The 123,066-nt window shown below is 38.1% G+C and overlaps 9 protein-coding genes, 1 long non-coding RNA gene, 2 other non-coding genes and 3 pseudogenes across 18 annotated transcripts; 10 read left to right on the forward strand and 5 right to left on the reverse strand.

The window, feature by feature from the left end:
* Nucleotides 1-1,857: 1,857 nt before the first annotated feature.
* On the reverse strand, nucleotides 1,858-2,961 carry LOC149012674 (chalcone synthase pseudogene; annotated as a pseudogene).
* Nucleotides 2,962-11,572: 8,611 nt separating this feature from the next.
* LOC149012675 (pyruvate dehydrogenase E1 component subunit beta-3, chloroplastic-like) lies at nucleotides 11,573-16,635 on the forward strand. The gene is made up of 4 exons (XM_089159183.1): nucleotides 11,573-11,825; nucleotides 11,948-12,060; nucleotides 12,146-12,189; nucleotides 15,501-16,635. Exons 1-4 carry the CDS (start codon nucleotides 11,720-11,722, stop codon nucleotides 16,471-16,473), a joined length of 1,236 nt encoding a protein of 411 aa, XP_089015309.1. The 5' UTR covers nucleotides 11,573-11,719; the 3' UTR covers nucleotides 16,474-16,635.
* Nucleotides 16,636-24,067: 7,432 nt separating this feature from the next.
* Nucleotides 24,068-25,464, forward strand: LOC149012676 (pyruvate dehydrogenase E1 component subunit beta-3, chloroplastic pseudogene; annotated as a pseudogene).
* Nucleotides 25,465-38,324: 12,860 nt separating this feature from the next.
* On the forward strand, nucleotides 38,325-38,966 carry LOC149012677 (uncharacterized). The gene has a single exon (XM_089157646.1). The coding sequence runs from the start codon at nucleotides 38,325-38,327 to the stop codon at nucleotides 38,964-38,966; it is 642 nt and encodes a 213-aa protein (XP_089013772.1).
* Nucleotides 38,967-40,472: 1,506 nt separating this feature from the next.
* PFD5 (prefoldin 5) lies at nucleotides 40,473-52,324 on the reverse strand. Its single transcript, XM_089158981.1, has 3 exons — nucleotides 51,986-52,324; nucleotides 47,921-47,998; nucleotides 40,473-41,295 (listed from the first exon to the last, which is right to left on the reverse strand). The coding sequence occupies exons 1-3, from the start codon at nucleotides 52,286-52,288 to the stop codon at nucleotides 41,212-41,214; spliced, it is 465 nt and encodes a 154-aa protein (XP_089015107.1). The 5' UTR covers nucleotides 52,289-52,324; the 3' UTR covers nucleotides 40,473-41,211.
* Nucleotides 52,325-52,417: 93 nt separating this feature from the next.
* Nucleotides 52,418-52,489, forward strand: TRNAT-UGU (transfer RNA threonine (anticodon UGU)). Its single transcript has one exon. It is a non-coding gene; the product is annotated as a tRNA-Thr (tRNA).
* A 2,943-nt stretch (nucleotides 52,490-55,432) lies between these two features.
* Nucleotides 55,433-63,099, forward strand: LOC149012680 (uncharacterized). The gene is made up of 3 exons (XR_016174067.1): nucleotides 55,433-55,535; nucleotides 56,119-56,460; nucleotides 62,716-63,099. It is a non-coding gene; the product is annotated as an uncharacterized LOC149012680 (long non-coding RNA).
* Nucleotides 63,100-66,337: 3,238 nt separating this feature from the next.
* Nucleotides 66,338-66,410, forward strand: TRNAF-GAA (transfer RNA phenylalanine (anticodon GAA)). The gene has a single exon. It is a non-coding gene; the product is annotated as a tRNA-Phe (tRNA).
* Nucleotides 66,411-69,299: 2,889 nt separating this feature from the next.
* LOC149012682 (putative phospholipid hydroperoxide glutathione peroxidase) lies at nucleotides 69,300-73,545 on the reverse strand. Its single transcript, XM_089158225.1, has 6 exons — nucleotides 73,443-73,545; nucleotides 71,825-71,901; nucleotides 71,572-71,633; nucleotides 71,240-71,358; nucleotides 70,105-70,272; nucleotides 69,300-69,939 (listed from the first exon to the last, which is right to left on the reverse strand). Exons 1-6 carry the CDS (start codon nucleotides 73,488-73,490, stop codon nucleotides 69,907-69,909), a joined length of 507 nt encoding a protein of 168 aa, XP_089014351.1. The 5' UTR covers nucleotides 73,491-73,545; the 3' UTR covers nucleotides 69,300-69,906.
* A 201-nt stretch (nucleotides 73,546-73,746) lies between these two features.
* LOC149012683 (Ribosomal L18p/L5e family protein) lies at nucleotides 73,747-77,044 on the forward strand. 3 transcript variants are annotated; one of them, XM_089158228.1, is made up of 5 exons: nucleotides 73,747-73,858; nucleotides 74,381-74,565; nucleotides 74,772-74,860; nucleotides 75,360-75,512; nucleotides 76,248-77,044. In XM_089158228.1, exons 2-5 carry the CDS (start codon nucleotides 74,469-74,471, stop codon nucleotides 76,401-76,403), a joined length of 495 nt encoding a protein of 164 aa, XP_089014354.1. In that variant the 5' UTR covers nucleotides 73,747-73,858; nucleotides 74,381-74,468; the 3' UTR covers nucleotides 76,404-77,044. The 3 variants fall into 3 exon arrangements, with proteins under 3 accessions (XP_089014354.1, XP_089014353.1, XP_089014352.1); XM_089158227.1 differs by having other exon boundaries at nucleotides 74,387-74,565; XM_089158226.1 differs by lacking the exon at nucleotides 73,747-73,858 and having other exon boundaries at nucleotides 73,871-74,565.
* Nucleotides 77,045-77,095: 51 nt separating this feature from the next.
* Nucleotides 77,096-87,320, reverse strand: LOC149012684 (Tetratricopeptide repeat (TPR)-like superfamily protein). 2 transcript variants are annotated; one of them, XM_089158224.1, is made up of 3 exons: nucleotides 84,258-87,320; nucleotides 77,881-78,001; nucleotides 77,096-77,809 (listed from the first exon to the last, which is right to left on the reverse strand). In XM_089158224.1, the coding sequence occupies exon 1, from the start codon at nucleotides 87,236-87,238 to the stop codon at nucleotides 84,476-84,478; it is 2,763 nt and encodes a 920-aa protein (XP_089014350.1). In that variant the 5' UTR covers nucleotides 87,239-87,320; the 3' UTR covers nucleotides 77,096-77,809; nucleotides 77,881-78,001; nucleotides 84,258-84,475. The 2 variants fall into 2 exon arrangements, with proteins under 2 accessions (XP_089014350.1, XP_089014349.1); XM_089158223.1 differs by having other exon boundaries at nucleotides 77,096-78,001.
* A 3,565-nt stretch (nucleotides 87,321-90,885) lies between these two features.
* On the reverse strand, nucleotides 90,886-91,626 carry LOC149012685 (dirigent protein 4-like). Its single transcript, XM_089160254.1, has one exon. It carries the CDS (start codon nucleotides 91,601-91,603, stop codon nucleotides 91,037-91,039), a length of 567 nt encoding a protein of 188 aa, XP_089016380.1. The 5' UTR covers nucleotides 91,604-91,626; the 3' UTR covers nucleotides 90,886-91,036.
* Nucleotides 91,627-94,979: 3,353 nt separating this feature from the next.
* On the forward strand, nucleotides 94,980-98,486 carry LOC149012686 (putative amidase At4g34880). The gene is made up of 5 exons (XM_089158385.1): nucleotides 94,980-95,859; nucleotides 95,953-96,167; nucleotides 96,331-96,579; nucleotides 96,666-96,879; nucleotides 97,692-98,486. Exons 1-5 carry the CDS (start codon nucleotides 95,380-95,382, stop codon nucleotides 98,079-98,081), a joined length of 1,548 nt encoding a protein of 515 aa, XP_089014511.1. The 5' UTR covers nucleotides 94,980-95,379; the 3' UTR covers nucleotides 98,082-98,486.
* Nucleotides 98,487-105,215: 6,729 nt separating this feature from the next.
* On the forward strand, nucleotides 105,216-108,995 carry LOC149012687 (putative amidase At4g34880). Of its 3 annotated transcripts, none has more exons than XM_089158387.1 (6): nucleotides 105,216-105,500; nucleotides 105,763-106,340; nucleotides 106,438-106,652; nucleotides 106,817-107,065; nucleotides 107,155-107,353; nucleotides 108,172-108,993. In XM_089158387.1, the coding sequence occupies exons 2-6, from the start codon at nucleotides 105,861-105,863 to the stop codon at nucleotides 108,559-108,561; spliced, it is 1,533 nt and encodes a 510-aa protein (XP_089014513.1). In that variant the 5' UTR covers nucleotides 105,216-105,500; nucleotides 105,763-105,860; the 3' UTR covers nucleotides 108,562-108,993. The 3 variants fall into 3 exon arrangements, with proteins under 3 accessions (XP_089014513.1, XP_089014514.1, XP_089014515.1); XM_089158388.1 differs by having other exon boundaries at nucleotides 105,802-106,340; XM_089158389.1 differs by lacking the exon at nucleotides 105,216-105,500 and having other exon boundaries at nucleotides 105,827-106,340; nucleotides 108,172-108,995.
* A 4,571-nt stretch (nucleotides 108,996-113,566) lies between these two features.
* On the forward strand, nucleotides 113,567-115,505 carry LOC149012688 (putative amidase At4g34880; annotated as a pseudogene). The gene is made up of 4 exons (XR_016173927.1): nucleotides 113,567-114,032; nucleotides 114,198-114,796; nucleotides 114,878-115,092; nucleotides 115,235-115,505. The product of XR_016173927.1 is annotated as a putative amidase At4g34880 (transcript).
* Nucleotides 115,506-123,066: the final 7,561 nt, after the last annotated feature.

Raw genomic sequence — 123,066 nt, forward strand, 5'->3', positions numbered from 1 at the left:
AATCAATACATAAGGAAATAACCATTCATACATGATAAAAATAGTAATTGAATTACACGAGCAAGTCCTACTGTAGTTACAGTACTTACAGTAGCAATATCATTATAAGAGAATTTTAAGAACAACAGTATGATCATGCAATCCGAATTCAAAACAAGTAAACACGCATTTTAGGTTATTAAAAATCAATTGTCCTTACCTTAAATAACTTCAAAGGGTTCCGGAGAAAAGAAAGAGGATAGGTCCAAAGTTAGCAAATAAACCCTAAACAAGCATAGTTCAAGCATTAGGAACAAAACCCTCGAAGATGGGAAGTCAAACAGATCAAAACAGACAAAAAATTCAGCTACTGTCACTATGGGCAAGTTAGCTGGGTAGCTCAGGGTAATCGACCCGGGTGTACTGTACAAACAAAAACTTCAAATTTTGATCCGAAACTCAACTTCTGGGATTTGAAAAACTCCAAAATTTTAAGGAAAACACTAGAATAATAGTCTAAGACTATCTAGCATAGATTAGGCATCAACAATGATTAAAATGATAGAATTCTAAATTAATAAAAAATTAGGTTTTTTACCGAAATCAATCTGTGAATTCCACGGAGAGGCTAGAGAGAATGAAAATTCACTCTAGAAAGAAAAGAACAGTAGATCTTAGATAAAAATAATCATAGGAATGAATCTAGCATGCTTTAGAAATCAAAAACAAAGAATGATCACACATTCATGAAGATCTCACAAGATCTCATTCTAAAATCAAGTTGTGTAGATCATTGAAGCATTGGAGTGAATGAAGATTCACTCACAACTATAGAGATTGAGGAAGAGGTTTTTGCAATGATACAAAACCTTCTTCATAATCACAGAGATAAGAATAATCAATAAAAGAATGGATTAATGAAAGAATATGAATGATCACTAACCTTAATGAAGAAGATTCGTCGAAAAGCTTGAGAATTCGAAGAGGATCTTCCACAACTCCAATGAGAAGGCTTGAGAGAGGCTTCCCACGTTCTCTAGAGGCTTTAGAAACAAGTGGGGCTGATTACCATGAAGTTCTATTAAATAGAGCATCAAAACCTAAAAATCATAGATTTTACACTTAAGCCCCTGTCACTGTGGGTCGCTTAGCCTAATCGACCCAGGTTGACAGCAAGCCCAGAACAGGGAATTGAAGCTCAAAACCTCAAAATTTTCAATGGGGCTTCTCCCAACTCAACAAGTGACTTACCTAACATTGAGAGACCTTCCAAAACATGTCCAACTAAGCCTCAAGCCCATCAACCAAGCTCTTCATCTTCAAGGTGCAATTTCTTCTCCAACTCAGACAATGTTTCCAAGTATGGAACTCCATCATCAAACTCCATGGGTTTTGGATCAAACACCATGTCTTCCATTGAGATGGCCCACAATTGCCTTCTTCCTTCACTTCAAGTCTTCGACCTACAAACAAATGGGTTTCCAGGTTAGGGTTTGGGCCGGATCTCACAAGGTAGGCCTCCGACAATCACACTACATGCTAGTAGAGGGACAAGAAGATTCCTTGTTAGTTCATTGAATAGGGGGGGAGGGGAGAGGGGGGAGAGAGAGAGAGAGAGAGAGAGAGAGAGAGAGAGAGAGAGAGAGAGAGAGAGAGAGAGAAAGTTTTAGGGTAATTGTAACATTAAATCCCACAAACATTCTTCCAACAAAGTAATTTTATGTTGATAAATTAACAAAAAGAGCAATCAAGAAATTACTTACTTTAAGATAATATTAAGCAAACTATTAAAGTATTTAAAAAAAAAAATGAGGTGAGGTAATCATAACAAAGTGCAATCGAAAATTGATGCAAACTTGTAAAGCCAGAAAGCCTAGTTTATGTTGTACCAATGCTAAGCAATACAATAGTTTCCACGGTTAGGCCTGGTCCAAACCCTAATAGCACACCCCAATCAAACCCTTCTCCAGTTTTGGCTTTTTCTTCTTTAATAGGCTTATTCCTCATCTCATCCAAAATGAACATCACAGTTGGGCTTGACATGTTACCATATTTGGTCAATACTTTCTTTGATGCCATAAGTTTCTCCTCCTTCGACCCTAGGGTCATTGCAATCTGGTCCAAAACTGCTGGTCCACTAGGGTGAGACACCCAAAAAATAGAATTCCAATCACTGGTATCAATATTGTTGAATGCTTCCTCCAAGCATTTTCCAATGTTGGTAGAAATAGTTCTGGCAACATCTTTGGATAAACTAATTGAAAGGTCGAAAATAATTGAAATAGTGGGCGCTCAATTGATGTATCCGAGGCTGCACCAACTATTAAAGTTGTTGTACCATCAGCAAATATTGCCTACCAAACATAGTGTGCGAGTCAGTCTCGTTATAGGTTCCTTGAACCCACTAACAAAGTTTAACTAGGAGAAAACAAAAAGTACACAGGCACCTTTATTGTTCTCAGCAAGGTCTTTGGTAACATGAAGGATGCTACTCCCACCATAGCATCCTAGAAGATACATCATCATACGTTTGACAATGGATGAAAGACTAAGGAGTTTGATGAGTTGGAAGTCCGCACCAGGTGCATCAACACAAAAAATGGTAGTGAATACAGTATGGGTGATCTTTGATTTTGACTGCCCCCGTTTATTGATGGCTTTTGATGCTGCTTTTTTTTGATAACTTGGGAACCTCAACAACCCTAATATCTTGGCATGCATCAAGTGTTGCAGCAGTAGTATTGTAGAGGTCACGGTTAAATTTGCCTCCATAATTTCCTCAGTCATGTAGAGATGCCTCATTCTTATTGTTGATCTATCACAAATTCGCATGACCTTCTCCTTCAACTCAATCATATGTTCACTCTTTGTGGATCTGAAATAGAAATCTGGGAATTCAGATCAGTAGACACAGTTAGATGGATTTGCTGTGCCAATCGCCAGTACTGTGGTTGGACCTTGCAAGCATTGATCGAGCTTCATAGATTTCTCCAACTGATTCCATTGCTTCTTTTTCTTCTCCTTAATTTGAATATCAGCCAGAGGGTATGAAATTCTGAATTAGAGGAATGATATAAGACTGGATGGAAAGGCTATTAAAATCAGCAAGCAATGATTTGATGACGTTGTAAGCTAGATGTTCAGGTATTATAGAAGATAGAAGCTTGGATGGATCCATTGTCTGGTTCCAAGCATGCGTATGATCACCTAGACTTGGAAGTTGCCTTTGATTGATTTAGACTTCATCAGTTTGACTTGTATAAGTTGCTAATGTATTTTTTTTTTTCCAACGGCAAGCACGATGATCATTCAGAATAAGTGAAGCACAGGAGCCTTGTTTTGACCGATTTAAATCTATTTATCAAGATCACCTTTTTTAATCATATCTCACTACTTGAGTCACCAAAGCTGAAACGATGCATCAAAACAACACAGATCATCAACTTCATCTTGTCAAATTTATAATTTTGATCCACATGGAAGCTGCAGTTCACTAAACAACAGTTTCCAATCTTGACCATTGATGAGCGCATTTATGTGCGAAATCTTAAAGCATGAAGCATATTTTTTTTTACACATTTTAGACAAGCTACATTGACTTATTTTCTTGTTTTTGTATTTACAGGGTAAAACTAACAAGAGGGTGAATGTGGAGCAAAGCACAAAAAGAATATTTTGGAGTATATCTAAATGCCAAGATCAATCTCTCCTTGTGGGTCGAACCATTTTGGAGCTTGGATCAAGAGATACTATGTAACAGAATGAGGATTTTTCTTTTTACGTATATTCCATTTACACTTACGAATATTCTTCTTTATTATTCAGTCCCACATAGGATAACAGGAAACATTTCCCTCAAGCTTCACCCTATAAAAAGTCTCGTTATTTTTTAGTCCCACACCGGAAAATACTAAATATTTCCTTTGTTATTCACCCTATAAGAGCCAAGCCCCGCTCACTTCACGATATACTAAAAATTACTCAAGCCATCTTCCTTTGATGCTTGTATTATTCAGTCTCACATCGGATAATGGGAAACATTTCCCTCAAGCTTCACCCTATAAAAAGTCCACTAATTGTTCAGTCCCACACCGGATAACAAGAAACATTTCCCTTGAACTTCACACAATACAAGTCTCATTATTTTTTAGTCCCACATCGGCAAATACGAAACATTTCATTCGTTATTCACCCTATAAATAGCCAAGCCCCGCTTACTTCATGATATACCAAAAATTACTCAAGCTATCTTCCTTTGATGCTTGTGGGTTTCATTTTTCTTAGTTTGGATGCTTAGGTTTCAAAATTTTTTATGTAATGCAAGAGTCCTTTAAATTATTTAGTTTCTTTGATTTGTAATTTTTATATTTCAATTAATGTAATTTCGAGTTCAAGTTTCAAGTTCGAAGTGATTCATTTTTCTCTAGGTCTAGCACTTTCATATTTCTTCATTCTAGATCTGATTGTTAGGGTAGGTTTGATCTAGAATCAGTCGAGTTTCTTTTGCTATTCAAGATTCAAAAGATGCGTAAGTAATTTTTGTTAATAATCTTCTCTCCCCCTCTCCATTACCGCTTCTATCTCCCTCTCTATATTCTTAACTTACGATTTATTTTTCAGCATTTATTTATTGTTTCCCTTTCCCCCCTAGGTCCTTATCAAAGATATCTAAAGTCATGCTTCTCTTTGGTTGAGGTTCCATTTTTATTTATTGTTTTATTATTTATTTTTGCATTTATTTTTCTTTCTTTTATGTCCTTTCCCCGGATCAATGGACTGTAAGCCACGGCAAAAGGTCCACAATCAAAATCATTTTACTAGCATTCTCCTTCCCTCGATCCATGGCTCACACTCAGATTACCTCCCTTATATTTATTTATTTTTCTACTCCGATCAATTTCCATTCATGTCTTTTATTTATTTGTGCACTTTGTTTCATTAGATGATGAATGGTGATGATATGTTTTAATTTTATTTTCAATTCAACTCATTAGATACATGTGATAGGACTGCTTATTTAAATCCGTTAATTTAGTTTAATTAATTAATTAAAATTTTGAATCTTCTCACTCTGTCTTACCATTAAGAGGGTTAAGTTAAAGTGGTATATCTCCTGAGATCGACCTATTAGTTACATGATACCATACGCTTGTGATTACTTAAAATTTACAAACAACCATCTACTTATCATGGGGTCTACTTGTGACTTCTTTGTTTTCAATTTTAAATTAAGAAAGAGAAAATGGAGATTACAATAAAACATAATATGAAAAACCCTTCTTTCTCAAGTTATTTCACTTGCAATTCAGAAAATGGTAGGCACCCATATGAGTTTATCTTAGATGAGACCCATGATTTTTTATGGGGTTTATTGTTAGGGTTTGGACCGGATCTAACCATGGAGACAATTTCCTTGCATAGCACTACTACTATTTAAACCAAACATCCTAGCTTACCAATTGCATTGGATTTCAATTTTCTTCTTCTTTTTCTTTTAGCTCTATATAATGTTTCTTTGTTAATTTTATTCTATAGTGCTGAGTCCTCATTCCTAAACTTTCACATTTGTATTTGTTTAAGTTTTTTATTCCTTGCAGCTTTATCACTATTTTAATTTTCATTTGGACCCCAGCGGTTCGATCCAAGTCAATTTTAATCCAAAAATAATGATGCCTTACATTTTCCTCCCCTTATGGATTCTAAAAAAAAATCGATTAAGGACCCACAATCACTTTTACAACTAAAATATCCCTGCGCATTTTCAATAGAAAATTTTATGTTAGTCTCTACTTTTGGGCTTAAACTTGGTTTGGATCCCTACTGTCGCTATAATCATATTTGAGTCCAGTCAAAACTAACATCGTCACATGGGTTTTAACGTAGACGCAAAATGACCATAATACCTTCACTTTTAGGACCTAATATTTATCCTATATACCATGTTCGTACGGTGGCGCGATGTTCTAAGTGAATCCACATTGGAAGGACATCATACCAAAGTCGTACAATTAGGACCTCGATATTGTTCTATTTCGTTCATTGTATCAGAGGTTATATTCCTTTTTTCTTTTTTCGGGCTTCTTCTCATTCTTCTTTGGATCCATTGTTGTATGTCCCACTTCTTAGTGCATTCTTTCCTACTTGAACCTGCCGTACTTCCTTTGTTTGACTACCTCTGAGATATGGTGGAAACATTTTGTTATGGTGGAGAGTGGGGAGTGAAAACACCAATGCAGCAGAGAACGACTGCATGAATCGGAATCAACTTAACTTATTAAGGCAGATGGCCGAGAAAGAAAGGCTCCGCGTTCTCCAAATGGTTGATCTTTGCGTGCTAGCCGCTGCTTCATTTCGTCTAGTGATAACGTTTTCTCTTTCTTAGCGCAGAGCCCCGCAGAGAACTCTGGTTACGCGGTTTTTTCTTATAGGTCTATTTTCTTGACTTAGTTTGACCTACTTGACTCAGCGGTTAGAGTATTGCTTTCATAAGGCGAGAGTCATTGGTTCAAATCCAATAGTAGGTAAAACCGGCCGAAACCCTTGCTTTTGCCTGCATGACAGCAAGCACGGACTGGCAGCAAGGTGTTGGTTGCCTGAATGATTAGTTTTCCCTAAATCACCATCACTGAGAAGAAAAACCCTAAATCCCTAAATCCTTCTTCACTTTAAAACTCTAAATTTTTTCAATGTTAAACTGTTGTTCAATGTTCTATGCTACACTGCCACATTCTAGGCACTTGAAAGTCCTATATTACAAAAGTTTCGGTCCCACCTCCCTCGTATGAGTGACCACTCCCGTCATTGGAATTAATTTTTCAATATTGTGCAGCTTAGGTGCAATGCTCTCCTCGGATTGGCTAGTTGTCTTTTTTTTTCTTTTTTCTTTTTTCTTTTTTCTTCTTCTTCCTAATAATTGACTCCCGGTGGGGTGCAATCGGTGGGTGGTAGGTATACTCAGGGGCGGACCTACTAAGGGGCCATGCCCCCCGCCGGATTTTTAAATTTTTTTACTATTTCATGTTGTAAACGATTGAGGGATCTGCACGCACACCAAAACCTATTTCATGTTGTAAACGATTGAGGGATCTGCACGCACACCAAAACCGTTGTTGTAATCACGGGTTCTTTAAAAGTGAAATCTTCACCCCAAGATCAACCCAAACATTTAAGTACACCCCAAGATCAACCCAAAAGATCAACCCAAACATTTAAGGTACACCCCAAGATCAACCCAAACATTTAAGGTTGCACCCCAGAAAGGTTTACTCAAGGTATAATCAGGTTGTGTTCACTGCTTAACAGAATAAGAGGGAGAGAGAAGAGGAGGAATTCTGTGTGTCAAGAATGAGCACGAAATGGAGTTTATATAGAGCCCCAAAGGCTGTGGGTGAAAGGGTATCTTTCAGCTCAACTCTCTTCAGAATAGGGTCCATGACAAACTGGGCCTTCTGGATTAAAGCCCAAGTCCTAAGTCCCAAGTCATATATATATAATCATGGCAAAGTCACTATAGGGTTCAGGCAAATTAATAATACTTGGGCTCTTACTATATATAAACCATATAATCAGATCCTCTCAACCCGATGTGGGACTAAACAAAACCATGGATAAAAGACACAATTAAAATAAATAAAATATTTATATAAAGTTTTAAACATATTTACAACATTTCATTAGCTTTTTCATTTTTTACATTAATTTCCTTCATTTTTCCAACTTTTTTCTCTTCTCACATGTGAAATATCACTATTTGGCCTCCCCCTAATTTGAAAACAAATTTTAAAGGTAAAATAATGGGTATAAATGTCATTCCTATTTAAAAAAATAAATCCTCAATCCTTATTTATTCTCCCCTCTCTTCTCTCTCACATCTTTTCTTTCTATTTATTCTCCTTCTATAAACATGGGTTAAGGGAATTTTTTTTTTAAATGTTATTATTAAATATTCAAAATGCCATTTCTAATGGAAACTAATTCCTCAATTCCTATTAATTCTCCTCTCTCTTCTCTTTCACATCTTTTCTTCCTATATATTCTCCTTCTATAAACGTGGGTTAAGGGAAATTTTTGGAAAAATTATTATTACCATTCTGCACCCCCACCTATTCTCCTCTCTCTCTCCTATCACCCTATTCAAAGTCTTTGCTACCCTCTTCCCCTCTCTCCGTTTTCTCACGGGTTAAGGGAAATTTTTGAGAAGAATATATTAGTAAATATTCAAAATGTCATTTCTAATAGAAATTAACTCCTCAATTCCTATTTATTCTCTCATATCTCCTCTTTTCTAACTATTTATTCTCTTCGGTTTTTTTTTATTTATTTATTCTATTAGTGCGGATTAAGGAAAACTTGGGAAAAAATCTTCTGTACAATTAGGTTTTCTTTCTCTTTTTCAATTTATTTATTTTTTCTCTTTTACTTATTTTTTATGTTATTTTTTATTTATTTTTATATTTTTTGTTTTTGTATTTCTTTTGCAATTTTTATTGTAAATAAAATGTTTATAATTGTAAGGTAACTAACTACCATTGGTTTGCATCTCTTACCTAAATTTTTTTTTTTGTTTGCAAATTTTTTAGGGTCAAAGTCGTGTGTATTTTTTTTTAACTGATGCTTTAATTTACCTATATCTTGTTGAAAAAAATATCATTATTAATAGTTTACCTATTTTTGTCAAATATATGTGGGCCCCATAAAATATATGTAGACATATTTCTGAATATAATAAAATAATTCATAGGTGGGACCCTAATGGGTCTTATAAAGGCCTACACAATATGTGTGGCGAAAAAACATTGGTGCTTCTCCAACCTGAACTTTTATTATTCCCCCCCCCCACTATTGAATCCTGGTTCCGCCCTTGGGTATACTGGCGGGGTGAGGAATCACTTCACCCGCCTATATTTTTAAGATCATAAGATATATGCTAGTAAATTTATAAGTTATTTCATTTATTTTAAAATAAGAATATTATGATCATTTCACGTTTGAAGTTAAAAATCCATGTTATGTGTTAGATTCCAATGGACCCAGATGTAATTTTAGCGAAAATAAGAACCCAACCTGAGTTCAATGCCCAAAAATAGAGATGCCAATATAAAATTTTCTACTAAAAAAATACAAGGGTATTTTGTTCACAAAATTGATTGTGTCATTGGTTGGTTTTCTTGGAAACCATAGGGGAGGCAAATGCAAGATGTCATTTATTTTTTGGTTAAAAAATGACTTCAATTAATTTTCAAGGGATTCAAATGAAAATTACCCATAATTATTTTTTTAATTAAAAACTTCTTTGTCTTGTTACATTTACTTAATGGAGAATGCTACCACTACACGAGAAACAAGAATGATAAATATGTTATAAATAATATTGATTGTGGATATCCATCACCCCTCAATAGACAATACTTCCAATTGAAGATCTCAACCACCTCAGCATATCATCTTGGTGATTCACATTCCCATATTTATTGAAGATTACAATGATCTCAGCATGCAATGGTGGCAGTCAATATTTACATTCTATGCACATCCTATCTTTGGCGGCAATCTATCTTTCCATATCAAGAACATCTTATTGTGTGCAAGAATCATATATTGTATTTCCATATCAGAATAGATGATTTTTCTACTATAAATATATAATGCACTTAACTGAATGAAACACTTCTGATTGATCTTGTTCTAGTTTTCTTCTTTGTCTCTGATATATTCTCTTTATTTTATAACAAAATAAACAATTTTGAAAAAACAATATTAAATAAACAAAAAATAAATATTTTGGGTGAAATAGAGATTGGTTCGGGCTTTAATAGCCAAGGCCCAGAGAGCTTGTTGTTCCGATAACAACTTCCATCCTTGCTTAAGTAATAGTGAACTGTTGATCTCTTTTCATTCTCTTAAAACCCAAATCACCCAAAATGTTTAGGATGACAACATTTTCCCCAAGGGATAAGAGTTAATTGTTTCTACTTCTTAGGGTTTCCAAGCCTGAATTATTGACATATGGAATCAAATCTGCCTACACACCTTCTTTGGAAAACGGAAGCATTTCACATGATAAAGAGACAGGGAGGGGGTGCATGACTAATTTGATTAAAATAGCTCTCCCTACAAAGGAAAGAGAAGAAGCTTTCCAGGAGGCAAATCAAGAAAGATATTTTCCTCAAAAGAAAATTTAGTTTTTTTTTTTTTTTTTTTTGATCTACCACTAATCAAGTTGTTCCCCAAGTACACCAAGTCCTTCATTTTCAAGATACTAAGAATCGACAAGATTTGAGTTTTTTGTTCGCGGCCTCCATTCCGCTCTTTTCAAAGTTTATCTCTTGCCTGTTATGTCTATGAAAAGATCGAAGACTACTTAGACAGTCAACGCATTCTTTATCTCCGCCTGACAGAAAAGAAAAGTATTTACAAAGAAAAGGTGATAAACTTCCATAGCTAATTTGGCAATCTTAATCCCTTTGAAGAAATTTAGTTCTCAACCAATATCTTCAACTCCAAGGTTAGAAGAAAAGTGGACAGTGGCCATGGAAAAGCTTATGTAGTATCCTTCCTAATCTTGAAGGGATGGTGAGAAGACAGGTGGGATGGGAATGAGACTTGCTTCTGGTACAACCCATGCTAACAAACACCAAATGGATTTTAAAAGATAACCCCAGGGCTAAGGTCTGGATGGAGAAGACCACAGTCAACCAAATGGCACAATACATTACATTCAACTACGAGTATCTCTCAACTTTCAACTTATCTAATACAATTCTAATTCACTTATATTTTAATTCATCCAATATATGTGAGTGTATCTCATCTCAACTAGTGGTGAGTTCTCTACCTGGTCGGCAGGGTGAGTATTCCCAAGACAAAAATACCCCTCCAATGTTAATGCTTTTACTCTGTGGTGGATTTTTTTTTTTGGAAATTACCATACATATAAAATTTAAATCCTTCTTTTGGTGTCTCTTGTATGTAGGACTACCAATTAAGTCTACTCTTTCCAAATGGATGGAGGTGCATATTAATTGTCAACTATGATGAAATAAAGGGGAAGTCTTTGGCATGTTTTCATATCATGTGACTGGACCAAGAGAATATGGGCGGTGAGACCGTTAGAGCTTAGAATGGAACACTTTTCCAAAGACTCAATCTTGGAATTATGCAATGTTCTCCTAGCTGAGCGACACCAACTAGACAAACAATATAGCTCGGTGGTTCTTTTCTTTTTTTGTTATCACATGCTATTTCATATGGATAGAGAAGAATGCAATGACCTTAGAGAAGCAAAAACCAACACCCACAAGATTTTAGCCAACATCACTAGGTGGTTAGATGACTTAAAGATTAGCCCAACTGAATGTTAGAAAAGGAGTTTCCCCAAAAAAAAAAAAAAAAAGAATGTTAGAAAAGGAACTAAACATCAAAGAAGTAATATTAAGGGGGGTGTCTGTCCTCCTACCTAAACCAACCAAATTAGTATGGCCTTTGGACTTACTAGCGATTTTTAGAGAAATAGCTATAAATATGTTTTATCCTTAAAATTAAATAAATAAATATTCAATTTGTAATAAATATGTTTCGCCATCACAAATAAATCGGCGAGGGAAAGTTGGTGGTGTTGTTGAACGTACAAACCGGATCGGACTTTTCAGAGTTGGCCGTTCCCTCGATCTCTCCGCTCTTGCTTCTTTCCATGTTATAAACTCAAACCCAGTCTTCGCTCTCTATATCTCTCTATATCACCATGGCAGCCATGATCCAGGGGATCGGAGCTGTAACTGCTTTGTCACCGTCTTCTTCTTCTGTCGATTCTAAGGGATTTCAGCTTCCTGCCGTTAAATTTCACCCAGGTTCTTAATACTTCTCTTCATTTACTTTGTTCTTTGTTCTGACTAATTGATAGTTTCGTAATTGATTGGATACTAGATCTGATAGACTGGCTTCTGGGTTGATCTTGACTTCTTAATTTCAGAAAGGAAGGGAAGGTTTTTAGTTGTGAGATCTGAGCGAAGAGTTATCGCTTGTTCCAATCTTAGAGTTGGCAACAGCAGCTCTGGTGACAAATTGATTACCAATGCCGTCGCAGTTAAACATCGTTACTTTATCTAATTCAATTTCTGCAATGTAATAATGGATGTTTTTAATCATTTTGAACTGTACCTCTTTTCAGGCGAAGGCTGATACTGTCGCTCCGTCCACGGCATCTAAGTCTGGGTAAGCTCTCGTTTCTCTTCTCTGTTCCTTAGTTTAGCCTGTTCTTTAAACTTTTGATTACTATTTCCCTTGTACACTGTTTTCTTTTATTTATCTGGTACTTGATGCTCGTATGCTCCTTTATGTGGTGTGCTGGATATTGTTCTTTTGTTTTTGACCTGATCTGCTTTTTAGAATTAGATAGCATCCTATTATCCTTTCACGCAATTAGGCTTCCTTTTGGAAGATGCATCTTTTGTTGCTGCCAGCCTTTAGAGGCTACTTGACGGTCTCTGTATGTTCACTACTATCATATCCTTGTGTTATTGGGAATCAGAAAGACATGAGCATTAAGTGTAGACGTGTACTATGGCATTTCCTTGCCTCAGTGGATACCTTAAGCCTATATGGGAGCTTCAATTTCGCCCATCTACGGACTCATATCAATGCCAGCTCAAAGTGGCATTCCAAGTACATAGACACACATAATCTTAGCTACTTGTCTCCTGACTGTATGGGAGGCTATGGAGCTTCATGGGTAAGGCACTACCTTCAGAATCACAACCGATGCATATCTGAACGTTTCAAGGAGCATCTGCTACTTTCAATTTACCCATTTCTATCATGGGTTTTGAGGAGCATCTCCATTTTGCATCCCATTGAAGCGAGATGTTTAGTTTTTCACTTTCCAATTTTCTCCACGAATTTCTGAGATATGGCTTGTAACTATTTCAATTAAAATACGAAAATTTTTATTTTTATTCTGGATTGATGATTTTTGCAATTGCTGTTAATGCTTAACAAAAAGATCTCATTCTTGTGAAAGCCACACACTGGGTAAATTCAATGCTGTTTTATGAGATTGAAAAACTTTATAAGAGTCTGTGTGCCTATAACAACATTTTAGTGCCTATCACTGTCATATTTGTGTGGAGCCCCACATAATAAGTCATTGGCTGTCTTCACTGTCGACACATGGTAGCCAGTTGTTTAGGGAGCGAATATAATTTAACCAAAAATAAATATTAGGTAAATGATGGTAAATAAGACTGAAACTTTAGAGTTATAAGTGCTCATTATGCATCTTCCTACATTCTGTTGGATCCTGAGCAATCTTTAAATTGTAGATACATTCATTTTTTCCCCTTAAATTTTGGATGGATTTATTTTTCCCCTGTGCACTGTTTTTGTTCTTCTATTTGGCACTTGGTGCTTCTCTATTTGAGCTAGCTAGTGTGGATTACATGGAAAAATATACATTTCGTTTGCTGCAGTTGAAACTCATAAGTTGGATTTTCCTGTTGAGAAAGGTGCTTGTGATGTGCTGCATCTGATTCTCTTCTTTTCATCTGACATGCTCTTTAGAGTCAGATTCTTATTAGCTTTTCATGCAATTGGTTGTTCATCTTATTTTTCTGCAAGGACATCTATGTCCCATTTTTCAGGTTATTGCCATAGGCTTCCATTTTGCAGTTGCTAGCCTCCAGAGGCTACTTTACACTTCTATATGCCCATTTTTATGATATCTTTATGTTATTGTGATTGAGAAGGACATGTGCATCGGGTATAGTATGTCATGCACTTGCCTATGTCAGTAGACCCCTAAACACTGGTAAGTGAGCTTGGATTTTTCCCACGGATGGTTCCGCGACGGTGCAGCTCAAAGTGGCATTCATAGTACAAAGCCATGCATATTATATAAATGCACAGAATCTTAGTTATTTAACTTGAGTATGTGGGGATACCTTGGAGCTTTATGCATATGTATACAGCCTCCAGAATCATTGCATCAAATGCATAGCTAAGTGATTGTCTTTAAGAGCTTCTCCAACTTAAAACATGCATCCAGTAAAATTATTGAAATCTTTAATTCCTAATCCAGAGGATCTCCATAAACCTTTTAAGTGAACGTTCCTCAGCTTTGACATGCTTGTGAAGTTTTCTCTGATGTGCATCAAATTCAAAATAGGATAAGATCATTACTCCTTAAGATGGATCTGTTTCCTTGTTATCATACTGTAAAATTTTATTGAAAGTTTCAGTATACTACTGAGAACTCATTAATGGTACAGAGACTTCGAACTCTCAATACAGTATGTAGGCTAGTATTTTGGCTGAGTACTTTTATATTTGTACAGTATATGCTATGTAAGTCTAAGTGAAAAGCTTGTCGATCAATGGAAATTGGTCACCCTCAGCCCTGTAAATGTGGGGAAAAGATCAAGAGTAAATAGACCACAGTAAATTCCTTTCTTAACATCAATGTGACCTTTCCTACCTCAAAATTCTTTTTCCCCTCTTTCCTCCCTCTCTTCTTTCATTCATCCCTCCAGTTTCTCTCCCAGCAGATCCCACCATTGTTTCTTCTTTACTTTTCTCTTCTTTATAGCTGTGTCACAAGGTACTTTGCACACACCCTTTGCCAAGGACTCTTCTATCCATATTGATCTTTCCCTTCCACATCGCTTCCCTACACCCCAAAAATCAGTCCACCAACTTAGCAAAAGAACAGAAATATTTTATCCATTTCAATCCAAGCATCTCAAGTTAGGCATTTTCCAATTTGTATGAGCCCTTCATACATCCTTTCAAAGTAAATGTGAGCAAAGCGTACTGGTTTTTCCCTCCCAACCTTTCCACTCTTGAAGCCCTCAACCTTTACTCACAAATATACCCAACTCAGGTCACTATCAATTATGCAAGTCAAAATTTATCTTCTCCCCTTATTAAAGCCACATTCTGGCTCAACCATTCACAACATCGCTCATTTCAGGGCTTATCTTTAAGTGCTGTCTTTGGGTAGAATTATCTGTTCTGCAAGAATAACAGCAAGGGGTGTCGACAGAACCAACAACTTATGAGTTTGCTTGAAGAATAGCCTAAATGCGCCACCAAGCAAAGAAGAGCCAAAACATCTAAAACAAAAGAAAATGTACAAATGTGCTTTTGAACCTTAACTTTGCATGCTTTTCTGGAACTTCTTAATTTCCTCTCTTTTTTTTTTTTTTTTTTTTTTTTTGATAGAAATAATTTCCTCGCTTTTGGATGAAGATTAGATGAATAATTCCTTTTCCATCTGGTAAAATGTACAAAATGTTATTGACTAGCGGTCATGAATACTTTGCTTTAGTTCTTTGCCAAGTGTTTCATTTTTTTTAGGCAAATGTAGAAAGAATGGTTGATTGATAATGTGGTCTTAATTTCCTTGGAGTATGGTTAATAAGTCTTGTAGTGCACCCAAGCATTGGTGATGATGGATGATTTGAATTTTGGATCAATCTTGTTTCGTCAAGCATGAACTCTTTTTTCTTTCCCTTCTTTTGGTGAAACAGGCATGAACTATTGTTGTTTGAAGCCCTTCGAGAAGGCCTGGAAGAAGAGATGGACAGGGATCCACGAGTTTGTGTCATGGGAGAAGATGTTGGTCACTATGGGGGTTCATACAAGGTGACAAAGGGTCTAGCCCCAAAGTATGGGGATCTAAGGGTTCTTGATACCCCCATTGCTGAGAACTCTTTCACAGGAATGGCTGTTGGGGCTGCTATGACAGGCCTCAGGCCAATAATTGAGGGCATGAACATGGGCTTCCTTCTCTTGGCTTACAACCAGATCTCTAATAACTGCGGTATGCTTCACTACACTTCAGGTGGCCAGTTCACCATTCCAATAGTTATTCGTGGGCCTGGAGGTGTTGGACGTCAGCTTGGGGCAGAGCATTCACAACGACTTGAATCATATTTCCAGTCAATTCCTGGTATCCAGATGGTTGCTTGCTCAACACCATATAATGCCAAGGGCCTCATGAAGGCAGCCATCCGGAGTGAGAATCCAGTCATCTTGTTTGAGCATGTTCTTCTCTACAATCTCAAGGAGAGGATCCCAGATGAAGAATATGTGTGTTCACTGGAAGAGGCAGAGATGGTGAGGCCTGGGGAGCACATTACAATCCTAACCTACTCACGCATGAGGTATCATGTGATGCAGGCTGCCAAGACATTGGTGAACAAAGGATATGATCCTGAAGTGATTGATATCAGGTCGTTGAAACCATTTGATCTTTACACAATAGGCAATTCAGTAAAGAAGACGCACCGTGTTCTCATAGTTGAGGAGTGTATGAGGACAGGTGGGATTGGTGCCAGTCTAACAGCATCCATCAGTGAGAATTTCCCTGATTATTTGGACGCCCCAATTAGGTGTCTGTCTTCACAGGATGTGCCAACTCCATATGCTGGGACATTGGAAGATTGGACTGTGGTTCAGCCTGCACAGATAGTGGCTGCCGTGGAGCAGCTTTGCCAGTAGTGGCTTCCATACAAGTAGCAGTAGCAGTGGAAAGGTATAATTCCAAATGGAATATCTGTTTTTGGCGCTTCTTTTCAAATTACTCTGTTCTAGCTTCTAAATACAGTTTGTCTCAATGAACTTCCAATTAATTGTTGTAGAGATGGTGTTTTAAGGTCTTTATTCGTTGAGCTGAGGCCCCCTTTATGATATTGTCAACCCGTATATTTACTCTACAAAGAAAGCTTACTGATATTTCTCAATGGCTAAACTGATGATGAGATGTTAGATCAAATAGGTCTCCAGCTTGAAAATTTACCATAGCAAACAAAAAAATCTTTATACTTACACATGACTTAGGACGAGATAAATATGATTCACCCACGCTATGTAGAGCAATAAGTTGGTTTTTCGATCCCAAAAAAACACAGAAAGCAATATGTTGGTTTCATTATGAGACGAGGTCGATTAAAAAGGGTATATATGTGGTGCACTTCTAGTGTAATGGGGGAGTTCCGGACTTTCTATTGTTAGAGGCCTAAAGTCCTTGGAGTTTTGTGGTTCGATCTTCCATTCCCTCCCCACCGCCCCCCCCCCCCCCCCCGGGGGAGCAGATGAGTGGCTCACGAAAAATAAATAATATATTTAAATAAAAGGCAAAATATTCTATTTCAAGTAAAAGACCATAATACCTCTATCCCTTAAAAAAAATGCCTCAAAAAGAAGAGAACCTTCAAATAAATCTATAAAAAAAATGCCTAAAAAAAGAGAACCTTCAAATATATCTATAGAACCACGCTATTAACTCAAAGAGCATGAAATCTTCCCGGTATTAATGATCATAGAACATAGAAAAACAACGATCTAAGCTCTCTTTTTTTTTGCCACAAAATGGGCTCAAACACAATTAAGATGTTTGGCGATCATGAAAACCTGAGTCCAGTTCTCTGCTAACTCGGAGAACGAAAAAAAATCAACCCATTTGATTGAAATTTTGAGATATGTTTAATTTCAAAACAAAATCTTTAACCCTCTCTTTTTTTTTTTCTTTTTGTTTTTTATTTATTTAAGTAAATAAGCTAAAACAGTAATTAGGCGAGTCAAGTTGTATTTTAACTTGAAAAATGGACATTGCTTTGCGATGTATCATACGTAAAAATGCAACCATAGGCAAAGTTTAAAGTATCCCACGATACCATACGATACTAGCCGATACGTATCCATATTTGACCCAACCGATACTATACATCTTGATATGTCTCTCCATTGAATTACACTAAAATATATTAGCCAGAGCGATACAATACTTGATACAAGACAATACTTCTCTTAAAATCACCTGACCGATACGATACTCGATACCGATACTTTAAACCTTGACCATAGATCAAAAACTTTTGAAATGCAACCATAGTCCATAAGTCAAAAACTTTCCACTCCTGATGCCAGAAATTTCACTATCCCAATTGTTATAAACATTTGGAGCGTGGGCTAATTGCAATGTTTGGCAGGCTTAGCCAATTATAACTATTAGCAAGTATGTGTCAAATCTCGTATTGGATAGAAACCTACCCAGTCCCATCATCTCATTGAATTACTCTTTTCTATCAAAACAACTGAAGGAAATTGGAAATTATTGGAAATAGTTTTCCATATAATGCAAGTGTTGGTAGAACATGAAGGGAAAGAATCAATAGACAGGTTCGGTAAACCTGATAAGTAGGAATTATTTGGTAAGAGTACTGTTGTCAATAGCATATCATTAATGTCTTTCAGAATACCTTACAAGTAGATTTGGCAAATTAGAAGTGAAAATGACATTTGACATCCAAAGTTGCACCAAAGAAAGATAAAACAGAAACCCAATTCAAAGATCATACCAAAATTCCGTTTTTGCAGTCATTCCAAATTTCTATTTAAAACATTATTGCATGGAAGGGAGAGAGAAAGCTGAATGGCTATCGCCATCGCGTACTGATCTGAGAAAAAGTTGGTATCGATCTAAGTTCTTCCCCTCATCTCTCTCCTCTTGGTTCCTCCCATGCTATAAACATAAACCCATTATTCCAAGTTTCCAACCTTCGCTCTTCTCTCTATCTCAAAATGGTAGCCATTATCCAAGGGAATGGAGCCGCAACCGCTTTGCCACTGCCATCTTTTTCTTTCCAATCTAAGGGATTTCAGTTTCCCATTGTTAAGTTTCACCCAGGTTTTAATTAATACTTCTCTTCATTTACTCTTTTTCTATACTTGGTAAGCAAGCCACCAGTTATGTAGGCGCCAACTTCCAGTTCTTTCTCTTCTTTCTTTTCCCTTCTTGCCTCGGACAAATCGATAGTTTTTTTTGTAATTCATTAGATACCAGTTCTACTAATAGACTGGCTTTTGGACTGATCTTGACTTTATAATTTCAGAAAGGAAGGGAAGGTTTCTAGTTGTGAGATCTGATCACGACGGAGGAGTTATCCGTGGTTTCAATCCTAGTGTTCGCAGCAGCAACACTAATGGCAATAAATTGATTGTTAATGCCGTTGCAGTTAAACGTCGTAACTTTTATCTAATTTCAGTTTCTATAATGTAATAATGAATGTTTTTATTCATGTTTGTAAATTTCCTGTTTTTAGGCGAAGGGTGATACTTCTCCTCATAGTTCGAAATTTCGAACCATGTCGCCGTGTTGCTCCTTGGCGACACGGCGACACGGCCGAATTTCGCCAAAAGTCGGGCGACTTTTGGTAGGGGTTCGATGCCCTGTTTCGATGGGTTTTTTTGGTCATTTTGACCTGAAATTTGATGTGTAGCCTAATTTGAGGCTAATAAACACATTGGTAGTGTTATTTTGATCTAAAACATTACCTAAACTAATGTTCTTAATCGACCCATGTCCTACTATACGCGGACGAAAGCCCCGAAACTAAAAACCTAAAAACTCATAAAACCAAATCATATAAAGTCTACAATTCATTGTACAAATACTGTAATACATAAAGTCATCCAACCATATAAAATTGATGTGTGCCTAGGTGGATCGAATTCCTCTGACTCAGACTGTCTCCAGTGATGCCCCCCCAACAAATTCACATTCTCATCCCATCTCATACGATATTGAAAATTGTCTAAGTAATCATTAACTGCAGTTCTATAGCGGTCATCTTCCACTGCCATGAGAACTCAAATTTGAGAGAAGTGAGAATAGGGCCAAAGAACGTACTGCATGCCATCAGATGCCCTTGTTGGTACGAATGACTCTGATTGTGAAAGAGGGAGAGGGACACCATAGCTCCCATGATACGAAGAACTAGAGGGGTTACTAATTCCCATATCATACTGTCCATCTGAAGGAGGGAGAGGGACACCATAATTACCCGTAGGCCAATAACCTGATGTGGAGCCTACAGACTCATCCAAGCTCATGGACCCCATTGACGCAATCGCCGCATCCCAAGGATTAACATAGTCATGGCCAGCTCCCCTCTGATGGTGGCTCGGCCTCGTATCAGGATGTTGACGACCACGCTGATAATCACCACCATGATCATAATCCTGAGTGGCATGATCAAAATGACTCTCCCCAGTGTATCTGGGTCGGGGCTGCTGTGTCTCTGGTAGTGGAACATGTATACGCTCTCCAATGCCTCCACCACCACCACCACCACTACCACCACCACCACCACCACCACCACCACCACTACCACTACCACCACCACCACCATGATCATCTCCACCAGTCTGACTAGGCGAGAGTGTGTCATCGGGATTGTTGTCCTGCGGCTCTTCCGTGCCTGGTGCCATCATCCAATCCTCATCAGCAGTGGCAGCTGCCTCTGCATGTGCCTAACCCTCTTCAGTGGCCATATACTCACCCACATTAACCCCTGCAGCTTGAGCTAGTTCTGGGTCAGGCCTCCCTCCAGGTTGGTCCAATACCGGCTCACCCCTGTCCAACATCCACTGAGTGAGGGGATCTTGGTCATCTTCGGCAACATCAAATATATCATCGAGATTGATGTATTGCCTTTCATTCTGAGCCTGCTCCCTGGCATATTGCAACTTCAACCTCATATTATAGTAAATAAATACGAGGTCATTTAGACACTGGCTTCCCAACCGGTTCCTCCTTTGGGAGTGGATCATGCTGAATGTACTCCAATTCCTCTCACATTCAAAGGCAGAGCAAGTCTGAGACAGGATCCTGATTGCCAATCTTCGCAAGTTTGATGAACTATTGCCATAGAGATACCACCATTCAGCTGCATTATCACAAAAACATTAAGTTAGAAACTCAAAAGTCAAAAGACTCAAAACATTTATGCATCTAAGCCCTAAGGATCTAACTATATAAGTATCTAACCTGGATCCATGGTTTCTTTGCCCCGTACAGCACCAGCTCCACTAAAAGACCCAAATGCATCACTAAACAATTTGATCTGCAATAATACAATCATTAGTATTGATTGGTTATCTAAATTATTTAAACAATTAATACAACTCACTAATCGTTTGAAATTCCCAATGTCTCACCTCATTGTGGCAAAATGATTGGACCATCTCATCTGGCTCCAACTTCGTTATCACCTGTATCAGGGCATCCAATAGGTTTGTGTCCAACCCTAAATGTTGACTATATTGATACTTAGGGTTTAGAAAATATGCTGCATAATTAAAAAAGCTTAAAATTAGTACCAACTACCAAAGTACCAATACCTACAATGTTACAAGCCCACAAGTCTACAAGACTACAAGTCTACAACTACAAATCAACAACCCAGAATATTTACTTACCGGCCCTATGAAGAGGATGCATCAGATGAGCTGTCCATCGTGCATCGACAATATCTAAGAAAGCCCGATGTCCTCTAGGGTTTGCTGCCTTTATAGCATCCTTCATACGCTCAAGGGATGCATACAAATGGGGCATAGTGGGTCCTCTCAAGGAAGAGTCCACCATACGCAAGACCTTTACTATAGGATCTATGGTCTGCAACACTACAGTAACACATCTCCAGAAATCATCAGATGATATTGTGTACTGTGCGGCACGCCCATTGGTCGTGCTGAATTATCACAAACTCATTAAGTCAATAGACAATAAATATCATACAAGATAATCATAAACTCATAATATAAATATAATAATTTATAAGATGAAATAGTAGATAGTTATCTTACTTGGATCCAGCCCAATCAAACCACTCCTGCGATGCAAACATGGATCTGAGGCCCGACTTCTTATCTTGCATGCTGCTCAAGGCAACGAAATTTGTCGCAAATCTTGTCGGACCAGGTCGCACCAACTCACCTCCACATGATCTCCGCATCATTGCCAAAGCAACGTTATGATTGTAGATGAAGTTGGTTACCTGTCTTGCACTCTCAACGGTGTTGTGGACAATGCTGATTTTTCCAATGTCCTTCAGCATTAGGTCAATTGAATGTGCAGCACAAGGTGTCCACATAAGGTTATAATCAGGTGAAGCCATCAACACTTCACCGGCCTTCTTATAGTTGGAGCCATTGTCAGTGACAATTTGCACCACATTTTTCCTACCAACCTGGTCGATCACATCCTGCAGGAGACCCATGATATATCTGTGGTCTTTCGTATGACCAGTAGCATCCACTGATTTCAAGAAGACAGTTCTCCAATCACAGTATACCATGAAGTTGATGATGGACTTTCTCGTCGGGCCGGTCCATCCATCAGACATGATGGTGCATCCATAAGTATCCCAAAAGGGTTTCATACTATCAATATACTCCTGCAGCTCTTGCTTCTCCTCTTGAAGGAGGGTGGTCATCAACTCTGTAGGGTTGGGACCACTATATCCAGGGCCTGCCGCTGCAATAGTATCAATCATATTCGTATAGTATGGACCCTGTGCTGTGTTTGTTGGGATGCGATTGTAATAAATCCACTTTGACATTGCCTTCTTTACCTTCTTTGCCATTCCTTTCCATGCACCAGATATCTTGGGCTGCTTGGCCCCTTTTCTCCTGAATGTATCAGGATCTTGCTCCATGGTCGGGTCTGGACGGCGTGGATAATCAGATGGTTGCCGTGGTAGTGGCACTGAACGGTCTGAACCTGATGTATGAGGGGTCCGCCGACTACGTGATCTGCCAAACATGCCAAATACACCACCCCTCCCCCCAGAATCAGAAGGTCTAGCCCCTGTAGGCCTAGATGGACCAGCTCCTGTAGCTCTAGCTCTGGCCATATCCTGCTCCTGATGGTGCAATTGTCTGCTCTCTGCCATAGCCCGCCGCATATCCCTCTCCTCCTGATCTCTGTCCACATCAACAGGATCAACATCCCTATCATCATCTGAATCATCCACATATGATGACGGCCCCCGCACTGCATCATCTAGTGCTCTGTTGACTTTCCTCCGATCATCTTTCTTCTTCCCCTTTTGTTTTTGTAAATCCCTGAGTAACTTGATTACATATGGATGGGCCTCTGTGCATTTAGTCACATCCTTTGAACTCCCAGTGATGTGACCCTTGAACCTACTGATGCCACCTGAGTATATTCTTTTGTGACAAAAATTACACTAAGTTTTATTTTTGTCTCCATCAATAGCCGTACAATATTGCCATCTTTGGGTCGGTCCTCCCTCCTCCGCTCGATCTCTCGGGTTGTCCCCGACCACTGTCCTTGACCCCTGTCCCCTGTGTCCTCCGTCCACCCACGGGAAGACCCAGTTCCCCTACGACTCCCACCAGCAGACATGATGATTTGTTGCATTCAAATAACATTAACAAATAACAACATCATTATAATTGTTTATACACATATAAGCAATCATATATGAAATTATGAATATTGCATGTATGATATAATTATAAAAAGCCCATATCAAAACCGGCGATGAAGCCACATGGGCAACACAACCAACAGTTGAAAAATACTTATATAATTATTCCATAATTTTCAAAACATTTCCCCCCATTTTCCCCTATTTTTTGCATTTTTCATAATTATTGATATTTTTATTAATATCAGGATATTTTTTGAAAAATAAAATAACTTATTTTTGGGTCAAAAAATATTTCGACTCCGTGAGTCCGTAGATTGGCTCACGGAGTTCCACATATGTTTTTTCTATCATCATACAACCACTGTATCACTTAAAAAGTAATCATACAAGATAATCAAAATATCATTTTTTACCCACGAAAATAAAAAAAAATTCCGACTCCATGAAATCGTAGGTCGTCACATGGTATTCAACATATATTAATTTCAAAATCATCCAACATCATATAGCATGCATTTTGTGAAAAATTACTTGGATAAGAATGGTTACCTGTTTGTGAAAAAACTCTCGGATACGTGCGAAACGACTACTGATCGACGAAACAATGTGATATCCGGCAACAAGGAAGCAAGATGTACCCGTAGATGTCGAAGATCGGACGAAAATATAGTGAAAAGTGCGAAAAATGAGAGAGAAGCTCTGGAGAAGAGAGAGAAATTAAAAAAATTCGAACGAAATTCGGGCGAAATTCGCCCTTTTATCGCCAGAAGTCGGCGATTCGCGATGTCGGTGTCGCTGGAGGGTGTCGTATCGCCCCCCAGCGACATGGTGACATATCGCCCTGTGTCGGCGATATGTCGCCGACATTTTGTACCATGCTTCTCCTACGTGTACACCATCTAAGCCTGGGTAAGCTCTCGTTTTCTCTGTATATTATACTACTATTATAAATAAATAAATAAACCATGAACGACTCAAACAACATTACTATATTTCCTAATTTCTGGTCTTTTTCTTTCCCTTCTTTTGGTGAAACAGGCATGAATTACTGTTGTTTGAATCCCTTCGAGAAGGTCTGGACGAAGAGATGGATAAGGATCCACGAGTTTGTGTCATTGAAGGAGATGTTGGTCACTTTGGGGGTTCATACAAGGTGACAAAGGGTCTAGCCCCAAAGTATGGGGATCTAAGGGTTCTTGATACCCCCATTGCTGAGAACTCTTTCACAGGAATGGCTGTTGGGGCTGCTATGACAAGCCTTAGGCCAGTACTTGAGGGCATGTACATGCCCTTCTTTCTCAATGCTTACAACCAGATCTCTAATAACTGCGGTATGCTTCACTACACTTCAGGTGGCCAGTTCACCATTCCAGTAGTTATTCGTGGGCCTGGAGGTGTTGGACATCAGCATGGGGCAGAGCATTCACAACGACTTGAATCATATTTCCAGTCAATTCCTGGTATCCAGATGGTTGCTTGCTCAACACCATATAATGCCAAGGGCCTCATGAAGGCAGCCATCCGGAGTGAGAATCCAGTCATCTTGTTTGAGCATGTTCTTCTCTACAATCTCAAGGAGAGGATCCCAGATGAAGAATATGTGTGTTCACTGGAGGAGGCAGAGATGGTGAGGCCTGGGGAGCACATTACAATCCTAACCTACTCCCGCATGAGGTATCAAGTGATGCAGGCTGTCGAGACATTGGTGAACAAGGGATACGATCCTGAAGTGATTGATATCAGGTCACTTAAACCATTTGATCTTTACACCATAGGTAATTCAGTAAAGAAGACGCACCGTGTTCTCATTGTCGAGGAGTGTATGTGTTATCGGATATTAGTCTTTCAGTGTAACACAAAGACTAATAGTCCCACTCATTGTAAAGTTCCTTTACTTGTAGAACTCTACTCATTGTAAAATACCACATCATGTACACTACATCTCTACTTAAAGATAATGAAAGCTCTCCCCAGAATACAGTTGATTGGGGATTTCACCGTGGACGTAGACTTCATACTGAAGATCGAACCACGTTAAAATTGTGTTTCTATTTTGAACAGTATGAGTACAGGTGGGATTGGTGCCAGTTTAATAGCAGCTATCAATGAGAATTTCCATGATTATCTGGAAGCCCCAATCAGGTGCCTGTCGTCACAGGATGTGCCGACTCCATATGCTGGGACAATGCAAGATTGGAGTATCGTTCAGCCTGCACAGATAGTGGCCGCCGTGGAGAAGCTTTGCCAGTAGTGGCACGGCCTCCATATAAGTAGGAGTAGCAGTAGCAGTCGAAAGGTATAGTTGAATAGTTCCAAATGGAATTCCTGTTTATTCAAACTAATGTGTTCTTCTGACTTCAAAATACAGTCCATTTAGTTTGTTGTATTAGTTAAGCTGAGGACCTCTCAATAATATTGTCTACTCGTAAGTTCACATAATGATAATATTTTTCAATAGCTATATGAAGGGGTGTCAAATGACAAGCTGTCAGATCAAATAGCTCACTGGGAACCGTATACGTGATTGCCAAACAAAATAATGAGATAAAAACACAAGAGAACAAGAATATTTGATCATGGAGTTTGATCAATCAATCTACATCTCCAGGGCTCAAGAGAGGAGCCTGATACACTATAATGGAGAGTATTGGCAACCTTACACTATAATGGAGAGTGTTGGAAACCTTACAAATGTGTACAAAGCTTATAAATGAACGTAGATCTCTTCAAGACGATATCAACGACACCAAACCCCCCCCCCCCCCCCATCGTACGCCAAGAACCATGGCAAACAACCGTGTGGCAGTAAGGGTTTCTCCAAGAACCCTATCATGCGTGGAGAAGTTGAAGAGCAAAGGTAATGACCCAATGAACCAGAAACAAAATCATGAACAGAAAGCTTATAAAGCAAGGCCCAAACTGAACTAAACTGGCGCCGGTTCAAAATGATTCAAGCCAAGCAATCAAACCATTGTTCAAGCAAACTAATAAGGGCCAAATTACAGATTAGCCCCTCACAGATGATCTAGTCATGTCCAGGCCACAAAACAGGCCCGAAATACTTGAGATGGTGAAATTTATCAAACCATTACACAATGTATGCAACTTGCTGAACGACTTTCAAATTTTGTCTCCTTTGTATTGGGGTACCTTTTTGTTTTTATTTTAAGACCCAAATGTAACAGTTGCCCGATGGGATATATATTTGTGTTAGATTACGAATGGGATAAGTAAACTTGAGACCTACCCACCCAGCCAAACTCTATGCTTCAACTTCCTGTTGGTTACTAAACAATCTATCAAAACTACTGAACATGGTATAAAATTTAAGAGATTATTAGAAACTATTTTCCATATCAAAATAGGAAATCTAGGGTAAGTGTTGGTAGAACATGAAGGGAAAAATCAATAGACGCGGTTCAGTAAGTTGGAATTATTTGGCGAGGTTGGTGGTAGTAGCAAATCATTTCTTTCAGAACATCACATTGTAAATTGGCAATTGGCGAATTCGAAGTGAGCATGACATTCAAAGTGGCACTAAAGAAAGATAAAACAGAAACCAAATTAAAAATCACTTTTGTATTCATTCCCAAACTTCTATCTAAAGCAAACTAATCTGAGACAGTAGGTATCCCTCTTAGTTCTTGCCAACCGGGCCGGAGTTCGCAGAGTAGGTCGTCGTGTTGTAATTTTCATAGTTTTATCTGAAAATTCAAACAATTTATTTTTCTAAAAGTTGGGTCTTTTTCTAAAAGACACCTAAATGGCCAATAGGTGTCTTTGCTAACAAACATGCCTTAAGGGAAGAGATATAACCTTTGGAGACAACCTTCGTTGGTGTCTCTTGCTCTCCTATATAAAGGTGGGAGGAGTTTGTTATTTTGCATGTATGTTTTGAAAAATAATTGGTTTACTTTAAATCGTGTCATAGAAAACGAATTGGTGAATGTAGCTTTACGGATCCCTTAGTCCATCAATTACGGAGTGCACCGTTTGAGATGGAGGGGTTGACTGATCTTGGAGGTGAAAATGCATTATTGACCCGTGTGCACAATTCGGGGCGTTTAAATACCTTAAAGAAAGTGCCGTTACCAGCACGTTTCAACTCTGCCACTTTTCGACAACGAGATCATTCACGCTGTTTGAAACAAGATAAGTTTTATATTTATGATTATGCTTTATTTGTCTTATACGATTGCTCCTGTGGTAATATATTTCCAACAAGTTTAAGGTATTTAAACGATGGTATAAGACTTGGGTTTCCACTGAAATAAGATTTGAATGGTTGAATAGAGGAGGCATTTAAAACCCATCACCGATACGGGCGATAAAGTAAACGAAAACAGGAAGGAAAAGAAAAACAGGAGCAGTTTGTCTCTCCGCTTGCATATTTGAAAAGTACTATAAGACCGTAGAATTGTTATTTAATTACAGTTCTTTTTCTTGGCTGATCTTTGTTGTGGATGTTGTACTCTAGTGGGGTATTTTTACCGAGAACCATTTAGAATTGAAAGCATTTTCTATTCATTCTGAAGAACGTCATCTGTCGATTCGTCACTGCTTTCAGATCTGATTTCATCTCTGAACTCAGAAGTCCAATATTGTTTTTATGGTGGCCATGCTGGTTTGATTCTTGATTCCATACTGTTTTTAATAGTCATGCACGGTTGATAAACCGAAGAAGTGGAAATTTATTGTCATACATGTCTGATGAATTCCTTAGAGAGGATGATAATATGGCTATACTGTTAGAGTGAAGTGTTAACGCTGAAAGATCTATGGGTTACATTAGTTTCTGATTGTGAATTTTAAATGAATGTACCAGAGGTTACTGTGGAGGAGAAATGTCCGCTGGTATGCATTGCAGTGGATTTTGTTGGTTCATAACCTGTATTAAACTAGGTTTACTTGTGAACTAAAAGTTTGGTGTTTTCTAAGGCACCATTGGATTGACTGAATGAATCGTTAGACTGGTTCTTAACGACATACTAGGTGCCCTGAACCTATTTGTTTATCTTCCTACCCTTCAAGTAAGCGTCAGTTCCCTTGATGACTTACCTGTTAAGATTGGTAAAGAATAAAGTGTTTGTGAATGATGCAAAACTAATTACAGAAACTATTGATTATGGAAAGCCACATGGGCAACACATAGGAGGTGAGTTATCTCCTTTAGAGCCACAAGAACTTTGATTCTTGTCAATAACGGCAACGCCAATGATAGTGTGGATGCTTCGAGAGTATTGATACATCTAGTGAAGTAGTGGATGGTGACCAGATTCTGTTTTACTACCCCAATATCAATCATGCCTGAATCTGAGTCTAATTAATTTCTAGATCATTGTTCAATCTGATGTATTGGTTAATATCATGTGTTGCCTGGAGCATGGTGAATCAATACCAGTTTCTCTTGTTTCAAAAAAAAAAAGATGAGAATCTGTTTGTATTGGTAATTGGTTCATCCGATATAGTAATAGCATATAGATAACAAGAAAATGTAGAGAGAGAAAGAGCAGTCATGAGTCTTCTCTTTCGCCTGTGCAGTTCCTCTTGGTTTTCTCTTTCCTAATGTTTCTGTCTTTCTATGTGTTGGAAAAAAGGCAGCTTGTTTGGTTGGAACTTGAAATCGCATTGAACGTCTAAAGTCTTAAATTTGCATAGCAGATTTTGGATTCTTATCTCAATTGAATCAGGATGGATGCAAAATCAGTGCCTAGAGTCAAGACAACAGAATTACAAAGGATTCAAGCAACAATGCATTGAGTGACATCTCTCTCCTTTAAAATGCGTTTTTCTTGATCATCACCGGCCGGATGGATAAGCAGAGTTCTACCTTGAATTAGAATGCCCAGAAAATCTATAATTGCTATTGCAAAGATGGTATAAGAGTTTCTCTGCTGCAACTAATTGATCCATTAAAGAAAGTGGGTACTCAGTGTACATGTCCACCACGGGAGAGACCATATATGGATAAGAGAGGTCTTCATCATATCCAATAGTTTGTAACAGGAGAGATGATGGAATAGAGATGGAACCAAATATGAAAGGATCTGGTGTCTCACAGACTGTTAATTATGATGCAATACATTAGGAGAGCCATGATGTGATGAGAATTTTCGAAAAGAAAAGAATATATACGGAGCCGAGCTCAGTAGCTTGAGCTTGTAACCAAGTGGGGCATTAAGGTTATTGTCTGACTAGGATCATCTCTTGGGGCATTAAGCGGGCCTATGCTTGTTCAAAATGCTCGTGAAATCCCAGACGTGGAACACTGGAGCCCAAGTTGTTGTACACTTGCTTCGGGAGCTGCTGATGATTATGGAGCAAGGGCCTTTGAGATGAGCATGCATGCATTGCTTACATCCAAATGTGTCCAGATCAGAAGCCCAGTGATGATGTCATTAAGTTTCACCTAAGGAGATCTTTGTGTGTTCTTGAAAAGAATGGATCATTAAAGCCCATAACAACAACAAAATTGGCTCTTGATATGACTTCCCTGGTTTTTAGAACAACAATATGGGACACAACAGCTGGATTGAAAACCATGGAAACAGTTCAGGTAAGAACATATTATCTAAACATATTTAATGGTTCTTTTATTGGGTTCCTCACTATGTTGGCCACCAAGGACTATTCACCCAATGAGAGAGAACAATCTCAGCATGAAAGAAGTTCTTTCGATATTTGATTGAGAGAAAACTGCTCAGTTATACACAGTTTGACTAGAAAAGTTAAAACTGGTGGTAAACAGGGCTGTGAAGTCATTTCCTAATCATGGAATCTAGCCACTTATCCGTTGGGATTCCAGTGTGAAATGAAATCTATATAGGAGAATACTGTGGCAATTTTCTCATTGGTGTTGCATCCCTGCAACTTTAGTTCCAACATTGGAAGGCTTGTGTAGGTTTTTACAAGGCTCACATTCGTGTTGGATCATGAGCTTAAGGCTCTTAATCTTGCTTGTGAGCACGGTCATGTCATTGATCTACATAGAAATATATGAGAATTTGGTATGAGTATGTTATGCTATTGTCAAAGTTAGCCAGGCCTAATTGGCTGTTAATGACATAGTTTCCTATATGTATTTCAATTAGTACTATGTGTTATGGTGGCGGTGACTTAAATATGGAGAACATCATAGTAGTGGCCATTGAATTTTATACATGGTAAACCCGAAATTGTGGGGGTCCTGTAAGTTTATGTGTAGAGTCTCTTTTCAAGAGATTTTATAGTAAAATGGCTAATTTTATTTGAAAAGAAAATGGTATATGCTTCAGGTGCATTTGGGTGCCATTTGATTTAAAGGTGATATGGAAACTAGTGGTGGGGAATGAGTTTTTAATTAAAATTATAAGTTCCACCAGATTTCACCAACTAGATTTTGCCTTTGTAGAAGGTTGAAAACTCGAAGAGATAGCATGCAAAAATATGTGTTGGTAGGTGACTGGTATAAGTACCTATATGTGTGGTTTTGTAAATTTGTCAAATCCTAAGCCACAAGGCTAAGGTGATAATGAAAGATACATAATGGTGACCATTGGAATAAGCATTTACATTAACTGTAAATGACATGATCAATAGAGAAAGTAAGACATTGTGTCTTAGAAGCATGTATCTATAAATAGAAGGGACGTTATATTTTATACATATGTCTCTTGAGGCTGACAAAATAGCGCTATGTATAGTCAATAAAATGGTTTGACTAAAAGTTGAGTAAAGCCTCAAAATCACTAATGTGATGTTATTTGGAGGAATGAACTATGAAAGCCTATCCAAGGTCTTGTGATGGACACCCAACCTATGTGAAGAGGTTTCAATCCTGAATTAGGTTCAAAAGGTAAACAACGAAATCACTGGATGACCTGAGAAGTACTACTAAGTTCATTTTAATATTAAAGAAAAGTAGTACCATCACAAGGAAAGAGGTTGAGCAAAATGTTCTTAATTAGCCAAAGCCTACGAAATGTGGGGGTGTGTTAATTGTGGTGCACACTGGCTAACCTAAGTGGATGTAGGAAATAAGGTCGCTTTCCAATGAGAATTATATAGGTGAATTCTCTAGACATCCATGAGACTGAGATCTGGGACATGGCCTGTTCTCTTTTATTAGAGGAAAAAATGTCCAAAAGAATAAATTTGATAAAAGGGTTTATCATGTAAAGTCAACTGATAGGATATGGTTGATGAGCTTGTCAGCTACGCACTGAGGAAAGGTTCAAGAAGTCTGACTTCACCCATACTCTGTAGCGAAGTTCATTAGACCTAGTATAGGTTCAAGTCCGAAAGACACCTATAACGATGTGTCCTATTGTGTCTAATACGTTCACCAGTTCAGTGTTTTGTTTTCTCGAAATTTTTGAATTTTGTGGGGGATTGTTGTAATTTTCATAGTTTTATCTGAAAATTCAAACAATTTATTTTTCTAAAAGTTGGGTCTTTTCTAAAAGACACCTAAATGGCCAATAGGTGTCTTTGCTAACAAACATGCCTTAAGGGAAGAGATATAACCTTTGGAGACAACCTTCGTTGGTGTCTCTTGCTCTCCTATATAAAGGTGGGAGGAGTTTGTTATTTTGCATGTATGTTTTGAAAAATAATTGGTTTACTTTAAATCGTGTCATAGAAAACGAATTGGTGAATGTAGCTTTACGGATCCCTTAGTCCATCAATTATGGAGTGCACCGTTTGAGATGGAGGGGTTGACTGATCTTGGAGGTGAAAATGCATTATTGACCCGTGTGCACAATTCGGGGGCGTTTAAATACCTTAAAGAAAGTGCCGTTACCAGCACGTTTCAACTCTGCCACTTTTCGACAATGAGATCATTCACGCTGTTTGAAACAAGATAAGTTTTATATTTATGATTATGCTTTATTTGTCTTATACGATTGCTCCTGTGGTAATATAGGGCCCCCCCCCCCCCCCCCCCCCCCCCCCCCCCCCCCCCCCCCCCCCAGTTCTGATAGTCTGACTTCTTGATTGATCATAATTTTTCAATTTTCCAGAAAAGAAGGGAAGGTGCCTATTTGTGAGATCCAACAGAGGAGTTATCCATGGTTCCAATCTTAGAGTTAGCAGCAGCAGCCTTAGTGGCAAACTGATTGCTAATGTCGTTGCAGTTAAACGGCCTAACTTTATCTGGTGTCAATTTCTATAATGTGATAATGGATGTTCTTAATCATGTTTGAAAATTTCTTATTTTCAGGCGAAGGGTGATACTTCTGCTACGTCCACGCTAGGGTACAAGTCTCTTTCTCCTAATATCATGCTAATATATATTATACAACCATATATATTCAAGAACATGGTTATATTTTTGTTACCTAGAAACCCCTCAATTATTATTATTATTGATTTCCTTAATTATTTCCTCAAGCGTGAGTTCTTTTTTACTTTCCGTTCTTTTTGGTGAAACAACAGGCGTGAATTATTGCTGGTTGAAGCCCTTCGAGAAGGCCTAGAAGAAGAGATGGAAAGGGATCCACGAGTTTGTATCATTGGAGAAGATGTAGGTCACGCTGGGGGGTCATTCAAGGTGACAAAGGGCCTAGCTGCAAAGTATGGGGATCAAAGGGTTCTTGATACCCCTATTGTTGAGAACTCCTTCACAGGAATGGCTGTCGGAGCAGCTATGACAGGCCTTAGGCCAGTAGTTGAGGGCATATACATGGCCTTCCTTCTCCTTGCTTTCAACCAGATCTCTAATAACTGTTGTATGCTTCACTACACTTCAGGTGGCCAGTTCAACGTTCCAGTGGTTGTTCGTGGGCCACAAGGTGTTCGAGCACCTGGTCATTCACAACGAATTGAATCAAATCTTCAGTCAATTCCTGGTATCCAGATGGTTGCTTGCTCAACACCATACAATGCCAAGGGCCTCATAAAGGCAGCCATCCGCAGTGAGAATCCAGTCATCTTTTTTGAGCATGTCCTTCTCTATGATCTCAAGGGAACGATCCCAGATGAAGAATATGTGTGTTCACTAGAGGAGGCAGAGATGGTGAGATCTGGGGAGCGCGTTACAATCCTAACCTACTCCCGCATGAGGTATCAAGTGATGCAGGCTGTCGTGACATTGGTGAACAAAGGATACGATCCTGAAGTGATTGATATCAGGTCACTTAAACCATTTGATCTTTACACGATAGGCAATTCAGTAAAGAAGACGCACCGTGTTCTCATTGTCGAGGAGTGTATGAGTACAGGCGGGATTGGTGCCAGTTTAATAGCAGCTATCAATGAGAATTTCCATGATTATCTGGAAGCCCCAATCAGGTGCCTGTCGTCACAGGATGTGCCGACTTCATATGCTGGGACATTGCAAGATTGGAGTATCGTTCAGCCTGCACAGATAGTGGCCGCCGTGGAGAAGCTTTGCCAGTAGTGGCATGGCCTCCATATAAGTAGGAGTAGCAGTAGCAGTCGAAAGGTATAGTTGAATAGTTCCAAATGGAATTCCTATTTATTCAAACTAATGTGTTCTTCTGGCTTCAAAATACAGTCGTTTCAATGCACTTCCATTTAGTTTGTTGTATTAGTTAAGCCGGCCGAGGACCTCTCAATAATATTGTTTACCCGTAAGTTTACATAATGATAATATTTCTCAATAGCTATATGAAGGGGAGTCAAATGACAAAGATGTCAGATCAAATAGCTCATTGGGAACATCGAACTAGGTTCTAATCTGATTCAGAAATAAGTAGTATAATCTGCAAGTTTATCATCACCTCTATAAAAAGCCTTAACTAAATGTCCACATAATCAGCAGCCTTGAATGCAATGGTTTGGATTTCCTCTAACCAGGTGCATGATGCATCCGATTTTTCTCTATCACCGCCCACCTAATATAGGACACCCCAGGCTCACATGTGTCAGGTTAGCTGTGAAAGGGAAAGTTGGGTGCACCGTGCACCCTGGAGGAGAGGATCTGAATGCAAATGCAACCATCTAGTAGCATTAAATTTTGAAATGCCCTTTTGAACCTCTATTCAGAACTTAAACCGGATTAACCACTTTTGACTCCAAATCAAACTAGATCATTAAACCAAATTCTAGGCGACCCTTTCCACTCGCCTCGAGTCATACACAAGTTTCAGCTCCATTTGTCTCTACTCTCTTTTCCCAATGTCACCATCTTCGTCATCTGTCATCCTAATCTATAGTCATTGAACCTGTGAACATGAAGAGACAACTTTCCCGTAACCACTTTTCTAATCTTGCTAGTGTGGTGCTGATGACATGGCGGTGCCCCGTTTTGCATGGACACCACATGGATTCCATTAAATCCTAGCCAACCACCCATCACATTGTTTGGTTTGTCTAAATGAAAAACTAGTTTTATTTGGTTATATGAGCACATGGTGTTTTGAGCAGCCGAGATTTAATAAAATCCACGTAGCGTCTATATATCCAAGGTTTGACACCACAGGCACCACTACATTAGCAGCACTACCAAAGCAAGATCCACCTTTTTCCACTTTGCAACCACTTCCTCCCTCTATAACCTGTTGTACCAACACTGTAGTTGCAAACAAAGCACCAAATTTGTCTTTCTTTACTACGTAAAATTGAATCATTTTGTAAATACCCAATTACAGGAATAGAGTCTAGAGATACCTAGGCTCCGTTGATCAATTGGGAGATATCGAGAATGACTCTAGAGATAATGTCGCTATGGATCAACATGTCTCTGGAAGGCTACTTGGGTTTTTTTTTTTTTTTTTTTTGCGTCTTCTCCCATGAAAGTCTCTTAGCCTTGAAGCTTTGAAGATGGCTAGTGCAAATAGTTGTGCAACCTAATCAAACCATAACCCGTCAAGATGTTAATTAAAACTTCAAGGAGAAACAAATAAGGAACTGAAAATGTTATTTTTACCAGAACAAGCGAGAGGTTCTTCCTGCATTTGTTGTGATAGACGAAGGGAGAACTCTTTTGTTCCCCAAGAGAAGGTTTTGGTCATGAGGGTAGAAGGGAGGAATTGAGGACACATATGCATAACCATGAAAAAGAACCCAAGCAAAACACATACAAAGAATTTAATGTGGTTTGGCAAAACCGCCTGTCCACCAAAGAGAAAAGGAAGTTTCACTATTTTCAGGAAACTTCATACCACTCTCATACCTCACAAAAAGCTACCCCTTTGCTTGCCCCCATGCCCTCTAGAGATTCCCCAATCCCCTATAAGGATTACTCATCTAGGTTATCTCACATAGACTATTTATAGGAAAAAATAAAACCCTAATCCCATATAATTACAATTTTACCCATGTATAACTAATATTGTCCCAAACCCTGATCCTGTTACAAATACAACCAAACTAAAATTATATGGACCCAAAGAATACAAGACACCCAAACCCATCAATCTCCACCTTGGCTTGAATTCTGCAAACCACCTTGAAGAAAATTGTTGTTGATGTCTCTTTGAAATCACTTGCCTATGTGTATCCGCCACACTTTACCGCATGGCCCACATCCCCTCAATGGATGCCTTCTTGATCATCATCACGTAACCAGTATAGCACACATCCCACACTTGGGGTGTCCGTACAGCTCATCACCACCGTACAATGTGGCATGGCTTCATCTCTCTTACTATTGCAGCATGCTTCAAGAGATCACCGCTACTCACCAAGTCATGAGCAAAAGTTACTCGTTTCCTTCCCGAATTCGCCCTTGTTCGGTACCTAAACAACCTATAAATTTTGCTCGCCTATACCCTTGCCCAAGTACCAAGTGGAGCTCCACCTATTTTAACACTCTATGCAAGCTTGTATAACTTGTCTGATTTATACTCTTTGTATTTATCATCTACCTAAATTAACCTAACTGTTAATCTTCGTATGAACTCACAAGATCAATACCACGTAACGAAATTTCCTCAATCTATCATTTTCGTTGAGTCCGGAATACCAAAAAACCCTAGGAACACATAACCTCATACAAAAAACTTTCACACAAAATCTTGTGGAAACAACCTATAGGGAACTGATCCAAAATAATAATAATAATAATGATACTCAAGTCCAACTACTGATTCAACTCTTCCTCTCATTCATTCATAGGCTCCTCCCATTCATGAGTTCATTCAGTTCCTCAAATAAATAAATAAATTATTCTTTCTATTTTGTCTTTTTCTTCCACCAAATCAACTTTCCTAATTTTGTTTCTTTTTAGTTCAACTTTTTGTTCCACGCTCCCCTTTCACTTGATATATATATATATATATATATTACTGTTTTTTGAAGTAAAACAATTCTAAAAACTTCAAGCACCAAATAAGTGAACCTCTTAACCCATGACCTTAACTCACTGTTCAAATCCTGTTATTTTTTTTCTTTTTTCTTTTTTCTTTTCTTTTCCAAAAACTTCCGTACAACCTTCACCTATATGAACCAGAGAAGCCCTCTTCAACTGGATCGTCTCTCCATGATCTTAAACCAAGATTGTCCTTTCCCCCTTTTTTTTTTATCTATTTATAGATCATCAATTCTGATTTGAACAATTACAAGAAAAATGATAAGAAACTTCACGATCTCTAAACCAAAGAATCATATCGTTGATCAATCAATCAAAGCATTCTCCATTCTCCTAGCACCATTCCTCTTCTTCCTAAATCTCCGTTCACTTCGCAACAATCTACCAAACCCTGCTCTGATACCACTTGTTAGGGACACAAATGCACGACCATGAAAAAGAACACAAGTAAAACACATAAGGGATTTAACATGATTCCACAAAACCACCTACGTCCACCAAGAAAAATAGAAGTTTCCCAATATTTCCAGGAAACTTCACACCACTATCATACTTCACAAAGGGCTATTGCAACCTCTTCCGACAATTGGAGTAGCTATCTGCATATGGATAAGGCTGGTCCCTGCTGATGGCATTAGGTGCCACGTTATCTTATGTTGACGGTCAACCGTAATACTAAGATGGAAGTACGTTTGATGTAGATCTACATAATACTCTGTTATCAAAATGGAATTGGAATTGCTGAGAAATTTATTTTATCTTTAACAATAAATAAATTATTCATATTTATATAAATCTAATATAAAATATATTAAATGAAATAAAATGAAATTAATAATTATTAGTAATTAATATTAAAATTCATAATGATGATAATGTATGATATTAACATTTGTATGATAATAGTTAATAGTATTTGAAAATCTTTTTATTTTTATTAAGTATGAATCTCCGCATATGAACTTGATTTAAGCAGGCTTGTTTGTTATGTATTTGGTTAAAACATTATATACGAAAACCAAGTTTAAGAATTTTTGTAATAAAGGCTAATCTTATGTATTTATTTATAATGGTATTTTTATTTCTTTTTTGCTAATCGAAGTTTTTTTTTTTTTTTTTAATTATTTGTTTCATAGACATTTTGATTTTGTATCCATAGCATATGTGCAGCTTATGATTTAAGTTCATAGTAAATTTTCATTATTCGAACATATTTATCATAACAGGTTTATCAAACAGCAATATGGTCTGGTCTGTACATATTCTTTTTCCATTCTTAAAAAGAATTTATCAAACACCCACTTTTTCTAGAAATGTTTTCCAAACAAGTTCATCAAACAACTATTTTCATATAAAGAACAGTGTTCAAAGATTAAGCCAACTTAAATTTTCAAGGTGAAAGTAGGTCTTGAATCTTGATTCTCTGGTCCTTAATTTGGACAAAATACAACAATCATGGTTGGTGTTATATTGTTTTTTAGAACAAATGGCACTTGCTGAACGGTGGATAATAAGAAAGACAGCAAGGAACATCTGTAGATGATCAAAATGCTGAAGGAAACTTGCGCGATATTTTAACAGCTTATTTCCCACTCTCTACGCTCCACACCACATCACTGACGTCTCCATCTCTCCCTTTCTCTCTGTCTCATGAATGTTTTCGTTCAGTTTCAGCATTCACCGTTGGGCGTTGAAAGCATTTAAAGCCCCTATTAATATTTCCTCTTCTCCTGCTAACCTCCAACGCAAAAGAAATCATCATCTTCTTCTTCTCCCTGACGTTTTAATTTCCACATTCAACATTTTCAACTTCTGTGTTTCTCACCATTCTGAATCTGAATCTGAAGAAACAAACCATGACGACGACGGAATCCTTCCATGTGAGCGACAGAGAACAACCAAATGCCCCTCCATACCCACCCAAGCCTCGCCGGAGTAGCTTTCTCAGATGGGTTTTAATCTTCCTTCCCATCTTCATCTTCCTCCTCGTTATCATCCTCGTCCTCAGCTTCACCGTCTTCAAAGTCAAAAACCCAACAACCCAAATCCTCTCAGCCACCGTGGAAGGTGTCTCACCGGCACTTCTTCTTCCCCAACTCAAGGTGGAGCTTAATATCACCTTAGACCTTGAGATCCTCGTTCACAACCCCAACCATGCAAGTTTCAGACACGACTCTGGCGTCACCATCGTATACTATCATGAAACTCAGGTTGCTGAGGGTGATCTTTCTCCTGGCAATGTTCCTGCAACTGGATCCGAAATTCTTGGTAACAGGATTACTCTTCAGGCTGACCAGTTCTTGCCTAATATTTCTGGATTGGTTAGTGATGTTATGGCAGGAAAATTTGAGATTAAAACCAAGTCTACAGTCCCTGGACGGGTTAAGTTTTTGTTCATTCACAAACATGTTGTTAGTCTCACCAATTGCCGGCTTGTGATTGGGGTACCTGACCTCAAGGTTCAAACCCAGGAGTGCAGTAACAAGATCAAATTTTGATGTCAGAATCTTTCTTTCTTTCTTTCTTTCTTTCTTTCTTTCTTTCAATCTCCTTGATACAGATTTAGCAGATGGTCGATTATGTGTTAGAATACTTTGCTAGCTCCTGTAAGTTATACTGTAATTTTTTGTTCTCTATGTGAATGGAAGAGACTTTTTTTTCTTTTTTTTTTTGCAGCATGTTTACAATAGCAATTAACTGTTTGCTAAAATCTCACTATAAAAGGGGAAAGCTTTGAAAAACTTGTTCACAACTTAAATGGTACTGAAAATGGAATTATTCCAAAGATGTAGTTCAAGGGATTAATTTGAATTATAATTTTGTGGACAGATAAATCTGAACGTTCTTTTGTTCATACATAAAACTTTAGCTAATGCAAGGTTGGCAAATGCCAAAATAAAGCTGTGAAAAAAAAAACGATGAAAAAATTATAACACTTTCGCAAACACCTTGGCCAGGAAAGCCTTGTTCTTCACAGGTTTTAAAAACTGTTTGACTGTTTTTTTTTTTTTTTGTGGAAAAACTGTTTGACTGTTTATTCCTCGCTATAGGACAGGTGCATCATCTCTGACTTGATTTAATGCGGTAAGAATCCTTATTACGCTCCCAAAAAAAATAAATAAAAATTTAAAATCTTGTTCTTGATCAAAGTGAATGACTAACAAAGCATGACAATGTATTTGAATCAATTTTTTTCTATCATCAAAGAAGTCACAAAAGGATTGGGGCTTCTTGACCCAAAGGATGAGAGGGAAGGAAGGGATAAGGTGTAAAGGGACGGAAGTTTGAACCCAAAACGACTTTGAATTTACTATCTCTCAAACACCATTGTACTGGAAGCACATCCACCGAGCATTTTGCTTGGGTACAGAGTAGTTCTATGCAAAACGGGCAGTTGAGATCGAAATCTTGACCCTCGTTTAGATCTCGACCATGGGCTACCTAATACTGCACATTAATTACACAACATCCAAGAAAGACCCATCCACCGAACGTATATTCTAACATCTAGGCTTGTTTAGATTAAATATTCCTGCAATTGAAATATCACAACACCTTCCCCATATAGAAAGACGTACATTCTAGACTTGTAGTTGGAATATTCTACCCTTGCGAGTAGATTAAACTACTCTCATACCTCTCAACCACACATTCAGAAACTCACCTCTAGAGAGATGTGAAAATAATGTAATCCTCTACCCTTGTGGACAAAAGTTCCGAGCTCGCGAAATAGTCATTTCACTCATCTAGGGGCTGTGCTCCAACCAAACTTAGTTTCTTCCTTGCAATTTGATACGACAACAAGGTGGGTGTCTCAAAAAATACGTAACCCCAATTTCCATTCCCACCTCCAATTAGGCAAAAATGAAGCTATCAAGTTAACGTACACGAATTCAACTTTTGAAAAGTTGGTCATGGGACAAACCAGGTCATTTGATACTATTTCCATAAAAGCCAACAAGTAACCCGGCTCTACATTTCATATCAGTTTGCCTGCCCAGAAACATCCAAATTCATGAGGTCCCAAGCAGAGTTCCTATTTGATTGAAAATGATTTGGCCAACCCATTCAATTACTCTAACTCAACCAGCAATTGAGATGTGGCTCTAAATTCATTTTAATATCCAGGCCTTTACCCAAAAGTCTACTTTGATTATAACAGGTCTGCCCCCACTAGGGTTTGGTCAGGGCATGTGTTTAACCAACCAAAGTAAACAAGATGGCCCTGCTCACATGCTTGTGAATGGATATTTTTATTTATGATTCTGTCAATTAATTTTAGTTGGGAGAAATGAATGCTGCCATGAGCTAATTTCCTGTAAAGACCTTCAATCAAAGATACCTTGGTCAGTAACCTGTAAAATGTAATCAGGAGGTCAGTTTTCCAGCTGTTCTAAATGAAAATGACTGATCATCCAAGCTTTGCATCTCAGATGGTTGTTCTTATGAATGTTGGCAATAAATCTGGAGGGTGAACATCTATCAGGATCTTTTCTCGTTCTCAGTTAGACTTGAATTCACATTTTCACCTGCAGATGAGCATCCTTTTTTTCTTTTTTTGGGTTAACATGTAGATGGTCAAAAAATAATACCATGGTCTATAGAAATTGAGAATAATAAATTATTCCTGCAACAACCAAATCAGGTTTCTACACCATTTCAGTGGGGAAAGCCAATTCCTATACTGAAATCAGGTGTTATAAAATACATGTCAACCAAAAAACCAGTTGTTAAATATATGGACTAACTGGTTGGAGCAACCTGCCTCAACTTTGCTTGTAACATAACTCCAGCTTCATCTGCTATACTTTTCTTCTTGGATGCAACCTGCGTCAGAAGCTTACGTCTTGTAAGTAACTACAGAGGCTAACATTGATATTCAAAACCGTGAAGATATTTTCAGAATTAACACCCATAGATTCAACTAAGCACCTTGAAACAAGACAAAAAAAATTGAAATGCTTTGATCTCTGCATCTAAATTATCTAAATAAGATGTTTCTTTATCATTCTTTAATATTTTATCAACCAAACAGCACCACTCCATCCGCAACATTGGGAACTCGACATTTTGCACAATAGGGTCAGCAAGTACCTTACATCTCAGACTATCAAATGGTAATCCACACTACATGGACGTTAAACTCTTCATGGAAGAGGAATCTAAATTGATTCTTTTACTGGATGACCTCTTTAAAGTAAGAAAGAACGAATATAATGAATATGACAATTATAAATGATAATTTTGTAACGATATTTACTGCAAATCATTAGATGTATGAATGGTTATTGACCAATCCAGAAACAGAGTAAGGTATTCTGTGTAGTGTTGTAAAGCTAAAAAGTAATCTCAAAATTCAAGGCAAATCAGTAATGAAATCTTATCAAATATCAAATATTGGAAGAATAGACTAGAATAAGAAAGACATGACCAACTCAGTAATTTGAAACTTGAACCAGAAACAGGAATTCCACCTTGTGTAGAGTCAAGAGAACCAAAATGGCAAAAAGTAAGAAGAAGAAAAGGTATACTAAAGACTACATAATAAAAGAATCTCTCCCTGTCCACTACATAATCAGGATATGTGATCAAAATGTAGACCCTGAGTCCCTGACCACCTCAAGAAAGGTTTTCTTTCTTTCCTTTCCTTTCCTTTCTTTCTTTCTTCGGAGGGGTGGCATGGGGTGGAGTGCAGGGGGGATAAGGTGTTGAAGAAATGCAACCACCCACTCTCAGACCATAAACTCAATTCATATTTTCCAGTCTGGAATTTCATCCTAATACAAGCTATTTAGAACTCTAACAAGGAAATAATCTCCTAAGATTTCTATCCAACTCTAACTCTTGCAAACATATCCCACTTTCTAAATTTGATGAATAATATATTATCACCAAAGTAAACTAAATTCTTCTAATTCTACTAAATCCACAAGTGAAAAGTAGACCCAGTTCTTCTTGGTCCAGAAACCTGATTGGATTTGGGTCAAGTCCAAGACAGCCAAATAAAAATCTATCCTGCTGAATAAAAATTAAGAAAACAAAAAAAAAATAGTACTAGAACCTGGGATGCAAAAGTATGAAGATGCTATGAAAGAATCAGAAAATTTTAAGGGTGAAGCAAAATGTTGGTGATAGAACGGGAGCTGGAGCTACATCAGTGACAAAATCAGAAGATCAATGGGAAGGAATAAAACGCAATCCTTGTGCCTATTCGCAAAGAAAATGACTAGAATTTGGGCAGAGAAAGAACACAATTAACCCTTTTCAAAGTTCAGTTATTTTTCATTACTGTTGGCCAAGGAACATATCCATTAGCCAGGCTCCAGAGGAATTTTCCAATTTCCAGTAACAAGTGAATTAAGTACAAGAGTTTATCCTCAAGATTTTGTGGAGCAAACCTGTCTTACTAGCTATAAAAAGGTTTATGGAAGTTTACAAGGTAATAAGTCCAAACTCCTACATGCGATATGTGAATGAGTCAACCATTGGTTCTACTTTTTAACGGTGCACCTATATTTTCTCACAAATAAAGTTACTGCTACCATGGGGATTCTAACTCTATTCTCCCCACCAGATCTTTTCCTGTTGTCTTCTACCCTCTCCTCTCTTATATCTGTGACACAGTATCAGAGAATAGGTGATCAGTATACCCTCTCCTCTCTTAGATGATCTTTCGAATCTCCTGACAGTCCTTTTTAACGGGTTCATTCTGGTGTGCAGCCACCTTCTGCTACCTTCTTATGTTGCAGATTCCTCTGATAAAATAATGAAAACAAAGATCCCTTGATGCAGTTTTGCCAGATCAGTTGCTCCCTGCATTAGGATTGTTTGCTGTATTGAGATCTGAGATAGTGTTGTAAGATCTGCAGCGTCTGACTACTGTTAAATGTTCTCTGATGGAATTTTCTGCCACCATGATCTACAGTAAATGGAACTGTGCGTGAAGTTCTACTTCATTGCAAAAGGTTATATTAAACCTTGGTGGCACCCCTTGTTTTGGGTAAATTTTCTGCATCTGAACATCATCTTACTCTCCAACAATTGGATCCTCTGAAAAAAATTTGGGTTCATATCGGTTGATTAAGCATGGTCATAAATCCAGTTTTGGTCCTCAGCAGACCACTGAATTGGTAAGACTTGACAGTAAATCCTGAAATTTTCAAGTTACTATTTCTCCATAAACAATATGAAGACTTTTTAACAATTAGACCATCATCAAATCTTGAAAGTTTGAAACCAAAACAGCCCCATAGGTCATCTAAGCTCGGACATATCCAAACTGTCATTCTGAAACTATTTATTCTCTTTCCTACAATTCTAACTGTTGAGGGGACTGGTAATTTGCTGTGGTTATAAATTATCTATTCAATCTTCTATAGACTCAAAAAGGTACAATTACTGCTATTAGCTAAATGGGGCATCGAACTACTTTCTAAATGCAGAGGATGAGAAAGTATACATTAATGCCGGGTAAGTATTTGATATCAGGACCCCTTCCTGCCAACTCAAATGATTATGAGTGGAGAAGTAAGAACAGAACTCTACTTGTGTGACTGAAGAATAATATGGAATTCTCTACAATTAAGTCATGGTTTGGAAACTGATCCTGTGCGTCCAACTATTGTTATTATTCCTACATGGATTCTTCTCATCTCCATTCAAGGTATATATCAGTACCATCCCCAGCCATCTGCATCAATTGCTGCTGCTAGTCAACCACCCAGCCACTCCCCCAACCAGTCCCCCACACACTGAAGAAAGAAGATTCTGATACCTTGTTTGCAGCTCCTGCTCCTTCATCTGTCACTAATTACTTGCCAATGCACCAGAAAATTTTATGCTTTCTTGCATTCTCAACAGTCCAATTCTAGTAACCAATTAGTCTCTATCTCACATCTTCCACCCCCCCCCATCTATGGCATACTTTATGTATCATCTTTATCAACCCATTCCATTCCTACATCCTATTAAGAGGCACATTTTCATCCTGGGTGAAAATCAGCTACGGATGTGGAAATTGGCTCCACCAAATCACCAGATATAGTCTTCCATTGTTTTACATAAATGGTAAGGATCAGAATGAAGTCTCATTTAACAATAAATATCACCCTGATGGATTTGTTGAGCAGCTTCAAGGTCTGAGGTAGCTAAAGGCTGAATTAGACATTTGGTGTTAACTACATTGAGAGGTTTTCTCTTGTTGCTAGGTTAAATTCTGCTCATGTACTTGTCTTATTGGTTGTTAGTCTTGACTGGCACTTGAATAAGTTAGGATCATGTTTTGGTGTTCAGGACAATACATTAGACTAAATGGGATTATTTCCATCTTGATTTATGCCTGTCATTGTTCCATACAGAGTATTATCTGTTCTAGATTTCTCATATAGCTAATTCAAGAGCAACCTGATGTCCCAGTTGCATGGTAAAGCTATTATCAGAGTGTAGGATTAGTTTTTTTGGGTGTTTGAGAAGACTATACAGAAGAAATTGGGTCATTTCCATCACTGTTCTTTAAGGACAGCTTTGAATGATCAAAAGACTATACACAAGAAATTGGCTCATTTCCATCACTATTCTTTAAGAACAGCTTTGAATGATCAAAACTTCTCTTTCGCTTGATATTGGTGTCGGAACAAATAGTTTGTGATCCCACCAAGTATCAAGATAAATGGTTAATTTACATAAGAATGGACTCTTGATCCATGATAGAATTCTCCCAATGTATGCCTAATTAAATTGAGTTCTATTTTTAGAATGCATCTTTAATTAGAAATTTTATATCATTAGAGAAGGGGTTCAGCCACTTAAGCACACATTGGAGTTGTTATATTGTAATTATATTCACAGTAGGAGCCTTAATTACTAAAGGTAGTTACTTTCAAGTTGCTTTAGGTGCCTCAGTCAAAGTTCAAAGTCATTATGACATTGTGGGTGTATAACAAAATCTATTTTAGGAATAAGTTAATAAAACTGATCTACGGATGTTGGTACTGGAATTGAGTAATATATGTGTGAAATTTTATCTTCCTAATTGCAAAATTCCCATCTCTCCCACATGGTGACATTGACTGGTCTGGTTTTCCAAGATAGATATTAATTTTTTTACTGTTAAGAAACAAGTGTACCCAGTGCATGAGGCTCTCACCAGTCAGTGGGTAGGTCCTTAACATAAGCAGCTTTGCTCCACTTCAAGTAGACACTGTTTCCAGGCTCTGGGTTGCTATGGAAGGGCAGAACAAACCTTACTGTTGCACCAAGGCCCATGCTCTTTTAAAAAAGCCTCCAAGTGCACAAGGCTCCCCACTACTGCAAGGACTGGGAGGGCCAGATGTATGCAACATTTCATTGCATTATTTTGTTGTTCCCTTCATTTCATCAGTTTTGCATTTATTATCTCGTTGAATTTTCCTAGTTAAATTTCACAGGGTCCATCTAAATAGGATTTCCCAATCCCTTGCCTGCACCAGTAACTGTCTAGTAGTAATATACGTACACCAAATAAATTCTTGCTTGACCAGAATGTTATAAAGTCTGAAGATAGAACATACACATACATATATAGTTATAGATAAGAGTGTGACAATGGACTTCATAGATCAAGTTCATAACTAAATAGACATACCCGTGCAAGGGGAGACAATCACATTGTCGAGACTAATCACAGAATTTTATGTCCATTGTACATCTAAGTTGATTCCCGATCATGATTAATGTTAATTTTACAAAGAACATAGGACAAAATTTTCCAACAACCACCTTTAAGTATCAAACTCCTATTCTGTTTGGAAGAAATTTTTCACAAGAAAGCCCATGAGATGAGTGTTCCAGCCAAGCATAATAGGCATAATAAAATAAGTGGGGACTGGGGAATATGTATTCCATATGCTAATTTGTTTGGGAAAAATATTTTCTAACACACAGACATAAACTGATAGCACCACACAATTTAAAAAAAAAAGGGGGAGGAAAACTCTCCTAGTCAGCCTTTACAACCTATACAACTTCCAAGGCAACCACAGATGCCAAAATATGGCCTAAAACCTGGAAACATGATATAAATAAAACTTATAGTGCAAAAACAAGCAAGCAAGTATCAAGGCATCGCATTATTTGAGGCCAGAATCACAAAACAAGGCACAAGTTCAACAGAACCAACGATGTAATTATAAATGAAATAAAACAAACGGAATTATAAACAATAATAGAACATATGAAAAAGCCTACTAGCTTGAATTAGAAGGAAGCATGAAACAATAAGCAGCCACTATTTGAAATTCCGTCCTTAGGCCACATCTTTTGGAGTAGATGTTGTCTCTTGAATGCTTAGAACTTGTGCCACAGTGTCTTAGCTGGGCAGATCTTGGAAATGGGAACCGAGGGTTCTATACAAACTAAGTTTTCTCTACTGTGACATTTCTAAGCAAACTTAAATGGTTGACCATGAGACCATCTATTATCAAGAAGAAAGTCTTTGTATGGTATGTGCTTCTGTTGTAATTTGGATACAAGGTTAGAATTGTCCATAGGGATCTATTTTGTGTTGCCAATGGGTATTTCTATAACCCTCTACTCTCATTCTATTATGAGTAATTTTTCTGGCTGTACCATATTACCATAAGCTTAATTCCCCAATATTCTTCATCTTCGTCCATATGTACAGAAAGACTGGAGACACTTGAGTTTCTTACTGCAGCATTTTAGCTTTTCACAAAAAATCATCCATATTTTGGTCACGCATCCTGATGCACAAGGGCCTCAACAGATGCATAGAGATTCCAACAAATGAAGCATACTGGAAGGGCACCATTTCCAGTGGCCATGGTGATTCAAAGGATTGGAAGAGCACCATTTCCTGGTCATATCTATGAAAGCATTTAGGTAGCTAATAGATGCCTTATTGGAGCAATAAAAGCAAAAACCTCTTTTGCCACAACATTTGAAGAAATTTTTTGATGTTCCAACAGAGATGTTTTAAACACAAGCCTGTGCAATTTTCATGAACAGAAATCCTTCCTGGATTTATTAAATTAAAAAGACTAAATAATATATGTAGGGGCATCCCTCGGCACAATGGCTGGTGGACCAAAGTTGTAGCCTGAGGTCATGGTATCAAAATAGCCTCAGCAAAAATTGTTGGGCAAGGCTGAATAGAAAACTGCCCCCCAGACTCTACTTATGCGGAAACCTTCAGCACCAGGTTCACCATATATATATATATAGCACTTCAATACTAGATTACAAGCTAACAATGAATGCAATTCATATCATTTTTCTCTGGAATTGTCATTGCTCATGAATAAACAGGGAAAATCATTACCAAATCAAGACCCATTGTCTACACCAAACATAAAGAGGCACTGAATCAACTAACATGTCAACCAATAGCAATTTAACATAAAAGGGAAACTGTTGCCTACTAGCAATTTAACAGAAGGGTTTCAAGCACATATACCTCAACAAGCTGCTCGTAGTTAGATTTCAACAAGTTTATTTTCCTCTCGCAATAATCCTTTCCTTCAGCCATTGTTTTCTGATCCATAAAAAGCCAACACAAAAGGTTAAGCATTTTTTTTTGGGGGGGGGAGGTCTAGAACATATCTAGAGTTGCATACCATAAAGCAGGATCGAATATAGCTGAAATTTTACGAACACCTATATTCCATGGCTCAATCCTCTACTCAAATGTCAACTTGAACAAACAAGGAGTTCACCAAGAGGCAAACCAAAGTTTTGAAAATCCAAAATTCAGATATTAAAACTTCTAGATGTGGAAACGGATGGCTAAAAGCCTAAAACACTAAGATATATGAACACACATGGGAGGCATATGAATGATTCCAAGTTTGAAATTTAATAGGTGGCTAATTTAAACCGTGTGATGGATGTCCATATAGCTGGTTGATGTGAACACAAGGACCCGCCATAAGTGAGGCCCTAAGTGAGGCCCCAAGATGGATCCAAGAAGCCTCCATAATCTGGCCAAACCCTACAGGAGGCATATTTTGGGCACATTAGCACTCAATTTACTCTTAAATTTTCTAGGATTTATTTCAAAATTTCGTTGAGTCAGTTTGAATCTAATTTGGACTTGTTTTGAGTCTCCTATTGTGAGTGAAGGTTGTGTTTTGAAAGAGTCCAGTTTGAGATTAAGTTTGTTGTTTAGTCTTAAGCAAGGTATGAAAGTTCGGCAAACATGGCGAACAGGCAAAATTTTGGCCTATATTTTAAGTTTTCAAGGTATAGTATAGGTTGTGGACCTTGGGTTTCTCATCAATTAGAGAGTGATAAAGTAGTAATAATTACTCAAAAGTGTAATAATTGCAATCCTTGATAATTGTGCTTCTTTAAAATATTCAACATCCACATGCACACTATTCAAGCTAACACACAAAAGGACAAAAGAAAGGAACGAAATTCACAGTTTTTTATGAAAAAATAATATAATAAAAGAAGGGCAAACATTGAATGAGATCTTATGGTTGTTAGAAAAAAATCAAATGGTGGAGATTTGAAATACGGTTTTCCAAAAAGGCTATTAGGTTTGGTTATGGGTTTCAAGAAAAAGTGTAATAATTACAATGTTGTGACATTAGAACCGTGTTTGGGCTTTGAGGTTTCAAAGTGTAATAAATATAGAGCGGATGTGACATTAAAAATTGCGATATTTCGATGATTTTTTCAATATTTCAATGATATTTTTATTTTTTCCAAGATATCACCGAAATCTTGGCGATTTTTTGTCTTCTCGCTTTCGCCCCCGATATTGTGTATGAGTGAAATTTCAAATCCAAGGGCTGAGATCACCTAGTAATTTAATTCCATTAGATACGTGCTAAGAGTCCAATTGAAGTTGTAAAGGAATTATTATCTATTAAGGACTTTTGAAGTTGAGTTAGAATCTGTTATTTCAGGCTATAAATAGCCTCTCATTGTAAGTTATTTCTCAGATTTTAAGATTAATAAAATCATTGAGTTGAGGATCGGGACCTCCTTTATTGGGCGTGTCTCGGTTGAGGGTTGAGTCAGAAATTATGTTTCTTCTTCAGCTTTCAATAATTTCAAGTCTTCAAAGGAATCAAGCATTCCGCTTCAAGTTCAGATCTGCAGATCCAGCCATCATCTTCAAGCATCAGTCCAGCATTCCCAAGTAAGTTCCAGCACCCCCCCCAACAACAAAAACAACAAAAACAAAAACAAAAAACAAACAAAAAAAAAACCCACACAAGCCTTCCCTCTCCCTCCCCTGCCTCACGGACCATCACAGCCCCTCCACTCTCTTGCCTAACCCTAGAAACATCCCCAAACCTGCTGCAAAATACCCTCTCACCCTTCTCCTTTAGTTTTCTTCAAATTCCAGCCCTTCCCTAAGCCCTAGAAGCCATCTCACATCTCCTTCTTCTTCCCATGTTTTCAGATCCCACCCCAACTAGGACTCCCTCATTCCAGCCCCAAAACACCCAGTTGTACCCTCTTTAGGATCGCCCAAGCCTGCTGAACAAAGGTCTAATATTAGTTTTTGCAAACCTACCTTGGTTAGTGACTTCTAGAAATTCTGCACTTCATCTTCCTCGTTGAAAAAGTTGCAGAAATTTCTGAAAATTCCAGAATTACTAAAACCCCAGTTTAAGCCCCTAACCCCTTGAGATAGCTTCTGAAACTCAAAACAGAAGTGTTCTCAAGTTCTTCCCTAACTTTACAGCCAGCCCTAGCATAGTCGTCAAAGCAGCTGCCTAGGCGGCAAAGCAGTTTTTCAACTGCTTTGTTTTGAACCGCTTAATTGACGCCCAATCTGCAAAGAAACGCCAAGGCCCAAAGTGGCATAGAACCTATTTTTTGCTCGGTAAATGTGAAGCATAAGCCATACTCAACATTAAGAATCAATGAATCAATAAATGCCTAGGCGAACACTTTGACAACCATGGTTTGATGAGATGAACTTATGTTTGTGTTCTTTTTTTGAATAATTTTTCATAATTATGATTCTTGAATGCTTTTTTTTTTTTTTATGAATGTGACTAATGAATATTTGTTTAGCTTATTATAGAAAGTAGTTGTATTGAGTAGTTTAAAAGTAGTTATATTTAAAAAATTTGACCCAACCACTTTGGTCGCCTTATTGCCGCATGGGCGCCGCTTTGTCGCCTTATTACCTGCCCTTGTTCCCAATCGGTTTGGTCGCCTTGCCGCTTTGACAACTATGAACCCTAGCCTTATGCAAGCCTTGACCAAAACCCTAATCCAACTCCCAGTAGACCTAGGACTGAATTTCAACTCCTATAGAATTCAGATCTGGAATTTCACTTTCAGCAGGCCTAGGCAGTGTTAAAATCCCTGAAGAACCCTCTATGAATTGGTGGAATAGTCCTGGGCAGCCACCTAATCTAGGGAGTACATCCTAAACCCTAACCCTAGATTGTGGTATACATCACCGTTGTTGCCACACCACCACTCCATGTAGCAAAAGAATCATATAACCTCTACAGTTTTTTTTTTTTTTCATTTGATCTCTCAGATTCTCACTAAAACACCAGCTAAGAACCATTTTGTTTGGACTGTGTCTTCTCAAGTAACTGCCTTAAGCAAGACCATAAATCATGAAAGATATGAAGATAAAATAAATCAACTGCTGGAATGGCAGAGCAAATATTTTATTTTTGATTCATTATTTTAGTTTATTGCCTGCAGACACGGAGACAAGTCTTGCACTTCAATGGCAACACAGATTTCAGATGAAGCAACAACAGTATCTGGTAATATGGTCACTGATGAATAAATAAATGTAAATATTACAATCTTGCAAACGAAAGTCCTTCTGCGTAGCATGATTTTGGGCCCTTCAAGGGGTAGCAAACTGATACAGAAAAGAGTGGATGCAAAGACAAAAGCTTTGCATACCCAAGGATATTAACTACTTTCACTTGCAAACAAAAATCTCTTCAAATGTTCAGCATTAGAAACTGAAGCTAAATAGTCACTACGTTGACTCAGATATAGGATATCTATTAGCGATGAGTCATTATAGGGAAGATGATGAATTGGACCCGTTTCAGTCATAATATATAGCATTTTAAGGGGGGAAAATAGAGATTATAGTTAGTATTGCAAGACAGATGCAAAAAAACGAACAAAAACATGTATTTTTAATAGCCAAGCATCACAACCTGTCTGTAATCTAACCCTGATTAATTGAATAAGCTAGATTCAAGTTTCAGTTTTGATTGGGACACTTGAAATTCTAAATTACAAGCAAAATAACTGCATTAAGAAAACCTTCATATCCAACATGAGAGAACATGCAGAAACTCAATAAAAGGGAAAAGGAAGACAGGAACAACATCAATTCAACGCCAATATGGCCAACAAATAAATTACTCAGTTTGGGCATCAGTAAAGTACTCGACTTCCACAAAAGGGACTAAACAATATTCTAAATTCTAACCCCAAGCGAACGAAACAATCATCCAGGTAATGAAAATAATAATGGAAAGAGTAAACCTATAAGAAGCTATTGACGAACCTCAATGAAGTAGCCAGTGCCAACATCAACAAGAACTTTATCTGCATCATCAAGTTTTCCCGGAACATAGAGCGAAGCCGTTAGAGGTACCAACATTTTCTTCCCTTGAGGACGAAGGGAGAGATCATGGAGGGCGTTGGAAGCCATCTCAAGACGAACGGTGGCTGTTCTAATGTTGTTCAGGCTGTCCTGAAGTAGATTAACTTCTAGGTCTGATTGTTCTTTCAGACCTTTCAGCTGTTCCAAACTCAACTTCTCCATCTCTGGAACCCTAACATCTCTTGGTGCTCCCTTAGACGCCATTGGAACTCCACTATCTCTTTCTTTCCCTCCGTCTCGTCCTGGTATCACTTCTGCGTTTCGCGTAATCAATTATTTAGATGTAAATCTGTAAGTTATGACATTAAAGCTGAGACAATTTTGTCATCTCCCGCCCCTATAGCTCAGTGGTAGAGCGTCAGTCTTGTAAACTGAAGGTCTGTAGTTCGATCCTGCATGGGGGCATTTTTTCGTTTTTTCTTTTTAAGTTATAGTCTCCATTTTTCTTCTAAAGCTTTCCATGGTGGTGCAAGTTTGGCGCCCAAACCCAAGCTCGAATAAAACTTAGGCTCAACATTTTGACCTTGAAGGCGAGTTAGGGCCAAAAGTGTGTTTAGGATTACTATTTGGCCTGTCCTAGCCCATCTCGACCCATCCTTGATTTTTAACCCTAATCTTGCTTTAATTATGGCCTGGTTTTGGCCTTGAAGGCGAGAGTCAGGGCCAAAAGTGGTTTTAGGATTACTATTTGGCCTGTCATAGCCCATCTCAACCCACCCTTGATTTTTAGCCCTTACTTTTACTTTAATTATGGCGTGATTTTGGCTTTGATCTTGACCATGATTTTGGTGCCGGTCCCTAATCCTGGCTTTGTTCTTAACCCTTATTGTAGCCCTGATCTTGACCTTGATTTTGTCCCTAATCATGATAAAATATTGTCCTAATCTTACCCTTGGTCTATGTTTTAATTAATCTTTATTTGTTGGATCTAAGGTACAACTAGGATTGGTGCACCACAATTACATCATCAAGGAGAGGAGTGCTTTTATATAATTAATGCCGCCAAATGGGTGCGAACTCAAGACCTTCCTTAGGGATGTTGGGCCTTTAATTGCTTTACTAATTCATCATTGGCAACAATTGAATATAAATAAAAAATGTAACCCTATCCAACAATTCCCAATGAAAACATAAGGCTTAGATGTGAATTGAATATAAATTTTTTATTTTATTAAATTCCTGAGGTTCATATGCTTGACATGGAGTGCTTTTGATTTCTAAATCGGGCCCTAGAGAATCTTATGACCATTCAATTGTTGTCATCAATAGAGGGATCACAACCATTAGGCACAAACTACAAATCTCCTCATGGCATACCTATTGATCTTCTTGATTGATTGCTCATCATCTCAACACCATCTTAGTTTCTGATGTCAAAGATCTTATGTATCTCATCTTCTGTGTAGGGTTATGAAATACTTCAAGAAGAAAAAAAATTAGTAGATTAGGAGTTTTATTTTTATTTATTTATTGTTTTTATGTATTGGTAGGTTCAAAATTAACAATAGGTAAAATTATTCATTTTATTGATTATATATGTGATTCAAATTTAATCAAGCACGGGAAAAAGACCAATCAATAATAAGGATAGGGCCATTAAAGATAAGACAAAGCTAATTAGGGACAAGGATATAGTCAATCAATATCAGGACCAAAGACAGAGACCAATTAGGGACAAGGCTAAGGACTAGGCAAATTAGGGCTAGAGACAAGGCCAAGACGAGGGTAGAGCCAATTAGGGCTAGAAACCGAGCCAATCGGGGACAAGGATAGAGACAGGTTAGAGCCTATTAGAGCTAGGTCTAGGGCCAACTCGTCTCGACCAGGCCCAATCAAGCACAATCAAGGTGGGAATGGGTTTTGCTTGGCCCTAAAGCTTAGGATTAGGGCAAAATGAGCTTAGCTAAGAATATATAGGACTAAGTTTGGGATTAGAAAAGAACGACCTAACCCGACCCTATTGCAGCCCTAGTTTCCAAAGGCCATACATTTTCTTTTTTTCCTTCTAAGGTTTCCAAAGGTCTCGCTATCCTTCATCTCTTTTTAATAAGCTTCAATCATGGTTATTATAATTTAGAATGCAGAGGTTGTCCTTATACATTTGAAGCTATAACACCACTGTTCTCTTATCCCCTAATTCACAAATACTAATATTGTGGTCTATATTGGCTATATACTATCTTATTCATATCTCCACAAAAAATATTCATCCAAAGTTGTCAATCGGTGGATTAGCATGGTGTTTTTTATTTTATTTTATTTATATTATAGGTGAGGATGTCAAGTGGTATGATTTCCGATGTAGTGTGGAAAATCTTCGAATGTCAAAAAAAAAAAAAAAAAAATTTCACCCAAAGTTAATCTGTAAGCATGGAGTTTACATCAACAATGATATGTTAGAAATTAAACCAAGTTGGAGAAGGGATGTGTAGGGATGCGTAGGGATTGGAGACAAAACTTTGCTACTTCCTTTTATTTTTCCTAGTGTTGTTGCATAATCTTGCTTGGCCTGGTCGAACACATGAACCTTACAAAAACGAGTTTGACCATGTTGATTGAGTATCGTTTTTGACGAGCAAGTTAGCAGAGCACAGATTGAGAGAACTCAAAACAACTCAATGTATTTCTCAAAACCTAAAGTAAATGCTATTGAATGCCTATCCCCTTGACCATGTGTATCTGAGTTTTTATAATAATGAACATCTTACCTTTTAAATGAGAGAGTTTGATACAAAATCTGTGCTCTAAACGATTAATGAATGGTATTTGAGTAGCATTGTAGTTGTTGATTACATTTTGAATTCTACGAAGTAATTCTGATCTTTACTCTAGTCTTTGCGAGAGTTTGTAGTGTACTTGACTAGGTAACCTTTGGTTTGTGGATGGTTCAAACCAATGTCAACCAAGTTGGTTATTGTTCTAATTTATGTTGGTCGATATCACCTAGTATCTATTTTGATAATGTATTCTAATTCTACTAGAGTATATTCTTATTAAACATTTTGTTAAACAATTAACAAAATTCAAATCTTTCTTGTTTTACTATCTCTATACAGACCACTGAAACACATCCACCATAGAACTTAAAAGTATTATTAGTTTTTTTTTGGTAAACAAAATATTATTAGTTTTGGGAAATTTTTATTTATGAATTTCTAAAATAGAGTAATTAAAACAATTTTAATTAATTGTTCAAACTTCAAACCCTATTCGTTATTTTTTTTTCTATAAAATCAAAATCATTCCAAATTTAAAAGTCAACCCCTAGAAACATTTTTGGTTTAGCCAAAATACCCTAAAACCGTTTTCAATTCCTTGTTAATGCACCTCTCTATTTTATTCAATTTTTTTTTTCTTTTTAATATGACAAAAATATAATGGTATTTGATGAAAGGCTCTGTATGGTCGTGAATCCTCTGAGGTCTGAATTGCATTCGTTGGTGTCTCTCAAGTAGGTTCTCCTCTCTCGCAAGCACCTCATGGTGTCTTTGCATCAGTGTTTTTAACATTTTTTTGGTTAATTTCCGTCGATTTTGTGTCGGGAACTCGGGATAAGGTAATGGAGACTGTTGGCAGTTCAATAACTTTCTTTGTCGAGAGGGCGGTTTCCACTATTGCGGAGTATGTCTGGATTTGAATCTCCTAATTGGATTCAGAGAAGCAATTAAAATTTTAGACTTAGTGTTTTATTGTCTTACTCTTAGATAAGATAAAAGGATGTGAAAGAGATCAAACAATCGCTACTAAACCTTTTGGGACTGTTTTTCATGGCTTTGACTCTAAACTGGGAGTAACAAGCATTATTGGGTGTTTTTGGAGGGATTTGTTTGATGTTAGTTAAGGAAATTCAATTGTGGGACTGAATTGCACTGTTGGGTGTTTCCCATATAATTTGTTTGATCATTGGTATACAATTAGAAAGATTAAATTGCGTTCTGTTAGGGTTTTCCGTTACTTGTTTGAATGTGTTGACATGGTTTGGATAAGGGATCTTGTATGTTTCATGGAACATGATATTTGGATATGTGTTTCAGGTGTTTGTAGAATTGTACCTTAGCAAAATAATGAGCTCACGAGGGGCCAATGTGTTACTTACGAGAGCTAGCAGAATGAAGCAGAAGCTTATGTCTGCACTGGAACCAAGTGTTTTGGAAATTGAAGACGTTTCTTATAAGCATGCAGGCCATGCGGCTGTTGAGGAAGACCCAAAGGAAACCCACTTTGATTTGAAGGTCATTTCAGCCAAATTTGATGGGCAAAACTTGGTGAAGCGCCATCGAATGGTATATGATCTTCTGGCGGAAGAGCTTCAGTCTGGATTGCATGCCCTGTCTATAGTGGCAAAAACTCCACAAGAGGCTGGAAAAGGTTAAGAGGTTGGTTTGGCCCCAGATCCCTCAACTTGTAAATATCTATGTCTTTTAGTTAGTTATTCATTCTCATTTTCTTTCAATTGACTATAAAAAGCAAATCTCATACGATTTCTACATCTTATTATGGTTTCTAAAATTGCCATACAATGGACATGTCTCCAATTTGGACTCTAGAAAAATAAAAATAAAAATCAGTAGCCTCTCTCTCTTGAATTATTGTGTTAAAAAGCAATATTGATGGTGAATAGGTTTAGGCTGTGATTCTCTGTCAGTTTGAGCTATTGCATGAAATGGTAGTGAATATGGTTTTGGAGCAATTATGTGAGTCTACATGCAAGGACCTTCGATTTTACCTCGCACTGGTGGGGGAGTGTTGTTGTATGTGAGCTTTTAGGTGAAACAATAGCCAACATAGATCACCTTCAATATAATGTTACTTTGTCTGTTAAGTAATGCTGTCTCCTCTTGATCTTTACTCTGTCCAAAATGCTTTTCTGTAGACTTTAAAGACATCGAATATAGAACTGGTATCAGCTTATCCCTGTTGTATGACACCAGTTACATGTCTTTGTCTCCTTCTCTCCTTCACTTATGGTGTATCTTGGGATGGCTACAAATCTTAAGTACATTTAGACCTGGAAGAAAAATATAATTGTTTTGTTCACAGTTGTGGTGACTTAACTTTTTCTTGCAAGTCTCAGAGTAGGAATTTTGTGGATTACGTAGTTGTATTTTGCCTGGCAGTAGATGATTATGTTAGGAAACTTAAAAGTACCAATAAGTTGTCTTGAGATGATCAAATAAAGATCCATCTAGAAAGAATGGGATGTGAGGGGGATAAATGAAATTGTCTGAACTGATGATGTAGTCTGATATACTCAGTATATGTGAATAACTTGAACTCTAGGAAACCCGAGATTCATAAAGTTTTAGAATCTGATAATGGAGACTGGAGATCTAGTGGCAATGTTGCCTTAGGGGCCAATTACCTGAAGCTATAAACTATTCAACTTTCCTACATGTACTGATCTGTATGGGTAGGGATCCACATAATGGAGACCAGAAATGCGTATTGCAGTACATGTTTTCATCATAGAGGAACAATCAAAAGAGAAACAAGTTGGAATATGAAGAGGCTATTGAATAATTCATTAAGTGAAATGGTTGCACACCAATTGATTTGGGGGTGAGAAGTGGGATTCCAAATGGCATATGTTTGTGTAAGTTGCAATAGACACAAATGGGATGTTCATTGTCTTTTCTGCTGAGATATGACAATGCAGAAGTTACTTTTTTTTTTTTTCTCCTCTAAAGGAGTTTCATAATTCTCTTATTGGTTGTGCATTCTTAAACTAGAGAACGGATGTCTGGTTGAAAATGTGACAATTCAGGATATAACTTTGCTAACCCTAATAATTATCTACTATATGTCTCCCTTTTGTGTGATAAGAAATAAACTTATGGTTGACATTTGACAATATCTTTTCTTCATCTCAAAATTTTATGTTAGATTATGGGGGTGATGTAAATCAGCTGTCTAATTTCAATCTAGCTTTGCCACTTGACTACCTGGTCTGATAGTTGTGCCTTCCTGCAGTTTTAGGATAGCGTTTGGTGTGACTTATTAGATCCCCTTAAATGGCTGGTTCTCTTGTTCATTAGAACTTGATATAGCTGTCATAGAGCTCCCCTGACCGTTAAGCTGATCCACAATCATGGATAGTGTGGTGTCATGAAGATTGTCGCCTTGAACTCATCATTTATATTATTGGTTTGTTGTATTTTCTAGGTAAAGAAGCTAATACTGCTGTTAAATCTGGCCCTAAAATACAGATATTCTGTTTTCTAGGTAAAGTAGCTAATACTGCTGTTAAATCTGGCCCTAAAATACAGATATTCTGCAATTTGTTGTGAATATTATATGACAAATTGGAAGATATTAAATTCTTGAAAATGAATTTCAATTTTCTTTTTTGTGGTTGAACAATATTTGGTGCCCATTTGAGAACCTTGAAATAGTTGTTACTTTTTTCACTTTTTTTTTTTGGATGAATAAATAATTATATTAAAGAACCAACACCAGAGAGAAATACAAAGAGGGAAAAAGGGGGGGGGGGCAAGCAACCAGTTAAGAGGAGACTGAAAAGAGGATCTAAGATTCCAGGAACTAACAATAAACCTGTTCTTGGAGAGTCAGAAACAGGGGGATGGGGGATAGTATTGAGCCTAGAAAAAAAATTAAAATAGATGGCATTCCAATTCAAGACTCGGGATTGGGATTTGAAAGTCCATCTTCTCATGTTGCACTCCCACCATAAATGATGAATAGTTGCGGCAAAGACGAGCTTACCCACTTGATCGCAAATCGAGGAACCAGGGAAAGTTCTTAAGATCCAATTCCAGTATGGAGCAAAACCATAAGAACGCTTCGATCTGGGCCAAATAGAAGCAAGGGCTAAACTCCAAATAGGATTGGAGAAGGTGCAGGAGAAGAAAAGGTGGTTAAGGTCCTCCACATCGTTCCAATAGAGGATATAGCTGCGATTGGCAGGGATGTGGCGACTAATGATGAAAGATTGTGTAGGGAGGGCTAGGTTAAGGGATCTCCAGAGGGTGAGAGAGTGGCGAGGGGATGTGGCCTTTGAACCAAACTAGAGGGGCCCAAGGGATAGGGAGGAGGTGGATCTAAGGAGGTTCCAAGCGCAGGCGGTAGTGAAGGTTCTAGTGTGGGATGGGGACTAGATAGTGGAGTCAGAGGCAGTGGATGAAGGGGAGGGGGGAGGAAGTTCCAAACATGTGTGAGATTAGGATGGGGAGAAGGGGACCAGGAGCCATTAGAGATGAAAGAGGAGAGAGGGATAACTTTGGGAATGCGGGAATCATAAACAACTCGGGGACCCAAAAGAGAGAACAAAATACCCATCGGATGCTAGGGGTCAAACCAGAAGGAAGTGGAAGATCCAGAGGAGGTTTGGATAGAGATTGTTGCAGTGAGAGTGCGAGGCCGTAGAGATAAGAGCTTTTTCCAAAGCTAGGAAAAGGTGGAAAGGATCGAGGCAGTCCAAATGGAGTCCCCTTTGAGGAGATATGAGTAGACTCGGGAAACCCAAATAAAGTCATGTTTTAAGGCAATTTTCTAGATGAGTTTAAGGAGACAAACCATATTAACATCATAAATCCTGCGGAGACCAAGACCTTGTTCAGTTTTAGGCCGGCAAGTGGCAGCCCAACTGATAGGGTGGAGAAAACGAGAGGTTTCTTGGGCTTTCCAGAGAAAAGCAGAGAATAGGGATTCCATGGTATGAATGGTAGATTTGGGGATGGGAGAAATGAGAAGTTGATCAGTTTTGGATTAGAGGAGACGGTAAAGGACTTCCAAAGCCAAGGTGAAGAGATAGGGAGAGAGTGGGCATCCTTGACGGATTCCTACTTGAGAAGGGAAGTTGCCGGAAGGGGAGCCATTGGTGATAATAGAGAAATGAGGAGAAGAGATACAAATCTTAATCCAGTAGACAAAAGAAGGAGGGAATCCCATGGTAGAGAGAACCTCACTGATAAAATTCCATCGGATGGAGTCAAAAGCTTTATGGAGGTCAACCTTTAGGAGGGCGGCCGGGGAATGAGAAGAATTATCAAAACCTCTAACAATTTATGCACTTAGAAGAATGTTGTTGGACATACTACGGCCAGCAATAAAGGCTGACTGATTGGAGCTCACAAGGGAAGGCAAGAAAAGCTTGATTCAATTGGCAAGAATTTTGGAGATAAACTTATGGAGAAGATTGCAGAGGGAGATGGGCAGAAATTCGAGAGAGAGAAGGCTCCAGGATTTTTGATGAGGAAAAGGAAAATTTGGTTAATGGCGGCAAGCTGGGAAGGGTTGAGGAAGAAGCTTTGAATAGCATGAACAAGGTCATTTTCAATGAAATCCCAAGCAACAAAGAAGAAATCCATACTAAATCCATCGGGGCCCGGGGCACTATTATATTTATGGGAGCGAATGGCAGAGATGATTTCCTTTGAGGAAGGGATGGAGCGAAGAGAATTGAGCGAGGAGGGGTCAACGAACTTATTTAAGGTGGAGGGGGGAAGGGGAGGCCTTGAGGGAAGGGAGGAAGGAGAGAAGAACCTTGAGAAGAAGGAAATAACTTCATTCTTAATACTTGGAGGGTCATAAATCCAGGAGCTGCTACTAGTAAGAAGACAAGGAAATGAGTTGAATTTGAGACGAGCTTTAAGGGACCGATGAAAGTAGGTAGTATTAGCGTCCCCAAGCTCGAGCCATTTGATTCTCGATTTCTGGCGAAGAAAGCTTTCTTCTTGGGAGGCAAGGGAAGAGAGGTTAAGAGAGAGAGATTTCTCTTCCTCCACTAGAGACGAACTAAGAGGGTCATCTTGGAGAAGGGTTTGGATCCTAGAAAGGTTCGCACAAGAGGAAATTCGGGACGAGATGTTGCCAAAGGTGGTGGAATTCCAAGAATGGAGGACATTCTTGGTATTCCAGAGCTTATGGGCAAAAGCCACGAGAGGGAGTGAATGGCTGAAAACCTGCTGCGACCAGGCAGACCGGATGGTGGGAAGGAAGGAAGAGTTAGAAGTCCACATGTCAAAGAATTTGAAAGGCTTGGGGCCAAAGGAAGGGAGATCCAGGAGATGGATGTGACAAGGGGAGTGGTCAGAGAGAAGGGGAGAGGAGAAATAGGCATGAGAAGCAGGGAAGTGGGAGATCCAAGATTCAACCACTTCTTTTTCTTGTTTCAAACTGGAAGTTGATTATGACTTTTTGAGATGGATGTCTCTTTATGACCTTTGATGCAGTTATGATTTCCCTATTGAGCAAATCCTGCATTGGAAGCGTTCATTTTGGCCATATAGTTGGGTCTTGTGGACCTTAAGACTTATTATTTTTAGGCTTAGTTATGCAGTTAGGTTTATATCGGGTTCTATGTACACAGAATTAAGTTAATTTAGTCACGAAGATTGCTTTTTAAGTCTTGGGTTAGGTTAAGGTACTTGAGTGGGTAGAGTTTTATTTCAAGCCAGTTTTTAATGTGACTAGGAGTTCTTATATTACTCAATTTAGGAATTTTAGAAAATTATTTGAGTAAAAGGACGAGCTTTTTGGTTTCTTAAGGAGTTCTGTAGCTATTGTACTTGGTATCCCAATCTTGATTTCCTCTCTCATGTTGCACATCCTTGCTTTCTTCCCTCCATTCCCCTTGTCATTTGTGATTCCTTCTCTTCCCTATCTTTGAAGCTTGCATTGCGAGTGGGTCTCTTGCCTTCCATCATAAAATATAACCTACCTTAAATGGATCCTCTGATTGGTCTGCATTAACCTTGCAATGAGCAACAAAGTTCAGTATTGTAGAGTTTTTCTCTTTTGTAAGATGAAGTCATAGTAAGTTTTAAAAGAGATAGTGTTGCATTGTGAGTCCTCAATCTATTGCTAGCTTTTTAAGGTTGTTTTTGTGATTTCAGTACTGAGTTTAATTTTTGTTAGCTTAAATTTTTCTTTGAAAATTTAAATTGAAGGATTAAGAGGACCTGTTGACAAGTTAAGGTAATTTCCTGATTCCCTTTGTTTACTTTGAAACATGCATGGAGGGTTGTACCAGATTCCTAATAAGGATGTTCTTTCCAATTTAATCCGAAGGATGGTTTTACTTGTTCAATTTGTAACCAAGATGAGGGAAGTGTTGACAGAATTGGACTTTACTTTTATTCTATTGTTCTGTTTTCTAAAAGCTTCATGGTTTCTTTTACCATTAGGTCTTAAAATTGTTTTGTGAGTGATTATTTTCTTTAATGATAGAGATGTTAGTTAGGAGATTGGACTCTTAGTTGATCTTAGTTTCTCATCATCTGTTATTTACTTATTTTGTAGTCCTATGTTGGCCTATTTGATTATTCTCTTTAATGGCAGAGATGTTAGTTAGGACATTGGACTACTAGTTGGACTTAGTTTCTCATCTTCTGTTATTTACTTATTTTGTAGTCCTATGTTGGCCTATTTGAGTAGTAAGACAATTTTTGGTATCTTTGAACTTCTGATCTCTATAGATTTTTTAGGAGAGCTGCTGCAATGAGCCTCTCTCCGTAATTAAAGATGATGATTTCTCTAACCATACAAATTCTAGGATTGTAGCATCCCATGTCTGCATAATCCTTTATTTTGATTTCAGATCGATGTTTTCATGAAGGTAATGTGGTGCATTTGGGCTTTGCTATTCAGTCCTAATGATTTGATGTATGCAGGTACAAGAAAGATAGGTGTTCTACTCGACTAATAAAGCTGGATGATTGCAGTAATGTAAGGGATTCAATAGGCTTGGGTTATGGAGACCAGAATATACTAGTTTTTTTGAATGCGACGGATGGGTGTAGTAGAATCTCTTTGCTCAATTGTATCTCGAAGCATGATTGTGATAGTATTATATCTTGCTTCAGACTGCTGGGGTTTGAACAGTTAGAAGCCAAGTCATAGACTGAGATTTTTCACCCAATGTTCCAATTGACTTAAGGGTCATTTTCAGACAAAACAAACTGTAGTGCATTGAATCTGACAAGATTGAGTCCTGCTTCACACTCTCCTTTATTGTGATTATATCATCTTCTTTGGCCTTTAAGTAGCCTTCTTTAGGATAATAACCATCATGGAAGTTGTTAAAATTGTAAATAGCTTGCCTGCAGTTCCAACTTCCAATGGTTGTTCTGCATCAGATATTTTGGGAGGTACAATTAAGTGGAAATTAAAACTTTCTGGAGACAGATGAAATCGCCACTTGGTAAGAGAGATTTGATCTCCGGCAGTGTTCCCTAAAAAAGTCATCCCCATGGTGCTTCAAAATTTCCCCCTTTTTGAACAAATGGAAATATAGAGCTTCTACTTTTGAGTGAACATGATATGAAAGAGCAGGTATTATGAATTGTTGTTAAGGATCAACACTTAATGATATGAGGTGAAGAGTTTCAGTCTTTTTGGGGTTAGGGCAAATCTCTCTATATATAAAATAATTATGGGTGCATATTTAAAAACTATGAATTAACTATATCATTTTTAGCAAATAAATGGACACTTTGCATTTGACTGAAGGCGAGAGGGGCAATAAGGCAAATTATGATCTGACGACGAAGATACCCTCATATTAATTTGTACTTATAAATATATGAGTTACTCACATCGTTTGAGTCTAAACATTTAACGATTTGCGATTTGTGCATCTTCTATCCCAAGGTCCACCTCTTCTTCATCTTGGACCCTTCAGCTCCTCTAATTCAGCGAAGAGATTGCCTATCAAAGGAATGTGGAACTCATTCTTGATCTGTAAACCCTATGTTTCAACCTCAACCACCGACTGTTACTACGCATCCCACCGTACTGGACCGTCGTCCACCTTTTGGAAAGTCACCGAGCCACCTCTGGAGCCCGGGAACAAATGGAGTTTTCAGATTTATTACTCCTTGTCCGTACAAATTTGATATTGTTAATGTGCAAAATCGATATGCATTATCTGATATAAACGAAACTGATACGCGGTAAGAGGTTGTGGGACAAAAAAACCTGTTGTGTACATTGGTTTATCCCCTTAATTTTTTTCTACTATTGTGAAAAACACACTTGGAATTACGAGTTGGGCAAAGTCCAGCCCGTGGCCTGGAAGAACAAAGTAGACTTTTCTCCAGCGTTGGGAACGAAGTTGCCAACGCTCAATGCTCAAGCGACCTCGGATTTGAAGGTAACTTTGATTTTTAAAGCAAGTTGATCGATTCAAAACAACTCATCCATCTCCCTTCTTGTATATTTGTTGATTTTGACTTGACTGTATATGTGATATTGTGATTCCTTTCTCTTGACAGGGTCGATTTGTGAAGAGGAACTGATTGAATTTCTGTTGTCTAGCTATATAAAAATGTAGCTAAGAGCAAATTCGATCTGGGTCTGGTGGGATAGACTCAGCATGATCTTTCCAATTCATTATCTGTAAGAAACTTCTCAGGTCATCGTGAACCAATGGAGAACAGATGTTCCTACCATCAGGTTGGGTGGGTTCACATTCGGGATCGCTTCAAGTGCCATTAATCAAAGGGCGTTTTTGAAGGTGTGGATGCATAAAACAAGCAAAAATTTGCCAAGAAAGAGAATGTTGGGAGACAACAATGGCATTGAAGTGGCTTAGTTGGGTCCTCGGCGCCGGCAATGGTGGTGGTGGTGGTGTTTAACTCAATCTGTTTACTGGGCTTTGGAGGTGGCAGTGACGGATGAAGTCTGTGGGTTTAGTGGTGGGGATGCTTGAAGTTGAAACATTTAGGGTTTAAAGATCTGTGGCTATGGAAACAGAGAGAAATTGAGATCAAAGAAGATGAAGGGTCCATGATGAAGAAGAAGTAAGAATTGGGAAGAAAATTAACAAATTTTAAATCGTTAAATTTTTATATTCAAAGATTTAATAATTCATAAATTTATAAGATATAAATTAATATGAGGGTATTTTGGTGCATAAAAATCATAATGCCTCCTTAATTGAACTTATCTGGATTCCATCGGGATGGCAGATGCAAAGTGTCCATTTATTTTGATCTCCAAGAAAATGACAGAGGTCAAACCCGAGAGCCAAAACAACAATTGGCCATGGTTGGAATGGTGAGTCCCAAGATCATTTAAAAACGATGAATTAACTAAATGACCCAAGGTGAAGAGAGCTTGACCGAAGGGAGTGGGGCAGGAGCTGCAAAGACTGACGAGAAGATCCCCAAGAAAGACTTGAGGAACGGACGTAGTCTTGGGCTCATCTCCTTTGGCGATGTAGAAAACTATAAGTCCAGCTCAGACACATCATCGTTCCTCTAATTCAGCGAAGAGATTGCCTATCAAAGGAATGTGGAACTTATTCTTGATTGTCACCTTGTTAAGTGCCCGCTAGTTGATGCACAACCGTAGTGGTCCGTCATGCTTCTTTTGGAAAGTACCGAGGAGCCATTGTGAGCCCTAAAAAAATGGAGTTTTCAGATTTATTACTCCTTGTCCGTACAATTTTGATATTGTTAATGTGCAAAATCGGATATTCGCAGTAATCTGAGGTATAAATGCAAATGTTAATGGTAGATGGTTTGAAGATTTAACCTTAAAAATACAAAATTAAAATCCAACCCTTCTAATGTGAAAAACACACTTGGAATTACGAGGAAAAATAGCCAAGGCGGGCCTTCCTTTATGCCAAAAGAAAAGTTGAAATAGTATCCAAATCAATGCTTGCGTGTGTAATCTGAGCAAACACAAGCAGAGGTTATAGAGCTCTTACTAGACCTGTAAATGGAAAGTCGAGATCCGCCTCCAAATTCGTATTCGTTTAAGGGTATTCGTATCCGAAAATTTTTTTAATGGAAAATATCCGTATCCGAAAATTTTCTTAGCGGAAAATATCCGTATCCGTCTATTAAGTAACCGGATTCGGATGCGGATAATTACTTATCGGATCGGATAATATCCGGATAGAGCAAAGTATTCAACATATTTTTATTTGAAAATGGATGATAATCGGATTAGGATACTAGTAATCGGTAATTGGAAATTATCCTGTTAAAATAAAGTATTAAACATTTTTTTTTTAAAAAAAGAGACTAATAATTGGATAGTTTATCGGATATTCGATAAAGTTTCGGATTTGAATTCGGATGCTTTCTCTAAATCTCTACAGGATTCGGATATCGATTTTGCTAATCGGATTCGGATACTGATGTATCCGAGCTGAATCGGATCTATTTACATGTTTAGCTCTTACCCTCTACTTATAATTAGACAACCGACTAGTTTTTGAAATTCACCAAGGCTTTCAAAGCTCTATGAATAATTAAATTAAATGTAAATCATTAATCAATTGCGAGGATAGCTCAGTTGGGAGAGCGTCAGACTGAAGATCTGAAGGTCACGTGTTCGATCCACGTTCACCGCAAACTAAAAATATTTTTGGATTTTTTTATGGTTTTTTCAGTTTGTAAATTTTAGATTATTTCATCTTGTTCGATCCACGCTCACCGTGGGGTTTTTCTTTTGATGGTTCGGACTATTCCACCCAGCTCAGTTTCCTCAAATTGAAAATTGATCTGCGCTTCAAAGGGGTGTTTAAAGTTCATCTTGTAGCAAATGCAATGTTTCAAATTCCCAACAATGCTATTTAAGAAAATCGATTATCTAAAATTTTGGCTAGGGAATCAGACAAAGGAAAGACAACTAACTCTCATCTCATGGGATCGATGTTGCCAATTGAAAGAAAATGAAAGGATGGGTTTCAAAAAAATGGAGGATATCAACACGACTCTCTTACTCAAGCATGGATGGAGAATGCTCAATAAACCCCGAATCAATATGGGCACATACACTAAAGGCAAAATATTTCCCCAACATTACACCGTTCAATCCAAAGGTAAAAGAAAGAAAGGGATCATGGACATGGAATAACATTTGTAGAATTTTACCAAAACTTGAGAATATAATATGGAGAAAAATTGGAAATGGGAGGAGCACATCTTTTTGGTTTTGACCCTTGGATAAAAAATATGGAAGACCGAACACAACTAGAACCCAACACCGAGCTATGGGAAAGAAACAAAACACTGGCACAAGTGGCAAACTCAATCAATATGCCCAACAGGGAGTTGTCTCTTCCTCTAAACTTCCACCTCTTTCATCTCTCCAACATAAATCTCTCAAATGAAAATGATACATGGATGTCTCTTATTTCAAGCAATGAAGATTTTTCTATCAAACTGGCAGGGAAAGCTCTCTCGCAAATAAGATCGACACCACAATCTCATACTTACACCACATGGTGGAAGTTCTTTTGGAAATTACCCCTACACCCCAAACTTAATGTATAAGATTTTCTTTTGGCGTCTTTTAAATGCAGGATTACTAGTTAAAGCAATACTTGCCCAATGGACACCTTTATCCCCAGAATGTAAGCTCTGTGGAAATTGTATGGAATCTGCATGGCATGTATTTTTTTCATGGGATTGGACATAAAAGATTTGGGCAGCATGACCCTTGGGATTAAGAACGGAAAGATTTACAAACACATCAATCATTGATCTCCGCAACTATTTCATCCATGACTCTAGGTTGGATAAGACATAAAAAAGATGGATGATGTCTATTTTTATAATCACCTGTTACTTTATTTGGAAAGAATGGAACAACCAAATTTTTAATAAAGTTACCCCCAACCCCATAAGAGTATTAAATAACATAGGTCCATGATTTAAATCTCAAAACATAGGAAACTTTTGAAATCTTACATAACCAAATTCAAACACAGCCAGCCAAACCAAATATTTGCTTATGTAAAAGCTTTACTAACTTAAGACATGATCCGACTTTGTTGTGTGCAAGGGTACATAATGCAGAGCTAGACAATACAGGATGGAGGGTGGGAATATTATGTGAAGGACAGCTAAAATATATAAGCACAGTAGGATTAGGGAAGGGAAACATTGTGGAGGCACTATTGATTGAATTAAAGGACGAAATCAATCAAGCATTGCTATACAACCTTCAATTACAAGACATATGGTGCAATGAAAAAGAAGTTTGAGATTTACTCCTCCCACTTAATCACAGCAGGTGGCCAATAGCTTATGTCCCAATTTTGATAAACATAGTTTCTAACATTAAAGATACAAACCTTAATGGTTTTTGTGACACCACACTCTAAAAATGGCTCACGTATTTAGCATTTGTATCCTCCATAGACCATAACGAAACATTAAATGTAATTGACCCTACTACTCTCTGTATTTGCTATCTTAATTAATATCAAGCTTTGGTTTAGTGTTCTAGAGGACTCTAAATTTTCATCTTTAATCTAATGATACTTACCTTGTTCGCATAAGAGGGATAAAAAGTTAGCAATGTTGGGATCCATGGCTAATCTAAAAGCATCAAGATATATTGGTTCATGTTGCGTATAGAACTTCTTCGAGAGCCGGATGTTGAGATGACCACCTTAAGAGCCTCCAACCAAGTTGGAATAACCGAGATGCCCCACACACAAAGAAAGCAAGAACGGCCCCTCCGGCCTGGCAGACCGCTCCGACGCCAAATCAGCCTAGGTAACAATAAAGGTTCTTGAGAGAATTCTCAAGAACGTAATGAGTAAGTACTCAGATGAAAGTTCTCGTTACCTTTCTCCATGTTGGAGGTAGGTTTATATAGAAGTTACCTGGAGGCGGCGATTCCTTAGATTCCGGATCGATAGTTGAGGAGTGAGTGGAGTAGTGGAATAACGGCTCCTTCTTTGTCGCACCCGATATTGCCGATGATGACTCACCTCCCCAATCTCGGAATAGATATCTGAGTGTTTATGCGTAACTAACTCTTCTTGACTTAGTCAAGAGAGTCTTTTGAGAAGTGCTAGAGTTGGATATTTTTCCCAAGTATGGCACTTCTCCAACGAAGAAATGAACCTGCCAAGATGGAGGTGCTCTCCCGAATGAGGCCCTCGGGACCTTCTTCAAGGAATAAACCAGATTACAAAAGAGGTGTATTTGTCCCGAGTGAGGCACTCGGGACCCTTTATGAGGGAAGAGAATCATCAACCCGAGGGGGGTGCATCTCTCCCGAGGGGGTGCCTCTCTCCCGCGGGGGGTGCATCTCTCCCGAGGGGGTGCCTCTCTCCCGAGTGGGGGTGTCTCTCTCCCGAGGGGGGTGCCTCTCTCCCGAGTGGGGGTGTCTCTCTCCCGAGGGGGGAGGACCGGGACCATATTTCCCCACAACAGTTCACAAACAGATCATTCCTTTTCATCACCCAGTTGTTCATAACAAGGGGATCAAAACCCAGAGAAGGTCCTCACTCACAAAACAGTTCCGAGTGTAAAACAGCTTCAAAGATTATTCAAATAAGCAACAACTGGATCGATATGCATAAGTTTTGAATCCATATAAGGTTGATTCTCAACAAAACAAATTGAATCTGCATTGGTTTTACAATGATTTCATTGTCAAAGATTTAATGATCACCATCTTTGTTGTTTGTTCAGGGTTAGTCACAGACTCATGACAGTATCCTGCAATTTTTACATAAGGAGAATCGAACAATTTACTCCTGAGTGTTTCCTTCAAAACTAAGGCTATTTGCTGATTTCAAGTTTAAACTACATAAAAAACTAACAAACCCTCAAATAGTTGGACTAAAGTTATGCATGAACACTTAGCTTCCTTAAATCAAGCTAGAGCATTTGAAGCTTTAGAGTTTAGATGTCACTATCACATAGTTATTCACATTTCTTTTTCAACCCTACAGAGAGTAGGAGTTTGAGGACATACCAAGGTCAAATAAAATTCAAAATCCCAGCATCTATGTTAAGTGCATAACATTCTACTTCCTTGTTCACACATCCATTCCACTACTCATTTATCAGCCAAGGAATTTGACATCCTTTGTAGCCCAGAACCTAAGAGACACCTAAAGCCTTCTTTATATCCTCCTGAAGAATACAATACAACAACAAGAAGGGTAATTAATTAATACACAAGTAACAGTACACCTTCACCAAATTGCTATCACAGAACCATGTAGCAAAATAAATGAAAGCAACACAATCTGTTTGAACAAGAAATTGAAGTACAAGGAAACAGATCATATTATTTACCTCAATGCTAAAAGGAGAAGTCCTTGGAGCAAATAAATTAACCACATGGCCATCCTTGTCAACCAGGAATTTTGCAAAGTTCCATTCAATGTCTTCACCAAATATGCCACCTTTGCTCGACTTCAAGAACTTGTAAATTGGAGCAGCATTTTCACCATTCACTTCAATCTAAAGCAGAAAACAAGACCCACTAAATAAATAGATAAATAATCATTGGTGGGTTGAAACCATGAAGTCAAAGAAATGGCCTCCTAAAAAAAATTTAGTTGCAGGACAAGGCAGACTAGTAGATTGTGAACATCACGGATTTAGCCTATGCCAAGGAGAGGTTAGCCAATTCCTAATAATTCTATTATATTTCTTTCTGGAAAAATTTTCTTGACTTGTATGTTAGGTGAGAACTTCACAACATGAAAGATGACAACCAGGTTTGTTACCCGCCACACAGACTTGCTGGCTTACCCGCCCGTCATTGGCTTGGAGCTAGAGACAACCTCAAATCTAAAGTTGTTTTCTTAAATCCTCACTTATATAATCTGCACAACTACTATTCTGTTTTGTTTTTAGTCAGTTTTATGTACATTAGTTAGTTTCCTTCCTCATCTATGTCTGCTTACCCTCCCAAGTAGACCTTTTGACAATCAGGTTTGTTACAGAGCACAAGTAATTAATTTTGAGTTGTTTAATGTTTGAGGAAGATCATATGCACTCTGAACCAGTGTTTCTGAACCCTCAATTGAAGCCACACATCTGAGAAGTTTCTGTAGCAAATTCTGTTCATTAAATAGGACGTTGCAGAAATGCCTACACATTCATTTACTCAAAAGATTAATAATTGGATAACCCAGTATACACACTGGCGTCTTCTTATCATTCATTTTTTTTTCTTCTTTCCTTCATCTTTTGGAAGGATATATACTCAGTGTTCACCAGCATGGGAGCCCCATTCTCTCTTTTATTGTACCTTCTATTAGACTGTTTTCAAAAATGGCGTTCAAAAGCTGAATATGACAGGGACATTACTGGAACAACAATATGGAAAGCATTCTCTCCTGGGATTTCTAGTGTGATGAGATGTTCACTACAAAATAACCATTAGAAGAATTGCTATCACCATGGATATTTTGGGGCTTACCTTATCAAAAATTGGAAACTCAGCTTTGAAGCGAGTACATACAAACTCCAAAATCTCCTCGTTACTACCTGGCTCTTCCTCACTGAACTGATTGCATGGAAATGCCAGTATCTCTAGACCTGAACCAGAAACAAAACAGCAAACCCCTGCAGTCTCAGTATAAAATAAAATAACAAACAAAACTCCAATCATTTCAATGTGACTTGTATTTTCTTTGTTCTTTTTCACCAATACTTCGTTTCTTTCCTCCTTCCAAATTCCAAAACTTGACAAAATGTTCAGCAAGCATGTTCACATAAAATACAAACCAATATTAGGACTAAAATTCATACCTTGATCCCGGTACTTTTCATATAACTTAGTCAGCTCTGTATAGTTTGAATTTGTCAATCCACTAAGACAAACAATTAGAGAGGTTAGAGAAACAAAACATCGAAGCATGGTCATGTGCATGCTGAGAAGACAGATTAGTAGCAAGAGTATGGAGAAAAAAATTCTGTAAAATCCAAGTATAGGATTCATAAACAAATGATTATCTGATATATTACCCTAACTTTTAACGTTTATAATAAAAAAAATCCCTACCATTTGGAAGCAACATTCACTATCAAAAGAACCTTTCCCTTGTAGGTACTAAGATCCACATCATTGTGCTTAGCATCCTGCAAGCAATAAGAAGATCCTTTCCATCTCAGGAAACTCAAACAAGCCTTATTCTACCAACATCTTAGCCAAAAAACCCCAAGTCCATATTTAAAGGGTGAAACAGAAAATGTTAGGTCAAAACTAGACAAGAGGTGATGTATCTGCTGTAATTTATTTAACTACAAAACAATAATGCTGATGTAGTATCCTGGAAAAATTGTGCATAGGAGCAGCATGAAATCAAGAGGGGGAAAAAGCAAATAGAAATTGTGAATGTTCAGGGGAGGTCAAGTGATTATTATTTTACTTTAAGAAAACCAACAAAAACCCCCCATATGCCCATTCATGACAAATCCAGTGATCCAGACACAGGTGAGAAAACTCTCAAAGTAAACCTGAATTCGAAATTGTATACTAAAAATGTAGAGCAATAGTTCAATTACATTGTATTTTGCCGGAAACTCCTTTCAACGCCCTCTTCACGTACTGTTCTTGAGCCAGGAGTAATTGGATTAAGAGGCTTACATGGAGAAACTTGTTGCTGTTTTGGTACGGTTCTTGTTTCAATTCCAGGGAGTGATTTCTATTTCAGAAATTGCTCGGTTTGATTTTTGGACCTTATCCAGTGAAATTGAAATCATAATTTCTATTTCATTTAATGTCACTCTTGCTCTTTAACGAGTACAAGGTTAACTTGATAGGTATGCATGACAGTAATTTCATGATCAAAATCAAAGGCTACCCTTTTTGTTCTAACAGTCATCCTCCACTGCCACCACAACTGCCACAACCACCAACTCACCAACATTACCACAACTGTCACTACCCGGCTACCACCCATAAAATATATTGAACCTATTCTGAGACATTGAACTACTAAATGGATTTTCTTTTGATCCTGAATTATTTCATACTGGTAGTTGATACAACCAAAACAAAATTCAATCCTTTGACCCAAAATCTATTTGTTTACCATTCCACGAAATTAACCCAAAGTTGAAACAAAAAGCATAGCCAGTCGAGCCTTTGGATTATCTCTTTAGTCTCTAGTCTTGCCAAAACAGAACTTTCTCCTATATATTTTCAGCCCCAATAAGTTCGAAAAGCAAGATAGGAGTTCGTATCCAAAAGAAATCACTACAGACAAGATGCAAAATATACACAAGCAGATAATGAGATCCTCAAGGTAAAACCTACCCATGACTCCGGATTCCAGAAGAAACCAAATAAGGACTGCTTTTCCATCTAATCATGAATTTCAAAAGTTAAACAGCAAGTGTTTTTCCCCCCTCCCCAAAACCCATTTTTCAAAATCCTTTTTTTCAGGAAGAAACATCATCACAGAAGATCATCGAATGACTTTCAGAGGCAAAGTATATCCGTCAGACCCACAACTAGAAAAAATCAGTTACTGTGAGAAAATTCCACCCAAAAAGAAAAATAATGTGAGAAAAGGAAAGTGAGCATCAGAACCTATCAAACTCAGAAACAAAATCTTCCCAGAAGATAACTTTGTATCAGAGAGTTGGGAGTTAGAAGACAGTAACAGAACACTAACCTTGACATTGAAATCGTGAACAGATCCAGGGTTTGGCTGGCTTGCCATGGTGAAGCGATGTCTGAGGCAAGAGAGACCCCCAGGAGAAAAAAGATGGAACTAAGAAAAATCAGTGATCCAGCACTAAGAAGACTACTTATAAAGTCAAAGGTACTTTGGTCCCATGTATTATATTCATTTTGGTAAAACATGTATTTATATGGCCAAGATGGGAAGGACATGTGGCGTATAGCCTCTCCTTGTCAGCTTTGTAGCCTCAAAACAGCCAAAACGATTTTACCCAAAAAAAAAAAAGCAGCAAAACGATTGAAGCCTGAAAATCAAATTCGTGTCATCAATTAATTTTAAACTCTCTTCAATCCTCATTTTTATTCTGCTTAGGAATCTATCAGTCTTCCACGGTTCCTTCTATCCCGGTAAGGCCCATGTTTGCATCAGTTTCTTCATTCTGTTTCGGTGCTTCTGCGTATCTAAGAGAAGGCAAAACTGCAAACCCAGTTATTTTTTTCTTTTGGTAAAAACTGCAAACCCAATTAAGTTCATGGGAAAAGCGGAGCATGGCTCAGACCGCAATTAGTGTGGCGTTTGGAACCTCCACACTTGCATCTTTGGAACACTCCCGATAAACTAGAAAAAGATGACGTTTTAAAGATGGGGTTATGATCTCTAGAACAGAACTTACGGTATTTTCAGTTTACTTGTTACTTGTCCCAACCTCCCAAGTGGAAGGACGGTATTTGAGGACAGTAAACCAACGCCCATCACATGCTTGCTGAAACACCTCACCCAAGTTGTAATTTCCAGTTCATTTTCCTGAAATCTCATAATTTATAGTTCCTTGCGGAGTTAGCAAATCAATATAGTTTTTGATCAGTGACTTTTGATATACAGTTACAGTCTGAGAACTTGTTCTAGGGGTTTACTAATTAGATTTTCAGTTTCAGAGTTTCAGGGGACTATGAGTCGGTGGCTGGGCTTCGAGCAAACTTCTGAGTTAGTTTTCTTTTATTGAAAAGTGCACAGGACATGGCTCTTGTTAATGTCCCTCTATTTCAAATGCGGACTACTTGCCTTCTTCAATCTCGTCCGGTTACTTTTAATTGCATTCCAATCGGCAGCAGAAGTAAGTGGATCCATTTTTCCTTCTTTTGGGCTTCCCCAATATGGTGTTTACTTGGTGCCGTCTTACTGTGTAGGATTTGGGTTTTAACCTGTATGCTTTTGCAGAAATGGATGAAATGACTTGTCTTTGCTGTCTTTCTTAATCTTGTTTAGCTTGTTTATGTCTTTGTTTTTCTTTTTACCATGTTTGCCTTCCTACTCTTGAAGATTCCTTTCGAAAGCCATTGAAGATCGAAGCAAGAGCAAACACTCGAAAGGATAGTGCAAAAGTCCGAAACAGAAGGCAACAGAAAAAGGCATGGTTTCCTTTGAAGATAGACTTCATATTTTCTTAATTTGTTGGTCAAATTGTAGATTGTGTTAGAAAAATGTTAGCAAGTCTATGTGGACTAGAGAAGGGGACTGCAACTTCCTTATGTGGCAATGATTTGATTATTGGTCCTTTTTTTTCAACTCCTTGAGGTTTGGAAAGAGAAAAGAAGGGGGGGGGGAGGCATCAAGGAGTGTTGATCCTAAAATATTATAGGTTTGAAATAAATATACCTTTGAACAATTTAACTGTGAAAAATATTTCTCTGATCACCTGAAAACATGCAGCGGAATTGGCCGTCTTTAATATCACCTAATCAGATTAATGAACATAGAAAATGTATTTATGCAAGAAACCCATGCTATTGATTAGGGCATAGTGTTGCACTTGCATTTGTGCTACAGTAGAGTTACCATTTGTGTAAGCTTTCTGGGGAAATATTTTATATGATGACCAACTATTATTGTTTTTCATGTTATAAGCAGTTCAATGGTTCATCTGTGAAGCCAAGACTCTCAGTGTTCTGTTCTTCCAAGCAGTTGTATGCTATGCTGGTTGATGACCAGAAGAAGAAGTGCTTATTTTATGGAAGCACATTACAGAAATCTATTCGAGATAATTCCTCTTGCAGCACTGTTGTAAGTGCTCCATTTCCATTTTATTTCATAAGAACTTTCAAGCAGGTTTCTTCTGTTATAAGCAATGCAGTTGAAAGTGGTAACCAAATGCCTGTTAAATTTGTGTATAAAGGCTGATGCTATGTTCCTCAAGAGATTGTTTTCACATTTATCTTTCAGATCAAAACATCAGTTGTATTATATATGATGGACAGCACACTTGGCAGTTTATCCTGTGATTAATACCAATGCAATGAGAAATAAATAGTTAAGCTGTTCATCTGTAATTTAAAATTCTCAAGGATGTGAATGAGGGATTCCCTTGATCCCTCATCTTTGACCACCCCTTCCCATTTTCCTTCTAGGATTAAAATGAAGTTAATTTATGCTGGATCAACCAGCATCACCTCAAGACAGTTATACACCGATTTCAAGTTTGGCATTTTCTCCACCGTCCCCCAAAACAACAATTTTATAATAGTCAAATGGAGCGCATGGGTTTGGGGTGAGGGGAATGGGGGTGCATTGGTGGTAAACAAAACTTTACCCTTGCTGACCATTAGGTCTTGATTTTTATATTGCATCTTTCATGTTAACCAGTTCCCTTTAGAAATTAACCAATTAATTTGGAGACCTTTCAAAAAGCTCTTGATGGTTGATAATGTGGTTTTGTCTCCATTTCCTATTTTAAATTCTTACAATAAACCATAAACTGTCTATTGAAGAACATTGTTGTTTGCCTCTTCATGACTACAGGAAGCAGCACAAAGAATTGGTGAAGAACTAGTTAAGGCCTGTGAAGATCTCAATGTTAATGAAATATCATCTTATGATCGCAATGGTTTTTCTCGAGGGGAAAGGATGATAGCCTTTGAAACTGCAATTTCCCGTCATGGATTTCTTCCAAGATAGCCTTCTTTACAGTCTCTGTGCAGCAATCATCATTCAAAATTGAAACTGCATTTGCATGTTAGGACTCTTCTGCTCCTGGAGGACTGGTGCAGAAAAGAACAACTTGTTTGGTACTTGGTACTCAAATGGATGATGTTTCCTTAGCTCTTGAGTTGCTTTTAGTTCTTGTCATAAGAGCTCCTGGATGTCACACATGAGCTGCAAAACCTGACAAAACTGGTCTGGCTCTTTGACCTTTTGAGTGCTTCCATGCGAGTGACTTCTCACCGTTTAGTGGTCATTTGGTTAGATGATTTTCAATTGTGTACAGCACATAGAGTAGGATTAGGGATTTTAAGGCCAAGTAGAGCCTGGCTTCATTTCTGAGACCAACTCTTTGAATTGTAGATTTCATGGACTTGGTGGTGTGGTTTCAATCTTAGATCGATTCCATGAAACAATCAACAGTTGGGTTTTTATTCAAGAAACTCCAACTATTTTCATCGCAACACGGCGTGATTATGCTCATGGTTTCAATTTCAATACTTTCAAGTCTTCAATTATCTCACCATTTCAGATGAGCTGTAATACAAACCCGTATCTTCAAACTTACAAAACAAGAAATTCAGAGGGGGAGAACAGCAAATCAGACAATAGGGGGTTGGGGAAGAAGACCAAACAAAGAGCAGGGAAATAGGAATTGGGGAAGACCGTCTTCATTACCTCTACATGCCTCACCAAACCACATTTATAAACTAAGAGTACCCTCCATTCTAGACCAGAATCGTAAAAAGTTGCTTCCAATTTCTCATAAATTAGCCATAAATTACATTTCAACATTATAATTTCAGTTTAAGGCCTTATTAAACTGCTTTAAATTGAAATTGAAAACATGCCAAAACAACCTTTAGATCCTTCACATAAAAAGAAGCAACAATTACAACCTATACCGTCCATCAAACTAAGCCAACAGAAAGTGGGGAGGGGATACATTCTCAAATACTTTACAGACTAGCTACTGGGTAGCAAAGAATGCCAGAGAATCTGCAGTATTATTAGCTTTGCTATACACATGTTCAAACCTAACATTGGAAAAAGCTTTAGACAGCTCCCCAGATCAAGAATAATGGAGGTAGAATGCTGTTTCATCATCTGAATAACGTTAGACTATCCCCTTCCAGAGAAATCTTCAAAGGCTGATGAGAGACTGCAAGTGATAGGGCCTGTTGAAGAGCAAGAGCCTCAGCATAAGAGATGAATGCTGCTGTCCACAACCTTCTTCAAAACAAAGAATCATTTTTCCAGAGCGATCACAGGCCAAACCTCCAAATCCCGCCCTCTAAGCATCCAAGAGACTTGAGCCATCATCATTGATCTTGATCCAGCCATTTGGAGGGGGCTTCAACTTTATCCTGACCACTTAAAACCTAATAACATTTTGAATTATCTTACCCTCAAGAGTATAGTCACAACCTATGACTAATAAATAAAACCTTACCCTCAAGAAGATCTCCCTGCACAATTGTAGTTTTGGTTGTGTTTTGCCATCATTCAAAAAATCTTGTGGTCTTTACCCTTTACAACAGCTCCAGCTGCCCCTATCCAGGATCTCCTGAGACCTGCATCAACAAATGGATAAAAACAAGTTGAATTAGAAATATGATTAGACCTTGAAACAAACTCAAAAAATTATGACAAGTTGTCAAGCAATCACAATGATTAGTCTTGAAGACTGTTATGTTTGGACAAGCATCCTAAGAAGTCTCACAGATTTATAGGGATTGCCACAGGAATCATTCAAATATAAGAGATATACAAGCTAGAATGGCCGTAATAAGAAAAGACGATTGATAAAATTCAATTCATTCTGTATGGGAAGCTTTTGGTAATAATATTTTTTTTTTATGATAATTATTCTTCAAGCTATACCCACATTTTCAGGAAGAACTTCCCTTTTCTCAAAGACAAATCAATTAAAATTTTTATAATGACAAGGTTAATATTTTCTAACATCTGCAGGAGTAAGATAACATGTAAAGGTCTGACAATGAGAGCAAGAGTTTCACGGGCTACGATTTATACAGTAACAGACTTATCTGTTTCTTCAATCGCCTGATTAATTACATAAAATGTGAAAATTCAACATGGCTAATTCATTGTTAGTGTGATAGCTAGTTGGATATATAATGCTGCAAATATAAGCAACAGGGTAATTCATCTAAAACATACTTTTTTTGGATGAATAAATAACTATATTAAAACCAGCAAAGAGAAATAATGTACAAGGGGAAATAGAAAAGGGGGGGGGGTTGGCCTTCAAGAGGGAGACAGGAGGGAAGAGCTAAGACCCCAAGAGACAACAATGAGCTCCTTCTTGGAGTGTCAACAATCGTGGGGTGGGGAATGGAAAGGAGCCTAGTAAAACATCAAAGTAGATGGCATTCCAAATCGAGTCCAAAGATCGAGATTTGGAAGTTCATCTCCTAAGTTTGCGCTTCCACCACAGGAGGTAGATAGTGGCACTAAAGACTAACTTACCAACCCAAACACAGACGGAGGAGTCTTAAAAGTTTTTCAACCCTTTTGCTAGATTCTTGCCGATGTAATCATAAAAGGCTAATATTTCGGGAATCTTAGACCAAGCTTTTGATAATTTTGGTTTTTAGCTAGTCCGGGCCAATTCTTCGATATATTTCTTGCTAGAAATATCTTTGATCCCATTGATAATGAGTGGGCCCAAACAATTCGGTCAAGGTAGTTGTTGAACCATACCACATAGTTCCAGCAACAACAAAGGCTACAAAAAAGACAGTAGCGATACTACTGGAAAGTACATTTTCAATATTGCCCATATGTAAATCCTTTGTATAGACGTTGGGGCGGTCGGACAGAAGACTAGTTTCGAGAAAAACCAAAGGATCGCCTCGAATGGGACCAGATAGAAGCAAAGGATTTCTCCCAAAGAGAACGGGAGAAGGGGCAAGTGAAGAAAAAGTGGTTAGGTCCTCTGAACCATTCCAACAAAGGATATAGTTAGGGTTTACTGGGATATGGTGGCTAATGATAAAAGACTGGGTAGGGAGGGAAAAGTTAAGGGCTCTCCAAAGGGTGAAGAAGTGGCGAAGGATGTGCCCTTTGAACCAGACCAAGGAGGCCAGGGACATGTGGGGAGGGGGAACGGAACAGGTTCCAGGCCGAGGATGTGGTGAATGAATTGGTGCGGTAGGGAAGCCAACAGTGAGGTCACCTGGAATATCCCAAAGGGAAGGGAGAGAAGCCCAAACTTGTGTGGAGCTAGGGGAAGGGGGGACCAAGAACTATCAATGATGAAAGTGGAGAAGAGGGCATTTTTGGGGATACAGGAAGAGATGGAGGAACTAATGGAGATTTGGGAAGAAATGGCAAGAAGGGCACGCAGTCTAAGGAGGAGCTTTATCTAGACCCACGAGGAGTTGGAGGGAGTAGGAGCGGTTTAGATTGAGTCAAATTGGAGGAGATACGAGTAATTGAGTAAACCCAACTAACCCAAATAGAGTCATGCTTGGAAGAAAGGCAGACCAAATTGACATCTTGGATGCAGCGGATCCCCAAGCCCATTTGGATTTTGGGCAATAGGTATCTGACCAACTGATGGGGTCAAGGAAGCGGGAGGACTCGTGGCCCTTCTAGAGGAAAGCACAGAAGAGAGATTCCATTGCATGGATGGTGGCTTTGGGTCTGGAGAAAATGCCACACCAATAAAGATAGGAAGATTGAAGGACCGAACAGACAAGCACCACTTTAGCAGCAAAAGAGAGGAGCTTGCCTTTCCAAAGCTGAATCTTTTTGCAAATGTGATCAAGCATCGGGGATGCAATGTAACCATCCATTGGCTTTCTTAAAATGTTGCTTGTTAAGCACTAAGGTAACTACCCGTACCATTATAAGGGTCGGTCTCTTTAGCACCACTAAATGTATATGTCCAAAGCTGATTGTTGGTCTTTAATCCACTAGCCTGTTTCAAAACTTCAGCAAATACATAAATCCTAAAAGTATGAACTGTAGGAATTTGAACTTTAAAGGATAAAACAATATAATGCATGATCTATTACATGACTAGTAGATCAGTTTTAATTGTTCAACACAACTCAACTCACTAAACCACTCCAAGATTATCTCTTAAAATTTTAATTAACTTAATAGACATTTTGATGTGAACCAAAATTCAGCCCCTGGGCGAAACCTTGAAGTGGGCCCCACAGGCATTCCAAAGTGGCGCACCTAGGGCTGGCCAAACCCTCCAAGAGGGGTACTTTGGTCCATCCAGCCCTAATTAGTTACTAATTTTAATTTTCAGAATTTTCTTTTTAATTTCCATGAGGAGTCTAGTTAAGTCAAAGATGAGGTCTTGAGTCCTTGGGAATCTTTTGTAAAGATTTGACTCCTATCAGTCTTTATTTACAAGAAGAGTTCTTAGTAGTTGAGTGTTAGGGGGAATCTATTTCGAAGGAGATTCCATTATATTTTTAATTATTTATTTGGATGGTTGAGACTAATTGTAAGGGGATCCGAATCTATAAAGGAAACCCACTTAAGTTTAGAGTCTTTTAGTAGGCTATAAATAGCCTATTCTTTTTTTTTTTTTGGGTGAATATTAAATTACTAAAAGCCAAAGGAGAACATACAAAGGATAACAAAGAAGGCGGGCGGGGGAAGCCCCTGTCAAGAAGGGGACAGGAGAGGAGCTGAGAGACTCCAAGAACTAACAATCAGCCTATTCTTTCTTTGTAATTGTTAAGTCTGATTTTTTGAGAAAGAATATTTGAGTTGAGGAATGTGGTTCCTGTTGAGAGGCCCATGAAGGATTTAAAGTTAGGTTTCTTCTTCAGACTTCAGCAACGACAATCTATGTAACACTCTTCTTCCGGTACTTTGTCTTCTTCCAGAAATCCCAGCAAGTTCCCCAGAAAGTAAACAAAACCCAAGTCCCCTTCTCCTCTCTCCCCCACCATGGCAGGCCTCCCTTTCCCCTTCCTGTTCCATCACAGCATTTCCAGCCCCTTCCCCACCTCCCCAAGGTCCTCCCCTACCCTCCCCTGTTCTGTGCAGCCCTAATTCCCCTCCCCATTGCCGCAGCAGCTTCCCCAAGCCCCCACAACACCCCTAACCCCCCCCTTACAACTTCCTTGCCCCTCTCCCAGCCCCCCCTATGGCACCTCCCCTCCCTCTCTAACCCTTTGGCTCTCTCTCTTCCTTTCTTCTCTTCCTTGCAGCAAACCAGAAACAGAAAAAACAGAAAAGAAAAGGAAAGAAAAGAAAGAAGAAAAAAGAGAAAAAAAAGAAAAGGAAATAGGAGGAAAGCAAGGAAAGAATAGGAGAAATCCTTTCCAAGACCCAACCCATAACCATTCCCCCATTCACCCCCTAAACTCCAAACCCAACTGCAGGCCTCCTTGGGCATCCTAGGGATAATCTAGAGATCTCAACTCCCCTCCCATCTTGATTTGTTAAGCTCCAAGCTTTCCCTACCAACCGTCACAGAAATCCCATAACCATCCTTGAGTTAGCCTTTACAAAACCAAACCCACCATAATTCTTGAAAGACATCCAAATCAACCCATAGCCTCCCCTTGAAGTTTCTTAGTAATTCTAGAATCACATATTAGACCCCTGTTCTTTTGCTTGCAACTTTATCAAAGATTCTGGGCAACCCTTAATATTCTTCCAAGACACCCTAACCCTGAAATGGGGTTCACATCACATTTAATGTATACAATCTTCATACTGAATGTAGGCCTAGGGACTCTTGTGCTTCATGACCTACTATGTAGAAGACATGAATGGGTTGAAAGGACACCACCTTTACAAGAAACTTAATACTGTATCATGTACAATGATTTTGAGAAAAAGAACAAGGGGTACTTTACCTGCAAAATAAATTATAGGAACTTCAAATTCAGAATGAGAAAGAACACATAGTTTCTATTTTTGTTAACTTGCTAGTTTTTATCGTTGAGTTTCTATTTACAAACCCTGTCATGCTTTGTTTCTAGTTTTAAGACTTTACCAATGTCAGTTTCAATTCTTATTGGAACTTAAGGAGCAAGTGTGGCCCTCTCCATAAATATCTGTAATAGTCCATAGAGGCTCCCTCCCCCCATGTTTTAATAAAGATGAGTGACTATTGCAGCAATTGTCTTCTGTGTGGACTGTGGATAAGGGCTGAGAGGCCTAGTTGATCAATCCCAAAGGACTGAGAGAACCAAATCTCCTTCAGGTTTCAGATGTATGCATCAAGTTTTTTTTTTTTTGGGGTGCGCGATACTAGTTGGTCCATTCATTAAGTTGTTTTATTCACTAGCCTAGTGATCTATTCTAAAAAAAGGGCACCCAAAATCATAGTTTTGACAGAAATTATTCTTGTGTGGAATCTGCTCTCCCATGTTTTCTGGTTGTTTAATCACTAATTATGATTAAATCACTATTACAGGCATTTTTGCTGGTATAAGCAAGGAATTAAGTTCATTGTTGAGGGAGACAACCTAGATGTGATGGACCTTCTTCTGCATCCAGAGAGGCACCGTGCTGGAAAATCAAAACTAGCATCCAAGACATCAGAGCAATAGCTTCACCCTTTGATTTATGAAAGTTTAAGCATACTCACAGGGAAGCAAACGATGTAGCAGATCATCTAGCATCTCATGCAGCAAAAACCAAAGAAATGTTTTTCAGCAAGCAATCCCCCCCCCCCCTCTTTTTCATTTGCTGGCAAATCTTGGTTGATAATTGAGGTGTAAATTTCTTCCTGGACTTAAATCTAAATAGACCTTTTCCTTTAGCCAAAAAAGCAAGGAATTAAGTTGATTTTGTGAAAATAATATTGATTAAAATGCCTTAGAAGAGCTTGTGGTAGCGTCTTCCAGCCATTGATTGTGAGTGTGTTATGTAATTTACAAGAAAGATATTGAGCATATAACTACCAATCAATAATTTTTTATAGGTATCAGATACTTGCAACAAGCAACAATCATTCAACACAAGAAGGAGTTGAAAACTTGAATTATCAACATGTGACATTCAAAATTGTGGGGTAACATAAGGAGTTGAAACTTTGAACTATCAGCACATGGCTTCAGCCCGCAAAAAAGGAGTAATCCAAGTGGAAAAATATGGCATTCAACACTTCAGATCTACAAAGAAGGACTTAGACTATGAGGGCTCATAGATACATGTGGCAGTTACGGATTGAATTTAGTCTGAAACTTGAAAAGGATCATTCCTAACATATGCAACAGAGGATTTGCTGGATGACTCTTCTACATGACAAAAGAGAGGTAAGCTATCAAAAGTTTCCTTCTCAAGGAAAGCAGCCTAGATTAACTTTTCCCTTTATGATTTATTATTTTTCAAAGTGAGGTAGTTATGTGAGGGATATTCTAAGTAATGGGGTTTTCAAACATAGCTCTTTTAAGTCCCTAAGGAGCTCAGATGTTATATGGCCTTTGGTAATTCAAATTTACTTAAACAAAAACTCCACACATAACTCGTGTATGAGAATTAGAAAAACAGGTTCTCAGGCCTTGCAACCCATGCTCGTATTATAAATTTGTGGTTGAGCAATATCTTTTTCCGCCTAAGTTCCAACCTCATGCTGGCACCAGATTACTACATCTCATAAGGTTATAGATCTTAGGTGCATAATCCATATGTTCTGACTGTGCCTGTGAACCAGAAGCTTCATGTATACCCAGTGTAAAAGGGAATAAAACAGACTTGACAGTTGACACAGAGGTCCACTACAGCAATGGGGCACAAGTACAAATTCAACAACAATTTCTGAAAGGCAAGCAAACAGATAACCATTCAAGTAGGTGATTCATTCAAAGATGGGCATACCTTTCTCAGTAATGTTGCAGGAAGACAAATGCCACAGTGCAACGTGACCATTGAAGCAATTTTAGGATTATAAGAATTCCAAGTGGAAACATTCTATCAATCCAGACAGAAAAAGAATGTTTCTTTAAATTGTCCTCCATAGATTGTTAAAAAGAATTAATCTCCTCTTTCTGAAACTTCAAACTGTTCAAGTTCCTAAGTTGCAAAGAACCACCAGATTAACTTATTGGTTCTTCCTCATCTTGGCCCCCTGGGTCCAAAATCCTGCAACTCATTGGAATGTAACCCTCCGCAATAAGATTCTTTACACCTGTAGAAGTACTGCAATCCTTGGACAACTTATTTAGTGCATCAATTGCAGTTGCATAGTTCTTGTCCAAGGGATCAGGAAAGTTTTGTTTTTCGACCATCTCTTTCAAAATCTCGAAGGCAATTGAAAAGTTGTTGTTGGACACAAACTCACATATTAATTCTACATAGATGTAGATGTCTGGTTTCATTTCCTTTTTGTTCATCTCATGGAGATAGAGAAGAGCTGTGTCTGCCCTGCAGCATTTGCACAGCCCATGGATCAGAGCCATATAAGCAATCCTATTTGGTGAACACCCCTTTTCCACCATTTCATTCCAAAGGCTGAGAGCATCTTCAGGTCTTCCAGCATTACATAAAGCTGTCACTACAGTTGTGTAAGTAACTACCGTGGGCTCATCCATCTTATGGAGATAGGCCACAGCTGCATCTACCACCTCACACTTGCATAGTCCATGGACAAGAGTCATATAAGCAACACTATTTGGAGGACACCCCTTCTTCACCATTTCATCCCAAAGCCTGAGAGCATCAGCAGGTCTTCCAGCATTACACAGACCAGCTACCAATGTAGTGTAAGTAACCAATGTTGGTTCTTGTCCTCCTTCCATCATTCTGGAAAGGCAAAGGAGCGCCTTATTAATCTCATTTTGCTTGTACCATCCATGTATTAGTACGTTAAATGTGACAACAGCAGGCACAATCCCTTTCTCCATCATCTCATCCAAAACATTCTGGGCATCCAATACTCTGCCTGCTTTGCATAGCCCATTTATGAGAATGTTATAAGCAACTATATCAGGACAATATCCACGTGAACAAATGTCTTGGAATAGCTGTACTGCTCGATCTACTTCCCTTTCCTTAAAAAAACCATCAATAACGGTAGAATATGCAGTTATATGAGGAAGAAAACCTTCTTGCAGCACATCATTTAGAAAATTACTTGCTTCCATCACCTTCCCATTCTTGCACAGTTGTTTTGCTAGCATTGAACAGTGTTTTATCCAAGGTTCATGCCCATACTCCCGCATCTCCCTTATTGTATCAAGGGCCCCAGAGATATTTCCCCTTCTACATAGGCACCCAAATATGGAGTTACTAGTGAACTCTGTTGCCTTGAATCCAGATTCTTTCATCACTTTCAGAAGTTCCAAACCTTCCTCTAATCTATCCGAACTGCACAATGCATCAATTAAATTATTATACATTAATTGATTACCTTTACAGCCCATTTGAACCATATCCCGGAAAAGCATTAGAGCAACATCCAATTGACCACTTTTGCATAAACCATCAATAACAATATTAAAAGAAGTAGCATCAGGATTGACTTTTTCCTTAAGAATAATTAAGTTATTAAAAATGGCTTCAGCACCACGGTTAGATCCAAGTCCTACCACTGCCTGAAGCAACACTAAGGCTTTTTCTACTGACGACTGATTAACAAGCCCATTTAGAAAAGCATTGAAAAGCAAAACTGAAGCATCTGCATCCAACCCCTCTATGCCTTCTTCAAGTAACTGGCTTGCCGTAGCCTGATCTCCCTCTCCATAAAACAAAGAAATAAGCTTAGTAATTATGCTCGCATCAGGGAAAATGCCTGACACCTTCATTTCTACATATAAATCCAAAGCCTTCCTAGTCTCCTTATTCTTACAAAGCCCCCCAATTAGCACATCATAAACGGGGAGGTCAGGCCTAAAACCCAACTTCTTCATTTTATCAAACAGTTGGAGGGCCATATCCATGCTGAACTCCTTGGCAAAACCATGAACCAGAACATGCATTGTTTTCTCATTGAAGTTAATGCTGAGAGACTCCATACTCTCAATCAACTCAAAAGCCTTATCTACCTCACCCCACCTGGTGAAAGAAACCACCAATATACTCAATACACGAGCGTCAACCCAACCTCTCTCTGCAATCTGATTGAAAACGTCCAAAGCCTTCTTAAAGTTCCCCGCTTTACAGTAAGCCTGCAACACAGGTGTCAAGGTGAACTTATCAGAGTCCCATCCCACATTCTGCATCTCTCTCAACCTCATTTCAACTGAATCAATCGAACCGAACTTCGCAAGGACCTCTAACAGACAATTATAAGTGTAATTACTTGGAACACAAAGACCCATCAATTTGGTTTGATCGAAAACGTAACTCGCTTCATCTACCAACCGTTGGCTACCCAAACAGCGGATAAGGAACCCACAAGCTCCAGCAGTCATTGTGCAACGAGATTTCACCACATCCATTGCCAAAACCTTCAATTGAGTAGTTTCCCGGGCCCGGGCCAGAATTGAAGCCATGACATTATATGTGTAACAGTTGTGTCTGTAACCATCTTGTTCTGCAGCCCAGGAGAAGAAATCATAACTGACCTTCCAACTCTTTAGACTGCCCAAGACAGATTCGACTGTTTCAGGCGTTAGTTTTGCTCCCAGAGCTCGTAATTCGTTGTTTTTCTGGGCAACCTGTCGCTTGGTGAAGATTGTTATTAGTTCATTGACGACTATAGATTGATCCGAAGAAACAGAAGCTGCAGGCATTGATGATGGAGCGATTTGATGATAAAAGCATTGGAATTGAATGGAAGATGAAATCAAATGAGACCGGTTAAGTGATTTGGGCGGGAGAAGCTGAATGATTTTGAGGGTCCTTCGTAGATAACTCATTGCTTCGAATCCGCCAGCCAGCTTCTCTATCCCTGCTCCATTCCGCTGCTGCTTTGCTTCCTCTCCTCTGACCTCGTCGCAGTCGCCTGCGACTTCCTTTCCCCACTTCTCATCTCCTTCTCTGAATCACGCTTCTCTATCCCACACCACACTTTCTGGGCCTGACCCAGCTCTCTCTTCATCCGCCTCACCCTATGGGCCTGGGCTTGCCCCTCCTTTCCTCCCTTGTGGGTCTAGCCCAGCCCATTCTTCCTCTTCTGCCTGCCTTTGTCATTTCTCCCACCACCCTACCCAGTGAAAGCTCTAGAGGGAAAATTACATGATGAGCCACTTTTAGGTTTTCTTTTACAAAATAACCACTCAATGTTTCACTTAACAAAACTGGCTAAAACTAAGTTTGGGTTTACAAAACTAGCCAAAATAGTAATTTTTCATTCCTTTGACATTTTTAACCCCTAAAATTAACCACATTAAAAAGGGAAAATCACTATTTTGTTCAAAAAGAAAAAAAATCACTAATTTTTCATTCCCTTTGGACATTTTACCCCTATATTGGTACATAGATGAAAAATCACTATTTTGGTTAGTTTTGTAAATCCAAACTCAGTTTTAGCTAGTTTTGTTAAGTGAAACTTTGAATGATTACTTTTATAAATGAAAACTTAAAACTAGCTAATCAAGTAATTTTCCCAAGCTCAGACCGCACTTAGCGAGTCCGGATCCTCTACCCTGACAAGTAGAGAAAGAGACAACCCCCACCGCCGACAAGCAACGGGCAAAAGAGCAAACCAAAGCACCAGGAGCACCGAACCACGCACAACCAGCAACAACCAACCGGACCAAGAGACATGGCCCCCTCCAAAGGAGAACAAGCAAAAAGCCAGGAGAAACCACGGCAACCGAAGGGACCAAACGGAGGTGGAACCCGGAAAGCCAACACCAAAGCAAGGGCCCGCGCGCGAATGAGGAACGCCGCCAAAAAGCCAAGGGCCAGCCAACAGAAGTGCCGGGGGCAGGATGAAACAAGGCAGACAGGAAGGGCAAAAGAAACAGCGCGGACTGGGAACGACGAAAAGGAGTGACCACCAAGGGCAAACCGCGACAAACCCAAGCAAAAGGGAACCAGCAACAAGGCAGAAAGGAACGAAGGCCCAGAAAAACCAACCCGGCCAAAAAGAAAGGATGAGCCAAAGACAAGAGGAGAAGGGCAAACACGAACACAAGAGGGAAAGAAGACGAAAGTGCTAAGAACCAAGAACAACAAAAGAAGGGGGGACCAACGAAAGGGCGAGAGGAGCGGGGAAAAGAAAGGACAAACCAGGGGAAGAGGGAGACACACAGAGGCAAACGGGACAAGGGACAAAAAGAACAGGGGAAGAGAGAAGGAGCAACCACAAGAGCACCAAACCCACAAAACCAAAGGGAAAAGGCAAAAACAAACAGCAAGAAGGGGCGAAAGTAAACCACCCCAACCCAACGAAGAAGGTAAATCCACACAATGGATGAGGGGTTTCAAACATCTATGGTTGTAAGTGTTATTAGTTTTAATTGATATTTCTTCAAAAAAAAAGAAGAGAATAGAGATCTATGCTTTTCCTCACACTTCTTCAAGGTTTGGATCCTCTTCAAGGAGGATATCGCCTAGTGAGCCCTCAAAGAATGCCATGTGTTTGATTCGAATCTAAGGGCTATGATAAAATAGCTCTCTTTTCTTTTTCTTTTTTCTTTTTTTTTCCAGCCTTCGTCCATAGGTGGGTTTCATAGTAGTGTGGGTTTCAAGTTGTGTAAAAAAGGAGTCGTTTTATCATAACCCTTAGATTAGAATCAAACATGTGGCATTCTCTGAGGGCTCATTGGGCACTTCTAGGCGATATCTTCCTTGGAGAGGATCCAAAACATACTTCTCCACATAGTGGCGGACAACGCCAGCGCCAGCGGAACCAAAAACGCCCGGCGCGAAAGCCGAAAACGGCAAACGCAACGAGGGGACCCCACCGCGGCAACAAAGGAAGCAGAGCCAACCAACAAGTGAAAGAAGAAACAGACACCACACGGAGGCGCATATTACAAGAAGAACCAAACCCGCCCGAAAGGGACAGGCCAATATAAACAGGTAGGGAGTTAGGCAAATAACCCCAAGGTAGGCCCAAAGGTCACGCAAATCAGCAAAAGCCACAACCCCGGGTCGTCGACCCGCCGTCGGGCGCACAGGCCGTGCGGCGCCCGGTCCCCGGCGCGGTGGACCTGCTTCTCCACAACATATTAGAAATGGAGCTTACTATGGGATCTACAATTGATTTTTCTTGTTAGAATTTAGAAGTGGATCCTCCTTCTAATGTATGGTGAAGAGGGTGATCGGAGTAAACATCCTTTGTTGTGCACAAGAGTGCACATATATACTAAATAAAAGGTTGTGAAAACAAAGGAACTAAAAGGCTATTTTGGACTTTTCAAATTTAAAATGATGCTTTTAATTTCAGCCTTTTATTGGGTATAAAAAGCGTAAAAGGTGCACAACAGAGGGGGGGGCATAGAGGAAGATATTTTTTTTCTTTTTTTTTTCGTGAGAGGAGTACAAAACTTTGTTAGACGGGTAGAGGATCCCAACTTTGAACCAAACCCACTTCCTCAAGTTCCAACTGATTGAGAGACGAAAGAGTAGGCAACCATTTATAATTAAGAAAGAAAGTAAAATTCCTTGAATTTGTAGATATTATAGAGGATATTCAAAATTTGAATTCAAATTCAGCACTAGATTTACCATAGGTGGTCATTAGGACCAAATCCATCTCAATAAGCTATTAGGCCAGTTCTAGTTGCTAGTAGTGACAACCCTACCCCATTTTCATTGCCTAAAACTATGACAATGCAATCCCACTGTTACAATATTTGTATATATTTTGCATTTTTAGTAGTTTGCTTGCTGTAATTTTATAATCTAAGTGTATATCTTATTGTAATATTCTAATTTAAGTCAATTATAGGTAAATCTTTCATTTATTGTAATCTTCTATTCTAGATAGGTTGTTTTTCTTATGGAGAAAGTCTATTTCCCATTTATGTATTAATATATATCTGTTCATACCCAAAAAAATTTTATATGTATCCATTTCTCAATAATAAACATACCAATATTTAATCAATTCTAAACTTAACATGCCCTTGCCCTGGTCTTCACACCATAGTGTTTCCATCACTTTGTCGATGCTAGTGGCTTGGGCATGGACAAATTTAAGGAAGACATGAGATGGAGGTAGTGATTAGTGAATGGTATGGTGGTGGAGTTAAGATGAGGTTCAAAGGGATAAACATGGAATTTGACATTATTTTAAAGTATAGGTCTTATGACTAATTAGCAAGTACTTCAAATGCCTTCAAATGCGTATTTTTCTCGTAAGAAGATTACAATTTTGACATCAAACTAGATTTTGATCCCCATTTCAAGGTATTATAAGTCATTTGAGGCCTAAATTTGGTGTCTAACATAATTTGATGCCAACAAATACATCAAAATTGTTGTTTTTGCTTAAAACCTCACCTAAATTGGTGTTCAGATAAAATATTTAACAAAACCTCCAGATCTATGTGAAATCTAGATTGATAATCGCAAATAATGTTATATTCGAAAAAAAAAAGTGCACGAGCAAAGGAAAATGTAAATTAAAGTAGAAGAACAAAGGAGAAATATTATTAAAGAACATTGGTTGATAAAAGAGAATCATGAATTCATGATCAGCAAATTAGACAAATAAAACTAGTGCCTTGAACCAAGAATCCATCTGCTTCGTCTTCCCTGCTTTAATGAAACACAGTAACATCGTACTCAATGACAGCATCTCCATTGGTGACATTCAAGAACTGAGTCTTCAGCAAGGCATACCCTCTAGCCATTCTGAACATCTTCCTACCACCAACAACAGCTGGTTCTCTATCATCACCCTCTGTAATTGGATTCCTTGAAAACACACTAATAGAGCTTCCATTGTATTTCCCAGTTGTGAATCCAAAATCAACATACATAACCAGTGACAAAGTGTCTTGCCCAGATGAAACATACAGACCCTGTGCATTACCGATCACCTTCGATGTCAATTCAGGACCTTCTGTTAGAGGATCATCAATGGCATACACGCTTCCAAATGGTGTTGCAGACTTAGCTCCAATGGTGATGTTGGGTTTGGCAACCAAGAGAGCACCGGGTTTCTTACCACTGAGGGTATCATGTAGAAAAAAGTGAAGATGGGTCACTCTTTCCTTCCTTCTCTGAAGGTGTAATTTCTCAGTATAATATGCAGACTGGGTAGGCAGTGTTGATAAGCAAAGAAGCAAACCACAAAGAAAAGCTAGTGTCACTTTCTTCTCCATGGTTGTGTTCTTCCTCTTCTTTAATTTTCTTCTGCTTTTCTTCTTTCTTCTTGGGAATGAGTGGATGAATGATTTATATATATCCCAAAATATTAAGTTAGGTCCAACCCATTAATTGATGGATATTGTTTTTTATTTTTTGGGTAAGAATTGATGGATATGCTTAAAATAAACAACTAGAGAGATTTAATAGATATTACTTTTAATGTGGTTGGTAGAAGGATGCATGCTCGGTCCGGAGTTGGGATCTTCTACTTTGACGAATATAGACTTATGACACACCCTTTCGTCATATATGGTTTACTCTATCAATACGTATTGAGAGTTAAGTCCATTTCTAAATATGTGATGGAGAGATGTAAAAGAAGCAAAATTCTTTATCCATTGAGGTACAATAGGTAAAGGGTTTGGATTTAGTTAGTAGCGAAATGCGGTTAATTATACTTTAATAGAACGGTTTTCTATACAATCGTTGAATTAAGATTCTCTTTGGTAAGATGAGAGAAATTAAAAAACATATTTTTCAAAATTTTGCATTCGTGGAAGTTATTTATTTCTTTTAAATGTTCAAAAGTGAGATTTGATATATCTTTTTGTTTTTTTGGAGATTTGAAGTTTTTCCGAACTAGTTTACATGCGCATCGACTACATTTTCAAAGGAGAATTAATATTAATATAAATGAGGCTTTGCCCCTGATCTCGAGAGAATTATCTGACCTCTTAGGTTTCCGCATTGGTCTTTCACCAACTGAGCCACCCCTCGGGATTGAAGTTTGATATATCTTTAGACATTCATTAATTGTGCAAGTAAATGATAAGAAATAAATATTAATCAATCCTTCTTCGATTAATCCAATATCCATTAAATCAATGCATACCATAATACATTCATATGCCTTTTATGTTCAAGATAATGTAATAATAAAAATTCTCCCAAAATGGTATAATTTGGTAAAAGATTACATTCTTGTAAAAGAAAAAAAATAATTCTATTTGGGGACTTGGATTGGTTGTTGGAGCCAAAAGTTAATTATATTCTTTTTTTTTTTTTTCTTCCGTGATGTATGAAGTTCATCTGGGTGAGCTTGCGTGCACCTTGATTACATTCTCAAAGGGAGCTTTGTCGTCCGCAAGGGTTGAACCCATGACTTCCTCACTGAGAAGCATGGATCTTATTACTTTTCCAACCCTGCATTGACTAAAGGGATAATTACTGTTGTCCCCCTCTAGTTTGATTTTATTACTAATAAAACCTTGTTCTTTACGAAATTACTGTTGCCCCCCTTTCTTATAACGGTGTTAAGTAGCCGTTAAGTTTGAATATGTAATGTCTAATTTGCCCTTCATTAAAATTATTAAATCAAAAGACGATGCTACCCCATTTATAAAACCAAATTAAATGTCAATTTTACTCTAAACTTCATTTATTTTTAATTAATGAAATGGGCAAAATCCAAATCCAATTTGGTTTCCCACATTCAATAAACTTTATTTATTTTAAATTAAAGAAATTGGCAAAATCCAAATTCGATTTGGTTTCCGCCTTCACTAAACTTCATTTAATTTGAATTCATTTATTTTGAATTAAAGAAATAAGCAAAATCCAAATCCAATTTGGTTTCCATCTTCACTAAACTTCATTTATTTTGAAAATATTTTAGGTGATATTCAGTTTCCAATTTGAGTTAGAATTCAATTTTCCTTCCTCTTCGGTTTCTATTTGAGTTTTATTCAATCATTATTTATTTATTTGGGTTTTTTTTTTCTTTTTTTCTTTTTTTATAGAATAAAATGAATTATAGTTATTTTTTTGTCCACAATTAACTAAGTGTACTACTGTAACTTGACAAAATCGTAAATAAGTAAAGAGATAAGTATAAGGGTATTTTGGGGTTTTTGAAAAAATATAAAGATGCCACATCATCAATAAACTAACGGAATTTAACGGTAGGGGGGCAATAGTAATTGTAGACAAAGTTGAAGGTTTGATTAGTAATTTTGAAAAGTACAGGGGATACAGTAGTAATAAAATCAAAGTACAGGGGGCCAATAGTAATTATCTCTTGACTAAAATATCCTCATTGTTTGCTCTACAAATATGTTAGAAGATAAAGATAGCAAGAGAAAATGAATTTTATCGGGTCAATTTTTTCGTCAGAGACCATTCATTTTTTTTCTAGATGAACATGTGTCTATCAGTCACATTCAAAAGTTGAGATAAGATTTAGAAAATATAATATATTTTATGTTAATTTAATCTAAACCTTTGAATGTGACAAATGAACATGTATCCTTCATCTAGAGAGAAATAGATGGTCCATTTCTGATAAAAATCCCAAGAGAATGTCTCTTTGTAGATGCAATTCTATTTTCAAAACACTTCGACAGCATTTGTTTGCAAAGGTGGGGTGGGAAAAAAAAAACATGTAGGCCTTATATTGTAGTGAGGGAGAAGGAAATGAAATGAAATGAAAGGGTTTTGTGGAGAAGTGATAGTGGTGGGTCCCACTTTTACATTTTCAAATTTTTTCACAAAATTCCATTAAATTTGTGGGGTTTTAAAAAGTACACATCACCAGACAAGTTTCCTTCATCAAAAAAGCTTGTCTCTCACTTTCTCACCACAAACAACCAAACAATATACACTTTTAAGAAAAGTTTAAAAAATTTATTTTTTTCAAGAATTTTTCCACATCTTTTTTCCCACCACACCTTTATTCAAGCAAACAACGCAACCATCCACAAAAATAAGTAAATATTAATTTTAGGAGAGCTTATGAATTTCAAACTTGTTTATGAAGATAATTTTCTATTCTTGGAGTTTATTTGTTCCCTTCTAATTCATGCTACCCCACAAAAACCAATAACAATACCTTGTAGAAACAAAACATAGGACAAGATAAAATGCTTGTGAAATGTTTGCTCCATCTGGTAGGATTTAGGAGAGATCAAATCTATCCTTTGGATAATACAAAACTTTTGTATTCGAAATTTGGTATCTTTTCTTAGCTACCATAGCAGGGTTGGTCGGTTGTTAAAAATCAACATCTCTTAGTGAAAAAGTCTTGGTCGAATCTCGCCTGATGATATATTATGTAATACCCACACTCCCAATATATAAAACTCTAAACCTAAACCCAAAACTCTATTCAACCTTATAAATATCCTCAATGCAAGCCCTATTGGCAAGGTTCTCTTAAGCTTGAACTGCCCCTAGTAGATTCTTTTGTGCTATCACAAATTTTTTCCCCGTCCAGTGTAGTATCTCAATTATTATATGATACAAGTAGGCAAGCCTCTTTTCATTTGGTGACTTTCAATAAAAATTAAAAAAGAAATCAATAAAAAATGGTGCTCTGTCTTGGGCTTTGTTCACTGTTTCTTGGGTAAAATTGCTAACATTGATCAGCCACTGAAGAACTCTGAACTCCAGAGGTAGAAGCCATGGAAAGGATGGAGGCGAAGATGTCACAACTGTATAGATACCACCTTCCTGTCTAGTGCATCAGCAGCAGAGCTGATCCCTTTCTGTTGAATAAAAGCTCATCAGAAAAGTTGACTCAGAAGTAACTGCAATATTTCTCTCTTGCTTCTCATCAGTTTTATGTTAATGCACTTCTCATCTGTCGTCGTTGTATACTTAACAGTCCCATGATATATCCTGTTTGGATCAAGACCCCTCTACCCAAGTTTCAAATTTCTTCCCAGTTTCAACGTTTAATCCGCTGCAAGAGTAGCACGGTTTCCATATCTGTTCATTCCTGGATTTTCCATCAATGGGGTTCGAGTTTGAAGAGGCGACCATTGATGAGATTCAGTTGGCTTTCTCTAAAAATTCCCTTACATCGAAACAACTAGTCCAGCACTACAAAGATGCTATTGATAAGTGGAACCCTATAATTCATGCTGTGATCGAGGTGAATCCTGATGCTCTAACCCTGAGCGAGAGGGATTACCGTCTATCTCAAATCGACTGCTTCTCTTGTGATTGTGACAATCCTCCAGTTCCAGATGGAGAAAAACTGCGAGGGATTCCAGTGCTGCTGAAGGACAATATTGCAACCAAGGATAAATTGAAGACGACAGCTGGGTCTTTGGCACTCGTTGGTTCTGTTGTCCCTCGAGATGCAGGGGTTGTTGACAGACTTAGGAGTGCAGGAGCTATCATATTGGGCAAAGCTGGGCTTACAGAGTGGGCAAATGGGCGGTCTTCAAAAATGTGGCATGGTTGGAGTGCTAGAGGAGGTAGAGTGCAGGTGAGCTTTTATTTCGTGAATTTGTATTCGTCATTTCATAGTTTGGACCATTGAAATTGTGTTTCATTTCCTTGTTGGACCTGTTGATTTCAGAACCCATATCAAAAAGACTATTTCCAAGGAGGTTCAAGCACTGGATCTGCAGTTAGTGTTGCAGCAAACTTGGTGACGGTTTCCCTAGGGACCGAAACTGATAGCTCCATTATTCAACCTTGCAGTGTCAATGGTGTTGTGGGCATCAAGCCAACTGTAGGTCTTACTAGTAGGTCTGGAGTTATACCATTAAGCCTTAGGCAAGACACTGTTGGGTAAGCTTGGATCCAACTATCTTTTACCTTTTGCCCTTTTTAGCTTTGAGCTGCTTTATCTCATGGGAAGCCATTGGTAGTGCTAAACCAATTTGTTTGAGGACATTTGAATATATGGTAGTATGCTGTTTATTTGATTCTTCCTAATCAATTCCCTTGGCAGCCCCATTGCAAGAACTGTGTCCGATGCTGTCCGTGTGCTTGATGTTATTGTTGGTTATGATCCTCGAGATGAGATAACCCTTGATGCATCCAAATACATTCCAGCTGGTGGATACAAGCGGTTCCTGAGAATTGATGGACTCAGTGGAAAGAAAATAGCAAACCTATGGCACCATTTCAAAGTTATATATGATGATGATACCGATTCCCCTGTACCAAATATCTTTCAGGATAATCTCAAATCTATGAGGTAAGGATATATTTCCTTGTTGCTGCTCCTTCAGGTTTCTTTCTTTGTTATATTAGCATAAAATCTTTTGTTTGCTTTGATCCTAGGGAGAAAGGAGCTGTTGTGTTAGATGACCTTGTGGTGCCTAACTTTGAGACAATCGTATATCCAGATGAAAGTGGCGAGGATAAAAGTGGCAAAACAACAGCTTTTATGCATGAGTTGAAGCGTGATCTAAATGCTTACTTCCCCAACTTGCTTAAATCACCAGTCAGTTGTTTAGCTGATGTTATTGCCTTCAACAAAGAACATGAAACAGAAGTAAGTTTCCATGTCATTAGATCCTTATTTCATAAAATCACATTCCTTACCCATGAAAAATAAACTGCTGATGTATGAATTGTTGGACATCTTGATCATATTACATCAGGTTATGGTTGTTGCTTATACTGTCTTCTCAATTTTTTGGATGAATAACTGTCTTCTAGTTAAATTTATAGTATCAGTTATAATTGAAGGTTTTGCTTGGCTGTAAGTATATACTTGCTGAACACTTGTTCATGGGTTCAAGTGCTGGAAACAGCCTCTCTAGAAACAAGGGTAAGGCTGTGTACATTTGAACCTCTCCAGACCCTGTTAAATTGAAGAGCCTTGTGCACTAGGTACTGCCTCCAGTACCTTGGTTTCTTAAGATACTGAATTCTGCTGATACAGATTGCTATTCAAATAATATTTCAGGGAAATGAGTTATTACTTATGGGAATCCCTGTCTGGATTCAGAACTTCATATTTGTAATTATTCTTTAAACACTTTAAAGGGAACTATATGCCACATTTAATCACCTGTTAGAAGTTCACATTTTTATTTTATAACGTTTTGATAGCCTCCTGCAGGCGAAACAATTTCTTGGCATTGAGTCAGTTGGTTATCTGAGAACAATTTTGCATCTGAATAGGATTATACTACCTAACACTTGCAACAATTAACACAAAGATTCTAGGGGAGTTAACAAAGAAAAGTTCAATTCTTTCATTTTGTTTAGGCAAAAAGGAAATATACAAATTTCTGCCCCTTTTAAATATTGGAGTCAAGTCCTCATTGGCTTCTCACACATAATCATTCTTACTTGCAGGAAATGATGAAGGAATTTGGACAGGATACATTTGAAAATGCCCAAAAAACTGAACTGCCGAGTGCTGCATATACAGAAGCGATCGAGAAGTTAGAAAACCTTGTCAAGGGCTTCGAGAAGTTCATGACGGATAATAATTTGGATGCATTTGTGGCTCCAGAATGGGCTGGAGCAGCCCTTCTAGCAATTGGAGGGCATCCTGGCATAACAGTACCTGCAGGTTTTGATCCTAGGGAAATTCCTGAAGGTTCTGATCCCAAGGGCACACCCATTGGTATCCTGTTTGGTGGACTCAAAGGATCAGAGGCAAACCTGATAGCGATTGCTTATTCATTTGAACAAGCAACCAAGAAAAGGCAACCCCCAATCATATATTCTAAAGCTGCTTAATTTGAATTGCAACAGAATTGTTAAACTCAAGCATTCCAGTGCTTGCTTTCTTAACCAATTTAGTTAAAAGCATGAACTCTGCTTCTATCCAGGGGAATTATCTTGGGTACCAATGTATGATATGACCTATAGGGGCATTCTTGTATCATTGAGGGTGTTATGACAATTGTAGTACAAATAAAAAAATGAATGCAGGGGGAGCTTTCAGGAAAATTGTTTTCTTTTTAAACATAATGCAACAAATCCTAATCTAACAGATCTGAACCAAGTGAAAATGTATAATCATTTAAGTTATAAATTTAATTTCCTATCACTGCGGATTTATTTTATGTTCTAAGAGAAATTTGTTTGGACCAACTGATGAAGATTTATACCAGTGCATCCGAGCCAATTTTTCTTGTGTAACTGATGTTGAATACCTCTTTCTGTGGGTGTGAGGTTTCTGAGCTATATGCCATTTGATGAATCAATTTTGCAGTTGGCAGATTGGATGATGATTGAGGGATTGTACCAATCCAGGACTACCAAATAACTGAGTAGATTTGATAGAGCAGAATGGCCAAAAAGTAGGGACAGGGAATAGATGGACTCCTAATAGGCAGAAAATTTTTTGATTTCAAAATTTTGTTCACCCAAAATCTTTCTTGGCTTAGAACCTTTTCCGTCTCCTTTCCTTCTGCCCATTTGGCTCCCCTTGATTTGCTCAAAAGGGCATATACCCTATCATTCCTTCACTCTCTAGAGAGCCCTCAACCTTGGCCTTCCCACACAAGCTTTTCCTAATTGGTTTTCTATATCCTTATCAACCCTGACTATATCTTCTGTTGGAATGGCTCAGTGGACCTTGACCTCATTTTCTTCACTTGTCCCTTTACTTACTCCCTTTTGGAGAAATCTCTTCCTCCATATGGCTTCGTTCAAGACATTTTTATGGCTTTGCTCGAGATTAATCTTGGATTTTGAGAACATTTTCAAGCTCTATTATGTATGACTTAAGTTGTAAGCTAGTCTTTGTTGCTACTATCCACTACTTGTGTTGTTAACGTAAAACCTTAGGAGATGGATTTTTAAATCTCGCTCCTTGAACATGATTTGAAACGCCACCTACTTTGATGTCTCTATTAGGCTTCAACTATCCCCTATAAAAAGAAGGAATTTACAAATTAGACTAAATGGTCTAAAATAGACAATTGATGTTTCATTGGTAATGAACTGAGGTACATTGCTTTTGAGTGTCCACAAAAATAAATCTCATAAAATGATAAAATTTTGTGAAGATAATAATTATGAGTTAGTTTTTGAAGAAGATGCGATTGATAAATCCAAATAGTTATACAGTAAGCATTGACTTAGCTCTCGGATACAATTCATTATAAGAGTGAATTATTTTAATGTTCAATAGAATAAACAAACTCAATTCAGAAGCATGTATCAACTAATGAATCTGATACAATAATTCTTTTTAACCTAGCCCCAATCTGGCCATAACATGGAATAATCTACATGAACTTGCGATGCTTTGATAAGTTCCCAATAAATTCCAAACACTAATCACATAAAAAAAGTTAATATAGACGGAAGAGGAAGAAGGCTGTTAACCTCTTAATAATAGCATTAGGGCATCCAAGGAAGAGAAAGAAGGTTGTGATTCCATAGCATTGGCATCCATGGGAAGGTGATTATGGGTTTTGAAACTAGTTTAGTTTTGAAAAAGTTCAATTGCACTTAAATTCCACGGTTAAATGCTAACTCTACCCAATCTTGTCAAGATTAGTTAATTTGCAAAGCAAACTTACTCTTCGAGTTGAAAATTTGGGCCGAAGAACGCTAACTCTACCCAGCCCTGTCAAGATTATTTAATTTGTAAAGCAAACATACTCTCCAAGTTGAAAAATTGGACCAGCTTCAAGCCAGGCTCATGACTTGGACCCTTTCATTGATAAGGTTTCATTTATGGGTTTAACTTCAGTGTTGCGCATGAGCTACGATGGCCATGATCGAAGTTAGTGGTTGAGGTTGAAATCTCAACTACTGATTTTGCATATGTATATATATATATATATATATATATATATATATATATATATATATATATATATATATATATATATACTAGCGAACTTACACACGTGCAAATGCACGTGACCATATATGAAGGATTATGAGAGTGAGATCTTTGAAATTATTTTATGAGATATCTCGATATGCAATATAAAATAAAGACAAACGCAAGAGAAGAAGTAATAATTTTCTAGGGAGAATGGTATGCATCATAGTTAAAGGAAATATAAAGCCAAACACTTAAGGCACATCATGGACAGGAACAAACCTGGTTCGTTTGACTTCCTGCATCAACAGAAACTCTTCCATTATTCTCGTGGTTCAGCACCTCCTCGATCGGCCTTAAGTGTTTGCGCCGCTTGTAAGTACGTAAGCCATCTGTCGAACACTCCGAATACTCCCCGATGCTGCCATCAGTATTATTCCTTTCAGACCCCCAATGTATGTCCATTAAGGGCAGCACCATTCCCACAAGGAACCAACACAGAGCAGCCCATAGAACCACCATTGCTTGTCCACTCTTCAACCAGCATTTTCGAATCAGCAAAAATCCCAAATCTTTAACTTTTTTTCTGCTCCAAATTAGGGTTTCACAGATGTGCGTGAAGGCCTTCCACAACAGAGGATTATACTCACAACCATGAGAGACAGATCGAGGGAGATTGAGAGAGAGACAGATTGAGAGAGGTTGAGAGAGAAATTGAGATATGTCGTGAGAGGAGATTGTGAGAGATCAAGCGGGATTAAAATTAATGATAAATTGATAATGATTCATGACTAAAATGTCAAAATTATCCTTGTAAAAGTAAGTAAATAAACAAAAAAAAATAGTACCAAATTATTGGTATTTGAAAACAAGAAAAGGACGGAAAGGTCAGAAAAAGATTTGCGAAAACAGAATAGTAAATGCTTTTATAATAGTAGTATGATATGATAGTATGTGTTATTCCCAGATTGACACTGAGAGGGGGGTGAATCAGTGTCTTCAAAAATTCACCACAATGTGGCTGGGTCTACCAGACAGTGTACCACTCGTAGCTATCAACTGCACAAGGACACGTCCACCACACACCACAATGTGGCTGGGTCTACCAGACAGTGTACCACCACTTTGCAATCAAGGCACTCCAATATGTGCAACAAAGAAAAATAAACAAAAAAACGCAATGCACCAGAGTTTACGTGGTTCGGCCAAATTGCCTACATCCACGGAGTAATACCCTACCTAGGGTTTCGTATATTATTCAATACAATCCTAGATATTTTGACTGCTACAACAGTCCAGGAACACCAATCCCTGCTATAGTCTAAAATGCAATTTAGACAAGGGCACCAACCCCAACCCCCTAGACAAGCTCCAACTTGCTAGGTCACAATGTAAACCAATAATTCAAGTTCCCCAAATTACATTCATGATCTAGGTTCTTCATCATTAAACATAACCTAGAAAATAATAGACAATAACTTGTGAATACGGGTTACCTCAACTTGTGTAAGATGCATGGTAACAATACTTGTTTCTCTTTTTCTCCAACTCTTTTTTTCTCTTTTCAATCTTTTTCAGTTTTCTCTCCTTAAAAAAACCATACAACCATGTTCCCTTCTTTTCTTCTGCTGCTTCTTCTTCCTTCTCTTTCACTTTCTTTCTTGTTCAGCAAAACAAAAGACTTCTTATTCCCAAGCTTCAGATCTCCAAAGCCAACCAACGTCTTCTGGTTCGACCTCCACGCTCTTTCCAAGCTCCTCAAAACGCCCTATCTCTTCTGCTGGAGTTTGCTCTCCTTTTATAGATTAATTAAACTCAGAGTTTGAATTAAACTCAGAGTTCCTATCTGACTTAAACAAGGAGTGTTTTGACGTACAAATCGGACTAACTTAGAGATCTCCAATGAAAAATCCCACCGTTGGATTTGAAGATCAAGAAGTCGTGAAGCTCTCCTCCAAAAATCGGCTCAATCGGACACTGGATGACCATCCGATGAAGAGGTTGATCAAAACTGGACAGAGACCCTAAAAAACGGGATTCTTGAGAGACCCTCAAAAACGGGATTCTTGAGTTTTCTTTATTTGAATTGGATTCTTTCTCTCGGAACCTTTTTGTGTGTTGTTGTACCATATCAAAGCCCACTTAAGTTGCCAACAATGACAACACCTTCATTTTAGGCCAATGGAACAACAATATGATATAGTATGATTTACAAAAACCCAAGCTTATTATACGAGAAAAAGAGGAGAAATAACAAAGATAAATAAATAGAAGAGATTGGTTTCCGCCTACCTCTTGTAGGTACCAACTGGAATCCCTCAGAAATCGATCATTCTGATCTTCTGAGATCGATAACAACCCTTGTCATCGTCATCAAACACTGCCTGAAAAGAGATCACTGAAATATATCAATAATCGCCGAAAGAAGCCGAAGAGTGAGAAGAAACCCTAAGTAACAGTTGAGCATTAGAACAACTCGTGAGGAGAAACGATTGAGAAAATTAAAATTTGCTGGAAATATTGAAGATTTGCTTTGCAACCCTAGATCTCACGCATTCGAACCTAACAAAGATAAATAAATAGCAGAGATTGATTTAGAGCGAGTTTGAAAGGGATATAGGGATATTTCTGCAATGAGAGAACAAATACATAGATTCAGAGAGATCGAGAGGGATTCACAGCGAGTTCGAGTGGGAGATGATATAGAGAGCGAGAGACTGAGATTGAGAGGGTCGTGAGAGATAGTGGTGATTTAGAGAGAGATTAGAGAGAGTTTGAGAGGGATAACGCGACAGACTTTGAGATAGATTGAAAAAAGTCAAGAGAGAAATCGGGATTAAAATTAAGGATAAATTCATAATAAGTCATGAGTACAATGTCCAAATTATCCTTGCAAAAATAACTAAAGAAATAATGAGATAGTACAACATTATTGGTATTTAGAAAAATTCTAAGGACGAGAAACGGACATAAAAAAGATTTGCGAAAAAGGTAGAGTACATGCTTTTATTATAGTAGTATGATATATATATATATATATATATATATATATATATATATATATATATATATATATATATATATATATATATATATATATATATATATATATATATATATATTTATATATATATATATATATATATATAAACATATGAAACGAGTGATTAAGATTGCAACCTCGATCACTCATTCCATCCTCACCATACACAGCTCAGTACTGCACATTAATTGCGTAGCACTGAAGCTCTATCCTTCATTTATACCCTTAATCCTAGCCTACAGTCGAGAATACTTAATACTAGGACATGACTCAAGAATGGATTTAGATCAATTTTTTTTCTCAGAATAAAAGTATTATAACTTTTAAAACATCTTTGGCCCAGAAAAGCATTAGAACATTCTATTAGGGTTTTAGTAGCCATGATCGTGAGCCATTTGGATAATAAAGTATATCATACTATTATATCATTTCATACTACTATTATAAAAGTATGAACTCGTGGAAGATGGCTACATTTTTTCTCCTAAAATACCCCTAAACTTTTACTAAAATGATATAATTAATTATGTCTAATATTGTAATTTAACACTCATTAATATAATTAATATAATATTTATTATTAATTGAATCTTCAAAGGTTTTTCTTGAGAATCCCAAACGTTTGAAACCTCTTAGTTGGCCCATTAAAAGAAAAAAAATCCATCAAATCCAATGATATTCATTTAATTAAAATTATTTTATTAAAGTCAGATGATGAATTGTAGTTAGCTCATGCCTGGTTTTTTTTTCTTTTTTGGGTTATTAAGATGAACTTCATTAAGAAGAAGGACATGATATAGCCTAGGAACCCAAGACTAGTAGGTCTTGGATCCAAGGAGTCCGGATCAGCTCCCTCGACGGGGAGCACAAACCGACGGGTTTCGACCATACAAAGCAGTGGGGCCCACGGTGAAAAACACTTTTTGGAAAAAATAAAAAAAAAATTAAAATTTTACCCGTGGGCCCCACGTTTTGTGTGGTTTGGAATCCGTCGGGGAGCACTCTGTGCTACCCCGACGGGGTGAGGATCCAGATTCGGATCCAAGGATCAAATATAGGCTTGTTCTCTTGGCGAAGACATGGTTAGAAAAAGAAGGACATGATATAGCTAAGGAACCCAAGACTAGTAGGTCCTGAATCCAAGAATCAAATATAGGCCTGTTCTCTTGGCGAAGACATGGCTAGAAGAAGAAAGACATGATATAGCCAAGGAACCCAAGACTAGTAGGTCCTGGATCCAAGGATCAAATATAGGCCTGTTCTCTTGGTGAAGACATGGCTCTCCTAGCAAGGGAGTCAACATAATTGTTAATTTCCCTAAAAATATGATTAATTTTACATTCAATAAACATAGAGATAAGAAATTTAATAACCTCAAGGACATAAACTACAACAGATTAGATTTTAACGGCTTGGACCAATTCGAGGCAGTTTAATTCAGCCATCACTTTGTCATGATACTCCCCCGATGCTTAGAGGAGTCCATCTATTGGAGGGTCTTGATCACCTCTTTGTCCAGGGAGAACATGATGCTTCCTACCACACAATAGTAGTAGGATCCACCTTTAAATATTAAAAAAAAAATTAGAAGTTGGAATCTAAGTGAGTCTCTTGTGGGCCTCATCCCTACTGTATGGTTTAAAAGCATTAGGAAAGCAAAAGTTTCTAGCCTCTTGTATTATCCAGAGTTGTCATTGGAGCCATCTCGCACGGCTGTATGGTGACTCAGGGACATCTCATTAATTGCATTTTGCTTTAGTACTCCGCATTGCGTTCAATGTGTTGGGACTGTTCTGCAAAAGAAAAACCATTGGATCAAGATCTCAATCGTAATTTGACCAAGATTTTGATTTCGACCATTGAAAAACAAGCGGTTGAGATCGAAATCTCGCCTGAAATCTCGATCCAACGGCTTGTTTTCTCGCTGAACACGTACTGCACAAGACCTAAGGTCGATCCCCTCACCAATCACCACCTGATTTTCATTTTAGCTTCTTCTAATAAAAAATTAGAAAAATGGTGCTCTGTTTTGGGCTTTTGTCACTTTTCTTTTTCGGTAAAAGGAGTTTCATTGATCAGCCAGTGAACAACTCATGGCTACACAGAGGTGGAAGGCTTCCATAGCCATGGAGTGGATGGGGCCAAGATATCATATCCATTACAGGTACGGCCTTCCTGGTTAAAGCATCAGCGAAGCTTGGCTTTTCTCTCTCTTAAAAATCAGTAAAAGAGGAAGGTTGATAACCTTATCTTTCTCTTCCTTTGCTATATCGGAAGTGCTGATCTCTTCTTTTTGGTAAAAGCTCCATTGAGAAAAGCTGAGTCAGTAGTAAGTGGAACAATTCTCTAGTGCTTCTCATCAGTTTTATGTTAATCCACTTCTCATCTGTCGTTCTGTTGTATGCTTAACAGTCCCATGATTTTGTCTTTTTATTTTTCGGTAGAATCCCATGATTTTGTCTCAATCAACCTTATTTTAGGCCCTATGTAGTTCAGTAGTTGGCGTTGAGTTTGATTTTGTGTGTCATCTCATAGTTCATCATGTACTTTAGATCAAGACCCTTTTACCCAAGTTCCAAATTTCTTCTCAGTTTCAACATTTAATAATCTTGCTTCATTGATCATTCAAGAAAATCCGCTGCAAGAGTAGTTCGGCTTCCAACTCTGTTCATTTCTGGAACTTCCATCAATGGATTTCAAGTTCGAAGAGGCGACCATTGATGAGATTCAGTTGGCTTTCTCTCAAAATTCCCTTACATCGAAACAACTAGTCCAGCATTACAAAGATGCTATTGATAAGTGGAACACTATAATTCATGCTGTGATCGAGGTGAATCCTGATGCTATAACCCTGAGCGAGAGGGATTACCGTCTATCTCAAACCGACTGCTTCTCTTGTGATTGTGACAATCCTCCAGTTCCAGATGGACAAAAACTGCGAGGGATTCCAGTGCTGCTGAAGGACAATATTGCAACCAAGGATAAATTGAAGACGACAGCTGGGTCTTTGGCACTCGTTGGTTCTGTTGTCCCTCGAGATGCAGGGGTTGTTGACAGACTTAGGAGTGCAGGAGCTATCATATTGGGCAAAACTGGGCTTACAGAGTGGGCAAATGGGCGGTCTTCACAGATGCAGCCTGGTTGGAGTGCTAGAGGAGGTACAGTGCAGGTGAGGTTTTATTTCATGAATTTACTCGAATTCATCATTTCATGGTTAGGACCACTGAAATTGTGCTTCATTTCCTTGTTGGACCTGTTGATTTCAGAACCCATATCAAGAAGACTATTTCCAAGGAGGTTCAAGCACTGGATCTGCAGTTAGTGTTGCAGCAAACTTGGTAACGGTTTCCCTAGGGACAGAAACTGATAGCTCCATTATTCAACCTTGCAGTGTCAATGGTGTTGTGGGCATCAAGCCAACTGTGGGTCTTACTAGTAGGTCTGGAGTTATACCATTAAGCCTTAGGCAAGACACTGTTGGGTAAGCTTCGATTCCAACTATCTATTCCCTTTTGCCTTTTATAGTTTCGAGCTGCTTTATCTCATGGGAAGCTATTGGTAGTGCTAGACCAATTTGTATGAGGACATTTGAATATATGGTAGTATGCTGTTTATTTGATTCTTCCTAATCAATTCCCTTGGCAGCCCCATTGCAAGAACTGTGTCCGATGCTGTCCATGTGCTTGATGTTATTGTTGGTTATGATCCTCGAGATGAGATAACCCTTGATGCATCCAAATACATTCCAGCTGGTGGATACAAGCAGTTCCTGAGAATTGATGGACTCAGTGGAAAGAGAATAGCAAACCTATGGCACCATTTCAAAGTTATATATGATGATGATACCGATTCCCCTGTACCAAATATCTATCAGGATATTCTCAAATCGATGAGGTAAGGATATATTTCCTTGTTGCTGCTCCTTCAGGTTTCTTTCTTTGTTGTTGTATTAGCACAAAATCTTTTGTTTGCTTTGATGCCAGGGAGGAAGGAGCTCTTGTGTTGGATGACCTTGTGTTGCCTAACTTTGACACAATCGTATATCCAGATGAAAGTGGCGAAACGACAGCTCTTATGCATGAGACAAAGCGTGATCTAAATGCTTACTTCCCCAACTTGCTTGAATCACCAGTCAGGTCTTTAGCTGATGTTATTGCCTTCAACAAAGAACATGAAACAGAAGTAAGTTTCCATGTCATTAGATCCTTATTTCTTAAAATTAGATTCCTTCTCCACGTAAAATAAGCTGCTGCTGTATGAATTGTTGGACATCTTAATCATATTTACATCAAGTTATGGTTGTTGCTTATACTGTCTTCTCCATTTTTTGGATGATTAACTGTCTTCTATTTAGATTTATAGTATCAGTTATAATCAAAGGTTCTGCTTGGCTGTTAGTAAAGTATATACTTGCTGAACACTTGTTCACGGGTTCAAGTGCTGGAAACAGCCTCTCTAGAAACAAGGGTAAGGCTGTGTACATTTGAACCTCTCCAGACCCTGTTAAATGGAAGAGCCTTGTGCACTAGGTACTGCCTTCAGTACCACTTTTATTGAATCTTGGTTTATGATACAGATTGCTATTCAAATAATATTTCAGGGAAATGAGTTATTATTTATGGCAATCCCTGTCTGGATTCAGAACTTCAGATTTGTAATTATTCTTAAAACACTTTAAAGGGAACTTAATGCCACATTTAATCACCTGTTAGAAGTTTCACATTTTTATTTTATAACCTTTTGATAGCCTCCTGCAGGCAAAACAATTTCTTGGCATTAAGTCAGTTGGTTATCTGAGAACAATTTTTCATCTGAATAGGATTATACTACCAAACACTTACAACAATTAACACAAAGATTCTAGGGGAGTTAACAAAGAAAAGTTCAATTCTTTCATTCTGTTTAGGCAAAAAGGAAATATACAAGATAATTTCTGCCCCTTTTAAATATTGGAGTCAAGTCCTCATTGGCCCCTTACACAAAATCACTCCTACTTGCAGGAAATGATGGAGGAATTTGGACAGGATAAATTTGAAAATGCCCAACAAACTGAACTGCCAAGTGCTGCATATACAGAAGCGATCGAGAAGTTAGAAAATCTTGTCAAGGGCTTCGAGAAGTTCATGACGGATAATAATTTGGATGCATTTGTGGCTCCAGAATGGGCTGGAGCAACCATTCTAGCAATTGGAGGGCATCCTGGCATAACAGTACCTGCAGGTTTTGATCCTAGGGAAATTCCTGAAGGTTCTGATCCCAAGGGCACACCCATTGGTATCCTGTTTGGTGGACTCAAAGGATCAGAGGCAAACCTGATAGCGATTGCTTATTCATTTGAACAAGCAACCAAGAAAAGGCAACCCCCCATCATATATTCTAAAGCTGCTTAATTTGAATTGCTACAGAATTGTTGAACTCAAGCATTCCACTGCTTGTTTATTAACCAATATAGTAGAAAGCATGAACTCTGCTTCTATCCTGGGGAAGTATCTCAGGTATCAATGTATAATATGATTGCTACATTCCTGTTGGGGCATTCTTGTATCATTGAGGGTGTTATAACAATTGTAGTACAAATAAGAAAGAAAAAAATACAGGTGGAGCTTTGACAAAATTGTTTTCTTTTTAACTATAATGTAACAAATCCTAATCTGAATAATCTTAACCAAGTTAAAATGTATGACCATTTTAAGTTATGAATTTAATTTTGTATCACTGCTGATTTATTTTATGGTTCTAAGATAAACCTTGTTGGGACCAACCGATGAAGATATATACCAGTGCTTCCAAGCCAATTTTAATTGTATAATTGATGTTGAGTGCTGTGTGTGTGGGTGTGAGGTTTCTCAGATACATACCATATTTTTTTTAACAAAGGTGCTTTTTATACATAGGGAAATTGGGGATGCCATTTGATGAACCAATTTTGTAGGCGTAGGAAGATGACGCATGGATGCGAGGAGATTTACCACTCCAAGACTGCCAAATGACTGAGCAGATCAGATGGAGTAGAATGGCCATAAAGTACGGACAGGGTGTAGACAGACTCTGAAAAGGCGGAAGACTTTTTGCGAAAAGGAATGTACTTAGTCACTTCGAAAATATGTTCACGTACCCAAAATCTTCCTCGGCTTAGAATTCTTTCCGTTCCCCTTCCCCCTGCCCCTTCAGCCCCCTTGGTTTGGTTCAAAGGGCACATCCTGCGCCACTACTTCACTCTTTGGAGAAACCTCAATTTTGGTCTTTCTACCTAGGTTTTCATCATTTGCTGCCACATCCTTGCCAACTCTAATTGTATCCTTTGCGAGAATGGTTCAGAGAACTTTGACCGCCCTTTCTTCATTGGTAGGGATTAGTATTGGATTTTAAGAAATTTTTCAGGCTCCACTATTTGCGACAAAATTGATAAGCTAGTCTTTGGTTTTACTATCCACCACTTGTGGTGGGAGTGTAACTTTAAGAGATGGATTTTCAAACCTCGCCCCCCGAACATGATTTAGAAGGCCATCTACTTTGGTGTCTCTACTAAGCTTTACTCTATCCCCCTTCTCCCTATTGATGACACATTAAGGAAAAGTTCATTGTTGTTTCTTGAGGTCTGGCTCCTTCCTCCGACCTCCCTCTTGAAGGCTGGTTTGTCCTTTAAAATTAGAAGGAAAAAAAATATACAAATAAGACTAAATGGTCTAAAATAGAGAGTTTATGTTTTATTTGTAATGAACTAAGGCATTTCGCTTCTGAGTGTCCACAAAAATAAATCTCATGAGATGATAATTATGAGATAGTCTTCTTCTTCCCTTAATTTTTTTCTCTCCGGTAAAATGAGATAGTCTTTGAAGAAGTAGCGATTGGTAACACTAGTATTATTTATGTAGTAAATGCTCAGGAGATTAGACAAAGTCAATTGAAAAGCATCTTTCTCTTCTACTTTTGTGGAACCTCTCCAAGAAGTACCAACTAATGAATCTAATAGAGTAGTTGTTGTTGACCTAGGAAGGGAAGATATGACATTAAATTGAGCACAAATGCCAGGAGAAACAAAAAACAGCAGGGAGAAACAAAGCCACAAAAAAAGGCAACAGCAGAAAAAGGAAGAGGCACCAGGCCAGGACACCACGACACCAGGGAGCAAAAAAGCCACCGAAGGGGCAAACCAAGACCCCACGGAGGGGGAACCGCCACAACCCAAAGGCAAACAACAAGAAAAAGCGAAAAAACACACCCAAGCAAGAACAACCAAAAGAAAAACGAACCACAAGGAAGAACGAACACCCCGAAAAAAGAGCAGACAAAAACACAGCCAAGGGGAAGGAAAACAAGCGAAACGAAAAGACCCCAAAGGAGCAAAGGCAAAGAGGAAACAACAGAACGCCAGCGAAAGGCCAAGAACCAACCAGGACACAAAAAAAGGAAGAAGGAAAGAAAGAAGGGAGCCAAGACAGCAAGGGCACCAAAGGGCGGAGAGGACCACACAACCAACAACAAACCAGGAACAAAAAGAAAAGAAAAAAGAAAGGAACAAGAGGAAAGAAAGTGGGGAAGGGACCAGGCAAGGGCAGGGAGGGATTTGGGGGAGAACGTTTGTTGAAAGCAAGCACAAATTCAGGGCAAACACGCCTAAGTGTGAACGACAGCCTTGAGTTGAAAAAAGGGGCCAGCTTTGGGCCAAGATCATAACAGATTTGGACCTTTTCACAGTAACAACGTTTCATTGACACCCCTAATTCTATGCCATAGTCGAAAATACTTAATCCTAGGAAATCTCTCTCTCTCTCTCTCTCTCTCTCTCTTTTCCTACACCTTACCTTGTTAGAAACCACTCACCACAGCTAGAAACCACCATGGCCCTTCCTCCTGCTGGCCGCTACCACCCCCACGTGCCCCTTACCAGAAATCACTCACCCAAAATAAGCACACCCTATCGGCATCTCAGTATGCGTTTGGTAATGTTTTCGTTCTGAGAGACCAGTTCTTACGCAAACCATTTTTTAATGCTTTTGTGCTAAAAAGACCATTCTTTGCTTGGAAATGGGCGTTTGATAAATCCGTTTGAAAATATTATCAAAACATTATTAGAATAAGTAGGTGTTCGATAAACTCGTTCTAAGGTTTCAACCCGAACCAATTTTATCACTTTCGTTTATGTTCTTTGGTAAAAACATCTTGTTGATGTTCTGCAAAAGGCGTTCTTTAGAACACTTTCTGACCGATCCGTTCTTAAAGAACAGAAGAACAAACCGCTTTAACAAACGCCTATAACCTCTTCTTCCGTTTCCAAAGAATAGAAGAACGCCAAAAATGTTTTTTAAGAATGTTACCAAATGCACCCTCACCTTCACTTGTTCTTCACGAGCGTTGGATCGATAAGTAGACAGTAAATCACATGAACGATTTGACTTAGAGCGTTGTTTAGCTCAAATGGAGGAAGATGAAACTAGGGTTTCCTTGCAACTTGATTGCAGAGTGTTGTTCATCTTAAATGGAAGACGAATTAGGGTTTCCTTCTTCTTCAAATTCTATCTGTGAACTAGGGTTTCTTCTTCTTCAAGAATCTTTTTCTTTAGAGCTTCCATTGAAATCAGGGACCTAAACGAAATTAGGGTATCTTCTTCTTCAAATTCTTTCTGTGAACTAGGGTTTCTTCTTCTTCAAGCTTCTTCTTTTCCAAGAATCTTTTTCTTCAGAGCTTCCTTTGAAATCAGGGACCTAAATGAAATGATGCTCCTATGTTTTGGTTGTGTTTTTCAAATGATTTTGAAAATTCATAAGATTTGAAACCGTACATTTTGAAAACATATATATTGAATCGGGATTTTGAAAACGTACAAACTGAGCGATTCGTAGACAGTCCAGTGATTCACAAGAGTTAACCGTTTTGTTAAACAATAAAACCACATTTTTCCTCCTGAAAATGGGAGTGGCTGCGATTTGTTGAGTTTTGATCCAACGGCCTGCTTGATTGTCCTGCGCATTTTGAAGCAAAATCATAAAGGCAAGGTGTGAAATTTCGGTGAATTTTGTTGTTTTAGTAAAGGGCGATATGGCATTAGGGGGCAAAATGATATTTGCATTAAATCAACCATATATCGGCGAAAAGTAGGGGGAAAGGAACAGACGGACGGAAGTGGAATACCATATCGCACCATTATATTCAGACGGATTCGAATAAAATCCTATTTTTCGGAAGGATTCAGTTGGATTCGGATGATAAGTGGATAATTATATTTTTAAATATATTATTCTAAATGGGCATGAGTAAAGATCAAATATAAGTTTTCGACTACCTATTTACATCTTTACCATGTTATTTGTGAAGTTTAGTTAGCAACTTTGGTAGCTATTTTAGTAGAAAATCTAGAAAAATAGTCACATATTACAAGTAAAAAATTTATAAAAATAAATCTAAATAAGTAACTTAATCGGATAATTTTATCGGACGGATAATAATCGGTGAGAAATGGGTAAACCATATCCGCATCCTATTAGTAATTAGACGGATTTGAATACCCTTCAATCGATGCGGAAACGAATTTTGGTTATCCATTTACACCCCTAGCAAAAAGACACAAGATCTCGACAAATAGTTAAAAAATCGGTTAACTCAACAATATATCGTGAAAAAAACAAAATCCCACAAGGCCCATAGGCTTCTTAGCTGCCTAATTCATAACCCAACTAGCCTTAATTCAATTAGGCCCACGGCCCACCCCGAATATGAGGAGTTGTCCTCATTGCTCTCTAATTGGATCCATGCAATTAATATTGCCGAAGCCCTAACCCAAACATTTCTCATCTAGTTCGGCAAACCATACATTTTTTCCCAATTGAAACCACCTCACATACGAACAAAACTTTGTCTATCATTTTAGGGTTTCACCAGTTTCGCCTTGGTGCAAAACCCCTGGTGTTGGCGAAACGAACCTTGTTTATAGAAAGTACTTTTAGTTTCACCCCTACTTAAAGGCAATCACCTATAAAAAAAAGGCATATCATTATTATATGATACAAATAGGCAAACCTAGTCAATTGGTATGGGTGGCTGTATAATGACCTAGGGATGTCTCACCCAATATGCAAAATCTCAAAATCTCATTGAGATTTCACTGACATTTTTGGCGCATGGAAAAAGAAACACAGAAGGGGTTGATGGGTGTTTTGGGGAAGATGATAAGATTACTAGGGTCAAGTTGGTCAGCCTAAATTCACAGATGTGGACTGCTCGGCTCCAAATGTATAGAAATATTTAATATGTCAGTGAGCTAGTGACCCAGAGTGCTTGAACAATTGGTCATAAAGGTCTATTATTTGTTATTTTCTTATCTTTACTTGACTACATTTGTTTCATCAGTGAAACTTTCAGACTATGAGAGAAACTAAGAATGTGTGGTGACGATGGTGTATTGAGCACTCTATGGAAGCAAAGAAGATAAATGAGGGCAAGAAAATTGCGGAGAGAAAGAAGATGAAATAGAACGAGCCTTTTCAAATAGAAATAGAATTGGGTTTTTTTTTTTTTTTTTCACTTTTCATGTACACTTGGTCAAAATCATTGTTGTTCGAACGAAAGAAAGAGATATCCTTCCTTTGTCTAGCCAATCACCTTTGATTTTCATTTTAACCACTTTCAATAATAAAAAAATGGTGCTCTGGTTGGGTTTTGATCAGCTCGTAGCCATGGAGTCGATGGGGCCAAGATGTCATATGCTGTATAGCTACGGCCTTGCTCGCTTGAACATAGCCAAGCTCCGCTTTTAACTCTCTTAAAATCAGAAAGAGAGGAAGATAGATAACCTTATTCTTCTCTTCCTTTGCTGCATCAGAAGAGCTGATCCATTTCTTTTGGATAAAAGCTCCATCAATAGTAAGTGCAACATTTCTCTATTGCTTGATTTGCTTCCCTTCAGTTTTGTATTGTATACTTCTAACAGTCCGATGATATATCCTGCTCATTTTCCATTTTGCTCAATAAACCTTATTTGAGCCATATGTAGTTGGGGTTGACTTTGATTTTGTTGTGTCATCCCAGTTCATCATGTACTTTAGATCAGGACCCTTTTGCCCAAGTTTCAACATTTAATAATCTTACTTCATTGATCATTCAAGAAAATCCGCTGCAAGAGTAGTTCGATTTCCAGCTCTGTTCATTTCTGGAACTTCCATCGATGGAGTTCAAGTTCGAAGAAGCGACCATTGATGAGATTCAATTGGCCTCTCAAAACCACATCGAAACAACTAGTCCAGCATTACAAAGATGCTAATGATAAGTGGAACCCTATAATTAATGCTGTGATCGAGGTGAACCCTGATGCTCTAGCCCTGAGCGAGAGGGATCACCGTCTATCACAAACCAATTGCTTCTCTTGTGATTGTGACTATCCTCCAGCTCCAGATGGAAATAAACTGCGAGGGATTCCAGTGCTGCTGAAGGACAATATTGCAACCAAGGATAAATTGAAGACGACAGCTGGGCGGCACTCGTTGGTCTGTTGTCCCCGAGATGCAGGGGTTGTTGACAAACTAGGAGTGCAGGAGCTATCATACTGGGCAAAGCTGGGCACAGAGTGGGCAAATGGGCGGTCTTCAAAAATGTGGCCTGGTTGGAGTGCTAGAGGTGGTACAGTGCAGGTGAGGTTTTATTTCATGAATTTTTATTCATGATTTCCATTGTATTTTGAGTACTGAACTTGTTGGACCTGTTGATTTCAGAACCCATATCAACAAGGCTATATCGCAGGAGGTTCAAGCACAGGATCTGCAGTTAGTGTTGCAGCAAACTTGGTGACTGTTTCCCTAGGGACAGAAACTGATGGCTCCATTATCAACCCTTGCAGTCTTAATGGTGTTGTGGGCATCAAGCCAACTGTGGGTCTCACTAGTAGGTCTGGAGTTATACCATTAAGCCTTAGGCAAGATACTGTTGGGTAAGCCTGCCCTCAACAATCTAACACCTCTTGCCCATGCGAGAGGCAACTCAGGGAAGCATGATGGTGACAAACCAAGTGAGTACACAAAATATGGGAGTGTGCTGTTTGTTTGGTTCTTCCTAATCAATTTCCCTGGCAGTCCCATTGCAAGAACTGTGTCCGATGCTGTGCATGTGCTCGACGTTATTGTTGGTTATGATCGTCGAGATGAGATAACCCTCGATGCATCCAAATACATTCCAACTGGTGGATATAAGCAGTTCCTGAGAGTTGATGGACTCTATGGAAAGAGAATAGCAAACTTATGGCACCATTTTAAATTTATATATGGTAGCGACCCTGATTCCCCAGTACCAAATATCTTTCAAGATAATCTCAAATCTATGAAGTAAGGATATAGAACCAGTCTGCTCCTCAGGTCCTTGTAATAGTATCCAATCTTTGTTGTTGGCAGGGAGAAAGGAGCGGTGTTAGATAACCGTGTGCCAACTTACACGATATCAACCAAAGTAAGTGGTGAAATGGCAGCTCTTGAACATGAGATAAAGCGTGACCAAATGCACCTCCGACTTGGAACGGGGCAGGTAAGCGATGTAATTGCCTTCAACATAGAACATGCAACAGAAGTAAGTTTTCATGTCATTAGATCAGTGTTACTTACAAAATAGAATCCCCCCCCGGGTCACGCGAATATATAGGCCCATTCTACCCAAAAAAAAGAACCCCCCTCTGAAAAAGAAACCTGCCATGTGAAGTCAAACACCAAATAAATACAGAATGGCAACGGCAGAAGATATGATCAAGAGAAGGGGCGGCGGGTGGAAAGGTGCCACGCCAACACTGATCAAGGGTCAAATGCGAAACAGCCCAGAAACAAGGGAAGGCGGACAGACCCTCTCCAGACCCAAAAGTGCAAGAGCCCTCACTAGGTACTGCCAGACCTAATCAAACGGTGAGATACTAAGTTCTGCGATATAGATGCTGTAAGATTCAGTGAAATGAGTAAATGACAAACCAGGTCGGATCAGAACTCATCAATGTAGTACAAAACAGTTCAAGAAAACATATGCACATAAGTCGGTGCTATCTAAGGAAATGTGCATCAGAATAGGATAACTACTGTACACTGAAACGATTAATACAAAGATTGCAGGGGACTAACAAAGAAAGGCCCAATTCAACTCATTCTGTTCAGACTAAAATGAAATATACAAGATAAATTTCTGCCACCTTTAAATACTGGAATCAGTCTCCTGCCCCCTAAACATTATCCACGCAGGAAAGGTTGGGGAATTTCCACAGGATATGTCGAAGATGCCCAGAAAACGACTGCCAAGTGCTCAAACAGAGGCAATCCAGAAGAGAAGACCTTGTCAATGGCCGAGAAGTTCATGACGGATAAAATTGGATGCATGGGCTCCAGAAGCTTGGAGCATCCATCTAGCAATGGAGGGCATCCGGCATAACAGTACCTGCAGGTTTTGATCCTACAGAAATTCCTGAAGGTTCTGATCCCAAGGGTAGACCCATTGGTATCCTGTTTGGTGGACTCAAAGGTTCAGAGGGGAAACTCATTGGAATTTCTTATTCATTTGAACAAGCTACGAAGAAAAGGAAGCCCCCAATCATATATTCTAAAGCTGGATAACTTGAATTGCTACAGAATTGTTGAACTCAAGCACTTCACTGCTTGTTTTTCAGTCAATATAGTTGAAAGCATGAACTTTGTTTCTATCCAGGGGAAATATGCCAGTCACCAGTATATTATTTGATTGCTAGATACCTGTAGGGGACACCTTGTATCTTTAAGGGTATTTAAAAATGAATCCGGGGGGAGCTTTTCTTTTCTCAGGAAATTGTTTTCTATTTAATCTTGTAACAAATGATATATACCAGTGCTTCCAAGCCAATCTTTCTTGTTAACTGATGTTGAGTTCCTCTCTGTGTGAGTGTGAGTTTTCTCAGGCATGTGATTCGATGAATCAATTTTACACTTACCAGTCGGATCATAAGACATTGATGCGAGGGATTGTACCAATCCAGGACTACCAAATAACAGAACATCTTTTGCTGAAGGCCAGTGATTATTGTTGGAAGGAAGCAAAACTCTATAATAATTAATAAGAACCCATAACCTATTTTTTCGCCTTCATATTCATATGAAAATGAGAAATCCTTTCATAAATACAGAAATTAGGAGCTCGCATATGCAAGCTCATGTTATTGCAGTCTCGATCTTGGGGTTGGCTTTTGTTTTCATTTCACTCAATGCCCATAATTTTTGGAATTTGACTCCTTTTCATGGAGAGAATCCTTCACTACGTGTTCACCTTAAACACGAAGTATCAATCAAAATCATATCAAACATGTACATCGTCTGAAATTCATGTTGTCAATTTTTTTTAGTTATATAAACCTTCAGTACTTGTTATGGACTTCAACTGATTTTCGAATTATGATCTTTGTCTTCAAAAGTTGGAAAACCCCTAATTCTTCACTTTACATTTCCATCTTTTCTTATTCTGATAATCTATAGTAACAGCTAGAAAGAGTTTCACCAAGAGACAGATAAAAGCATCCACTAAAAAAAAAAAAACCCATGACAGAACAACTTCGATTACTGAAACAACCATTTCGACTTCTCAACAGCCCACACTCTTGAAGTCATAAAACACCTCTATAATAGTAACATTGATAATAAATATCAAAATATGAATCCATCTTTGGAGCTCATTCCCCTGTTAAATCATCTTCCATCTTAAAGAGGGTATGTACAAGAACCTACAGCTGCAAGAAGAAATTATAAGGTTTAGTTTATAATTTCATTAATAAATAAAGAAGACCAAATGGAAAGTGAAAACTGAAGGAATGACTGTTGGGTTATAGAGAGCAACAGAGAGACTTACATGGGTCTTGGGTTACAATAAGACCAGTTCCATTGAAATGACAGTTCCAAGAATGCTTCCCCACAGACTTATAGTAGAGGTTCATGGCTACTGAAGCATGAGAAACAAGGTTGACAGGCTTGTGGCAGATTCCATTTTCTGCAATTAAGTTGCAGTCAACCCCTACCTGCTTGCAACTATAATCAATGTTGGCCATCAGCTTCGTTTCATCTGTGGAAGGTTTAGCTATGCACCACCCATAATTCTTCTGTTTCCCCTGCAAGCACCGCCAACAAAAAAACATAGAGTACATTGATCAAATCTTTCTGAAATAAGAGACTGATCAAAAGGAAGAAACCCTAAAATATGGGCAAAGAAGATTAACTTACATGCTTTCCTTCTTTTGCAACTGCCCCTGAAGCAGCAAGACAAAGCAGCAACAAAGCCATTGCCATTGGAAGAAACCTTAGTGCCATGGTTCTCTTTGCACAAAGAGAGAGAGGTATGAAGCTTCTCTGAGGATCTGAGAGTTGAGACAATAAATAGAGAATAGTAGGGATGTGGGTTACAACTTACAACCTGAGCCGTTTCAAATTAAAAGCTTTCAAACCAAGGTGTTAATGGTTATGGGAGTACCATGCATGAAATGACTACTACCTCCTACATGAGTGAGTCATTGTAGTATTATGAGATGTGGGGATCTGGAAAGACATGAGGTTAGTTTGGTCATATTATAAGAATAAATAAATACACCCATACACCATAATTAAATTTTGTTAGTAAAGTGGTCTGTAAATGCTGGGCATTTGTAAGCTTCATGCAAAGAAAACGATCGAATCCCATGCAGTGGCAGCCGTTTAAGAATTCAGACTTTCAGGTTTTCCAATGCAATGACTCTTCTGATTCTCACGCCTCCGCTTCTGACGTGGATCCAACGATGCAAATCTTACTCAAATGATACCTTTCTCTTCAAATTCAAGTATTCTTTACTTGAATTTTTTTCCCTCCCTTTTCTTACTTTCCGTTTATCAACAGTGCCTGTTCCGATGCTATCTATCAAATGTACCCACACCTACCATACTATATTCATACCATTTTTTATAGTGTTTTCATATTGTTTGCATACCATAAGCGTACCGTACCATTTCATACCGAATCAATACCAAAATAGTGAACATATACAAAAGGGTACAGTATGATTTCTGTTTTAGGAGCCAAGTTTCTATATTGTAACAATACCATATCCATTTACACCATGATTGTCACGTTTAGCAAGGTCTCTTGGAGGATTAGATGCACGCAATCTTTGCCTTTGATTTCAAGAAGCTTATTTCTAGGAGTTGAACAAATTGATTGATACAACTGATTTGATACCCATCCTTTGAACCTTTTGTAATGGAAATCATTGTTTAGTTGACAATAACTAACACCTCTTAGTGAAGAAGTCAGGGTCCGATTCTTCCTTGGTGGTATATATACTAGTACAATGATGCCAGCCCACTATATAGAGTTTTAAGTTCAAGCCTCCATTTGGATGGAAATTAATACTGGTGATGCCTATATCAAATCTTGGTCAAACTCATACCTTAGAATTAATACAAATAAATTCAAACCAATCTAAATGAATATCAATAGCCATATCTACCAATCCAATAATTAGATCAACCCTTTGTGAAGTGAAATTCAACATAAACAAAAACCTATCATCCCCACTTTGATAAACTTATTAAGTCATGAAAAACCTTCATATATTCCGATCAAACATAACCCTTTGATTCATATTCTAGTTTTATTACAAAGGATAAGTAGATGATCATGCAAAATACATTTATATAGATATCCAAACATTGAATTGATCTTTGGATCGAGTTTAATTATTCCTCAGTTGAAACTTCTCTCGATCTTTAAACATATACACAAGGCTTTCCTACATCTGCAAGACAAAGTCATATGCATATGGTATTAAAACTTTTAAGAGATCACTAAATTGCACGATCCATTACACGTATAGATTTCAATGAAAGTGCATGCATTTCAGGACATCAAGAATTGTTGAAAAAGTGCACATATACGCATAGGTTGTATTGTGAGAATCTCACTGGGATGTTATGTTGTGGGCCCCAAATTATCAAGAGGGTATGTCAAAATTTTGTTTTCGTTGTGTTATTTTTTAACATACACCATGAATGATGTAGATATATGATTTTGGTTCAACCGGATTAGACCACTACACTGGTCTAATATGTAAGACCATGGAAAGTATGGAAAATAAAGACTGATGGAATGATTATTATAGAGAACGGTACTTGAGAGTCTCTCTATAACAATCATTCTTGACTCCAAGGGGTTGACTCCGTTGGAAGAGATTAATATCTCATAGTATGAGGTCAAGAGTTCAAATCTCTTTATATAAAAGTTAATGATGTTAATTATTGGACCAAGTGAATTTCGGTTTGGTTTAATTGGGTCTATTAGCCAAGAAAGTGAACTTAATATCTGGCCTAGTCAGGTTTTGCTTGGATGCAGCGGTTACATCTGCAGCCAATGGCTGAATGGGCAACCGTACACCCATCCAACATTTGAGCCGTTGAATTAAATGGCTCGGATTAATATGAGAGTACGGTTGTCCATCCAGGCATTGGCTGCACCGAAGCAAAAGCGAGTCTAGTCAGTCTCGGGGCACGTGGGTCATATCGGTCCCGGACTATAATTGGACTTAACCAGACTTCCAATTGAGCTTAATCAGGTTGCCAATCGGACTTTGACCTTATTTTTTTCTTCCAAAAAGAATTGAATGAAGAAAAAAGGGAAGTAGTTGAAAGACTTACTAGGGTCCTGATTAATGATAAGGCCAGTGCCATTGAAATAACAGTTCCAAGAGTTCCTTCCCTGAACGTAATAGTAGACGTTCATGACTACTGAAGCATGAGAAACCACATTGTTAGGATAATAGCAAACTCCATTCTCTCGAATTACTCTGCAATCAACCGAACCCTCTCCACATATATAATCGATGTTCGCCTGCAGCTTCATTTCATCACTGGATGGCTTAGCTATGCACCATGAAATATCATTCTGATTCTCCTGCAACTTTCCTTCTTTTCCAACTACAACCCTTGCAGACTCTGCAGCACATCGATCGATCACAGTAATTAAATCCCAAATTTCAGATCTAAATACATACATACATTATATATCATCATTCAACATCAACATCAACATGCATGATAATAAGAAATCAATATCTTCACCTGTAAAGGCAGCAGAACATAGCCAAAGAACAATAGCCATAGGAAGAATATTTACTGCCTGATTGAAGGCTTTTGTAATCTCCATGGTTCTCTTATCACAGAGAGAAAGAGATGGGTATCAAGCTTCTCTGAGGTTCTGAGAAACGGAGCTAGAGATGACAATAAATAAAGGATGGAAGGAGATCGGCCAGGGTATATATGTTGAATCGTGAAAGACGATTAATGCAGCCATAAAAATATTGCCTGTTCATGGTGGCCATTTTTACATCTCATGCAAGTTTTCGATTCCGTTTCAGTTCACCTCCAAGGAAACGTTTTCCCATACCATATATATCAAGGTGGGTTTCAACCTTCATCTTTTCTTTTCCTTTTTTTTTTGAATTGTGATACGTGACTTTCTTTTAAAACTCAACGGCTATGAAACTATTGATCAAAGACATCTCTTCTTCTCAGTCAACCTCTTGTCTTCTTCCCTCCCTTGGCGTTCCTAAATGACTTTTTTATGAGAAAGAAATTTTCATTAATACACTTAATTCTCTTGCTATCAAAAGCTTTTAAGTTTATCTAACAGTATGGTGTTGTCTGATGAACCAGTTAAATTTTGTACGAAACCATCTTTGATATTAATTGTTTACCAAAAAAAATCTTTGATATTAATTATTTATTTGGACAAATTTAGAATAATATTTTAATTATTTATTTTAGGATGTTTGTAAAATTTTTCCTAATTTGAATATAGCCAAAGGCTTAATTGCAATACTATAATGTCTTAAGACATCATGGGTAATATAAATTATGAGATTATTTAATGCTGATTTAATGGGATTTATTAACAGAATATACTATTGTACAAATTTAGAGCGTCTCTGTTAAATTGATATATTCTTGGGGTGTCTGTGGTTTTTTCTATTTTTTTTAAGATGCCTCTAAAATTTTTTCTTTTATTTAAATGTATATTTAAAAAATTACAGATGACAGTGGCATCTTTTGGTAATGGTAATATGTTAATTTAAATTTATTTTTAAAGATTTGATTCTAATGTTTTCTTAAAAACCTTTATGAAAAATAAAGGTTAAAAAGTAATTAAATGCATATTAATTATCCACAATAATTAGGGTTTAAATCTTTAGCGCTCATTGATGGCGGCTAACGAATGAGCACCATGTGTTACATACAAAATCCCTTCCCTTGATTGTTTATATGTTTTGTTTCTTTTTAGACAGTTCTAATGAACACGATTCATAGACCAAATCTTTTTATCCAACTATAAATTGACTTAAAATCCTCTCATCTCCCGAAGTCATCGTCTTCTTATTCTAATGTTGAAGTGTTGATATGTCGTGAACCAAGTTCATTACAATAGTCTAAAAAATAAACAAAATATATAAACAATCAATGTAAGGGATTTCTTTATTATTTTGTAACACGTAAGTGATAATATTAGATAAATAAAGTACACAAATTACATTTGATAATAAATCTTCCAACGAACAATATCGGTGAGGGCAAAAGGGATTCCCCATGATCAAAATGGATCAACGACGCCTTAAGAAGGAGTCTAGTAAAAAAAATCCGCACCATAGTTGAACTCCTGGACATGATGCATGAACACGCACTCCGTGAACCACCGCTGCAGGGAAGTGATCTCATGAATAAGTTCTACAGCAAACCAAAGCAAACGATGAGTTCCATGAATCATCAAGATGGCTTATTTGGAATCAAATCTAATTTGAACACACCGAATGTCCATGTGAATAGCACGCCGCAAGCCCAGTCGAATAGCTGATAACTCCATCAAGAGAATGCGATTTTTTGGGAAGGCGCCGGCTGAAGTA

The sequence above is a fragment of the Hakea prostrata genome, chromosome 6 (genome assembly GCF_041222555.1).
Source record: "Hakea prostrata isolate BN-2017 chromosome 6, UWA_Hpros_2, whole genome shotgun sequence".
NCBI classification, from domain to species: domain Eukaryota; kingdom Viridiplantae; phylum Streptophyta; class Magnoliopsida; order Proteales; family Proteaceae; genus Hakea; species Hakea prostrata.

Bases quoted from the DNA above. Each gene is read 5' to 3' on its own strand.
- LOC149012675 (XM_089159183.1), top strand. From the start codon at position 11,720: ATGGCAGCCATGATCCAGGGGATCGGAGCTGTAACTGCTTTGTCACCG. The intron at 11,826-11,947 runs GTTCTTAATACT...TCTTAATTTCAG, and splicing joins TGCCGTTAAATTTCACCCAG to AAAGGAAGGGAAGGTTTTTA. The intron at 12,190-15,500 runs GTAAGCTCTCGT...TTGGTGAAACAG, and splicing joins TCCACGGCATCTAAGTCTGG to GCATGAACTATTGTTGTTTG.
- LOC149012677 (XM_089157646.1), top strand. From the start codon at position 38,325: ATGACGACGACGGAATCCTTCCATGTGAGCGACAGAGAACAACCAAAT.
- PFD5 (XM_089158981.1), bottom strand. From the start codon at position 52,288: ATGGCGTCTAAGGGAGCACCAAGAGATGTTAGGGTTCCAGAGATGGAG. The intron at 47,999-51,985 runs GTTCGTCAATAG...TTTATGGATCAG, and splicing joins GCACTGGCTACTTCATTGAG to AAAACAATGGCTGAAGGAAA. The intron at 41,296-47,920 runs GTATATGTGCTT...CTTCTGACGCAG, and splicing joins ACTACGAGCAGCTTGTTGAG to GTTGCATCCAAGAAGAAAAG.
- LOC149012682 (XM_089158225.1), bottom strand. From the start codon at position 73,490: ATGGCAAGCCAGCCAAACCCTGGATCTGTTCACGATTTCAATGTCAAG. The intron at 71,634-71,824 runs GTAGGGATTTTT...TGTTTGTCTTAG, and splicing joins GTGAATGTTGCTTCCAAATG to TGGATTGACAAATTCAAACT. The intron at 70,273-71,239 runs GTAAGCCCCAAA...TTTCTGCTTTAG, and splicing joins AGTTTCCAATTTTTGATAAG to ATTGAAGTGAATGGTGAAAA.
- LOC149012683 (XM_089158228.1), top strand. From the start codon at position 74,469: ATGGCTCTTGTTAATGTCCCTCTATTTCAAATGCGGACTACTTGCCTT. The intron at 74,566-74,771 runs GTAAGTGGATCC...CTACTCTTGAAG, and splicing joins CATTCCAATCGGCAGCAGAA to ATTCCTTTCGAAAGCCATTG. The intron at 74,861-75,359 runs GCATGGTTTCCT...TGTTATAAGCAG, and splicing joins ACAGAAGGCAACAGAAAAAG to TTCAATGGTTCATCTGTGAA.
- LOC149012684 (XM_089158224.1), bottom strand. From the start codon at position 87,238: ATGAGTTATCTACGAAGGACCCTCAAAATCATTCAGCTTCTCCCGCCC.
- LOC149012685 (XM_089160254.1), bottom strand. From the start codon at position 91,603: ATGGAGAAGAAAGTGACACTAGCTTTTCTTTGTGGTTTGCTTCTTTGC.
- LOC149012686 (XM_089158385.1), top strand. From the start codon at position 95,380: ATGGGGTTCGAGTTTGAAGAGGCGACCATTGATGAGATTCAGTTGGCT. The intron at 95,860-95,952 runs GTGAGCTTTTAT...TGTTGATTTCAG, and splicing joins CTAGAGGAGGTAGAGTGCAG to AACCCATATCAAAAAGACTA. The intron at 96,880-97,691 runs GTAAGTTTCCAT...TCTTACTTGCAG, and splicing joins ACAAAGAACATGAAACAGAA to GAAATGATGAAGGAATTTGG.
- LOC149012687 (XM_089158387.1), top strand. From the start codon at position 105,861: ATGGATTTCAAGTTCGAAGAGGCGACCATTGATGAGATTCAGTTGGCT. The intron at 106,341-106,437 runs GTGAGGTTTTAT...TGTTGATTTCAG, and splicing joins CTAGAGGAGGTACAGTGCAG to AACCCATATCAAGAAGACTA. The intron at 107,066-107,154 runs GTAAGGATATAT...CTTTGATGCCAG, and splicing joins GATATTCTCAAATCGATGAG to GGAGGAAGGAGCTCTTGTGT.